The 138,582-nt window shown below is 32.9% G+C and overlaps 20 protein-coding genes across 35 annotated transcripts in view; 10 read left to right on the forward strand and 10 right to left on the reverse strand.

The window, feature by feature from the left end:
* Nucleotides 1-5,672: 5,672 nt before the first annotated feature.
* Nucleotides 5,673-6,848, reverse strand: LOC107639295 (NDR1/HIN1-like protein 6). Its single transcript, XM_016342805.3, has one exon. The coding sequence runs from the start codon at nt 6,714-6,716 to the stop codon at nt 5,952-5,954; it is 765 nt and encodes a 254-aa protein (XP_016198291.1). The 5' UTR covers nt 6,717-6,848; the 3' UTR covers nt 5,673-5,951.
* Nucleotides 6,849-10,197: 3,349 nt separating this feature from the next.
* Nucleotides 10,198-13,679, forward strand: LOC107639116 (WAT1-related protein At3g02690, chloroplastic). 3 transcript variants are annotated; one of them, XM_088500811.1, is made up of 9 exons: nt 10,262-10,770; nt 10,932-11,197; nt 11,336-11,383; nt 11,496-11,618; nt 11,715-11,739; nt 11,783-11,957; nt 12,330-12,562; nt 12,748-12,808; nt 13,174-13,679. In XM_088500811.1, the coding sequence occupies exons 1-9, from the start codon at nt 10,395-10,397 to the stop codon at nt 13,274-13,276; spliced, it is 1,410 nt and encodes a 469-aa protein (XP_088356937.1). In that variant the 5' UTR covers nt 10,262-10,394; the 3' UTR covers nt 13,277-13,679. The 3 variants fall into 3 exon arrangements, with proteins under 3 accessions (XP_016198061.1, XP_088356937.1, XP_088356936.1); XM_016342575.3 differs by lacking the exon at nt 11,715-11,739 and having other exon boundaries at nt 10,198-10,770; nt 11,808-11,957; nt 12,391-12,562; XM_088500810.1 differs by lacking the exon at nt 11,715-11,739 and having other exon boundaries at nt 10,266-10,770; nt 10,935-11,197; nt 11,808-11,957; nt 12,391-12,562.
* A 520-nt stretch (nt 13,680-14,199) lies between these two features.
* On the reverse strand, nt 14,200-19,855 carry LOC107638748 (pentatricopeptide repeat-containing protein At4g20770). 8 transcript variants are annotated; one of them, XR_015902163.1, is made up of 3 exons: nt 19,549-19,855; nt 16,192-19,032; nt 14,200-15,076 (listed from the first exon to the last, which is right to left on the reverse strand). XR_015902163.1 is itself a non-coding variant. In XM_088500809.1 (2 exons), the coding sequence occupies exon 2, from the start codon at nt 18,970-18,972 to the stop codon at nt 16,654-16,656; it is 2,319 nt and encodes a 772-aa protein (XP_088356935.1). In that variant the 5' UTR covers nt 18,973-19,032; nt 19,549-19,849; the 3' UTR covers nt 14,200-16,653. The 8 variants fall into 8 exon arrangements, 2 of the variants coding, with proteins under 2 accessions (XP_088356935.1, XP_088356934.1); XR_015902161.1 differs by having other exon boundaries at nt 19,315-19,849; XR_015902160.1 differs by having other exon boundaries at nt 14,200-15,182; nt 19,315-19,849.
* A 1,791-nt stretch (nt 19,856-21,646) lies between these two features.
* TIC40 (hydroxyproline-rich glycoprotein family protein) lies at nt 21,647-30,480 on the reverse strand. Its single transcript, XM_088500812.1, has 14 exons — nt 29,903-30,480; nt 28,660-28,774; nt 28,406-28,463; nt 28,283-28,300; nt 26,319-26,628; nt 25,751-25,854; nt 25,592-25,655; nt 25,042-25,114; nt 24,533-24,573; nt 24,260-24,305; nt 23,404-23,498; nt 23,064-23,167; nt 22,938-22,985; nt 21,647-22,170 (listed from the first exon to the last, which is right to left on the reverse strand). Exons 1-14 carry the CDS (start codon nt 30,120-30,122, stop codon nt 22,114-22,116), a joined length of 1,353 nt encoding a protein of 450 aa, XP_088356938.1. The 5' UTR covers nt 30,123-30,480; the 3' UTR covers nt 21,647-22,113.
* Nucleotides 30,481-36,008: 5,528 nt separating this feature from the next.
* LOC107638567 (2-oxoglutarate (2OG) and Fe(II)-dependent oxygenase superfamily protein) lies at nt 36,009-38,952 on the forward strand. The gene is made up of 3 exons (XM_016341936.3): nt 36,009-36,492; nt 37,214-37,642; nt 38,475-38,952. The coding sequence occupies exons 1-3, from the start codon at nt 36,082-36,084 to the stop codon at nt 38,721-38,723; spliced, it is 1,089 nt and encodes a 362-aa protein (XP_016197422.1). The 5' UTR covers nt 36,009-36,081; the 3' UTR covers nt 38,724-38,952.
* Nucleotides 38,953-39,542: 590 nt separating this feature from the next.
* EMB3103 (Pentatricopeptide repeat (PPR) superfamily protein) lies at nt 39,543-43,940 on the forward strand. The gene is made up of 10 exons (XM_016341823.3): nt 39,543-39,944; nt 40,290-40,374; nt 40,463-40,726; nt 40,978-41,280; nt 41,463-41,567; nt 41,789-41,888; nt 42,169-42,488; nt 42,816-42,992; nt 43,081-43,209; nt 43,532-43,940. Exons 1-10 carry the CDS (start codon nt 39,670-39,672, stop codon nt 43,745-43,747), a joined length of 1,974 nt encoding a protein of 657 aa, XP_016197309.1. The 5' UTR covers nt 39,543-39,669; the 3' UTR covers nt 43,748-43,940.
* A 6,561-nt stretch (nt 43,941-50,501) lies between these two features.
* Nucleotides 50,502-53,443, forward strand: RDM4 (RNA-directed DNA methylation 4). Of its 4 annotated transcripts, none has more exons than XM_016341700.3 (3): nt 50,502-50,849; nt 50,955-51,025; nt 52,170-53,443. In XM_016341700.3, exon 3 carries the CDS (start codon nt 52,192-52,194, stop codon nt 53,257-53,259), a length of 1,068 nt encoding a protein of 355 aa, XP_016197186.1. In that variant the 5' UTR covers nt 50,502-50,849; nt 50,955-51,025; nt 52,170-52,191; the 3' UTR covers nt 53,260-53,443. The 4 variants fall into 4 exon arrangements, with proteins under 4 accessions (XP_016197186.1, XP_016197042.1, XP_016197115.1 ...); XM_016341556.3 differs by having other exon boundaries at nt 50,504-50,867; XM_016341629.3 differs by having other exon boundaries at nt 50,548-50,877.
* Nucleotides 53,444-57,560: 4,117 nt separating this feature from the next.
* LOC107638230 (F-box/kelch-repeat protein At3g06240-like) lies at nt 57,561-59,033 on the reverse strand. The gene has a single exon (XM_088502373.1). It carries the CDS (start codon nt 58,942-58,944, stop codon nt 57,883-57,885), a length of 1,062 nt encoding a protein of 353 aa, XP_088358499.1. The 5' UTR covers nt 58,945-59,033; the 3' UTR covers nt 57,561-57,882.
* An 8,065-nt stretch (nt 59,034-67,098) lies between these two features.
* LOC148575540 (uncharacterized) lies at nt 67,099-71,327 on the reverse strand. The gene is made up of 5 exons (XM_088502341.1): nt 71,213-71,327; nt 70,594-70,928; nt 69,646-70,489; nt 67,829-68,268; nt 67,099-67,731 (listed from the first exon to the last, which is right to left on the reverse strand). The coding sequence occupies exons 1-5, from the start codon at nt 71,325-71,327 to the stop codon at nt 67,099-67,101; spliced, it is 2,367 nt and encodes a 788-aa protein (XP_088358467.1).
* A 4,821-nt stretch (nt 71,328-76,148) lies between these two features.
* On the forward strand, nt 76,149-79,040 carry LOC107638137 (CBS domain-containing protein CBSX3, mitochondrial). The gene is made up of 6 exons (XM_016341337.2): nt 76,149-76,319; nt 76,639-76,915; nt 77,004-77,085; nt 77,854-77,927; nt 78,136-78,196; nt 78,686-79,040. The coding sequence occupies exons 2-6, from the start codon at nt 76,652-76,654 to the stop codon at nt 78,826-78,828; spliced, it is 624 nt and encodes a 207-aa protein (XP_016196823.1). The 5' UTR covers nt 76,149-76,319; nt 76,639-76,651; the 3' UTR covers nt 78,829-79,040.
* A 3,356-nt stretch (nt 79,041-82,396) lies between these two features.
* LOC107637725 (TRAM, LAG1 and CLN8 (TLC) lipid-sensing domain containing protein) lies at nt 82,397-86,817 on the forward strand. Of its 2 annotated transcripts, none has more exons than XM_016341246.3 (9): nt 82,397-82,520; nt 83,159-83,321; nt 84,301-84,389; nt 84,476-84,614; nt 84,918-84,992; nt 85,152-85,273; nt 85,349-85,424; nt 86,194-86,253; nt 86,526-86,817. In XM_016341246.3, the coding sequence occupies exons 2-9, from the start codon at nt 83,199-83,201 to the stop codon at nt 86,670-86,672; spliced, it is 831 nt and encodes a 276-aa protein (XP_016196732.1). In that variant the 5' UTR covers nt 82,397-82,520; nt 83,159-83,198; the 3' UTR covers nt 86,673-86,817. The 2 variants fall into 2 exon arrangements, with proteins under 2 accessions (XP_016196732.1, XP_016196689.2); XM_016341203.3 differs by having other exon boundaries at nt 82,488-82,597.
* An 834-nt stretch (nt 86,818-87,651) lies between these two features.
* LOC107637611 (uncharacterized) lies at nt 87,652-90,326 on the forward strand. Its single transcript, XM_016341033.3, has 6 exons — nt 87,652-88,066; nt 88,575-88,692; nt 88,883-89,217; nt 89,317-89,448; nt 89,527-89,625; nt 89,724-90,326. The coding sequence occupies exons 1-6, from the start codon at nt 87,783-87,785 to the stop codon at nt 90,175-90,177; spliced, it is 1,422 nt and encodes a 473-aa protein (XP_016196519.1). The 5' UTR covers nt 87,652-87,782; the 3' UTR covers nt 90,178-90,326.
* Nucleotides 90,327-91,169: 843 nt separating this feature from the next.
* Nucleotides 91,170-94,086, forward strand: LOC107637248 (calcium uniporter protein 2, mitochondrial). The gene is made up of 2 exons (XM_016340710.3): nt 91,170-92,391; nt 93,389-94,086. Exons 1-2 carry the CDS (start codon nt 91,819-91,821, stop codon nt 93,872-93,874), a joined length of 1,059 nt encoding a protein of 352 aa, XP_016196196.1. The 5' UTR covers nt 91,170-91,818; the 3' UTR covers nt 93,875-94,086.
* Nucleotides 94,087-94,162: 76 nt separating this feature from the next.
* LOC107637400 (bifunctional bis(5'-adenosyl)-triphosphatase/adenylylsulfatase FHIT) lies at nt 94,163-96,192 on the reverse strand. Of its 3 annotated transcripts, none has more exons than XM_021115452.2 (5): nt 96,059-96,192; nt 95,816-95,927; nt 95,267-95,392; nt 94,834-94,932; nt 94,163-94,565 (listed from the first exon to the last, which is right to left on the reverse strand). In XM_021115452.2, the coding sequence occupies exons 2-5, from the start codon at nt 95,858-95,860 to the stop codon at nt 94,449-94,451; spliced, it is 387 nt and encodes a 128-aa protein (XP_020971111.1). In that variant the 5' UTR covers nt 95,861-95,927; nt 96,059-96,192; the 3' UTR covers nt 94,163-94,448. The 3 variants fall into 3 exon arrangements, with proteins under 3 accessions (XP_020971111.1, XP_016196401.1, XP_016196336.1); XM_016340915.3 differs by having other exon boundaries at nt 94,167-94,565; nt 95,267-95,413; nt 95,814-95,927; XM_016340850.3 differs by having other exon boundaries at nt 94,168-94,565; nt 95,267-95,413; nt 95,814-95,927; nt 96,015-96,099.
* Nucleotides 96,193-96,689: 497 nt separating this feature from the next.
* LOC107637172 (bifunctional bis(5'-adenosyl)-triphosphatase/adenylylsulfatase FHIT) lies at nt 96,690-99,792 on the reverse strand. Its single transcript, XM_016340633.3, has 5 exons — nt 99,594-99,792; nt 99,376-99,498; nt 97,700-97,846; nt 97,115-97,213; nt 96,690-97,021 (listed from the first exon to the last, which is right to left on the reverse strand). Exons 1-5 carry the CDS (start codon nt 99,741-99,743, stop codon nt 96,905-96,907), a joined length of 636 nt encoding a protein of 211 aa, XP_016196119.1. The 5' UTR covers nt 99,744-99,792; the 3' UTR covers nt 96,690-96,904.
* A 1,546-nt stretch (nt 99,793-101,338) lies between these two features.
* Nucleotides 101,339-103,495, forward strand: EMB3143 (YCF54). Its single transcript, XM_016340564.3, has 3 exons — nt 101,339-101,805; nt 102,209-102,441; nt 103,058-103,495. The coding sequence occupies exons 1-3, from the start codon at nt 101,539-101,541 to the stop codon at nt 103,248-103,250; spliced, it is 693 nt and encodes a 230-aa protein (XP_016196050.1). The 5' UTR covers nt 101,339-101,538; the 3' UTR covers nt 103,251-103,495.
* Nucleotides 103,496-104,686: 1,191 nt separating this feature from the next.
* Nucleotides 104,687-106,672, reverse strand: LOC148575541 (reticulon-like protein B1). The gene is made up of 5 exons (XM_088502343.1): nt 106,440-106,672; nt 105,720-105,900; nt 105,328-105,469; nt 105,056-105,125; nt 104,687-104,856 (listed from the first exon to the last, which is right to left on the reverse strand). The coding sequence occupies exons 1-5, from the start codon at nt 106,627-106,629 to the stop codon at nt 104,687-104,689; spliced, it is 753 nt and encodes a 250-aa protein (XP_088358469.1). The 5' UTR covers nt 106,630-106,672.
* Nucleotides 106,673-107,994: 1,322 nt separating this feature from the next.
* LOC107637008 (pre-rRNA-processing TSR1-like protein) lies at nt 107,995-114,461 on the reverse strand. The gene is made up of 21 exons (XM_016340494.3): nt 114,153-114,461; nt 113,970-114,046; nt 113,509-113,586; nt 113,246-113,380; nt 113,094-113,144; nt 112,873-113,013; nt 112,640-112,762; nt 112,436-112,513; nt 112,111-112,200; nt 111,915-112,037; nt 111,557-111,640; nt 111,339-111,437; nt 111,071-111,256; nt 110,428-110,503; nt 110,185-110,288; nt 109,837-110,096; nt 109,624-109,710; nt 109,315-109,545; nt 109,077-109,155; nt 108,892-108,955; nt 107,995-108,560 (listed from the first exon to the last, which is right to left on the reverse strand). Exons 1-21 carry the CDS (start codon nt 114,241-114,243, stop codon nt 108,451-108,453), a joined length of 2,367 nt encoding a protein of 788 aa, XP_016195980.1. The 5' UTR covers nt 114,244-114,461; the 3' UTR covers nt 107,995-108,450.
* A 1,418-nt stretch (nt 114,462-115,879) lies between these two features.
* On the reverse strand, nt 115,880-118,882 carry NDHN (NADH dehydrogenase-like complex N). The gene is made up of 4 exons (XM_016340416.3): nt 118,214-118,882; nt 117,510-117,626; nt 117,067-117,152; nt 115,880-116,222 (listed from the first exon to the last, which is right to left on the reverse strand). Exons 1-4 carry the CDS (start codon nt 118,640-118,642, stop codon nt 116,162-116,164), a joined length of 693 nt encoding a protein of 230 aa, XP_016195902.1. The 5' UTR covers nt 118,643-118,882; the 3' UTR covers nt 115,880-116,161.
* Nucleotides 118,883-136,508: 17,626 nt separating this feature from the next.
* LOC107644144 (uncharacterized) overlaps nt 136,509-138,582 on the forward strand; it is a 7,102-nt gene continuing 5,028 nt past the window's right edge. The window contains exons 1-3 of the mRNA XM_088502416.1: nt 136,509-136,618; nt 136,715-136,740; nt 137,710-137,903. Coding sequence (XP_088358542.1) covers nt 136,728-136,740; nt 137,710-137,903 — 207 coding nt within the window. The 5' untranslated portion in view covers nt 136,509-136,618; nt 136,715-136,727. The remainder of the gene's footprint in view (nt 136,619-136,714; nt 136,741-137,709; nt 137,904-138,582) is intronic.

A 138,582-nucleotide genomic window follows, 5' to 3' on the forward strand; every position in this document is an offset into this window, starting at 1 on the left:
CCCCAAAAATCTGAGCCAACCATTCACCATCATCATCTTCATCTTCTTCACCATCACCATCACCATAACCTCCATAACCTCCATCACCATCACCTCAGCACCGCCACAGCCACCTCCCTTCACCACAACCTCCGGCGACAACCCACACCGACGCGCCCCTTTCTCTTCTTCTTCCTCTCTTCTCACCTCCGCTGAGCCCAGAAACCACAGCGCCAGCTCCTCCTCTCAACCAAACAACCGCGACATCCAACCTTCTCCGCAGCGTCCTTACGGCATTCCAACCCGTCACCACTCCCCTGTCCGAACCCTACCTCCCCCAAAGCTCCCAGCAGCATCAGACAAGCCAAAATTTTCAAACAGCAGCATGAATCAAAACAACAAAATTTTCAAACACCAGCATGAATCAAAACAAACCTAAATCCACTAACATGCATTTCTAACTAACCAAATTAAGCAAAATGAACTAAAAGCAATACAATGAAAGAAACAGAATTCAACAAATGAAAATGGGAACATGGGAAGCAGAGAATGAACAGGTAAAGGGAAGATGATGGCTGAATTGGCCGGGGCAAAAGCGGCGGCCTGGTAGTGGCACTGCTTCAATTGCAGCAGCGGAGAGTGAACGCAGCCATGACACAGGAAAAAACGGAGGGGATGGAAGACACAGGGGCTGCACCCTGTTCTGGTCATTCCATGGGAGAACGGAAAACGGGGCTGGAATCGCGACGGTGCTAGGCTGATTCGCGATGGTGAGACGGGATGACAGAGAAGAAAGAAGAAAGGGAGAAAGGGGCTCATCGTCGGTGTCGCTGTGGCTCGTCGACAGCGCGGCGGTTCGGCCAGTGAGAGAGAGGGAGGAGAAGGTGGCCGGTTCGTTGGTGTGGCTGAGGAAGACAGAGAACACGCAAAGGGGAGAAAAGGAAAGAGGGTTGCGGTGGCTCGTAGAGGCCGACGATGATGGTTGGCGGAGCTAGGGTTCGGACAGGGGAGTGGTGACGGGTTGGAACGCCGTAAGGACGCTGCGGAGAAGGTTGGGTGTCGCGGCTGTTTGGTGGCAGACGAGAGGAGACCCAGGAATGGAGAAGATGGCCGCTGCCGCTCTGGGCTTTGGTGGAGAGGAGGAGCTGGCGCTTAGGGGTGGCAACATGTACCCTACCCGTGGGTACCCAACCCGACCCCACCCGGTCGGGTAGGGTTGCCAACCCGATCCGCAGCGGGTAGGGTAGGGTGTGGGTAGGGTTCTCGTGCAGGTCGGGTAGGGTGCAGGTTGAGCCTCAACCCTACCCGACCAACCCGCACTCTATATATGCATATGTTATATACTTATATAAAAATATGTTTTAAGTAGATGTTGAACCAAAGACCTCTCATTAAATGCAAAAAATCCTTAGTCATTAAAAAGAAGATCATTAATTGATAATTTAATAAACTTTTTTTACATAAAAGTCAATTCTATTTTAAATTATCATCAAATTATATAATAATGTTGTTTCTTTTTTTTTGTAACCTGCGGGTAGGGTCGGGTACCCGCGGGTTAAGAGCGGGTAGGGTTAGGGTTGAGATATTCTCAACCCGCAGGTAGGATAGGGTTGAGTTTATATAAAAATCTCAACCCGCGGATAGGGTTAGGGTTGGCTCCAAACCCTACCCTACCCTACCCATTGCCACCCCTACTGGCGCTGTGGTTTCTGGGCTCAGCGGAGGTGAGAAGAGGGGAAGAAGAAGATAAGGGCGCAGTGGTGTGGGTTGTCGCCGGAGGTTGTGGTGAAGGGAGGTGGCTGTGGCGGTGCTGAGGTGATGGTGATGGTGAAGAAGATGAAGTTGATGATGGTGAATGGTTGGCTCAGATTTGGGGGGGGGGGAGAGGTTGGGAGTGTCACGTAGGTTCGGAAACTTACGAACCAAGCTCAGATCCAAGTCATGGCACTTTTATCACACGGACAACATCTATCATGGGTACAAGATTAGTTTCGAACTTTCATGGGTACAAATGTCAGCGTTTTTCATCTCTTATGGGTACAAATGGTCATTTATTCTTTTACTTATTTTAAATTATAAATTTTTAATTTTATATTTTAAATTATAAATTCTACCTTCTAAAATTGACTTAATGTTAACTATCAAAAGATAAAAATATTATTTATATTTTAAAATTAATTATTATATATTTATGTATAAATATATGAGTTATTTTAATATGACGGTGACTATAATTATTATGATTTTTTAAAAAGTATAACTTAAAAAATATTATTAAAATATAAAAAATATAATTTTAATTTTAACAACATTTATATAATTAGTGTAGTCACTGTAATATAATCATACTAAAATATACGTTGTAATTTGACTCATTTTTAAGAGGAATGTTAGGGCCAGTAATTTTGGTGTTTTGTTGCCATTTAATGGTGTGAAATTATATCTAATCATAAGAAATCACTCACTTTTATTTTAATGGTTAAATGGTAGACAGAAAACACAAAAGTTATTGCCCCTTAGATTTTTTTTATTTTTAATATATATTTTTATATTTTAACATGTATTATTCTAAATTTCTAGTGGCGAATTTTAGTGTAACTCATCTCGGAATTCATGAAGACCAGTCAAAGTATACGATCATTACGAATTACAGGATCTTGTATTGGATTTTGATTCCCTCTTTGATTGAGCTATCGAATCACAGAAGAATGAGGTTGTTATTGGTTTGGGTGCAGCAATTGATGAAGCAAGTGTGGAGAACTACGCTGAGTGTTGCGTCAACTGTGGTTGGATTCCTCTGTTTCGCCCTAAGTTCCTCCTTCAAAGACCTGTTTGGGGAGTGGAACTCGCCGAAGATCGTTGTTTACACGGTGGTTGGTTTGACGGTTTTACTATTTGTGTTGTATGCCAAGGAACTGCATCTCATTATAATCCGGAAGAAGTTCATGGCAGTGAGAGCACATGTGGGATTCTTGGTTTTTGCCTCCACCACAGTCTACTCCTTCTTTTTCGACAAAGCTACCAAAGGAAAACCAGATGCATACAGCTTGGTCTCTTATGTGGCCTTTGCCACGATGTCCTTTACCTCCGGATTCATCGAATTCCTGTATTTCTTCGCCGCGATTTTAATATCTCAATTGATGAAGATAAATGTGTTGTTAGGTCTTGTTGGTTTAGGATTCAGTTATGTCCTCATTATTGTTGCTGACTACACCATTGTGAAGCCGGAAGATCATCATATAACCAAACCAATCAAGTATTTTTTTGTAATCCAACCAACTAAGATAGAGGTGTGGAGATTAATAGGTCTTGTTTCAAGTGTGGTTGGACTGTTGTGCTATGCTCTTGGCTCAACTTCCAAGTATCTTTTCCAAGAGTGGAACTCCTTCAAGATCATTATCTACACCTTATTCAGTTTGATGATTTTTCTCCTTGCTTTCCTTGCTAAGGGAGGGAGTTTCTTAAGGATCTTGAGGTTGGGAGCAAATATGGCAACTTTCTTGGTGTTGGCCTTGATCTTGCCTGGTGTCTACTCCTTCTTCGATAGTGATGCAAAGGTGAGGATGAGATCGAATGCATATGACATAATTTCCTGCGGTGCCTTCCACGTGATGTCGCTTAGCTTTTCAAGGCAGATTCCCTGTTCTATTTTTGGGACAATAATAGTATATTTCTTTGCCGGAGCTCTGATAATAGAATTGATGGAGATAAAGTTATTTTTGGGTATTGTGGGAATAAGTTTCTGTTATCTCCTCTGGGTTCTGGGAACCTTTATGGACAAGCTGCCAGAATATATTGAAAAGGAGGTGTCTCCGGTAGTGAACATTGAGATCGCTTCACGACACCACAGTAATGAACTACCTGAAGCTACTATGGTGGAAGAATGCCTAGAATCCAATGCTGCTGATGATGAGCACAGTGACCATTCAGACCACATTGTGCAGCCTTCACTACAAGCTGGTGAAACATCAGTAACTGTTGGTGTTGAGGAAGCGTTTTCTAAAATACAAGATTTGCTTTAAAGAACCAGGGAAACAGATCCCAAAGCATGTTTAGAAATATTTATGTTTTCTGGCCAAGTTATGTCAGTTGATCGAAAGCATGTTTACTTACCAAGTAAATTCAGATTCATAGATTTTCTCTCATGGAAAAGTCTAGGGGCCAGCAACTTTTGTGTTTTTTGGCCAACACTTAACCATCAAAATAAAAGTGAGTGATCTCCCATCATTAGATGTAATCTCATACCATTAAAAACACTATTGATAGCCAATTGATAGTTACAAAACACTAAAATTGCTGCCCCCTAGCATTCCTCTTTCTCTCATTATATTGTTTGCATTTCTTGAGGCATTTGTTGCATTTCAATTGTAATTTTAATGTCCATATGATTTCTTTCTTTTTGTTAGATTTTTTTTTTTAACAAAGATAGGAGACTCGAACTCGCAACCTCTTAATTGAGTATGGAGAGACTATGTCATTTGAGCCATAACTCATTGGAAAGTGCATAGAGGTTATTTTGGTCCAGAGATAAAGAGATTCTCGTTTCTTTAATGGATAAATGACACATGGCACTATTTTTCTTGTAAAGGAGCAGCTGAGTCGAAGCTGTTTTAGGTGTGAAGGGTAGTTTGTAATGTGATGGAACTACAACTGTATAAAGATTGGGTGAGGCTTAATGGGCTTGACAAAGGACTCTTTGATATAAACAAAATATAAACAATGTTCTCCTTAATATTAAAAAATACCACGTTAAAACTAATTGGAAGAAAATGTGAAAAATAAGCAACAACCAAATCAAGTAGAAAACAAATTAAACAATGGAAATCCACTGAGTATATTTAAAACCAAATACATAGATTTGGTGAACAATAATTAATATCACTATTAATAACAATAACAAATTATCTCTCAAAGTGATCCTTAAAATTTATAAATTGTACCGATTTAATTTTTTATTTACAAATTGCACTATTTACATCTTTACCATTATAAAAAATTAGGATAAGAGCAGACTCAAATAAATTATAATAACAATTAATAAATATTTTAAAATAATTTTAAATACATAATTTACAAGTCAAAAAATATTTTATGAAATAATAAAAATTTAATCGCATAAAATATACATTGTAAATTTATAAAAATTTTAAGACTCATAATTATTTATATAATATCAAATATTATCTTTACTAAAAATATTATATATACATAAAAAAAATTAACCATTATATATTTGTGTGAATACTTGTATTGTTTCATTTTTAATATATATTTTTACTTTAATATATATTTTATGCAAGTAACTCGTTTTTGTAGGTACACGTAACATCGTTGTATCTTTATTAATTTCTATTTTAAAAATAAAAACTTTATATATCTATATTATCAACTACTTCTAATGTTTTTTAATGTGAATTGATTTTTTAGGTATTTTTATTAGTAATTTTGTATAAAAAATTTTCATCCTCTTATTTTAAGTATCTTATAACATGGGAATAAGTACTTTTTAATCTCTAAAATTTAGGATGAAAATCAAAATCTTCCCTAACTTTATTTTTTATTTAAAATTGTCCCTAACATTTTATTTGATATTAAAATTGTGGTTCGGACAATTATATTTTTAGATCTCCATTACAATCCTATTCTTCTTAGAAAAGCCTCTCACCCATATTTGGCATTCAACAATGAATATATAGAAATAAAAGAAAATCCATATGTTTATTATATAGTACTATATACTATACAAAAAATACATGCGAGTAAGAAGTGGCTGAAAAATACAGAATCAGAAGTACCAGGACTGATGGAGAAAAATAAAACCTACATCTAATCCTCCATCCTTTATGAAAAATCCTAAACCATATACCATAAAAAAAATAAACAAATTTAAATAGTAACATATATAACTATAGCATATTCTACTAATAATAAAAAAACTCAAATCCAAAGACTTCAAATCTTTTGCACCAAATTCATAGTCTAAACCTGAACTTACAGCTGCTGCTTGAAATCTTAATATCATTGTTAGCACTAAGGCTATCCACCACAAGCTTGCACCTAACCCTGAAATTGACCTTAAAAAGCTTCAATTTTCCAAATTTAACCCTAACTGGCTGTTTGACCTTAATATCTAGAGGGATATTATTGGTATCTTGAATCTGCTGCTGAATCTTGCTAACTAATCCACTTGCATCTTGAATTTGGCCTCTGAGTGGCAAATCAAGAACAGTAGTATTCTTATGACCTTGATAGAATTTTATCATAGACCCTTCACAAAGTTGAGAACCACTATACCATGCACTTATGTGGCTCCCACCTTCATAATAGATCCCAATTTTCTTGTTTGGATTTCTAGCAGTGATTCTAACATTGGAAGTGACAGAGAGAATGTTAGTGCCACTAGAGAAATTGAACTCTGTGATTCTGAGTTTGTCAACTGAGTACTTTGGAATCTTTGGCCTGAATGCTAGGAACAAGATTCCAGCAGTGATTGCTATGGCAATGATGAGAATCAGGAGTGTTGTGAATGTGCAACATAAGAATCTACAGCAACAGCTTCTTCTTCTCCTTGGTGGCTTTGAATGCATCACTGGCAAGGTTCTTTGAGGAAGTGGTGGTGGTAGAGGGCTATTATTCGGATCGCCGTTCTCGGATTTCGCAATGTTTCCGGGGACTAACGGCGCCGACGGTCTAGGTGAAGCCTCAATATCCGGGTGAATTCTTTGATTATCCGCCATGTAACTGATTTTAGTGACTGATTTTTACGACGAATAATACAACTTTCAATGTTATTTTTTTTTCTCTTCCTATGTATCAATATATAGGAAGAGATGAAGGGAGATTTATAGAAAGAATTAAAGAGTGGTTGATGAATGATAATGAAGGCATATAGGACCAAGTTATAGTATGTAAGAGTGGTTGAAGAAGCTTCCAATATTTGACTTGAATGGTTAATAAAAACACAAAAGTTGCATCATAATCGTCACTACTCGGTTTTAAATTTGTAAACTCAGGTCGACTTCACGTGAAATTGATAGTTCAGAGCCGTTAGATGATTTGACTGATTTGACTAAATTTTCATCTAACGGCTTTCAACTATCAACTTCACGTGAAGTCAACTGCACCTGAGTTTTCACAAAAAAGAAAAAAATTGATGCAGTATCCGTGTAAAATAATTTTATATATATATTTAATTACGTAATGTCACATAACGTGAATAGTCATAAAAAACAGAAATAAAATAATTATAGCGATTGTATAAAATATTTTACACTGTATTAAAATTAAACTCCAACAAAAATTATAAAATTATGATTTGGTTATTATGATTAGGGTCATCAATCACATGTGCCATATATTCAACGTTTTCGCTTTCTTTTATTTTATTTATTATACTAATGTTAATAAGTATATTATTTTTGCCGTCTTGCTAACTTTTCTTGCTTTCTCATTCATGAAAATAGGACTATAGGAGCCTTCTATTGACGCAGCACGAAAGCTCTGATCTTGAGTGTTTCTGAATTTTGTGTGTTTATAATAAAGTTTTTTGTGGGAATCTTTTTAAGCTTTAGTTGTGTTTATACTCATTTTCATTATTTCCATCAATTGTTATTACAATAGTCAACATTTTTGACATAATATAAGTGTGATAGCTGAATATAATAGCGACGTCACCGTTTACTTATTCACACCATTTATTTTTTTTTCCTCTAGTTTTTTATTATGCTTTTTTTTTTTTAATGTTACTTTTATTACTTGTCCGTTACATGAAATAGTCATAATTTGTGCGTCATATTGTTTTTTTTTTTTTTTTTTTTTTTTACTATATCACTTATCAAAAATAGTAACTAATCATAAAAATTCAGCTAGAGCCTAGAAAATAAGCACCGTCGTTTCTAACTTTCAAAGTGTCATGCTCTATTTTGTTTCTAATATAAATAATAATTCGTATTTCAACTATACTAAACTACTGTAATTAGTTAATATCTATATTTCATTATTTCCTCCATATAGATATCAATCATCATGGCATTGCTTACGAGTAAAGTCACCCTTATAAAATAATAAATATCTTGTAAATAGACAACGATATTTTAGAATGTTCCATTGATATTAGTTAATTTTTCAGCATCACACCATATAGTACAACGCGTTTGCTCCAAATTAAAGACTATGTTATGCGTGTATTAGTTAAATTTTGAATAGTAAGTAACCACTATGTTAGTTAAATTTTAAATAGTGTTTGATGTCTCTAGATAGAAAAATATGAGTAATATATACCCAAATCATCTCTAAGGTAGCGTTTGTTTTGAGGTACTGAGACAGAGACTTGAAGACAGAAATTCAGTATCATGTTTGTTGGTTCAGAGACTGGTGTTAAAATTTCTGTCTCTGTCTCTAAAATTTCAGTATTTCAGTACCTCCAAAAAGTAGGGACACAGAAGACTAAAATTTTTAGAGATGGAGGCTGAAACTTTAATAACATTTTATACCTAAAATACCTTCATTTCAATTAATAAATTTCAATTTTACCCCTTGTGCAAATTAAATTAGAATTTCATTCTTGTTTCAATTTCTGTCTCTCACTTTGCACCAAACAGAATATTGACATTTATTTCAATTTCTGTCTCTTAGTCTCTGTCTCTTAATCTCAGTCTTTCCATCAAACGCTACCTAAGAAATTCTTTTTCTACATTTCATTCTCTAATAATTTTTATTAGTAAATTAGTTTTAGAAAGTTTTATTTTGTAAACAAATTATTCTTACATATGAATATTTGTCTACGTGAAACGATTGATATAAGAATTTAATAGTTTTTAAAATGTTTATATCTTTCTTAAATAATAATGAAACTAATTTATCTAAATATTTTAGCATAATTCGAAATAAAATTTATTCGTCTAACAAAATAAAAAATTAAAGACAAATTTGATAATTAAAATTTGTCAAAAACGAAAATATTAAACCAAAAATGTATTGAAAATTGATTTCAGATATTACTAAAAAGATATAGAACCATTTAAATTTGTAAGAAAAAAAAAAGAGAGAGCTGTAAATAGAAAAAGAATTCTGAATTATTCTTTGTTTTATAGCTTACCAACTTCTAAGAGTATAATCCACTTTCTTTTTTTTATTATTATTTTTATGGGTTTGGAATATTTTTTTTTTCTTTCAAAAATTGAAGAAATACACTTTTTGTTTTTGGTCTTGAGTGTTATGTATAGCTAACACATGTAAGAATCATACAAAATTTAACTTGGACTCAACTTAGGGAAAGCCCTTTATTTCCCTCCAAATGGATTAGGCTCAGCACCAAACTTATTGGACTACTTCTGGGTTTTTTTTTTTCTTTAGACTTTTTTTTTTCTTTTATCTAATTCATTAGTCATCGTTAAACTCTTAAATAGAGTTCAAAGACTAATGATAAACCTTTAAATAGAGCTCAAATATGCGACAGATTAGTTATTAACCTGTCGAATTAAAAGATACAGTAAAAAACTAAAAAAATAATATTTTTTATTCATAATATTTTAATTAAATATTTAAAATAATCTTTAAACTTTTTTATAGTTAAAACTTATTGCTAAAATTTTAATTCTTAAATTTTTTTCGTATTGTTCTTCTTTCAAAATTATTTCTCTTTTCTTTATCTCTATTAGATCATAAGACTTAATATTAGATATATGATTACTTTTGTCTTTGATGATAATTCAATGTAAACATGTTGAGGTTAAAAAAAAATATATTGATCAGAATTATAAAAAAAAAATTCAATACATTATTATTATTTTTGACATTAATTAATTATATTTTAGATTAATTTTAATACATTAATATTGTAAACTATTTTATATAATCATTTAATTATATTTATTTTTTTAAATAATTATTAACAATATCCATATGAAAGCAAAAAATATTATAAAAATAGTTATCAAATTAATGATAATGTATTTATATATAAATAAATATATTATTTAATTTATTTTAATTATATATTTTGTATTTTTATATACTTTATATAAATAATTGATTTAATAATTAATTTATATATATAATATTAATATAAAAAATAATTATTTTATTAACATAATATTATATAATTAGATACATATTTAGTATTGAATTAATTTGTCGCAGAGATACAACTTTAAACATTATTTAAAAATATGGCCAATAAACTATTATATACAAAAAAATATATAATTTGAACTCTTAATATTTGTTAATCTAAAATTCTTATTAGTTTGCGTTCAATTATAAGAAAGGTTTATGGAGAAGAATAAAGAAGTACGTGTGATGCTAGGGACCCATGCTTTGTAAAAAGATCATACATCCATGAAGTGTTTCAGGTGCAGTTAGCGGTTATAACCACCACACATTTTTCCCGCTACATATTTTCCGACACAACACTCATGGCGCGCTGCTGCACGTCTCCCTCCGCCACCGCCACCGCCACCGCCGGCCGCTACTTCTCTATTCACAACTCTCACACTTCTCAATTTCGCATCAACACTTTCCCATTCCTTCCTTCTCCATCTTCTACCGCTGCATGTTCCATTCGATTTAGGGTTCCGCGCACCACTTCACTTAGACACAAACCATTCACCGTCTCCTGCACTCCCACCGGCACCGAACAACAACAGCTTGACTTCCAAGATCCCCCTCCTTCTTCCGCCGTAGATTGCGTCGGCACCGGCCAAGACGTCGAGTGCGTTGCACCCTTCGCCAATGAAGAACAGGGACAAAACGGCACCGTATCGTTATCTTCGGAGAACAATAAGGAACAAGGTATCAGTCTGTAACCAAAATGAACTAGTAACAATTTCCCTAACTAACTAATAACTAACATTAAGTCTGTAACTGTCAGTAACGGACCACACTACTAACTAATAACTGTCAGCAACAAAAGAAATCTGTTTAACTAAAGTTATCTTGTGTGTGGATTGAAGAAGGTGAATCATTGAAGTGCCTTGCGGAAGGGCTTTGGGAATTGACAGTGCTGGTATCACCGTTCTTCTTCTGGGGAACTGCAATGGTGGCTATGAAGGAGGTGATTCCAAGGACAGGCCCGTTCTTTGTGTCGGCGTTCCGGCTAATACCTGCCGGGTTCCTCCTCATCGGGTTCGCTGCTTCAAGGGGAAGACCATTCCCTTCGGGACTCAATGCCTGGCTCTCAATCTCTCTCTTTGCATTAGTTGATGCAGCTTGCTTTCAGGTCTGTTCATATCTTATGCTCTCAAAAGTTATGAAATTTTCCATGGCAGTATATTTGTTACTTCGTTAGTTTGTTTGTTTAGAATGAAGGGGAATTGAAAGCAATGCTAATTGATTGGTGTGATGTTAATGTAAACAGGGTTTTCTTGCAGAAGGGTTGCAGAGGACTTCGGCTGGTTTGGGCAGCGTATGTTTGCAGTTAATCTCTTATTTATGACTACTGTTATTGTTATTATTAGTGTAACTGCACTTCAACTAATCACATTACGTTAAATAAGTATCGGTGCTTTCTAATGCAGGTTATAATTGATTCACAACCTTTGACAGTAGCTGTGCTTGCAGCTTTGTTATTTGGTGAATCCATTGGGATTGTTGGTGCTGCTGGTCTAGTCCTTGGTGTAGTTGGACTTGTATTACTCGAGGTAAACTTCGAGTCTGCATTTATACCAAAGGCACTAAATTACTTATCCTACTCATTAAACACAACCTGAAATTACCCGTTTTATAAATATATGAAGGGTGCAACAGTTACCAGCCCAAAAGGTACAACTACCTATGAGTTACCTTCTATATGTTTGTTTGGTAGTGAAGGATCACCGTGTTTGTTGCAGTTACCGGTGCTGTCATTTGATGAAAGCAATTTCTCACTATGGGGAAGTGGGGAGTGGTGGATGCTTCTTGCAGCCCAGAGTATGGCAGTTGGCACAGTTATGGTTCGATGGGTCTCCAAGTATTCTGATCCTGTCATGGCAACTGGATGGGTAGGCTCCAAATCTATTTATAGAATCTAATGCTTGTTGATTTCATGTTGGTTACCACATTTGGATACTATGAAACTAAATTGCTTGGTTAGTATTGTTCTTTCAATCTAGGAATGATCAGACAAAATGCAATACTTTTTTGGTAATACAAGATGGCAATTTTTGCTAACTATATGACCTTGGATGTGTTGGAGTTTGTGTTATGGATCATCATATATCATAAAGATAATTGTCTCTAAACTCTCTATAACCAGTGAAAATGTATCATATAGATCTTAGGCTTGTATCTTATTGATTATTTTATCTAAAAGAAAACTATATCTGTCTAAGAAAAGAGGATTGGGCAAGTGATAGGAAGAAGCTATTTAGCAGATGGCAGCATTGTTTAGGTGGAAGCATAGCTCAAATGTTTACCCTGCCATATTTGTTGCAGCATATGGTTATTGGTGGCCTCCCTCTAGTGGCATTCTCCATTCTTAACAATGATCCTGCTCTCAGTCAGAGTCTTCAAGAGTACAGTTCAACTGATATATTGGCACTACTCTACACATCCATTTTTGGAAGTGCTGTGAGCTATGGTGTGTTCTTTTATAGTGCAACTAAAGGTTTGTATATCTGATGTCATGATATTCCTCTTTTCTTTCTATGCAGATGAGTATTTTATTATTCCTTCAAGCTTCCACGATAAATATGAAGTTAGAATAGTTCATTGGCTCCTGTTTAGCTATGAGATTCTTTTTGTTTTTCAAAGATGCAGTGTAATGATTTTGCAACTTGTGATATGCTGCAGGTAGCTTGACCAAGCTCAGTTCACTTACGTTTTTGACCCCAATGTTTGCTTCAATTTTTGGGTAAGGCTGCCTTACTGTGGAACAGAATTTTCAGGTTTTTTATGTTACGTAGTAGGGAGAATGAAATCAGAAATAAATAACAAGTGACTGGTGATATAGCTATTCTTTAACAGTAGAATATTAAAGAGAAGAAAGTACCTATTACAAGTTCACAACTAAAAGCACACATTTTTGGAAGAGAACCACCACCTTGATGCATCGTTCATAATCTTCCTAAGTGTGACCTGGCCCTATCATTTTGTTGTACATTGTGCCACTCACATTTTCTCTAGGGATTCACACTTATTCTTTTGAACTTTCAGATTCATGTCAATGTATCTGGGTTTTACCTTTTATGATTCAAACATTTTGCTTTGGTATTTCAGGTTTCTGTATCTCGGGGAGACCTTCACGCCTGTACAGCTAGTCGGGGCCATCGTTACTATAGCTGCGATATACATGGTTAACTTCAGAAACACTTCAGAATAAATTAAAGTAGTCAGTTTCATACTGTTCCTTTCAAGTTGCTAATACAATGGACAAAAACTACTCGTGAGGCTAGATTTGTGTCATCAACTCAAAAGGGGGAGTGGTACTAGCAGCTGGTTTGAATTTTGGATATAACACGAATATGATTGATACGTTCTCCAGCACATGATCATCATGCTTTCTTCTCCTGTAAATACAATTTTGGTTAGTTCTCGGTACAGGTCAAACTGCTTGAGCCTCTTGATATAGCTAAGCCTAAAACATGGTAGCTACCTGCGTTGAATTCAGGCCCTATACTGGAATAATTTTTTTCTTTTTCCATGAATATTTGCTTTCTTGTACAAGATGGCTTTGTATGTTACATTATGGCTGAAGAAGAATGTGTAGAACGTAGATTTTGGCTTGCTTGTGAGTTGTGACAAGTTTGTGTTTTGTTAATCACATGAAAGGATAATATTGGTAGTGGGTTATCGACACTAGTATTTATCAACCATTTAGGAACAGGGAAGTGCTAAAGTTGTGATGTTCCAAATATGATGTCTTCTGTTGAATCCTTTGGAGAAACAATAAAAAAAAAACTGACAAACAAACACGTTGACTACAAATTGATCTTTGGAATAATAATGCTGAAATTTAGATTTTGTATTCCAAATATCAATTTAAGTATGCTATTGAATTTAGATTTTGTGTTTAGAGGTGAACGCGAATTGGATCCGGATCAGATATGACCAAAATTTCAATCCGATCTGCACTAAAATCATCTGATCAGATCGGATCCAATATCAGCCGTTTTTAAACTTCATATGCTACTTTTGTATGTACATTGAACAAATCTATTAATTGTGTGAACATGAATGATGGTATTCTTTCTTTTCATATATATAGATATAGATTATAAAGCATGCAACAATAGAATAAGGTGGTTTGAGGAAATAAATATTATAGAGAAAAAAATACATGAGTTTACAAAAAGTTACTTAGTAATGGATAAAACCTTTCTTGAACTCTAAACACTAGGAGCCTCAAGGGACTAAAATCTGAATCACTGGAAAGAAAACAAAATTTAAGGTAAATACTCCCAACACGCAAATAGTAGTGCACCCACCTTACTCCCAAGCTGAGACAACATTTGTTGTACCCTCTTGCATTGATTCCAAACCAAAAAGTCCTAAAGCCACAAATACCTTACCCAATTCATAATTCATAATTAGCAAAAACACAACACCCTGACCAGATTTATTTGCTTGTTGTCTAAAGTGTTATCTGGGAAAACAATAATTATAGAACAATCTTAAAATATTACTATGACAACAATATTACTATGATAACTATGAAAATCAAGCTATGACATTGTGACCGGATAACCAGCTACTTAAATACATATATCATAGTAATATTGTTGTCACTAGTTCCCTTTTTCCCAGATCTTTAAATCCCATGAATCCGTTCCTTTTACCTCATCATACACATGAAAATTTGTATGTTTCATCTTCTGAAGTTGCTGCAAAACAGAAAACATAAACAAAAAATTAAACTCTTGTATCTACTTTCGTAGTTAAATTCAATAATCAAGAACTGAAAACACAATAATTATCAAAATGGAAAATTAGAATTTCCACTTAGTCTCAACAGCAAAAAAGAAGGGTTGAATCAAGCAATCAATTCCACTGCTTCCAACTCCTAAATTTCCACCAAATCCAATCATCCATTGAAAAAGAAGCCACCACAACTTCAGAGATTCAAACAACTTATGACTGACTCAAGTTGCTGCAGAACAAGCCTTCAGAAGCACACCCGAATCTGCATTTATGCCCAAAAAAAATTACCAAGAGAAGGAAGCGGTCACCCCAATTCCATGGTCTGAAATTCTCATGGCCAAACCAAGTCATGGGGATGCTGTCTGCTCCTGCTTCATAGGAAAAAAATTACCCCACTTTATGAGCATATATATGATCATAGCTTTCCAACCAGTCTAGCTTTCCCCTTATGTTCCACATCCATTGCACTTGGTTTTTTAAAAATGCATTCCTTTAAATCATGGGGTATACATCACAGAGTAAATAATAATAGCATAACAAAACTTATTTGGGAGATTGGATCACAAAAGGTTGGAAAGTACAAACATAGATATGCACATCAAAATATAGGGCCCATAAAGGGGTGTTCGGAATTTGCTTTGTATTCAATCAATTTTATATTCATACACTTCAGGTCATAATAACACAAACCATAATGCCAATTATAACTAGATGAGGGAAAGTCCAAATGGGAAGATACTCCTGATGTTATAATGTTCACAGGAAAAGCAGAGAGCACAAACTAAGCTCTTAAATTTGGATAAAAAACTAAAAGCTAAGTTCATAAATCTCTGTCGAAAAACTAAAATAAAATGACACAACTATCTCAAATACAAATAAACAACCAAAGCAAGTCATTGTCGACATATTATTCATAGAGTAAAGTGACAATTAGATCCATAAGGATTTCGACCTCGGACTAATTAGTCCTTAAAGGAAAAAAAGTATCAATTAGGTCCTCTACGATAGTAAATGGTGAACATGTATGTCTTTTTGTCATTAGATAGTGCAAAATGAAACGAAATTGTCAATGTATTTCGTTATCTACAATGGTGCGTGTACCGTTGCAACCACATGAGCATGGAAATGATATAGTTTTTGATAGTAAAGCATTTATTATCTTTTGAGTTTATATATAACCTTCATCAACTGCTCTCTATTTACCACGAATCCTATCAAAACAGGTGAAATTTCGCTCCAAAAGTTATTATTTACGTGACGATATTTTATAAATAGACACATCAAATTAGTAAACGGTATATATAATCACTACTGTTAAGATTGGGGAGCAAAGCGGAGGTGGTTGGAGCAATTATGGAAGAAGGCGGCCATGAATACCTTTGAATCCCATTCCGCCATGGAAAAGACGCCGCTTTGCTGCCATCAATGTCTCTATCATGTTTCGGTTCACTATGGTTACCAACCCCATAAGTGAACTTTGCTATTAATAGGACAAGAAGCAGCTTGCAAAGCAAGCTTACTGCTTCCACTCCCACCGTTTGTACGCATCAATTGAAAAAGAAGCCACCAAATTGGGAAAGAACTGCACCACAAACCACATGCCCGCACCCAATTTCACCCTCTGAAGAATTTGCAGTGCGAAGAACTCATGGAGTGATGAACCACCCAATTATGAAGTGAGGTGCTGGCACCTCCTACTTCAAGGCCAACAAAATGAGTGAGCTTTACATGTATGAATAGGATTTCTAATGTAAAGATGGCATTGATTTTTCATCCACTATCACAGTGATATCATAATTCTTAATTGAACTTGTTGCCAATCAGCTGGAAGATTATAGTCTACAGATTGTTTTCCATAATGTTCTGAATATCATTCTTGTGCTCACTCCAGCTATAACCAGGATCCTTGCGGACCCTATTATCACTCATTAGATGCCTGACAGCCCTTGCATCCTCCCATCTTCCCAAAGAAGAGTACATGTTTGCTAGAAGCACGTAAGATGCCGAATTCAGAGGGTCCAACCGGAAGAGTTCCTCCGCTGCTCTTTTTGCTAAGCTCAAGTTAGTGTGAATGCGGCATGAGCTTAAAACCACTTCCCAAACAACTGGATCATCCTTGCATGGCATAGTATCTAGGATCACTTCTACTTCCTGGAATCGCCCTGCTCGGCCGAGGCAATCTATGATGCAAGTGTAATGATCTGACTTTGGCACCACTCCAAATCTTTGCTGAATTGAATTGAATATCTCAACTCCTACGTCAATCAATGCAGAGTGGCTACAACCAGTTAAGACGGCAACAAAAGTAATATCATCGGGTTTTTCACCAGATGTGATCATGTCCTTGTAAAGGGAAACAGCCTCGTCACCATATCCATTCTGTGCATAACCATGTATCATTTCGTTCCAGGTAACAATGTTTTTACTTGGCATTATATCAAAAAAGTATCTGGCTTGATCCACATTTCCACATTTACAATACATTTCTATAAGAGAACTGCCAACAAAAATGTCATCTTCATAACCATCTTTTATGATCTGAGCATGAACCTGGCGTCCCTGGGACAATGAAGAGAGTTTTGCGCAAGAGCTCACAATGGTAGTAAATGAAAACTCTGAAGGATAGAAGCCACATTGGCGCATCTGCTTAAAGAAAGAGAAAGCTTCATTGTCCTGAGAATTTATTGAGAACCCTGCTATCATTGAGTTCCAACAAACAACATCTACTTTGGGCAGCTTATTAAATACATTCTTTGAAGACTCCATTTTCCCGCATTTTGAATACACATTGATAAGACCACTTGAAACATACTCATCCTCGTAGAACCCGAACTTCTGAGAGGCTGCATGAACCTGTTTTCCAGCCTCAAGAAGTCCCAGTTCCGCAGATGAACTAAGAATAACTGCTAATGTAGTTCGATCAGGAAGCTGATATTGGAATTGCATTTTTCTAAACATTTTTAGTGCCTCTTCATGATCTGCATTCTGGCTATAGGCTGAGAGTATAGCATTCCATGAACTCAAACTCGGGCAAGGCATGCTATCAAATATATCACGCCCGGTTTTAACATCCCCAGACTTGACACATGCTGCTAGCATATTGATATAAGTAACATCATCCGGTTCATATCCACAACACTGCATTCTCTGGAGATACTCCACAGCTTTCTCACTGTTGCATTTGTTGCCATACCCAGCTATCATCACATTCCAAGAAACAACACTATGCCGACTCATATTCGCGAAAACTTTTTCAGCGCTATCCATGTCCCCTATTTTCGAATACATATCCAGCTTCGAGTTGCTTAAATGGATGTCTCCCTCCAATCCCAGTTTAATTGAGAGTGTGTGCACTTGTTTTCCATGACTCTGATTGCATAGACCAATGTCCCTTTCATCAAATCCTCCTTTTGCGCACACACCCAATATACTGGACAAAGATACAGAATCAACATGAACCCCCTTTTGCAGCATGAGCCTAAACATCTCCAAAGCTTCCTTGACTTGATTCATCTGTGCTAATCCACCCATCATTGTAGTAAAGGTAACCTCATTAGGCTCATCAATGTCATCAAAGACACGAATTACATCCCCAGAAAGGCCACACTTAGCATACATGGACAAAAGGGCATTAACTACATAAATGTTACCGTCAAGACCAAGCTTGATCACAACCCCATGATTTTTCCTACCGCATCCTGCATCCAAAAGAGCACCACAAGCACTAAAAACAGTAGTAAAAGTTATATGGGAAGGTTTAACACCTTGTAGCATAATCAAATCATAGGTCTCCAATGCTTGTCGTTCATAGCCAGCACGTAGCATTGTACTGATCATGGTGTTCAACGAGATGGTGTTCCTTTCAGGCATTTCCAGGAACAAACAACACGCGTCTTGCAAGTTGCGGTTTTTGCAGTAGGCAGCCAAGATGGCGTTCCAAGAGAAGATGTTCTTTTGAGGCATTTTAGCAAACACTTGACGTGCAGAGACAATGTCACCACAGTTGGAGTACAATTGGACGAGGTTGTTGGAGAGAAAAGTGTCGGAGAAAAGGCCCACTCGGAGGATTCTCGCATGGAGAACCTTGCCGGATGATAGAGCTTTGCTGGCAATGCACGACTGAAGTAGCTTTGCCAAATAGGTACTCTTGCTTTCCATCAATAACTTGCTTCACTTTGAACTTCCCAAGTCAGACTATATAATCTATTATTGGTAGCACTGAAAATTAAAAAAAGGACTATCTTGAAACTAAAAATACAACAAAATGAATTCAATTTACAAAAAAAAAACCGAGCTGAACCTGTATTTCATCGATTCATGACAATGAACTGAAACTGAGGCGGCAAGCAATGAACCAATTATCTAATTCTAATCAATAATAACTAATTACATCAAATTAAACAAATTATCTAAACCCGCATCAAAACTTATAATTGAAAAACTGAAAAAAAAAAAAAAAAAAAAAAACAACTCAGCGAATAGTGAAGTCAGTGAACTCACGCACACTGCAGAAGCATAAGCAAGAAGACGGCAACGGGAACGAGGAGGAATCACGAGCAGAGGAAGCAGACGCACGGATGAAGCAGAGGCAAACTAAGACAAGCGGCGCCGGGGACGAGGCAGAGGAGCCAACGGTGACGGCAAGCCGGCAGAGAGAGAGAGAGAGAGAGAGAGAGAGAGAGAGAGAGAGAGAGAGAGAGCGCTTCGACACGAGCAGAGCAGAGGAGGGCTTACCAGAGAGAGACGACGAGGAGGAAGGTGAGGGACTGCGAGGTAAGCAGAGGCCGGAGACCGGAAAGGCAAGTCGGCGAGGTGAGCGACGGACGGCAAGGAGAGAAGTGGGAGTGACGTGAGCTCCGTAAGGGACAGCGGCGAGGTGAATGACGCGGGCGGTGGTGATGCAGACCCAGAGGCACAACCATGGCAGCAACAACACCACTGCCGGCGACCGGAGGATACCTTCCCTTCTCTGTTACAAATTTACAATTTCATGGGAGAGAAGAAACGGGCTGGAGTTTGATAAAAAAAAAAATGAAATTGTGTTTGGGTTAGAGTTAGATTTTAAATTTAAGGATATTATTGTAATTTTAAATATTTCAGTTTTTATTTTTATTTTAAAATAAATATAATATTAAGGCATAAATATAATTAATTTTGTACACTTTTATACTAAACATAATATTGAGATTTATTTTAATATAAGTTTTTTAGTTTTAGCATCTTAGTATCAATTTTTTAGTCTCTATCTTTTTTATAAATGCTACCTAAAGGTTAAATTGATTTATTGATTTAACCAATTTAACTGTAATTCAAATAAAATAATTAAATTATAATAAAATAATATATAAAATATAAATAAATAGACAAAATTAATAGCCAAATTATTATTTATAAATACATTATTATTTTTTTACAAATACATTATTATTTCTAAGTACTTTTCGATTTATACTATTATTCATACTTCGGAAAAATAATTATACACATAATTAAAGCTAATTTTAGTCATGAACAACAAAAATGTTATAACAACTAACAGGTTGTGGGGCCTGATTAGTTCAACAAAATGAGAGCCAAAAGCCAAATCAAATCCAAAACTTACAACACCTAAGTCAAACACAGCAACAAGGATAAACAAAAGACAAAGCCAATATAAAAAATACAAAAAGGCAGTAAAATTGTCACAAGAATGAATAGCCAACGATAGAACTTCACACTAGTTGAGAATCCCAGCGAAAATACTAAGATAGTTTTTGGTTAAAAACGCAATATGAGAAAGAGAGAGAATGATCTCACATAACAAAATTGATCACTTCATATCATTTTTCATACATTGAAGTAGGTATATATATACACACTCATTAGAGTAGAGGAGCTAGTAAAACTGTTGAAGTAAACAAATTAGAATAATTGAATATTCACCTTTTAGTGACTATTAACTAAAATTATCTACAATTGGCTAACATAATATCCACCTTTTAGTCAACGTGTTTGTTTGTCAGGTTTTTTTTTTTTTAACAATATTAGGAACCAAGAGGGTACCAGCCAAAAACCAATCAAATGTCTTTGAGTGAATCCAAAACTTCTACGTGGATGGTGCTTATGCTAGGCATTAGGATATTTCTTTTCTTTGTAAATTGAATGGTTCTGAATCTATTTTCTGATTTATCATGTTTTACGCATTTGGAGAGGGAATGAGGGTGAAGAGACGGAAGCTAATTGAATCAGTTTCCGTGATTCACGTTGCAATGATACTAGACGTATCTCCTCCTAATTTGAATATGGTGAAATATTTAATAACCAATATTTTTAAATCATAAATAAATAAAACTAATTACTATATTTATAATTAATTAAATTGTTCCATTTTTTGCTGATTTAGAGTTAGTTCCATATACTTTTCCTTTTTTTTTTTTTATAGTTTTCCCAAAGGATTCAACAGAAGACATCATATTTGGAAGTTGGAACATCACAACTTTAGCAGTTAGCACTTTCCGACCGGTTCACCGGTTCAAATCCGGTTTTTGAAATTTCCACTTTTGCTGTTTACCCGAATCATTTTCCTCAACGGTTCATGATTAAACCGGTTCAACCAGCCAATCCGAACAAGTTTTCAGAACCTTGGAAATTAGTATCTTGAGCTCTTGTTTCTTGCAATTTTATGATCGGAGAGCACCGAATCGTACTTCATCTATATAATCTCGCTTTATGAAAAAAAAAAAAAAATCTACTTTACTGCTCTATGAATATATAATTTTCCCGGATCATGCATGGCCATCTTTTTTACTTAACCAAGTAAATGGCAATAGTTACAATCGTTACACGGTTTGTGTTGCATGCTTTATTTTGGGTATTTGACATTTTGCACTTAACCACTTACAGTACATAGTTCAATGACACGACAGCTTATGCTCATGAAAGATTTAACCTCAATTCTGATAGCTCAAGTTCAAGTTAGCTAGGCCTATCTAAGAACATAATTCCAAGTACATAAAAACCACACTGTAAATGCAATGCCTCAAAAAAAAATTTAAATATACAATCTCAACTATTTCAGCAAAAAAGAAAGAGAGAAAATTCCAACTATGGGAAACGATTAGACCCAGGCCAGCCAGTTATTGTGTGTATGGTCACCATGAAGCTGAAAACCAGTGAGCTTGGTGCATGCAGTATGGATCAATCCATGAGCAAATGAGTGTTTGTAAAGTTCCTTGTGGTTAGACAGAGCTTATCTCATTGCTCATCTGAGAAGACATGAATGACAAACTTGACCAGCAAAACAACAATGCACAAATGAAATCAAAGTGGACTTGCTCCAGGGAACATTTCTGATATTTTATTGAACACGTCCATAATCTGTAAAGTCAAGAGGAAATAAATATGAACCAGAACTTTTCATAACCTTTTAGCAAAAGTTTAGGAAAAAAAAAAATTTCTGCTTGCAATCTAGTCCTGATTTTAAGATTTGAAAGTGAAAAATTCATCCTTTGTCATTTCCTTACAAAGCAAATTTGTCCCTTACCATTCAAAAGATCGGACAGGTTCATCATCCCGTACATGTATGATTTTGTGTGGAAGGATTAATCTATCACCCTTTCTGAATGGCGATATACAAATTTGTCATTTTTAAATCTTAGAGAAAAGGACAAATAGGTCCCTGACCTTTTGTCCCGCAGACATTTTCGTCCCTAACTATTGAAAAATACTTTTAAGTCCCCGACTTTCACAAAATTTGGACAGATCAGTCCCTGACGGAGACATTTGGACGGATCAGTATCTGACAGAGGCATTTGGACGGAGGGACTGATCCGTCCAAGTTTTGTGAAGGTCAGAGACTTAAAAGTATTTTTCAATGGTCAGGGACGAAAATGTCCACAGAACAAAAGATCAGGGACCTATTTGTCCTTTTCTCTAAATCTTAAGGAATGGTTTTGTCCATGTATTTTTTCCTCTAGGACAAGATTGAAGGTTTACTCTTTTTTTTTTTTAGTAAGTTGAAATAAGTAACTTCTGGAAAGAGTTTTGAGGGGGAAAAGAAACCATATCATATAATCACTTTTTCTCTTTTCTCTCTCCCCCCACCCCACCCCAAAAAAAAAAGTATTAGAAAAGTCTCAGCATACCTCCTTATCATTTTGATATTTAGTGATATTCATTGGATTCTGTGAACACTGCAAGCACAACAAAATGCATTCAGAGTTTTGATATGCAGATTTTAACGATAATGTACTTAAAATAAAAGAACATACATCCATGATTGCTGCTTGAACTCTCGGATTTTGAAATGCCCTCGCAACATCAGGAGTGGCCATAATCCTTGAAATGACTTCTTCTGGGCTAAGTCCAAGTTGATCTGATGATGGAAAGAAAAAATTGTAAAATGCTCAGAAAATTCATACTTGAGCATTACCAAATCTTAAAAGAAAAATAGTCTACAAATTGAACCAACATATGAACAATCTTTTGGGTCAATATTCAAGACAATGATTATGTTCAACTAATTAACAATATTTTCAAGAAAAAAAAATAACAATATTAAATAAGGGGGGAAAAAAGTGGAACTACATTAAAAAGCAATCAATTGCTTACCAAATTGTTGCTTAACTTCAGGACTGCTAATGTCAAAATTTTTCAAGGTGTCCATCATTCGACCGTCCCATTCAGTGCCTCCACCCATGTCGTTTCTGAAGTTACATATGAAGAAGAAATAGGAAGCATAAATGAAAATTTACAGATCACCCCAAAGAAGATTGTAAACTATTACACCAAGAAAATATGCATAGATTTATCTAACTGTAGCTGTGCACACAAGATTAAACTCACAAAGGTAATAGCACCATATGAATCCCAGCAATAGAGAATCTAAAATATAGATCAATCTATAAATAATAACAAGGAAAATGATGAAACTTAAGAGAACAAGCTACTCTACTACCTTCCTGGAGTTCATTGTCCAGGGAATTCTTATTTTATATTATGATTTCATTGACAATCATAAGAAGGCAATTCCCCTTTAAGATACCCATTTGTGCTACTATTTTACGATTAAGAAGCAACTGCCTTTTGTACATATTATACAATACATTACTGTACTTATTGTATTTTTTTTTTTTATTACCAATTATTGCATTTATTCGATGGATCGACAAACCACGAAACCCTCTTTTTTTCCTATCTCTATCCGAAAGTCTACTTTCTTTAGCCACAGGTTAGATTGATGGTTCTTGTACAAATGCGGAAGGAAGATAATCATTTCCTTCAGGATAACCATTTTTCAAAACCCAAAATAGGAGCTTTCTATTTTCTAATTCGTAAAGGTAAAAAAAAAAAAAAGAGCATTGATTTCAGTTAGTTGATCAAATTCACCAAGCGAAGACAAGGTGATCTAGGTAATGGGAACATTGGTGGAACAAAACACACTGCAGAAAGGGTATCAAGAACTAACAGCATTTCTTCGAGTTGTTGACGGTACTGTGGATTCTGCAACATCCCTGTCAAAAGCGCAAAAATACAGCAATTATAACCCATTGGCCAATCATATTAAGATGTGATATAAGAATTAGTAAGTCTATTTAACAAGGAAAACGTGATTTTTGGTCCAAAGACTATTTTAAACCAATATATACAAAAGGGAACAGTCAGCATTGTGGTTTCAAATGATTTATTAGCACTGCACAGAACCCAAAAGACAAAAAACTTGTCAAGCATAGAGAGTTACATTTGAAAGTAGTAGGGTTCCTCATCTCCTCGGGCAAATATCTGCAACAGTACCGAAAAGTAAAATTAAAACTTTCTGGGTAAGGGGCAAACAATATACAAAAGCAAACAAATGATATCTGTAACTTTTCATCAAGCAACTAACAATGCAAACAGACATATCTACTCATCTAGGTTCAGCATAAGGCATGGAGAAATGAGCTAGCTCTAAAGAACAGTCACAACTAAAAAACATAGCAGCTAACCTTTTAACACTTTATTTTGAGGATAAAGGGAAGTTTATAAGGAAAAAGGATAAGAAAAGAATGCAAAGGCAGAGGCTTCCCCTAAAACACTCAGCAAATACGAAAAAACTGAGATATTAACCACTTTGATCATTTAGTTACTTTTCAAATTAATATAGAATAAGGATCTGCTTAAAGTTATCCATATTCAAACCATCACAGCCAAAATAAAATTTTTAATAGAAATGCAAAAGACAACCATCTAGATGAAAGGAACTAATATTACGGATAAACCATCTTCTGCACTGTTGGGTCTTCCATCATTTTCTCCAAGGCTTCCACTGATAAGACTGATTTTCCTATCCAAAGAAAAACAAGTGCATATTTAGAACTCAGCAATTAAGACAAACAACAAATATTTTGAAATAACAAACAAGGTTAAATAACATTCATTCCAACCGGTAAAAACATGATTAGGAAACAATGGTTATTGGAACAAGAACTATGTATATTTAATCTATGACATTGTTTCAACCAAAGCACTGAATATATAATTGTGTCAAAAGTCAAATAATATTTGAGAAGAAAGGCTTCATTAGCAAAGTGCAAAGTACAAAGACAAGTGAATTACCCTTAGCCATCATTAAAACAACAAATGAAAGCAAGATCAATGAGTATGTGCAATCATTACAACACCAAGAACAAATTTCGATTTGACAGGACTTGTCTAAACATTTCCTTGAAATTGAGGCTTGATTAGATGTATTACGTTACAAAGTGTTGAAAGCAATAAAACATAATTGTAATAGTTTCAATTTGAACTGAATCTTACGTACGTGTAGATTGAGAACCAGGTGAATCACCAAAACCTTGGTTAGAAGGAGCTCCATTTTGAGAAACCTTCAACAAATGTTCATAATTTTACATATTACGTATTAGGAATAAATACAAACCATTAAACTCTTTTAGCAAAACTTGCATCTTAAATTACTCACCTCATCTGGAACCCGGGCTTCCTTGGATGAACTTGCTTCATCATCATTGTAGGTTTCAAATGGGCTCTTCTGAACAGTTTCCTCAGGAGAAACATCTACAAAAGCTGTAATGTAAAATTTATTAGGAAATTTCAGCATGAAAAGTATCAAATTTTTATGCAAATATAGAAACTATGAACATCGAAGATCATCTCTCTACTTATAAAGATAGTCTTCAAGTTTTCATATTAACTATATAAAATGTACCCTGAGATTTCAAAACACCTATATCTATATGAATAATTTTATATTGAAAGATAAATGTAAAGTAATTTAAAACTAAATTTGTTTATATAGAAAGAATTTCAAAATGATCAGGATGGCCTTCTATGTCTAATTTCCTCTTCTCTTTTTTTTTTTTTTCACTTTCTAGTTCTTAACATTGAACAAAGTTCTATATTATATTATTTGTTGCATGCACTTTGTAGTTCATATTAGTCATTTGCTATTGCATATCTCAATAAATTTCACAAGAAGCATGTCTCAATCAACAATAAGGAAATCGGAGAGCTAAGATGTTGTATCTTACCCATTTTTTTGGGTTCATTCTTTGCTTCCTCTTCATCTTTGACATTGGTGGTAGCAGGTGCTTCTACTTTTGTTGCAGATACATCTACTGTAACAGAAGACCGAGATGAACTGTGTGTGGAAGGTGACCTAGATTGAGTACCTTCAGAACCAGCAGATGAAGTAGGTCCTGATGCTGCTGGTGCTGAAGGCACTGGAAAAGGAAAAGGAGATCCAGCAGAAAATGCAGAACTGCCAAATTGGTTGTTTTGTGAATTTGTCTGGCCCATGCTGCCCATCATGGTCTTGAAAGCTTGTTGCATTGCATATTTCTGGAGGATTGAAATGTCAATGTCACGAGCAAAAGTTGACAAAAAACCCCAGTCAAAACCCATGAAACATAGGCTTAGTCAGCTTCTAATATACTTCCTATTTCCATGAAAAAGTCATCATTTGTCATTTGTGCATATCTACGAGGCATTAACTAATTTTACTTTTTTCAGCTTCACCCTTATATTTACTACTCCAATTAAATATAGCAATTGTAATCTTATGAAAAGAGAGAGTAATACAGTCAGTATAAATATATTTTCTACAATTGAGCTAATTTAATGTTTCTCGATTCTTGTACGACATTCTTTCAAAGACACTTATTCATGTACGCAAGGAGTAACCGCCACAAAAATATAACAAATAAAAGCTGACATAATAAACAAAACACACGCACTCAAAATATTGTACACCATATGGGATCCAGTAAAAAAGAATGAATGACAAACAACGCAAATATTGAAAATAGGTATACTGTTGATTAAAACTGGTATATACTGTACAATTTAAGCATATGCAAATATCTCAATCTCTAAAATTCAAGACAAAAGAATGTTGCTCATCTAAACTAGCATTGTGTTCCTTCTACAGTTGAAGGAGATAGATGATCTTCATTTTATCTTGCTCTTAAAATTTGATACATTATGTTTTGGGGATCAATATTTTTAGAAGCGAATACAAAATGTGCATGGATAATCTCCCTAGATCTATCTTTTTAGCCTTTTAACTGCACTATACTTTCACAAGAACTGCATCATAAAGAGTAATCTAGAGAAGGTGAACCGTAGCAATGAAAATTGTTAGGTAGGATTTTAAACAATTAGTTAACCATGAAGCACACATAAATAACACATCAAATGGATTTATCAAATTATTCACCCAAACTTCGATAATCATTTCTTATTAGTAAAGGTGCAAATACCTATTTAGATTAGTTTTGCAAGCAGCCTGCAATCATATCTTGAAGAAGGAACCAGGTAAAAGTACCACGAGAAGGCTCAAGTAATGCTACTTCACAAAGGATCAGACACATCCATGATTCCCAATATATGAGTAACTAGAGTATCATAATTTATCATCTTTTGGAGTGCAACGAATCCATAGTATTCATTTAATATCTTTCAAGTTAGGCTTACACCTTATGCGATCAAAGACCAAAGAAGAGGAGATCATTTCTTTCTTTTTTTTTTTTTTCTTTTCTTGGTTTTCACATTGGCCTCTTATCCTCCTGTCTTAGAAATTCTCTTCTTTTCTAATGAAATTGCTTTTTTATCTATCTGAAGTTTCCTTTTTGGTATAAGGAAGGTATTCCAAAAGTTACTTTTTGGTGACTATGAATAAGATCTAAGCTATTGTTGAGAATGTTGGACTAAGATAGGAGAGCCAGAAAATAAAGACTGAAAATTTACGGCTATATTTTTCTAACTGAATATATTGTGATAGAAATGAAGATCAACTATCCCTATTTAACTGAATATAATAGTCCAAACCCTAACCCTAATCCTAATCAAATAAGGAAATAATAGCAAATATCAAAATTAATCCTAGAAAATCATATATATAGTAAATCTCTTTTATATCTTACACCGATTACCACAATGGAATTGAAAGAACGCACCCAATCAAACCCATGCGTTGCAATAAAGGGGCACTCACCTTTAATCTTCCAACTCCCTGGAAAGACAATTTATTAAACATACAGAAAAAAATGTTAAAATAAATTAATTAATAAAAGGACTAATTATTTATGTAGAAAACAGTTGTGGATATGGTTCTCACCCATGAAAACAGCGCAGATAGCCCAACACCAACACTAATCCAGAAGAGAGGGGACCCTCTATAGCAAATAAATAAATAACAATCTTTAAGCACAAGATACAAGTAAATTGAAAACAACACCAAAGAACTCATCCAAATGTCTCTGATACCTTAACAAAATATTTTCCCCAATAAAGACCAGCAAAAGAATTATGAGATCGGACAAATAATCAATGCAAAATTAAGACAAGAAAGGGAAATCTGTTAAAGATTACATGGTTGAAGAAGGAGGTGGTGATATTTGTGGGTTAAATCCAACTGATGATGTTGTTTCTTGACCACTCGAAGAAGAGATGCTAGCAAAACGTTTCAGGATCAGCTTCTCCTGCACTGTATACCAAATTTGATACTTAGGTCCAGTTTGGGTAAACAACTTAATTAAGTTACTTTTGAAGAAATAGCTTAAATAATAAATGCTTATATTAAAAGTAGTTTATAAATAAGTTATTTTGTGTTTGGTTTTTTAGTTCTAAAAGTACTTATTTTAAGAGAAAAATGATAAAAAGATTTTTATTATGAGAGAAGTCATTTTTTTTTAACTTCTTCTTAAGCACCAAAATAACTTTTTAGAAAGTTACAATTTTATTTTGAAAATTGTACCAGACATTAATATTACACATTTTCATAAGTTAAAAGTTAAAAAAAGTCATTTATAAACCTATCCAAACGGACCCTTATACCAACATCGATATATATTCAACTTGTACAGAAAATAGTCATTGACAACATACAATAAGGGGATCAATTTAGATGACAAACACATTGCCAAGATGGAAATTATATTCAATGCACTTTTCCTCCAAACTTGGATAAACAACAGAATTGCATCAAAATCAATCAACCTTGTGCACAAACTAAGTTATTCAAAAGTCACATTCCGCCCCCCTTCCAATTTCCAAAAACAATTGGTGCCTACCACCAAGCATATCTAACCGGGGAAAAAAATAACTCTGAATTATGAACAATTATTAAACCCTTGAAATCTCAACATATCTCAATATAAAGGCCTATCCTCACTAGCATTCACTATGCACATCCAGTTCACAACACAGCAATAGCATCAATGTAAACTATGACTACCACTTCAGCTTCAAGTCTACAAACTTTATAAGGCTCCAGCATACCCCATCACCTATTTCTTATTCTTCAATACTAATCATAAAAAATATAGACGTGGTAATCTAATAATAATAATAATAATAATAATAATAATAATAACAATAAATACATAAATTTGTGCATATATTTTGACAGGATTCTAATAAAAAGTCAAATAATAAAATTTCTGTTTTTATTTTGATTCAAACATACTATTATCCCATAAGCTTATCCAATTACATTCATTATATGTATCACAAAACCCAAACAATATAATTATATATACAAGAGAATAATCAACTAATCAAGCAAAAAGAACGCAGTTAATTAAAATTAAAATATCAATACAAATATAAATACCAGATTTCTGGTTTTGAGTTGGTTCAGCTTGAGCCCTAGTAGCATTAGAGTGAGAAAGAGCATAAACACGGTATCTGGAATTCTGAGGAGCAATGAAAACCCTCCCAATAGAGAAGTGCTTTCTGTTGAAAACGTCTCTGGCTTTAGCATCTCTTGCACCAAAATGCCCCAAAAGCAATGGTTTTTGGGAAGAAACAAGGGCTAAATTAAGGTTCTCCATTCTCTCTTTGAATTCCAAGCTGTGAAATTGGAATCCAAAAATTGAAAAACAGAGAAATTAATGAGAGATGAGAACAATATGATGTATTGAAATGGAAAAGGTGAATTTTGGAAGATTCTGTGGGAAAGTTGCGAACTTTAGAGAGTTCAGTATGTGGGGATTTCTACAGAGAAGTGATTGGGGAAGAGAAACAAAGCGGCTTATAGTGAGAGAGTGTTTTGGGTTTTGGGTTTGTAGGGATAAAAACCTTGGACTTTTTTACAAATATTAAAAATTTTAAATTGTTGAGGTACTTGTCAATGGAATATACTTTACTTTTTTTAAAAAAAATAAAAATAAAAAATAATTTGTTCTTGGTAGTTGCTGCCTTGCTGGCTGGTGCACTAAATAATTTTACTATTTTTTTATATACTGTATTAAAAGTTATCCTATAAATTTAAGAATTTAGATTTTTTAAAATTTGAATTTTATTTTTGAGAATAAAATGTAATCTTTTATCTTTTATTTTATAGATAGGATTAAGAATAAATATAAAAAAAATTATTCAAAAATAGAATATCACATTTTATTTTCTAAAGTACAAATTTAAAATTTAAAGAATTCAAATTCTAAATTTAGGAAGTTGAGTTTTATAAAAATAAAATAAAATTAGGTTGAGCTTAGGTTTGAGTTTGACTAATTCCAAGCTAACCTTATCTGCACACCTTCCTAACTAATAGTGCATGTGCATCTAATGTTAAACAAATATTTTAAATAATTAGTTAGAGTTTCACTTATTTCTTAAAGTATTTTTAAAAATATAAACATATTAAGTTTATGTTTAGTAACTCGAAAAATTTGTGTACTTGTATTTGTAGTTAAAACTTAAAAGTTGAGAATATTTTTAAAGTATTTAGAGAAATATTTTTTAAAATTAATTGTGTTTACCAAAATAAAAAAATTTAAAATAAATTTATAATAAATATCAAAATGTATCATTTTATTTATGTCTATTATGGTAATTATTATTATTTGTAAAAAAAATTAATTTATCAAGTAATTATTTTAAAAAATTATTTTAAAAATCAATTTATATAAGTATTTTTAAATAATAAAAGATTTACTAGAATAATTCTTATTAAACCGATAAAAACTAAACTCTATTTTCATACTTTATTGAGTAAAATATAAATTTTTTAAAAAATTAACTGTCAAAATATATTTGATATAATTTAAAAAAATTTAGAATAAAATTAAAATAAAATAAAACTTAAAATATTTTTAACATATTTAACAAACTTTAAGACACCAAAAAAAATATTTAACAAACTTTAACAATAAGAATTATTCTCTATATCCCAACAATTTTATCATCAAAGTATATCTAAATAATCATCAAAGTATATCTAAATAATTTAGGCTGGGTTTGGTAAAGCTTTTACTTTTTAAAAGTAGCTTATGAAAGCTGTCTTTTAAAAGATAGCTTTTTAAAAGCTGCAGCACTTGAGTTTGGTAAAATCAAATTAAAAATGACTTTTAATAAGTACAAGCACCACAATTGTGTTTGGTAAAACAGCTTTTAAAAGTGAAAAAAATTATAATAAACATGTTTATAACAAAAAATAATTTCTTTTTTCAAATTTTTTAAAAATTTATATAATATTTTAAAATAAAATAATGTTAAAATAAAAAATTCATAATAAACATAAATATAATAAATAAATTCTTTTATTTTTTAACTTTAAAATTTTATATAAGTATCATAAAAATTTATTTTATCCTAAACATCATTATTAAAAATACTAAATTAACATATTTAGTATTTATTTTACTATATAAGTATCATAATAATTAACATATTTACTTGATTTATTCTCTGTACTAATATAAATAAACTTATCATTAGTCAATAATAAAATTTGTATGTAATCTAATGTTAGTACTGGGTACGTTTATTACCCATCTATATATATTGGCTCATCTTTATAGATCACAAAAAATAGGACACTTATCTCAAATAAACTACTCTTATAATTATATATCTATATTTACATATGTATATACATGTTGTTATTATAATTTTGACTAATGTTCATAGAAAGAAAATTTTATGATTGATTTTCATAAACCAGATCAACCTCTTCCCGTTTCAAAGAACAGAGAAAAACAAACATAATAGATCTACTGAAAAAATACAAAATTAACGCAAAAAAAATTAACATAAATAAATAGAAGTTCATACCTAATATGTGATAGAGATGTATTTGTATTGAAATTTGTGAAGATTAGGTTGAAAAATAAAAAATATATGAAGATTGTGTTAGAATTTGTGAAGGTTAGGATGAAAAGTTAGAAATATACGAGGATTTTAATGACAATATAATTGCGGGAAATACATGCGAAAAAATGAAAAAAATTTGGTAAGCATAAGCCAGCTTTGAAAAGCTCCCTCCTAGGTGCTTTCAAAAGCACCCCTAACTTTTAAAAGCCGTAAGCACAAGCACTTGGACTTTTTAATTTACCAAACGCAAAATGACGTGCTTGTGCTTTTGAAAAGCACAAGCACCTCTTATAAAAGCTTTACCAAACCCAGCCTTAGCCTTAGAGGCACGCACTTCTTCTTCTCTTCCTGTGTTTCTTCTTCTCTTCCCACGTTTCTTTTTCTCCTTCTCATTCTTCTTATTTCAAATTTCACGTACGCGTGGAGCTTCTTCTTCTTCTCACGTACGTTTACGCACGGAGAGTCTTTTTCTTCGCGTTCCTCCTCCTCCTCATTCTCCTCTATTTTTTGTTTTCTTCTTATCGTCATTTTTTTGTTGTTGTTGCTGCTGTATTTTTTTCCTCCTTCTCTCCATGGTGAAAAAACAGTAGAAGGTGAGGAAGAAGAGTTTTGAATTGTGTAGAACATAAATAATTTCAGTTCATTCTAAATATAATTTCAGTTTATTTCTGAATATAATTTCGATTCATTTATGAGTGAATTATTTTGTTATGATTCTTCTTGTTTCACTATCTTAAAGAGGAATAGAACCAAGAAAAAGAAAAGAAAAATTAAACAAAAAAGAAGAAATAAGAAGAAAAAATTCCTCAAAACTTCTTATCATGTTCTTCTTTTCTTCTTTTGTTCATCTAATCAAATAAAGAAGAAGAAACACATAATGCTGCAAAATTCACTTGATGGATTTGGATGTGTTTTTGTTAATGATTCAATTTTGTTTGTGTGTTTATTTTCGAATTAAGTTTGTGTATCGCAATCATTAAGTAAGTTCGATTTATTCTGGATTTAAATAAGGTGCATTTAGTCTGTACTTGTTTTGAAACGAGTTTATATTCTGAATTTAATTTTCAGTTTATTCTAAATATAATTTCAGTTCATTTCTGTTCTACACAATTCAAAACTTTTCTTCCGCAACTTCTACTACTTCTTCACCATAGAGAAGAAAAAAGAAAAAAAAAAAACAGCAACAACAACAAAAGAAAGGCGAAGAAAAATAAGCTCCATGCATAAACGAGTATGAGAAGAAGAAGAAGGAGGAGCGAGCGTGAGAAGAAGAAACGAGCGTGAGACGAAAGAGAAGAAGAAGAAGCAACAACGCATGTAATCACGCTCTTTTAATGATGGTAATTTTTTTTGTTTTAGACCTACTTAAATAAATTTAGATGAAAATATACTTAAATGTATAACAATCTTGTAACAACAAAAATTATATTTATTCTAATTTATTTTTTTTAAATGTAAAAAATAAAAAAGAATATTTTAATATTTAAAAATTAAAAGAATAATTTATAATTTTTTATCATTATTAAAAAAAAACATAGGGAGTAGCAACAGTGTTAATTAATATTAAGACTTATGGGTTAAATAGAATTTATCCATTTGCGTTAACGAATAATAACTCAAATGAGATAGATTTTTCGTATTTAGTTAGAGGTAGTGGGTTTTAGTCTCCTTCTTTATTTAAAAAAAAAAAGAGTATATACCCATTTTGGTCCTTAAAGAATTTCAAATCAGACATTTTAATCTCAAACTAAAATTAATTACTCGATTGGTCCCTAACAATTAATTTTGTCAATCACTTAAGTCCTTGACTCCGTCAACTCTAACGGAAGACAAAATGGTCCCTGAAAAATCTAACATGGGACAAAATGATCCCTGACAACTCTAACAAGGGACAAAATGATCCCTGACTCCTTTATTCAAAAACGACACTGTTCTTTCCCAATTTTCATCATATCTCGCATAACCCTAACATTCATACTCTCCTTCTTCACCTTCACAGTCTTTTTTTTCATCTTTTCCTTCCTCCTCTTTAGCTCCAAGATTAAGCTATGGTGTAATTGTCACACGTGTCTCACCTACCTCAACATGTCATGGACTACACACTTCCTAAATCTTTGTGATTGGTACATCCACCTCCTCTGCACTTCATCCACCAAAAGCATCCACTTCCACGCCTTTGATAACATCACCTCCAATCCCAACAACGTCGACGACATCCTCAAAACCAAGTTCCACAACTATTCCAAGGGTATGCCTTTCTCCACTCTCCGGCAAGAAATATAGATTGTTGGACATTAGGACATCATGAGAAGATTCTCCTTCGACATCATATGCAAATTCTCATTTGAAATAGACACCGAGTACTTCATTCCTTCTCTTTCGAAGTCTTAACAAATGACTTGTTGTCTGGATTCATGGGATCCATCGAAGATGACAACTAGTTGAGAGACATAGGCATTAGTTTCCTGAGTATAAATTGGTTGAGAACAAGTTGAGAAATTTTTTTCTTTTTTTTAGATAATTACATCTCCACCCAATTCCAAACAAAGTGGGCGTAGTTCCAAAAAATAGTAACAAAAACAGAGCAATAACTACAAAGAAAACATAAAAACTAGCATAAAACAACAAACAGGGAGCAAAAGAATATAATGATTTTAGCTCCTTCAAAGACATTTCAAGATGAACCCGATCAGTTATACAACATCAAATCATGATCATTCTCCTTCCAACTTTTACTCTGCAGAATTATTGGCCTTTTTCATAGATCAGTAAATCATGCATCAAAGATCAACTTCATATGTCTTCTTATTCACCTTAGACTTGATATTTGCACTCATAAGTATATCAATTACTCATATATTATCGATCTTGACACCATCGATTTGTGCATTCTACAACTTCCTCCTTTAACTTCTCTAATACCAACACTCCATTATTAAAAACAATGTTATTTCTACATCTCCATGTGCACCATATTACAGAAAAAAATAACACCATCCACACTTCTTTCATATCTTTTCTTATCTTTCTATCCATCTACACCTCAAAGCATTCTTTGGTGGTTCCTGGCCAAACCCAAATCACACTCCAATCCACCAAGATTGATCCCCACAACTTCCATATACGATCACATGAAAAAACAAGTGATGTACCGTCTCCAATCTATCCTTACATAAGACACAAAAGGATTCCGCTTCTGGTACAATCTTAAACTTACATAATCTATATTTAGTATTCAATTTTTCTAAAATTACAAACAACATCAGCAACTCAACCCCTGGAGGATTTTTTTTTCTTGTGGACATTAAATTTATAGAGTGTGCATTGTATAGTTTGAAGTTACAGTATTAGACTATTAGTTTTATGCGAGATATGATAGAAATTGGGAGAGAACAGTGTCGTTTTCGAACAGAGGAGATCGGGAACTATTTTGTCCCCTGTTAGAGTTGTCAGGGACTATTTTATCCTCCGTTAGAATTAACGGAATAACCGAATAAAGGACTTAAGTGATTGACGAAATTAATTGTTAGGGACCAATCGAATAATTAATTTTAGTTAGGACTAAAGTGTCCTGTTTAAAATTTTTTGAGGACAAAAATGGTATATACTCAAAAAAAAAAATTATCCATTTGCCACCTTTGTCGTCCAATTCGTTCTTCTTTCGTCTTTCGTCTTTCGTATGTGAATGCGATCCAAAAAATGGAAGTAGCAGAGGGCGAAGAAGCAGTAAGAAGAGTTCAATCCCTCACACAATCGGGTCTCTCTCAAGTCCCACCCCAATACATCCAACCTCCTCAAACCCGACCCGTTCTCCCCTCTCACCCGCCCCAAACACAACACATTCCCATCATCGATTTATCCGGCTTCGACCCGACCCGCATACAATCAACCCGCGTTTCCATTGCACGCGCCTGTCGCGACTGGGGCGCCTTCCACGTCATCAACCACGGCGTCCCTACCTCCCTCCTCCACCACATCCGCCATGCTGGTCTCTCATTCTTCAACGATCTCTCCATGCCGGACAAGCTCCGTTACTGCTGCTCCCCCGGCGCCGCCGCGTCGGAGGGTTACGGCAGCCGCATGCTCGTCAACCACGATGACGCCGATCAGGTTAGAACCATATTTTGATGCTTTCTAATTTTTTATTTAAAACCTGCGTATATGTTTGAGAGAATAGTGTAATTTAGCTTCCGTTTTATTTAGGAACAATATGATAATAAGTATTGAACCCTAGATCACTTGATTCTACAGGGAATGGATCCTCTCAATATTTTCTTATCAATTGTTTGATCAAGTATGATCTCTCGCCATATACTCTTTTAAGTGGGATCAAGACCAGATATTGAATTGTGAGTGATCACACTTACAAAACAATTGAGGGAAAAAATTAAGAGGATCGACTCTCAATATGTTCTAAGAGCTTGATTTTGATGTGTTGAGTTTTACAAAGTCTTCCAATCACATCAATGCAATTAATTTCGCTGATATGTCTATATATAATTGGATGCACGGTCAAAATTGTTTTAACATTGCATCAAAATTAAATTCTATGTTCTAACAGTATACTATGTATCAAGCTGATATCAGAACTTGCAAATGAAGAGTGAAAACTGAAGGTAGAGAAAGAGAATTTGAAGAAATTATCAAACTGATGTTAGCTTGTGTACAAAGTCTCATAAGCTGGAAAATCTATTAGGAGCGAGTAGGCTTAGCTACCTTGAGTTCACTGTTAACTAATTATTGTTAACTACCATCTAGCTAACATTTTGAATAATACCTTATAGGTACATGAATGGTTTTATATCTAAGTATCTAATGCTACCTAATGCAGGTGCTCGATTGGAGGGACTACTTTGACCACCACACATTTCCTCTCTCTCGTCGGAATCCAAATAAGTGGCCGGAGTTTCCATCCGGTTACAGGGAGACAGTTGCGAAGTACGGGGATGAGATGAAGAATTTGGCGCAAAAGTTAATGGCTTTGATTTCAGAGAGCCTTGGGTTGAGACCATCGTGTATTGAGGATGCTGCGGGTGAGCTGTACCAGAACATTACCATAAGCTATTACCCTCCATGCCCACAACCAGAACTTACCCTTGGGTTGCAATCGCACTCTGATATGGGTTTCATTACGCTCTTGATCCAAGACCAAGTGGGTGGACTCCAAGCTCTCAAGAATTGTTGTGGTGATAGCGAGAGTTGGGTCACTGTGGAGCCTTTGGAAGATGCTATTCTTGTTATCTTGGGTGACCAAACTGAGGTAACAAAACAACTCTCTATAGGAATACTTCATAGCTTAGTGCTATTTAGCTAAAATCTTTTGCTAGAGTGCTAGAATTTGTTAAGATAATAACTAATTGTTTTGGCAAAAATTCGGATGCTGCTCTTCATTCCTTTTCTTTCATATATATAGATATGTGATTCAACATTCAATTTGTGTAGAATAGTGTGGCTAATGACAAAATTGCATCAATATGACTCTAAGATTGAATAGAATGTCCAATAGATGATCATCAGGTAGACACTACCTATCTAATAATATCTCTCTTCTTTAGTTTCTTGCATGTTCTAGGAAATGGGTATGTACTTCTTAGCATGTGTGCATTATGACATAGATATTTTAAACTGAGGTTAGGGGTCTGGAAACTGTTTTGTGTTGAATCTATTACGAATAACTTGTTTGACAAAACTAAAGTTAGGTTGCTTGGGTTGCTGCCTTGCTGGTGAAGATGTTTTTGGGTCATAAATCTTGGTATGAATAAAATTATAGAAGTGAAAAAAGGTGGCTTTTTCATTTGGTAAAACTACGGTTGACAAACTATCATGAATATTGAGTTTAGATGATGTATTTTTCATTCACAATTTACAATTTTGATTGTGTTATATTCTTCTTGAAATCATAACATTGTATGATATTCCATCTTCTACAATGTGACATCTTAATAGTGGATTCTTATGATATGTGTGATTTATCTATGTTCTCTTGATAAATCATTCACTTGTGAAATTAAGGCTGTGGAAAATGCTGGTTAGTTTCAATAAGAAAATATAAATTTGGCGCAACCTGCCTAATATAAAATTCTCTGTTCCAGATCATAACAAATGGGAAGTACAAGAGCTGCGTGCATAGGGCAATTACAAATCCTGATCGCGCAAGACTATCAGTGGCAACATTTCATGATCCAGCGAAGACGGTTAGGATCTCCCCAGCTTCTGAACTGATAGATGAATCATCGCCAGCCAAATACCGGGGTATTGTTTATGGAGACTATGTAAAATCATGGTATACCAAAGGCCCTGAAGGAAAAAGAAACATTGATGCTCTTCTGCTTGAATCTTAGCTTCTTGTGTTTTCTCCTTAGCCTTGTGGCTCAACTTTGTTTGATTTTAGCTTTGTATCTTCTGGACAAAAAGAAGTAAAATTATTCATGAAGAGGTCTAATATAGACATCCTTGTATTTATGGATGTTGGAAATTGGAATCAAACCGAAATTGAGTAACACGAATTTGTGAATTTGAATAATAAAGTATAGGAGAGTAATTTTGCCACTCTCAAAATTGATGATGTCATTCCTTTTTATATGATTTTTTCAACTGATTCTTTATCCTTGTTATTTTACTGACTTTCAAGATCAAGTGCTTCTCCTCAATTTTTTGCCCCAGAAGTCCATATAGTGTATGGTTGTTGAAATGATCATTAAGAATTTACTTAGAATGAAGTGTAAGGTCGTATAAGAACAAAAAATATATTTTGTCTATTAAAAAATGAGTTCAATTTTGATACACCGACAGTGTCATTTAATTGTATTCGTTTTTTGGATAATCATTTATGCTGTTAATATTGTACAACTAGCATTTCCCAAAATTAAATTCTTAAAATATATCTTATATCGTATATAATATAACTACAAAAACTAGTCTTCAAAAAAAGAACTACAAAAACTAACGTGAATATTAGCCCCATTCTTTTTCAACAAGTATATCCGGATATGAGACTCGGCTAGACTAAATAGTAAATAGTGTGTTTGTAGTGCTTAGGATTGGAGCCAGTCCAATCTATTTGATAAAAAACAAACTACAAGGAGCAGGGTGGGCCAAGCCCACACACAGGGAAGCCCAAAAAAACAGACACAAAACAAATCAACCAAGCATGCTTATGACTTGGTTGAGCATTGAGGACTTGATAAGCCCAATGAACAAATACACTGTCCTCTAATTCCAACGGTTCTTTGGGCATTTTTCTCAAACAGTTGGCAGGCACACCTGAATGCTGCTACGCTAACAGCTATGGAGATTCAGATATTTTCATTATCATCATCGGTGGTTCTTCCTTTTCCTTCCCAATCCGGGTTAGCGTTTCGCCCATTAACACCACCACCAAGAGCCACCACTTCCACCACCACCACCACCACTTCCACCACCACTCCACCACCTCATAGTCAAAGCTCTAGCTCCATCCGAGTAATGAAAATTCGAAAGGATTCCAACAATTCCTTCTCCGCAAGAAATTCCGCCAAACTTGAAATTCAGCAAGCTTCTCATTTGCCCTCTGCTCTTGCAAGGTTCTCTCTCTATACAGTTACTGTCACCTGTCATCCTTAGAAAGTTAGTTAGTTCGTTATTAAACAGTTTTAGTTAGGAATTACCTTCTTGAATAAATGCCCTATGCATTAGGATAACAAATATACAATAATTTCATAAAATAAAAATAATAGAAGTTTGTTATTTAAATGCATATACTTACTAACATGCATTTACATGATTATTGTTATAGAATTCCACATTAAAAGAACTCCTGAAAGTAGCTTATGACAACTATTTTGAAGTATCAGTGCTTAGACTGGGATTTGAGTTTTTCATGTACATGACTATTTTTTCATTCTGTGAAAATTTCTATTTCACCACAGGGTAGGAGAAATTTTGACAGTTAAGGACCTAAATGCCATTTTGCACCACTTCGGCAATGCAAACATATCCGAACACGCATCTCAGGTGCTTGTAAATCCTATTTCCCTGGATATATTTGTTTAGTTTCGGAATTAACTTGTAGATTGTATGATTTTACTATATGCATTTGCAGCTATTTTCATGGATGCAAGAAAATGACAAGCTTGATGCATCATCTTACTCTCATTATATGAGGTTCATGGCAAGTAAATTCGATGTGGCTAAGATGTTGCAGCTGTACAGCAGCATTCAAGATGTATCAATCAAGAGCAATGTCTATGTGTGTAACTCTGTTCTTAGTTTTCTGGTCAGGAAGGGCAAGCTCGATACTTCTCTGAAACTGTTCCAGCAGATGAAAGAAGATGGTCTAGTCCCTGATGTTGTTACATATAGCACGGTATGTGATTATAAATCATATGAGAGAAATATTGTTTGGAAAACAATGAACTATATATCATTCATAGGTTATGTAAAAGGAGAGCACCGTCAACAACCCAATCCTTAGTAATATCTTATTGATTCTCCTCCAGAACTCTTGACTCTTATTCTTTTGGAGTTCATGTCGGAACATATACCAATCCTAACTTTACATTATATATCTTCTTTTTCTTCTTTTATTGGATCTAATTGTATTGTTATCATCCTTAGCTTCTTTCAGGTTGCATTAAAGTTAATGACAGATATCCTAAAGCACTGGAGCTAATTCAGGAATTGCAACACAATGAACTGCAGATGGATGGAGTAATTTACGGGGCAATTCTAGCAGTGTGTGCTTCCAATAGTAAATTGGAAGAAGCAGAATACTATTTTAACAAGATGAAGAATGAAGGTCAAGCTCCAAATGTCTATCATTATAGCTCTTTGCTCAACGCGTATTCAGCATGTGGAAACTACAAAAAAGCTGATATGCTGGTTAAACAGATGAAATCTGAAGGGTTAGTACCAAACAAGGTTTGTTACGCGTCTTGATGAGATGTATGTTTGCCACATTGGTGTTTCTATTTTCTGTTTTATATTTTTATTGCAAACAAAATCTTATATTTGTTTTCTATATGTTGCTTTTTAATATTCTGCTGAAAATAAAGAATTCAATAAATATGAATGACTAATGCCAATATAAAAAAGAAATGCAGGTCATTTTGACAACCTTACTAAAGGTTTATGTTAAAGGAGGATTGTTTGAGAAGTCCAGAGAATCATTAGCTGAACTAAAATCTTTGGGCTATGCTGAAGATGAGGTAAAAAAGACTTTCGAACTTAAAACAGGGAGCTGTTTGCTTTATTTGACTCTGACACATTACTAAATTATTTTATACAGTTTATCATTAATTAATTATATTACTTTGTCGATGACTAAAATTTATCATTGTTTCACAGGATTAATTTATATATACTTTTAAATTTTTGTTCTTTCTTCTATCTTGACTTATTTGACTAATCAATCTAAATTTATACATAGATGCCATACTGTATATTGATGGACGGCCTAGCTAAGGCAGGACAATTTGAAGAAGCTAAACTAACTTTTGATGAAATGATTAAAAACAATGTCAAATCTGGTAAGTTTTTTTGTGGACTTTCTCGTTAACAGAAAGATGTATTTAGCATTAGATTAACTAGTGCCATGGGTTTTTAGGGACCAAAAACTGTACACAGATACATATGCAACATAGATCAATAAGACATCTAGAAATATTTTGAAATTCTGGAAATACATATGATACATATATTGTTTTACAACTCATAGCTGAGCTGTTTTCCTTTTTCATGTTTAGCTTCAGCTTTAATAACTATTTTTTCCATATCCTAGCAATTTACTGATTTAATTTCGTTATGTAGATGGCTATGCGCACAGTATCATGATATCAGCATATTGCCGAGCCAAGCTTTTTCGGGAGGCAAAGCAGTTGGCAAATGATTTTGAAGCAACCTCGGACAAATACGACATAGTTATTTTGAATTCAATGCTCTGTGCTTTCTGCAGAGCTGGTGAAATGGAAAGCGTAATGGAAACACTAAGAAAAATGGATAAAATGGCAATCAGTCCTGACTACAAAACCTTCAATATACTAATCAAATATTTCTGTAGGGAAAAGATGTATCCATTAGCTTTTCGAACAATGGAAGACATGATTAGTAAAGGCTATCAACCAGCAGAGGTATGTATTTTGTAATCTGTGTATGATTGAACTTGTCTTTTAGTCAGTTTAAATCTATCATTTCAATTTTTACAATAAAATCTTTTCTAATATAAACCCACATCTATGATATTTGCATCCTTGTCGGCCAAATTTCACATTTTTGTAGCATAGACCTATTGTATGTTTCTGCTGTCTTGCCCAAATAGATTTATGTGTACAAGTTTATTATTCTACCAAAATGTCAATATGAATAACAGGGAGAAGGAAAGAGTTTCTGAAGATGAAGTTTAACATTAAAAAAAAGAAACAGGCTCTACCATATAACGCCTTCCTTTTTTTTTGTAGGAACTCTGTTCTACTCTAATATATCACCTTGGTCGAATCAAAGCTTATGTTGAGGCATTTTCCGTTTATAATATGTTGAAGTATAGCAAGAGAACGATGTGCAAGGCAACTCATGAGAAGATTCTACACATTCTGCTAGCAGGAAATCTTTTGAAAGATGCCTATGTGGTAGTCAAGGTATAGTTATACCAGATTTTGGGAACACACAAATCTTAAATTTTCTTGTAGTATAGCAATTTTGTCTGACAAGCCTTATTCACTTCAGGATAATGCAACCTACATTTCTCGCGCTGCCATCAGAAAATTTGCATGTGCATTTCTGAAGTCTGGTAACATCAACTTGATGAATGATGTTATGAAGACCCTCCAAGATAGTGGCTACAAGATTGATCAGGTATATCAAATTCAAATATCATCATCGAAATGTCAATTTATTTATGGGTTTATATCCGTGATTTAATTTGTGGCCAACTACATCCATGTCATGTTAAGATACAACCAATCATTTTGTGACACATGAAATTAACCTGTTATGTCATCATGCCACACAACACTTATTGATTTGTCTTTCGAGTATATCTTTCAAAGACTAATATAACTAAAAAATCTCTCGAAAACCAATTTGAAAAACGGATTATCTTTCAGGGATAAATTTAAGTATTAACTCATTGTTTCAACTTTTACTCCAAAACCAATCATATATTTTTCTTGTACAGGATTTATTTCAGATGGCTATATCGCGGTATTTAGGTCATCCTGAAAAGAAGGACTTGCTTCTACACTTGCTGCAATGGATGCCAGGTCAAGGCTACGTGCTTGATTCATCAACAAGGAACCTAATCCTCAAGAATTCACACTTATTTGGTCGCCAACTTATTGCTGAGGTCTTGTCCAAGCAAAAGCTGATGTCAAAATCACACAAACCTCAATAGAATGGTCCATGTTACATTTATTTATGATGATCTATGATGAGATATCCAAAGCTAGATACTATCATCCATCATACACTGTAACAATTCAAATTCTTTTAGGGTTTAGGATATATGTACAATAACCTACGACTGTGTAGATAAAGTGATTTAACCAAATAGTAATAATGATATCCTTTTATGAATGTATCTAAAATGATCTTTAGAATTCATGCCATATGTAGGAGGAATGAACCATGCAAAATTGATCCCCTTCGACTTACTTTTTGTATTTTATGTTGGGTATACGAAGATGGTAAGATGACAAAATCTTATATTTGTGTAGTGGTTTTAAGGCACAATTAGATCGTTTTTTTTAGAGAGATATTTGTTCTCACACTTAGTTGCTATAGGGTTGATGACAATACTCTTTTAGAATACAATGAAACCAAAGAATTTCTTAGTTAGCAATAATAAGAAATTCTTAACTCTCTTGAACAAAGAAAACTCTCAGTAGTTAAAATCAAATGTACACTTAGTACTTGTTATTATTTTGTTACATACTATGTTGATCAATGGGTAACTCATATATATATTTATGCTGCATGTATGAGAATCAAAAGTCACACGTAACTTATGAACAGATGTAATCTTTGGTTATTCATTGAATAGTTACATAATGAATAGATGTGACTTTTGATTATTCCTTGAATAGGCACAAAGTACCGTTAACATACACTAACAAGCATTCATAAAAGAATTCCACTAAGGAGTGGGAGCCAATGAAGAATCTTGACAATGTGTACAATGGGTTAGTTATAGAGATAAATAATAAATTCAAAAACTCTCATTTAGTTATTTCACCTCCAATTTCAAATTTCAAATTTTTAAAAAATTCAATTAGTTATTTCAAAAAAATAACCATATGAAATCATCCAATACTCTCTTCTTTTTCAACTGGCGACCACCCCACCTTCATCAATAATCATCCCATTTCACCGTTACTACTTGACTTGCCACACGTCACTCACCCTTAATAAAAATAACCATCCATTTAAGGATAAAAATAATTATTCATATACCTAATAAATTGAACATCTAACATATTTTACTTATATATAACTAAATCAAATCCAATCAAAATAATCATCTACATAAAAATTAAAATAACCATTCGTATACCTACTAAAATGACCATCTTAAATTGACCATTAAAATAGAAGAAGAAGATGAATAAACAAAAGAAACAACTATTGTGGTGAAACATAGTTTTGAAGGACTAGTCATGACGAAAGCGACATTGTTGTAAAGCATAGGGCTCAAATCATGAAAGAAGCTAACTATACTTGGATTCGAAGAAGAAGAGCATGGTGATATCATCGGTGAGAAGAGGCTTGAAGGAATGGGAGAAAGCGAAGCCTATTCGAAAGAGAGGCACGAAAATAGCGGCAGCAATGTTAGGCTGAGCGTCGGAGGGCAAGGCGCGTCAGACTGACCGGCGGATGTGAGGATGGTGTCGGTGGGAGGATGCAGCGGCGTCGGTATGGCCAACAAGGAATTCAGTGACGCGAGGTGAGGACCGGAGAAGATGACGGTGAGTTTTGGACGTGTATTGGAGGTTACGGTAAAATTAGAAATAACTGTACGTAGTGTGAATGGGTTTAAATGCTATCTTAATTTTTAAATTTTAAAAGTTGAAATTAAATAATTAATTAATGAACTAATTTTTAATTATAATTTTATTTTATTTTTAAATCCATTGTACATATTGTACACCATCAGTATTGGTTCCCAATACTTTCTCTTCATGTAGGTACACAACCGTTAGAGAAAGAATTAAACCGTAAACGGTAATTATTCAACCGTATATATTTAATATTAATATATTAATTTGTAAATACTTTTCAATCCCCTACTATTTACAAAATTTAAATATTATACAAGTATATGCATAAAGAATGTGTCACTAAAATTAAACATTCTTTTAGTGTAAATTTTAAAGTTCTAACGAAGTAATAGGTATCTAATCGATTGAACCTATACTCCATATGTTAGTACCAAAAATCACACACATTATTTATACCTCAAAGTTCAAGAGTTTATAATTTTAAGCACTTATATGGCCTTGTACTCATCCTGGTTTCATGAATATTTACGAGAATAAAACCTCTAAAAATTCTCGATTAGAGCCACACCACTCCTATATTCATATAGGTGAAATCTTTTGATAAATAATATTATCATTCCATTAAAAGTTTTAACTCACCCTCCTAATTTATTGTAAATAGCACTAAATCCTATACTTTAGTGTTCCAATTGCTAAATAACTTCTTGTTACCCATTAAACCTTGAAACTAGTGGTCTACTAGAATAAGGTTGGATTCTCATCATTTAGCAATAATAGGTTTTAATCCCATTTTAGCAGTAGTCTCTTTGATTTTATCCCTTAACAAATCTTTAGTCAAAGGGTCTGCTAAATTTCGTTGAGATCTTACATAGGTGATGATAATTCATCTATTAGTTGCCTCACAAACTCATGTCTCAAACTTATATGTCTAGACTTTCCATTATAAACCTTATTATATGCTCGAGACATGGTTGATTCACTATCACAGAAGATTGAAATGGTTGTCGTCTGCTGTGGCCACAACTTTATATCATATAACAAATTTCTTAACCATTTCGCTTCTTTACCTGCGGCTGATAAAGCTACAAACTCAGCCACCATAGTAAAATGTGTAATACATATTTGTTTCTTTGAGACCCAACTTATTGCTCCATCACCTATGGTGAAAATCCATCCAGAAGTGAATTTGTTATCACTAAGATTTGTAATCTAACTTGCGTCAGAATAACCTTCTAAAACTGCGGGATAATCACTATAATGTAATCCCAAGTTTATGGTTTTCTTGAGATAACCAAGAACTCTTGTTATAACTTTCCAATGTTGATTGCTAAGCTTTCCTATAAACCTTAATAATTTGCACACCGTAAATGTTATATCAGGTCTATTACAATGCATTGCATACATTAAATTTCCTATAGCACTAGCATATTCTAATTGTGCTATAGGTCTTCCTATATTTCCTTCTAATTTAAGATTAGGATCATAGGACATATTGGATTCTTTAATTGTGAGATGATCAAATTTTTTCAATACCTTTTTGATATAATGAGATTGACTTAAAGTAAAGCCAAATTCATTCTTTTACACCTTTATGCCTAATATTGTATCAACTTCATTTAAATCCTTCATCTTGAATTTAGAAGTTAGATACTCCTTTGTTATACGAATTCCTTTTAAATTTGTTCCGATGATTAACATATCATCAATATATAAACAAATGATTACTCCATCATTTTTAGTAAATTTTGAGTAAATACATTTATCCACACTATTATGTGAGAAGTCATTTGATAACACCACTGAATCAAACTTCTCATGCCATTATTTAAGCGCTTGTTTTAGCCCATACAAACTTTCTTTTCATTTTCGAGTAGCACATAGCCTTTCGGTTGCTCCATATAAATTTCTTCATTAAGATCTCCATTTAGAAAAGTTGTTTTAACATCCATTTGATGTATATAAAGCTTGTGAATGGATGCTAATGCTATAAGAGTCCTAATAGAAGTCATTCTTGTCACATGTGCGTAGGTATCGAAATAGTCTAGACATTCTTGTTGTCTAAACCCCTTGGCTACTAATCTTACTTTAAAGGTTTGTAATGCACTATCAGTGTTATACTTTCTTCTAAATACCCACTTACATCTTATAGGCTTTGATCCTGGAGGCAAATCAAACAAGACCCAAGTATTATTTGATAATATTGAGTCTATTTCATCATTTATTGCTTCTTTCCAAAAAGCAGAATCCCTTTAAGCCATAGCCTCTTTGAACACACCCTCTATATTCATCACAATAGGAATTTTGTTTGTCATAGAATCCCTAGTTCCTTCTACCAAAAAGGTGATAGTTTGAGAAGAAATAAAATATGGATTCAAGTCCTTTTCTTTTCTTACTCTCAATCTTTTTCTTGGTTCAATAAACTCTTTGTCGCTTAGACGTTTATTATTTTGATTATCTATTTCTCGTGGAATATTTGTATTATTTTGGGAATATTCTGAATTAGAAGTTGAATCATTGATAAATTTATTTTCAATAAATTCTACCTCTCTTGATTCAACAACTACATTAGACACTAAGTCTAATATTCTATATGCTTTAGAATTTTGAGCATATCCTATAAAAGTGCATTTTATGGCTCTTGGCCCCAATTTGATTCTCTTTTGATCTGGAACTCGATAAAAGGCTAAACACCCCCACACTTTAAGATAATTCAAATTAGGTTTTCTTTCTTTCTAAATTTCACAAGGAGAAACCTTTCTATGTCTTGATGCTATCCTATTATGGATATGATATGATGTCAATAATGCTTCACCCCACAAATTATAAGGCAATTTTGCATTTAATAACATTGAATTAACTATATCCACTAAGGTACGGTTTTTTCTTTCTACCAAACTATTTTGTTGCGGAGTATATAGAGCAAAAAAACTTTTATTTTCTTATCATACATATTTTCTACTTCTATTTTATATTTTTTTAAATAATTCAAAAGCTTCATCTTTATTTCTAAGCAAATACACATAAGTAAATCTAGAACAATCATCAATAAAGGTTATAAAATATCTTTTTCCTCCTCTAGTAATATTGTCATTTAATTCACAAATATCACTATGAATCAATTCTAGTAAATGTGTATTTCTTTCAACTTTAGGAAAATGTTTCTTAGTAATTTTGGATTGTATGCAAATATCACATTTTCTATTAAAATCTTTGTTACTAAAATCAGTATAGTTATTTTTATGCATATATTCAATGGATTTGTAATTTAAATGTGCTAATCTACTATGCCATAAATCACAAGAATCAACAACATATAAGAAAAATTTCACTTTATTAATACCAAATTTATACATGCCTTCAGTACAATATCATTTTCCTATGAATACATCATTCTTAAGCAAGACCATTTTATCGGATTCCATTACAACTTTGAATCCTTTCTTACACAAGAGACTAGCAGAAACTAATTTTTTTCTCAAATCTGGAACATAAAGTATATTTATTAAACTTAATTTCTTTCCAGATATAAAATTCAATTCCACAGTTTCTTGACCACAAACTTTGGCTGAGTTGCCATTGCCCATCAAAACTTCTCTATTGTTCACTTCTTCATATGTTTTAAATTGGTTGCAATCATTACAAACGTGAACAGTAGTCCTAGAATCTAACCCTGAAACCATGCCAATATGCATATTTTGTACTTTTTCTGCAATCATAGTAATTAGATCCTTCTCTTCTACTAAGTTGGTTTTTGGTGCTTCCTTTTTCAGAAGTTTACATTCTTTGATGTAGTGTCCTTTCTTTTGACAGTGATAGCACTCTCTTTGTCTCTTCTTATCTTGCTTTAAATCTTTAGAAAACTTTCTTTTCTTTTTATTGGTGTTGTTTTCACCAATATGATTCACTTTTGAACTTTGAAAAAGATACATAGCATCACATTTTCGAGTTTCCTCCTCTATACGTATATGCCTTAGTAATTTCTCAATTGTGAAGTCCTCACCAAGATGTAAAAGTTTCTTCTTATAACCATTCCAAGATGAAGGCAATTTTGAAATAATTGCTCCAACTTGTAATGATTCAAGAATCACCACTTGTAGATCACGAAGTTTACTTACAAGGATTTGTAATTCATGAATTTGATCCAAGACAGGCATAGTATCATTCATAATAAATTCAAAATATTTCATCATAATAAACTTATCTGTTCCTTGTCGTTCGATATTGTACTTTTCTTCCAAAAACTTCCAAATCTCCAATGGTAATTGAATTGACATGTAGAGATCATAGAGTCCGTCGGATAAAGTGTTGAGAATATGACCTCGACATACGAAAGTATCTTCATCACATTTTTTTTTCAATTGAACAATCTTTTCTTTCTCTTCTGGTGTGACATTTTCAGTGGCATCGGCAATTGGTGTAGTCTTTGGGTCAATCACATATGCAAGATTGAGAACCGAAAGATGGAACATCATCTTGTCCTTTCAACGGTTAAAGTTTGTTCCGCCAAAGCGATCTAACTTGACAAACTCTTGATTCATGACCTTGAACGTAGTATTTTGATCTTGTGCCATCTTCAAGCCCGTGCATCCTCCTTTCCACTGCCCACCTATCGCCAACCGTGCAGGCCCCATCGCAGCCTCACCGTGTGCGGTAGATGTCCAGCGTCTTCCTACATTTTCATACGTGCATAACCGTCACATGCACGTAAATGGAGTCCAATTTGAATGAATAACTTTGTCATGTTCCATCGTCATTCACCAACGACAATTCCTCTCATTCGCACCTAGTCATCAATGGATAATAAGTCAGATGTTCAGTTCACTAGTATGCAAATGGTTAGTCTAATACTTATGCGGCTGGTTAAGTAGTTACTAGTAACATATGCCTGATGTTCAATTCAATAGGTATGCAGATGGTTATGTTGATTATTAATTGAATGATTATTCTTTTTGATTCAGTTTACTTATGCACAGTTAACAATAATTAGATGTTCAATTCATTAGGTGTGCAAATAATTATCTTAATGTTAGAATTTAAAAAATAAATTGAGGTGGAGTATTTTTTTATTTTATTGGACCAATTTTAAAACCCATTATTTATCTACTTAGAAAAACCGTTTATAAAAATACTAATTTATGCTTGTATTCTGCTATAAAATTACTAATTTAACCAAACAACAAACAAAAGTACAAAACCCGCCCCCTCTCCCCACTTCTTCGCCGTCACCGTTTCCTATCAGCATTTTCCCCACTCCGGGGTCCACCTCCTCCGTCACCCGCTACTCCGAAACCCTGAATCACTCTCTCATTCACCGTTCACAGCGCCTCAATTCTCCATTCCATCACCCATTACTCATCACTCGTCACTCTTCTCTTCTCCCACACAGCGTCCACAATTCTCAGCGCCTAAAGCTCTTGCTCCGCCGTCCTCGATTAACCGCGCCTGGAGTTCCGCCGTCCACAATTCACCGCGCCTCAAGCTCCGTGGTCTCTCCGTCTCGTGAGTTCTGCCACCAAAGTACCAAACCGTAATCAAAGCAAAATCCCATAATTCCTAATAACCGAAACGCAATGTATCAATTCCCTAATTCCTAATTTTTGCCAGGTCCGTCAATACGAAGAGTTAGAGAGAGATTGAGCTTGAGTTGGATCTTCTTGTCGAACACAACTACTCTGGTATTATTTTTCTTTTTGCTTTTTTTTTTCCTGAAGAAAGCTAGTTGCTAGATAAAGTTGACAATGGCAACTATGTGCCATGCGTGTTTAAATTCAACTCATTCAAATAGGGTTGACAAAAATGCTTTACTCCTATGATTTAGGTTATTCAGGATATCATATTTTAGAGTTCACAAAATTGCTCACAACCTGTTTGATAGAATGTCTCTTTGATTTGCCCCTTATTTTAGAATAAACTCAAAACCTTGATACAACTATAGACATTATATAGCTAAAACAAACAAATGATTTGTGCCCATTTTCGTTGTATATTGTTTAAGGCAAGGAGTGTAGTAGTATTCAGAAAATTTTGGTAGTGACATGTTCAATAGTCTCCAAAGAATGTTGGTATGCATTACTCTTCTCTTAGTGTGAAATATGGTTTAGTCTCTGGTTTTGAGCAAATGTAACTGGTTTTCCAGCTTGCCGCTTAAATGTTGTTTGTCACCATCAACTAGAATATGCGCTGGAGTTAAGCATATTCCAACTCAATTATATAGATCAACTTTCAAAAGAAGCTAAACAGTTCTTGCTGAACTGATTGCTAGCCTTAATACGTTGCGTGCTATGTGCTATACTATATTTAGCTTTAAATAAAGTAGTAGTTCTGCATATATGACCTTAAAATTTCTGATCTCATACAATTGGATTATGAGAATACAATTGCGTTATGGGAACTTGGTAAAATGTCTTCACCCTTCAGTTTTACTTGCTGGAAATTTATTACTTTGAAACTTTTATGAATAATTTAACTTGCTTTAGTTTGGATGGAATTGAACAATGTTCTCTTTTTCCTTTTTTTCCGGTAATTGAACTATAAGTTTAATTTGGATTTAAGATTTAGTTTTCACTTTGATTATTGCATGCAGATCTTTTCTAGCAATACTATAATATAACTTTTTGGTTTGGGAAGGGTGGTGGACTGGTGGCTGTTATTACTTGTATTGTATTATATTGCTGCTGAATTTTATTCTCACCACGGGTTATGCCTCTGAAGTTACTCATTAAGTGCCAAAACTTGTTCAATATATAGAGCTAGTCATGTTTTAGTTCATATACTAGGCTTTCTGGGGAAAGTCACTCTTCTCTGAACTTGTTGGAACAGACTGTGCAGGAACATAGCTACCATGGCTGAGAGCTCTTCAGTTGCACCGCCACTGAAGCCCGTCGTCGTTAGGGTCAAACGGAAACCCTCTCAATCCCCAGTTGATGCTTTCTGGCTGGAAATCAATGAGAGGCCATTGAAGCGCCCTCTTTTGGATTTTGGCAATTTGTCAATCTCTGATTCTGCCCAAAAAGTAGAATTTCGTAACAAGAAGGTTTTCATGCAACATGTGGAAACAATATGCAGCTCTGAAGTAGCCTTTGATGTTGTGCAATCTTTCATGGATCCTGGGTCGAGGGGTGCATCTGAATCTAAATCGAAAATTGAGCAGAGGAAGAAGAACTTCTTCAAAATGGATAATAAGCAAGAGCAGTTGTTGCAAAAAGCTAAACAAGAAAAAGAGTCTTCAGCAAAAGATGCTCGCTTTGAACAAATATGGAAGAGAAGGAAGGGTGGCAAAACGGCAGAGCAAGAAAAATCACTACAAGAAATATGCCAGTTCTATGACATTGTTCGTGTTGATAGTGAAGAAAACTCTAAAGAGGTGCAACAGGAAGAGTTGTCGTTGGAGGATCAGAGACTCTTGTCTAGCTACCTCCCTTTACTGAGAGAGTTTATTCCTAATGCTGCTGAAGAGATTGAAGCTGACATGGTTGCTCAATCCAAACAAGAGGCTTATGTCTATGACTTCTATACTGTGAAGGACGAGACAGATGTAAATAATGTTGATGATTCTTCTTCATATTCCTATCCACTAGTCCAAGTCAATGATGATGAGGAATATTATGATGGGCCAGATTATTCGGATTACGAGACTGATGATTCAAATGCTGAAGACAATCCGCTGAATGATTATCCAGAAGAGATTTCTGAAGAGGAGGATGAAGAGGTTAAAGACTCTGAGCACGAATCAGAAGAATGCGAGCATGAGAAGGATAGTGATGAAGATGAGGATCTAGAGCATGAGGGCCTTTCCAAAGATGATGGTGCTGATCCTCTATTTGATGAGGAATTTGATGATTATCATGGTGATAACACTTCTGATGCAGAAGATGTGGATAATGACGATTGGAAATGGTCTCACCGATGAAGCTTGTTTGAATTTCTGTTAGAAAACCAGAACAGACATTGAAATTCACTCCAACATAATTTTGAGGAAAAACTCTCTGTTTGGATACTCAAAATTAATTTTGGTTCTCAATGTCAATGTCCGTTTAGCTCAGAACAAGAAATACTTGCTTTTAGTTTGAAGAAATCGCGTTCGATGTTCCAAATGTGAGTCATGTCTCAATTACTCATATTACAGATTCCTTTTTTAAAAACAGAAAATTAAACAAGTAATGCTCACCATACTGAACTGAACCAATTTGAATATAATCAAATTGGTTTGGTTCAGGTTTGGAGGGAAACATGTTGTGTAACAACCCCAATTTTCGAGTACGTGGGATCTTTTCTGAAAATACGGATTTTTCCAGAAGATCAGTAAGGGGAGAACCTCTGCTATATCACCAAGTATCTCAATCCTCATTGTCATTATGTCATCTTTAAGTTAGAACCTTTTCTGAGTCTAGCTCGATAACGCAATCACGAAGAATCTAGTTTTTGAACCGTATCGGTTAGGAGTTTTGATTCTAGTTTTCGTAAATAGGCTCAGTTTGACGAACTGGACTCGATTCATGAGAGAAGAAAGATAATAGTATAATATTATCATTATATTAGTATTAGAAGTTGCTTGAAAGATATTATAAGGTTACTTGGTCTGTTTTAGTTAAAAACAGAAAATCGGTTTAATCGGGTTCACAGTTTACTGGTGCAGCTTAGCACCAGTACTCTCTGATGACTTTAGCAATGCTAAGGCCTCATCATACATGTTCTATTCTCATAATAATATGTTATTAGTGTCATTTATGCTAGTAGCTCAGAAAATAATTTTTAGAGATGTTTTTACAAGTGTTCCGATACATCTAGTTTTAATAGTTATACACCTGAGATATTTTAATATTATTTTAATCCACCTCCAAGCCAACCAATCGCAACTCACCCTACACCCCCAAAACCCCCAAGGCTGGTTCATTTTCACTTTGTGACCGAAATTCTCAAGAGAGAAAAAGAGAGAAAAGTTCTTAGTTCCAAATCTTCAAAGCTTGATTTTTGCTTAACTAAAACTCAAATCAAAATTTCAATCCAACCAAAATGATCCTCTCTTCTTTCTCTACATAATCATATGACTTATCAAGACTGGAATCAAGGTGAGTTGGCTGCACCATCTCCCTTTTGCTTCGGTTTCAAGGAAACATGCTTAAACATGTGTTTTCTTGATGTTCTTCTTTAGGAATCATGCTTAATTTGACTTGAGGGCTAATAAACGTGAATTTCCAGCAAGTCTAAGGTTAGAAATCACTTCCTAACATGCTGAGTGAGATTTGGTTAGTTGAGAGTTTTTGGATTTAAAGTTGTTCTTGATGTGATTTAGGAGGAAAAAGTGTTTAAGGACCACCTGAAAGTCTAACCGAATTAGGAGCAGCAAAATCAGGTAGGGTGTAACGAAATTAATCTTGATTATTTGTGTTTGAGTTGTGTGAATGTTGTATGATTTGGCTGTGCTAAAAATTGGGTCATTATATGTTGCAAATCCTGACCAATTAAATTTTAATCGATTGATCAGAACCAATTTGATAACACTCCTTGACTAATAGCGAATATTTAATAGTAAATAAAATACTAATTAATCCCAAATTATTTGAGTTTATTCATAGAAACGATTGAGAAACATGCTTTTCCTTTGAGAATAGATTTTATAAGAGAAACAAATAATAATAGTGTTGGAACAAAGTAGACTTTCTTTGTAGGATGCGGTTCTCCTATCTTATATAAGCTAGCAAGCACAAAACTACTACATAGATAAGGCCATTATTATCTCCATTTCACATAGGAACAGTGTTGAACACCTTCAACCCACCCATCACTCACTCCTTTCCTATATTTGTTCTTTCATCCTTATTTAATTACATGGGAAACAATTCAAGTGTCGAGAGTAGCGAAGAGTTCTCGTACGTTGTTCAAAAGGGTAGTTAAAACCTTGTATTATGACAGGATTCATTCAAGTAGAGAAGTTTTTCGCTATTCAAATAGGTATTTTCCTCCCCCGTTCGAGGGAGGTTAAAGTTAAACTATATCGAGGGACGCTTATTTATATGGAGGTAAAAGCGAAAGAAAGGGTCTTGTCTTGGTTGAAAGGTTGTGGAATAATCCACCGGGGACAAAACCTTACGAAATCACATTGACACATTTTCTTGCTGTTTGCAGTGAAAAGATTGACATAGGCCTTTCGGCGACGGTGACCATTACAGATAACAGGTGGAGTGCTAGCTCTGGCCTTGAGTTCAAGGGTCCATTCCAGCACCCTGCTTCTGCACTGTTTCATATGTTTGATGAGTTCAGGAAAAACAAATATCCACACTATTTGCCACCTAGGTGACTCCACTGTGAGCATCTGTTGTCATCTGGAAGCGGCGAAAGCAACAATTCTACCGCGTCTTCCCCACTTGAACAGATAATAGGAAGGAGCTTTCTTAACAACACAGGAAACATTTAAGGAGATGGGAACGGTAATATATTAATCAAGAACCTTTTGTATAGAAGGTAGAGGAAATTTGTCATTGCCTCGTTAATGGGATGTTGATTTAGACTGGAAAATTGTTGTTAGTGATGATGTTTTCGTTTTGGCATTGAATGAAGCCAAGAAGGACGTTTCTCTTTCATGAATCTAGCATGATACACAGTTCTGCTAAGGGTTTAGCACTGTATACATGATAAATAATCTTCAAAGTTTATTTCTAGCATGTCATTTTATCTAAACAATAAATCTAAATCTTATCACCAATTTATGTATATGTTTTTTAAATCTACCATAAAATAAACTATTTAAAATAATAAGAAAAACATTTTTCAACACACCACATAGGCAGTTTCAATGTCGACTAACTAATTTACAAGTGCTGTCTAAGCTTTTTGACGTGATTTTTGGGGCAGTTTGTCCGCCAAAAGGTTTTTTGTTGTTTTGCGGCAATTATAAACTGCAGCAACTTTGCATACTGCTTTCCTTGCTTATATCCACTTCTATATGTTTCTCGTAGGAGTAATGTTAGAAGACTAGCAGAATTTATTATTTTTTACTAGTAGTTAGCCAACAATATTTAAAATTGTGGGCTAAAAGTACCGACTAAAAATAATAAATTCTGTTGACACTTGAGCTGTATTTGTACCTTCTCATTGATATTGGCATGATTTAAAGTACCTTAGAAGCTTAGACTAAAACTGCATAGCAGTCAGATCAGTTCCCTCTATTAGTTTATCCAAACCACTTGTTTTGTTTTTTTCAATTATTATTGGACCACTTAATACACTCTTTCTGATAGCTAGATTCCTCTATAAATGTCCTACGGAGTGAACCCTAAATTTTAAACATTGATTCATCATTCATCTGAAGCATGTAATCAGCATCTACGAGTTGCTTAATTATTCAATGCAATTTCTCTTAAATCCGCGTGGATCCGGTTAGAGTTGGAGAATATATGCAGCCACACTAGCTAGTGCTAAAGTGATCAAGGCATCAATCCACACAAGATATGCTTCATTATTATGCGATCATAACAGCTTTTGTTATTTGGTTAACCTCATACAAATATGACATGTCAAAAATGTCAAGACAAACGCACCATGTATGATAGTTTCGGACAACATTGTTTTGAGTAACCTTTTGGGCAAAGATTCATTTATCTCGACACCAAGATAAGCCAATCAATAAGGCACACGCTAAAATTATAGAACTCATTTGGTGTTTTAGTTTTTTTTTTTTTTTTTTGGACAAAAATCACTTTTCCACCTGAATTTTTCGTCCAACTAAACATACCTTAAAGTTAGTTGTGTATTGGGTCTTATAGTTTTCTGCTAATCATATTTAATGCACTTTCACTGGTTAGTTCGTGTTCAATAATGCATGAGGTATTATGCATGGAATAAAGGCAGGGTTATTGCAGGTATGTTCGTTTTATGCTTCAAGAAGTAATCATTTATTCGAATACATATATACACATATATATAGACAAAATCTTACTACTGTATATTAGCACACCTCTTTTTAGGACTCATGGGTGTTTCAGTTACATGGTTGGAGATAGGGCCAGAAATGTTCTGTTGCTCTCTTAATATGTAAGCTATTGAATCCATAGCTATGGATAGCTTTTGGTCAAACTATATCCCTCTTCTTACACATACTAAGTGTAACTCTCCTTTTGTGATCATTTTTCCCTCTTCAATGTCTTTCCATTTTACTTTAGACTAAGGTTTAAAGTTGTAAAACATATTGTTACATTATAAAAAATACATTAGAAATTAAACATATTGTAATGACTGAATATCATCTATGATTTCATAGATCAATTGAAGATGAATACAAAAGCTAGTCATAGGAGAGCCTATCTATCTATATACTCACACTAACAGAACTGGTTAACAGATTTTGGACTCTATGGGATACTCCATATAATAATAGAGTATAAGTTAATAACCATGAAAAAAAGTAATATAATTTCTTCAAGGCTAAATCAAACAAGCATACCAGTGACGTTGCTTTCAGTAATTCTCACAAACCTACAAGCAAAAAAGTGCAGATTCTTCGAAAAACCTTGCCAGCAAGTAACAATAGAATGCATCATAATAAACAAGGCGATATCAAACTCTCAACGTATACCTCCGAAGATACGCGGCTGTCGAATTTCTCGATGCCAGCAGGCCTAAAACTGTCATCACTGAAATTGTAGACAACAAACTTCTGCTCCATGTCCAACCACAGCTCCAATAGTATCTCATCATCTTCGTCGGAAATACAAATCGCCCTTGTAGCGCGCGGAACATTGAAATCGAATCCAAGGAATTCAGGATAATATATCAAATCAGGCACACACAACAGCTTAGTCCAAGACTCTGCAATTCCATAATCCTTCATGATCCAAACATCAGTGAAATGGCTACAGCATGAGAGAACGCATAAACTGTTCTTGAAGACCTCTAATGTCAATTCAAACTCATCAGTATTGTTACCTCCGAAATCAGGAAGCGAAATTCGTCGATACGACTCCAATGCCAAATCGAGAGAAACAATGAACCGATTCTTATCCAACCAATTAAGCATGCCGCTCACGAATCTTCCAGGACAACACGCAGTGCTGCTGAGAGGAAAGTGCTGAATCCTTCTCCAGGAATCAGATCCCAAAGTATGAACCCTAGAGTCGAATTCATGATTCTTAATGTAAAGAACAACCACCACCTTGTAACTGTGAGTCACGTGATCGTAGCCGAATCCCGAGGTAACGACGGAGAAGCGTTGATCTTCCAACGACGGCAAGTTTCTGAACTTTCCGGTGGACGGATTCCAGAGAAGGAGATTTCTGGAAACGGTTAAGAGACAGAGGAGGCCGTTACAGGATCCGACTATGGAGTGGTGGAAGTGGGAGCCGGGGACAGCGGAAGGGAAGAGGCGAGTTGTGGCGGCAGAGGTGGAGGTGAAGGCGGAGGAGAGAGAGTAATCGGTGAAATAAGGATCAGCAAGGCGCGTGAAGATGAGGCGGCGGGGGGAGGATGCATGGAGATGGTTGAGGGCGAAAGAGGGATCGGTGATGAGGGAATTCCATGACTTGCATACGGAACGGAATCGGAGGAGGGTGGTGAGTGGGAGACGAGTGAGGATTTCGATGATGAGGTCGAATGGAAGCATGAGTAGTACGCACAGTGTTGCATGTGCTTTCACGACGCCATTTCTATCGGTGGGTGGAAACTCAGTAGTTGTTAGGTGAAGTTGCTAGTTCAAATTCATCACATCATTTCATACCAACTTTACTTCACTGTATATGTGAGTTTTCACTTTTCACTTTTCACTATATGGCTGATTATTTGTGATTATAAAATTAAGTGTCCAAGCTTATTTTAAACCAAATTTTTAATTAAAGTCTCTTCTTACTATATATATTGTTGCTATTTCTTTTTCTTTCTCCTCTTTTATTATTTTTTTATGCATTTCTTTTTTTTACATCGTCATTGCTGTTGTGGTAATGTTGCCATTATCCTTCTTCTTCTTCTTTCCTTTTTTTTTTTCATTTCTCTTTTATTGGAAAATAGATTCTTTTCAGTTTTTTTAACACTTGAGAAAATGCAGTGCAATTTCTCACCATTAACTTTATAAGTGGGATCAAAATTAAATATAAAAGAGAACAATAAAAAATAAAAAATCATAATTGACACCATCCAATTTTTTATTCACTGAAGAGGATCTACTCCCCTTTTATTGTTATCATCAAAATTACTGCCATCGTCTTCTTTTACATCTCTTTTTTTATGGGCGTAATTGTTGCCTTCTTTAAACACAAAATTTAAGATCAGTAGTATTAACGATTAAAAAAAAAAAACAATTGTATCTCTAAATTTAGTAAAAATTAATAAAAAAATCACAATTTATTTATCCTGATACAAATTAAAAACAAAATTAAATCAAATAATTTTACTAATCATCTTTTATCTTTTGATTTTTCATGTATTTAATTTTTTTTCTTTCATATTTTGAAAGGCAGGTGTTATTCGCTCTAAAATAATTGTTTAATTTTCTTTCACGTTTGTCCCCGTTAATAATAATAATAATAATCAGCTCCTAAAAGAGAAGAGTTAGAAAACCAAATTTGTAAATTTAAGAAGCATTTAAAGTATTTGAATAATGTTAATATTTCAATAATTTTAATAATTAATTTTAATTATAAAATATATAATTAATATTAATGCTTAAAAATTAAAATTATTAAAATTGTTGTGATAAGCATGGGACGTGGATGCCCATTTCTCCATGTGAAGCTCACATTCTCAAGAGAGAATGTATTTAATAAAGGTTAAAAAAGGGTGATATTTTATGTGTATAAATAGGGGATGCATTGCATCCATCTAAACACAGCAATAACAAATATTCCTACCTTTCTCTTCTTTCATATATTATAAAGTCTATTTCCATTTCTCTCTCTCTTTACAGTAATAAAATAAATGCAATTCTCTCTCTTTACTTTTAATACTTCTTTCTATCTTTACATATATATACATATTACAACATATAATATTAATGTATATATACAAATTATTATTGAGCTAATTATATTAATGCTAGAGTCTTCTATTTACATATTTTATTTTATATTTACATCTTCCTTATTTATTTAATTGTTTTACAACACGTTATCAGCACGAGACTCTGATCAAATTTTTAGGAAGACTCCAGGTAACAAATTTTTATTATGTCGAAACTCTTTCATCTTGAATATAATGCTCTTGATATATTTGGAAATAATTATTTATCATGGATATAGATGTTGAAATCCATCTTGATTTAATGGATCTTGAAGATACCATTGAGGCTGAAAATAATACATCCCAGAAGGATAAAAGTCAAGGCCATGATTTTCCTTCGTCGTCATCTTGACATATGATTGAAAAATGAATATCCCACATTAAAAGATCATGCAGATCTGTAAAAAGACCTTGAAGAAAGGTACAATCATGTGATACTTCCTCAAGCCCGATATGTTAGAGAAAATTTTCTCAACCTTACATGCCTCAAATGTGCTCCTGCAGCAGCAGTATCGAGAGAAAGGGTTTAAAAAATATTCTGAGTTAATTTCTTACCTTCTTGTTGCTAAACACAACAATGAGTTGTTATTGAAAAATCATGAAGCGCGCCCAGCTGGCGCTGCCCCATTTCCTGAAGTAAATGTGGCAAATTACCCCAGAAGAAGTAAATGGCAATGTTTTAATAATAAGAAAAATTATGGAAGGAAAAAGAATTATGTTCAAAAGAGAGGATCTCACCGGAAGTGAGATAGAGAAAGGAATATCGGGCAGAATAAATCAACAGAGGATAAGTGTTTCTGTTGTGGTGGAAAGGGCCATTGGTCACGTACCTGTCGTACCCCAAGGCACCTAGTCGATCTTTACCAGGCATCTTTGAAAAAGGACGACAAAGGAAAGGAAAAAATTTTGTCTCAAATGATGCTGAGAACTCCACCACTCATTATGATGTATCTGATTTCTTTGAGGATCCTGAAGGAAATATTGGTCATTTGATCAATGATGGAATAGTTTGATATATGTATGTATTTGTTAAGTATTCAGGTGAATAATTTTACTGTGCATGTACTTCTACTCATTTTATTATTATCATTTGTTTTTGAAGAAAAATGGCAAGGACATATTCTGAAGATATTTGCCTTGCGGATAGTGCAAGTTCGCACACTATTCTCAAAAGTGATATATATTTTACCCATCTTGTGCCAAAAGAGGAATATGTTAATACTATTATTGGCTCAGGCAATGTGATAGAAGGCTCCGGAAGAGCTATAATTTTGTTTCCTGGAGGAACAAAATTTATAATAAATAATGCACTATTATCTACCAAGTTTCTGAGAAACTTGTTGAGTTTCAAAGATATTCGCCGAAATGGATATCATATTGAAACAATGAATGAGGGAAATCATGAGTATTTATGTATTACAACTCATGATTTAAATAAAAAGTTATATTAGAAAAGTTACCCTCACTTTCATCTGGGTTGTATTATACTAAGATTAGTGCAATTGAATCACATGCCATTGTAAACCAGAAGTTTACTAGCCCAAATGAGTTCATAACTTGGCACGACTGATTGGGTCATCCGGGAACAACCATGATGAGGAAAATTATTGAAAACTCTCATGGACATTCACTAAAGAACCAGAAGATTCTTAAAACTAGTGAATTTTGTTGTGCTGCGTGTTCTCAGGGAAAGTTAATTTTAAGGCCATCACCAGTAAAGATTGGATTTGAGTCCCCTGAATTCCTAGAAAGGATTCAAGGTGATATATGTGGACCTATTCATCCACCATGTGGATCTTTTAGATATTTTATGGTCCTAATAGACGCATCTTCGAGATGGTCACATGTGTGCTTATTATCTTCTCGCAACCTGGCGTTTGCGAGATTACTAGATCAAATTATTCGATTAAAAGCACAATTTCCAGAAATCCAATCAAAGCAATTCGTCTTGATAATGCTGGTGAATTTACTTCCCAAGCTTTTGATGCTTATTGTATGGCTAATGGAATAAGTGTTGAACATCCAGTAGCTTATGTTCACACACAAAATGGGTTAGCAGAATCACTTATTAAGCGCCTCCAATTAATTGTTAGACCCTTGCTTATGAAAACAAATCTCCCAACCTCGGTTTGGGGGCATGCAGTTTTACATGCCGCAGCACTTATTCGTTTGAGGCCAACGAGTTATCATCAATTCTCTCCTATGCAATTAACTTTTGGCCAGCAGCCAAATGTTTCCCATTTAAGAATATTTGGGTGTGCAATATATGTTCCCATTGCACCACCTAATCGCACCGAAATGGGACCCCAAAGAAAATTGGGGATATATGTTGGATATGATTCTCCCTCTATAGTGAGGTATCTTGAGATACAAAATGGTGATGTGTTTAAAGCCCGGTTTGCGGATTGTCATTTTGATGAATCAAAATTTCCAACATTAGGGGGAGAGAATAAGCTTCCTGAAAAGGAACTTAACTGGAATGCATCATCATTGATGCATTTAGATCCTCGATCAGTGCAATGTGAACTAGAAGTTCAAAAGATTATACATTTGCAAAGAATAGCAAATGAATTGCCTGATGCATTTTCCGATACAAAGAGGATTACCAAGTCGTATATACCAGTGGAAAATGCTCCAATTCGAATTGATGTCCCAGTAGGACAAGTAGCCACTGAAGCAAATTCACGCCAGAAGCGTGGCAGGGCGAAAAATGCCCCAATTCGAATTGATGTCCCAGTTGGACAAATTGCCACTGAAGCAAATACACGCCAGAAGCGCGGCAGGCCTGTCGGTTCCAAAGATAAAAATCCTCGAAAGAGAAAAGAGGTAAATATTCATGTGGAAAAAGACATAGTAAAGACACCTGCAGTTGTCCAAAATTCTGATATAACGCCAGAAGACGTTCAGGTACCTGAAAATTGTGAAAATGACGAGATCTCGATAAATTATGTCTTTACAGGAGAGAAATGGGACCGAAATAAGACAATTGTCAATGAAATATTTGCATATAACGTGGCATTGAATATCATGCATGAAAGTAAGGATCTTGAGCCAAGATCAGTCGAAGAATGTCGACAAAGGAATGATTGGCCAAAATAGAAAGAAGCCATGAAGGCTGAATTAGACTCACTTGCAAAACGTGAAGTCTTCGGACCTGTAGTCCGTACACCAGAAGATGTAAAACCTGTAGGATACCGGTGGGTATTTGTGAGAAAACGAAATGAGAAAAATGAAGTTGTGCGCTATAAAGCCCGACTTGTGGCACAAGGTTTTTCACAAAGGCCCGGTATAGATTTTGAAGAAACGCATTCCCCTGTAGTGGATGCGATAACATTGCGTTATTTGGTCAGTTTATCTGCATATCATAAACTGCATATGCATTTAATGGATGTGGTAACAGCCTATTTATACGGCTCATTAGATCGGGATATCTATATGAAAGTCCCTGAAGGACTAAAGATATCTAAACCATCCAATGAATATTCATAGGGATTATACTCAATTAAATTGCAAAGATCTCTATACGGTCTAAAGCAATCTGGACGAATGTGGTATAATCGTCTTACTGAGTATCTAGCCAAAAATGGATGATGATATCTGCCCCTGTGTTTTCATAAAGAAAACTGCTTCTGGATTCATTGTAATTGCTGTGTACGTTGATGATTTAAATATCATTGGGACTCCTGAAGAGATTCCAACAATTATAAAAACTACCATATCTTAGTGTCATTGGGGTACTTAATGTATCTTGCTAATAATACGCGACCTGACATATCATTTGCTGTGAATTTACTAGCAAGATATAGTTCCTCTCCAACCAGAAGACATTGGAGTGGAATCAAACAAATCTTTCGATATCTTCATGGGACGGTTGATATGAGATTGTTTTATCTCTATGGATCCAAGTCACAACTAGTTGGCTATGCAGATGCCGGATACTTGTCTGATCCACATAAAGGGAGATCTCAAACAGGATACCTGTTTACATATGGTGGAACAGCTATATCATGGAGGTCCATGAAACAGACGATTGCTGCAACATCCTCTAATCATGCCGAAATACTGGCGATTCATGAAGCTAGTCGCGAGTGTTTTTGGCTGAGGAGTCTGATCCAATATATTCTGTCATCATGTGGACTTATTGATCATAAGATAGCTCCAACTATCCTGTTGAAGATAATGCAGCATGTATTGCTCAACTTAAAGGCGGATACATCAAAGGCGATAGAACAAAGCATATTTCTCCCAAATTCTTCTTCATTCGTGATCTTCAAAATCAAGGGACAATTGATGTGCAACAGATCCGCTCAAGTGACAATCTGGCAGATTTATTTACAAAGTCACTCCCAAAATCCTCCTTTGAAAGATTGGTACATGAGATTGGGATGCGCCGATTTCGAGACATTAAATGATGTTGACAAGAGGGGGAGACTGTACTCTTTTTCCCTTGATCAAGTTTTTTTTCCCATTGGGTTTTTCTTGACAAGGTTTTTAATGAGGCAGCCCCATCATTAAAGGATATTGTACTCTTTTTCCTTCACTAAGTTTTTTTCCCACTGGGTTTTTCTTTAGTAAGGTTTTAACGAGGCAATAATCCTAAAATGGTCATCCAAGGGGAGTGTTGTGATAAGCATGGGACGTGGATGCCCATTTCTCCATGTGAAGCTCACATTCTCAAGAGAGAATGTATTTAATAAAGGTTGAAAAAGGGTGATATTTTATGTGTATAAATAGGGGATGCATTGCATCCATCTAAACACAGCAATAACAAATATTCCTACCTTTCTCTTCTTTCATATATTATAAAGTCTATTTCCATTTCTCTCTCTCTTTACAGTAATAAAACAAATGCAATTCTCTCTCTTTACTTTTAATACTTCTTTCTATCTTTACATATATATACATATTACAACATATAATATTAATGTATATATACAAATTATTATTGAGCTAATTATATTAATGCTAGAGTCTTCTATTTACATATTTTATTTTATATTTACATCTTCCTTATTTATTTAATTGTTTTACAACAAGAATATTAGTATTTTTAAAATATTTAAATTTTTGTATAAGATTAAAATAGTAACGCACATTCAGTTGTTTTCATATAAAATTGATAGTTAAAAATTGTTAGATGATAATTTAATTAAACCTGACAAATTATGTAATCGTTCTTAACTATTAATTTTACGTAAAGACAAGTGCATAGAATCTCTACTTAAGATTAATAATCCTCCCAATGATATAATGAGAACACTTATCATCTTCTTATTTCTCACTTTTGGTCTCAACTAGACCTTCTGTATAATTTAAACCCGTTTGTCCATATCTCAAATACTCAACTTTTTATTAGTGATGTGTGAATGAGAACTAACCGGAATTAGAGTATATTATTATCTTAGATCACTGATGATTTTAAGAGAATCATACAAAGCTGATCTGTTTCTAGCCTTAATGATCATATTGCAGATGGATGGTATTAAACTGAAAATACAAGAGGAGTTTACTCAACTTCAAATGATTTTCAATGGCTTCTTGAAAGGTAAATTCAATGAAATTTGGACGATGATTGGACTTGGTTATAGAGACTGAGGTGCCCTGAAAAGGTAACATTTTTACTTTGCCTAGCCTTACATCAAGCCTTACCAACAAACTCCCTTCGTCATGCTCGTGGATTAGCTACTTCAGCACTTTGCCCAATATGCAACCTTCATCAGGATACTGTCCTACACTGCTTGTGGGATTGGATTGTTATTGTTGATTTTTGAAAAAAAAATTAAAGATTTTTGATAGTGTATCATTTTTTGTCACTTACTTGATTTGCCGGATAAGGTTAATGGTTCAAATACAGGCTTATATGCTTTTTATTGCTTCCTTTTGGTGGGTTTGGCGGTGGAGGATGAATTCTATCTTCGATGATAATGTTTGGTCAATAAATGATGCCTATTGGAAGGTAATTAGGTTCTATTTAAAAAGAGATATGCTTACTCCGTAATTGATTTGTATCAAGATGTTATTTATTGCTGATGCTTACCACCTTTAAATGCGGTTAAGCTCAATGTTGATGGCAGTATTTGATTAATGCTGCAGTGTTTGTAGCAAGAGCGTGTGAAATGTTGTAAAAGAAGAGGAGAGTGAAGATAAGAAATTTAGGTGTATTGAATGGTAAAATTCAGTTACACTATTAGAGTTATCTTTTTTATATAGATACATAGATAGGTGCCACATTAGTTGGCTTCTAACTAACTATCAATTATTAACAGAAATTGATTCTATCAGAAAAAATTCTACTTCTAACTATTAGTGACTCTCTTTTTTTTACAATGTGCAAGTGATTAGTTTGGTTAACTGGTTTCTTTATGAGTCAAGTAACATCTTCCCTCAAGTTAGGAGTGAAAATATTTTTCAGGCCTAACTTGCCAATAAGAGCAGAAAAGGTTCCTGGATTAAGAGGTTTGGTCAATAAGTCTGCAAGTTGTTCACGAGTGGAAATTGGCAAAAGATGAATGACTTTTTCGAGCACCTTGTCTCTTACTATGTGACAATCAACCTGAATATGCTTTGTTTTTTCATGAAACACTGGATTGGAGGCTATGTGAATTGCTGCCTGGCTATCACAATAAATGCTAACTGGTTGCTTTAATTCTAGTTGTAAATCTAACATGATCTTCTTTATCCATATGGCTTCTCTAGTGGCTGATGCAAGTGTCTGATACTCAGCTTTTGCAGAAGAGGCAACTGCAGTTGTCTGCTTTTTACTTTTTTACGATACAATGGAGCTTCCAACATAGAAACAATAGGTAGTAGTGGATCTTCTAGTGTCTGGGCATGCTGCCCAATCTGAATCTGAGAATCCTGTGACTGTGATGTCTGCGCTTGCAGGGAAGAATAGACCATTAGTTGGGGCTCCTTTGATGTATTTGAGAATTCGGATTGCTGCCTTGAAGTGCACATCAGTTAGTGTTTCAAGAAACTGACTTAATTTGCCAATAGCAAAGCTGATTTCGGGTCGAGTATCAGCTAAATAGAGTAACCAGCCAATGAGCTTTCGATACTCAGTATTGGAGGGCAGTGGTTTTTCCCCACCTTTTGTCAATTTCGAAGAGTAATCCATTGGTGTGGAAGCTGGTTTGCAGTCCTCAAGTTGATGGTCTCTCAAGATATCTAGTACATACTTTCTTTGGTACAAGGCCAGGCTATCCTTGCCTCGAGCAACCTCCATGCCTAGGAAGTATTTCAAGTCACCAATGTCCTTTATGCTGAATTTTGTATCCAACAATGACTTTATGAAGTTAATTTCAGTCATGTCATCGCCAGCTATCACAACATCATCAACATAAATCAGCAAGGCAGTGAAGCCACTCAGTTGAGACTTGGTAAACAAACTATGATCAGACTTTGATTGAGAATAACCATAATCCAACAGAACTATTTTCAGTTTGTTGTTCCATTGGCGGCTGGCTTGTTTGAGGCCATAGAGGGACTTCTCCAACTTGCAGACCAAGTCCGGGGGGTTCATTCAAACCAGGAGGGGCTTGCATGTAGACTTCTTCCTCAAGATCACCATGTAAGAAGGCTGTATTGATATCAACCTGTTTGAGAAACCGGCCCTTGGCTATAGTAAGAGCTAACACGATTCTTAATGTGCTGAGCTTTAAAACGGGACTAAAGGTGTTAAGGTAATCAATGCCTGGCACTTGAGTGAAGCCTTTAGCCACTAGGCGTGCCTTGTATCTCTTAATCGTGCCATCAGGATTATGTTTCAACTTAAACACCCACTTACAACCTATTGCCCTCTTTCCAATTGGTAGAGCAGTGAGCTGCCAAGTCTTCAGTTTCTGAAGAGCATCGAGTTCCTCTTTAATAGCACTTCTCCAACAATTATGTTGTATTGTTTCTTCGAAGTACTTGGGTTCTTTATCAGTAGAGATGACTAGGGAGAAGGATTTATGATTTGAAGAAAGTGCACTATAAGACAAAAAGTGTGAGATTGGATACCTTGAATTTGAGTTGGAATTTGTTGTGGTGCTTATTCACTGATAGCTTTCTAGGTATTTAGGTGTCTTTCTTTTTCTGGTGGATCTTCTTGGAATCAGATTTTGTTCAGTGTTTTGTGCTGTTTGAGATGCATGCTATGTTGATGGAATGAAATCTTGTGATGCATAACTAATTGTGTATATCTCGTGTCCTGAGGAATTCTCATGTAATGATGCATGTTCAAGTGAATTATTAATGTCAGGTGTCACTGCTTGAGTGTCAGTGGGTGCTGGTGTAGGTGTAGTAAAAGTGGATGCGAGGATAGTACACACATCATATGTGAAAGGATCATGTATGAGTGGATGTTGACTGTTGCTAGATGCAAGATGAGGAATAGATGAATTAGAGCAAGTATTTGAGTTTTGATTAGAAAAGGAAAAATGGTTTTCATAGAATATTACATTCCTAGACACAAATATCTCTCTTAAATCCATATCCATCAAAAGGAAGCCTTTGGTTCCTTCCTTAAAACCAAGAAAAACACATCTCCTAGCTCATGGATCTAACTTAGTTCTACCCGAACTGATTGTGCTAGCAAAAATCAAACAACCAAAAATTTTAAGGCCAGTAATTATTGGGAGTGAGTGATGCAGCACATAATAGGGTGACAGATGATTTAAAAACTTTGATAAAATTTGGTTTATGATGTGCACAACATGTGCCACTGCAAGATTTCAGAAACATTTTGGCACATTTGAATGAAATAGAAGTGCCCGTGTCACTCTTAGAATGTGCTGGTGCTTTCTTTCAACAATTTCATTTTGTTGGGGAGTTTCGACACATGAACGTTGATGTAGTATCCCAGTTTCATTATAGAATGACTGCATTAAAAATTCTGCACCATTATCATTTCTAATAATTTTGATTTGTTTATGGAACTGAGTTTTTGCAAACACAACAAAATTCTTTAACAAGAAAGTGACTTCAGAGTTTGATTTCATAAAGTTCACCCAAGTAAATCTTGACTTAACGTCTACTATAGTAAGAAAATATTTGTGTCCATTTATTGAAGGAATTGAGAGAGGTCCCCATATATCTACATGCATCATATCCAAACAATGCTGCGATTTGATAGTGCTTAAGCTAAATGGCAGCAACTTTTGCTTTGCCAAGTGACATGCATTACAAGGATTCTCATCCTTGTCATAGGTAATGAAATTACAATGTTTTTTCATGTCAATTAAACCACTACATGGTAGATGTCCTAATCTATAATGCCATAGGTCCTTATCTCTTATGCTTTATATATTTATGATGCATGATGTGGTAATGCTTGTGCCAAATTGTAGATTCCTCGCCTCATCTTTCAGTGTATAAAGGCCTCCATCAGATTCAGCTTTGCCAATCATCCTCATGGAGTTGCAGTCCTGAATCTCACAGAGTTTGTCATTAAAAATCATTTGACAATGCAATTTGGCCGTGAGTTTGGAAACCGAAACTAGCTTGTAGTTGAAAGAAGGTATGTATAATGCATTTGTCAAATACATATTTTTTGAAAAATGTATTGTTCCAATTGTGTTGCTGAATGTAATAGTGCCATCTGGCAGCCGCACTATAATTGGATCAATTTTGTGATATGTTTGAAAATCATCAAGGGAGTATGATACATGGTCTGTAGCCCCAGTATCAATTACCCATGCAGTGCACTTGTTGTTTGAAATTGTTAGTGTCTTAACACTTGTTTTGAATTGAAGAATATGTACTAAATTACCTTGATGAGATGGTGACTGTGATTGTGTCACAATTTGGTCAGTACTTTGAATAGGCTTTAGCTCATAATTGGCCAAGAGTGCTGATAAAGCTTGTCTTTGCTCTGCAGTAAATCCAGAATCGACAGCCCTGCCTCTAGCCAATTGGCCACTGAGTTTCTCATTGTCTTCCTTAGTTTTTGCTATTGCCATGTAGTTTACAGCAGCTTCTCCACTATTCCTTTGCTTCAAGTGTGGAGGATAACCATGCTTCTTGTAGCATGATTTAATGTTGTGTCCTAGCTTCCCACAATGTGCACATTGCACCTTTCTACTTTGTCCTCTTCCGCCTTGATTTCTTCCTCCTCTACCTCTTCCTCTCCCTCTGTTTTGTCCAGATTCCACAAAGTTCAGGGAAGGAGTAGAATTCTTCACGATTTGTGGGGAGAGAATTCACTTTGGAATTGTCTTTCTTGTTAGGTGAGCATCGCAAATACATCGTTCAAGCTAGGAAAAGGATTCATCATCATCACTTGTGATCTCACACCAGAGTACTGATCATTTAATCCTCTCAAGAACCTGATTATTCGATCTTCAGACCTGTGACTCCTAATTACTCCTAATCCACAATTACAGGTTACACCACATTGGCACAATGGAATGCTTCTAAAATTATCAAGCTCTTCCCAAATTGTCTTCAATCTTGTGTAGTATGAAGTTACATCAAGTTCGCCTTGTCTTATGGCATACAATTCTTCCTGAAGCTCAGCGACTCTGTACCTATCACCCTGGTGGTATCGGTGCTCAAGTTCATTCCAAATATCACGGACAACATTGTTCCATATCAACGATTGAGATATGCATGACTCTAGAGAAAGATTAAGCCAAGACACTACGTACGTATTAAACCTTTTCCAGGGTTCAAACAAGCTACCGTCCTTCTCCGGTTCGGTTATCGTTCCATCCACGAACCCGAATTTGTTCTTCGATTCCAACGCCAATACCATTGCTCTCCTCCAAGATCCATAATTTTTTCAATTCAAGATCACATTTGTGATCGATACTCCGGGATTCTCAGAAGGATGAAGATATAGTAAGGGTTTGACGATTCTTGTGCCGAATTCGAAAAAGAGGTAGGGATCGGATTGTTACCTCGACTCAATTGAGTTTGTAGTGCAGTGATTTGATTAAGGAAGTAAGCGATGCTCTGTAGATTGACGGTTGCTGCATCAGGTGAATCTTGGTTGCTACGATTAGGTTCTGCCATTGATACTCCAAATCAGCGCTAGATATGCACGATTCAGACACTGAAATCTCTGGATTGTAGTGAGACATAGCGACCAAGTCGTTCTTCTCTCTCAACCCTTTTCTTGAACCCACGCTACTCTATTAGAGTCCACGCTCACCGCACCATGATTAATGGTGCAGTGTTTGTAGCAAGAGCGTGTGAAATGTTGTAAAAGAAGAGGAGAGTAAAGATAAGAAACTTAGGTGTATTGAATGGCAAAACTCAGTTACACTATTAGAGTTACCCTTCTTATATAGATACATAGATAGGTGCCACATTAGCTGGCTTCTAACTAACTATTAATTACTAACAGAAATTGATTCTAACAGAAAAGATTCTACTTCTAACTATTAGTGACTCTCTTCTTTCTACAATGTGCAAGTGATTAGTTTAGTTAACTGGTTTCCTTATGAGTCAGGTAACAGTATTCGATCAACGACAAGTTTGAGTGGGTGTGGAGGTCTTGTTCGCTCCCACAATAGACTTTGGCTTTTTGAATTTTCTATACGATTTTTCTCAATGGATATTCTATTTGTGGAATTAGAAGCAATTCGTCATGGTCTACAATTGGCATGGGAGCATGGATTTAAAAATGTTTGGTGCGAGTCAGATTGTGTAAAAATTATAGAACTAATAAATCTACACAAGTGTTATCCCCAGATGAATATTAGTTCTGAACTAGAGAATATCATGAAGCTGCTCCAAAAAGATTGGAACATTCATGTGACACATATATATCGATCCGTAAACATAGCTGTAGATATCCTTATAAAGATAACGACTAATTAAACTGAGCCTACTCATGTTCTTTCTTACCCTCCACCAGAAATTGTGGACGTACTTCGAAGGGATCTATCTCTTTTGAATTAAGTTTTTTTTTTGTTTTTCTTCAAAAATTAATTTATAAATGGAGAAAAAAAAGTGTAAATCAATAATATTGTATTATGGTGTGTTATGCATAAACGTGGATCTATAAAATGACAAACTTGTAAAATGTAACATGCGTTTGTCAATAATAACAAATTTACAAAAAAAAGAAAAAGAAAAAGAAAAAAGACCCTAAAAATGCAACCTACGTTTTGCATGAGAATAGATGCATGTTTAAAACGTGTCTCTCAAGCCCAGCTCATTTGACCAGTTTTTCGTGGGACGAAACAAAATGCAACCTGTATTTTGCAGGTGGGCAGATTGAGGCACAACCTGCGTTTTGCAGGACACTGCGTTAAACATTCGTACACGTGTCCCGTCTTTTGACTACTTTTCTCCTTTTGTTGTCCTTTTATATGCGTTGCTCCATTTTGAGATATGTTGATGAGTTTAGTGTATTTTTTCATGTGTGAGAGAGAGGGGGCGAAGAACTTCTTCTCTCCTTTTTATTTTTTATTTTATTTTAATTTAATTAAAATGATTCGTAATTTTACACTAACTACGAAGCACATGTTATTGAACATATGGATAATACTCAATATGTAAGTTTTTATTTTTTTATTAGTATATTATACTGTTATTGTTAATGTTGTTATTACAAAATTATAATACTTTCTATAATCTCAACCTCACTTTATTTAATTTTTTTGACACTACTAATTTGCACAAAAAATCACAAATATAAAACAAAGCTGAATGAAAATGATATTTATAGGTAAAATTTTCGGATTAAAATATTATAATTACGCAAAACGCAATCTATAATTTATAATTAAAAAAAAAAAAAGAAAACACAACCTACATTTTACAAGTTTTAAAATAAAAAAATTTAAAATTTAAAATGCAACTTGCTTTTTGTAATATTCAAAACGAAATAAAAGAAACGGATAAAATGCAACCTGTATTTTGTAGATTGCATATTTAAAAAAAGATTAAACTTCTAATCAGAATCTGTGATTTTGCAGGATTCAAATTTTAAAAAATAAATAAAAGAAGAAATCAAATCGCAGACTGTATTTTTTATTGACATTATACAAATATAAATACTTTATTCATATTCATTTTAGGGAAAAAGACAAATAGGTCCCTGACTTTTTAAATTTTTGACAAATATATTCCTGACAAAATTTAAATACAAAAAAGTCCTTGACTTTAACAAATGGAGGACAATTTAGTCCTTTCGTCTATTTGCCTCTCATACACCAAACGGAATTGGCTGACGTGGCTGAAACGGTGTCCAGGTGTCCGTTACGGTGCCACGTTAGAAGGGGAATAAAGTTCGAATGACAAATAAGTCATTGACGTCATTTTGCAAATAAAGTTCGAAGGACAAATAGGTCCTTGAGAATTTTTTTTTCATTATACTTCTATTATGAGAATTTTGTTTATGAAGACTAAAAGTTGGTTTTTTTTTTATAAAAAAAAATTATTTTGTATAGGTCGAATTGATTATTTATTTTATATGGGCGCCTATCCAAAAATGGATTAGCACTATGGCTTTCAATTTAAATGGTTTCAATTTCAACCAATCTGTAGTTGATAGTCAAGGTTGTGTAATTAACACCTGGGCTGATATTCTTAATATCAATCCCGGTATCATATAAAAAAATTGACTAATACTTTTAGCATTTTCAAGAAGTAATGCTAGGGGCCAGCAACTTTTGTGATTAGTAGCCATCAAATAGCCATCAATGATGATTTAATGGTGTGAGATTGGTGTGAAATTTTATCCAATGGCTCACCTTTTTCTGCTGGTTACATGCTGGCCAAAATTCAATAAAATTACTGGCTCCCTAGACTTTTCCATATTTGAAATAGTTGTAATTCCATTCACTATCTTAACTGAAAAAAATCTATAAGACTGAATTACCTGGGAGGCTTGCGCCCATAAGAAATCGCGGAGCCACCCATTAATGGTAATGGAACTCTGTGCAAAGTTTCCTTAATATTTACATTTACAACATTAATAGACTCTAATAAAATAATATTCAAATTAGATCTATATTATAATGTAAAAAAATATTTATGTTATAGATTGAATGAACTGATTGTATTTTGAAATCTAGTTAACTTGTTGTATTCTGCAATTTAAATTATTTGTATTAAAATTGCAGAAATTGGGCTTGTTCTGTTTCTACTTTTTTTCTTAAATTGCATTAGTTCAGTTTTAGTGCATTTGTGTACTATATTAAAATTTGTTAAATTGCATTAGTTCAGTTTTCATCATACCAGTGGCATTAGTTAGCATCACTTCATTTATGCATCAAGTTAGCATTAGTTCATTTGTGCATCATTCATGTATTAAGTTAGCATTAGTGCATTTGTGTATTATATTAGAACTAGTATTTTTATCCATAATAACATTACGAGAATAATTTTTTTTAAATTATAGTTCACTTTGTTCTAATAGTATAAATTATGCATGTCACAAAAGATTTATAAAATCAAATTACTTTTACAAAAAAGTCGTAAGTTGACAAAAATTTCTGACTAAAAAGACCAAGATATCTGCAGATAAAAAATTAAATAATAAGATTTTTAGTTATTATTTTTATATGAAAAAGTATAATTTTTTATTAATAATTAATTTTAACATTCGTTATTTAAAATTTAAAATAATTTAATGTGTATACTTTTACATTTAAAATATTTTAATTGTAAAAAATATCGAATGACATATTTTGATTTGTCAAATCACTAATATAAAATATAATTATATATAGAGTAAAAATAGTAGAAAGAAATATAAAAATGGAGAGAGGTAGATGGGAGAATTTAGGAAAGGAATTTATTAATTTTGAAAAAAAAAAACTCAATGATCTATTTGTCCGTCGAACTTTATTTGTAAAATGACGTCAATGACTTATTTGTCTTTCGAACTTTATTCCTTTTCCAGCGTGGCACCGTAACGGACACCTGGACACCGTTTCAGCCACGTCAGCCAGTTCCGTTTGGTGTATGAGAGACAAATAGACGGAAGGACTAAATTGTCCTCCGTTTGTTAAAGTCAGGAACTTTTTTGTATTTAAATTTTGTCAGAGATGTATTTGTCAAAAATTTGAAAAGTCAGAGACCTATTTATCTTTTTCCCTTCATTTTATTGTGTAATACCGAATTTCTTTCCGTACTCGCCTTTTTTCTTCTTTCATTTTTCACTATATACAACAAAAAATCTTATTTATCTCTCATCTCTCTACAATTTTTTTCTATTCTTATTTTAGAAGGATTATTTATTATTGGTTATAATTAAGGGTGGCAAACAGACTAGTCCGTCCTACCTAGTGAGGCGATCCCAAATTTCTCATCCATCCTGTCTAATGGTAGATTGGCAGACTAAGCCTGCCAATTTTTTTTATTTTATATTTTTATTAATAAATTATTAAATATTAAACAATATATATAATTTCACAATCATTTCAATAAATTTATAATTTCTAAAGATATAAAAACTCATAATTTATAAATTCACAAATTTATAATTCTAAATATGTAATAAACATAATTATCAACCAAATTTTTTAAAATAAAATAATAAAATTAATATTGTAAAAACTAAAACAAAATATTATGCAAAATATATAATTAAATTTCTTCAAATTTCTAATCAATCAAATATATAAAACATAATCTAAATTATAATTTAAAATATCTTTAATTATAAAAAAAATCACAGACCCGCCAAAAAAGTATGTAAATTAGACTAATTTTTTAATTATAGCAGTTTTAAATTAGGTATTAGGTTTTCTCATTTTCTGCTCATTTCTTTAAAAGAAAAAAAATCTTAAAAGCTGGGTAAGAAACAAAAAAGAAAAAGACATGTCACATGACCGAAGGAGTGGATAAATATATGATAAAGATCCAAAGCATGAAAATGGGGCCCACCACTCTCATGATTTTTTGTGTACAAGTGGCGCTTTGTAAGAAAATCCACTGAACACTCACAAGTGTAGCATTGAGTGAGCTACTTAACTGTTTCTTCTTCTTCTTCTTCTCCTTCTTAGGGCTCATCCATTTCTTTATTCAGCCGCAAATCTCTCATCTCTGGTAATCATCTCCTTTCTCTTTTTCTTTTTGTCCGAAAAGCAGATCCTTGCTTTCTTTCATTTTGTGATGTGAGATCTTATCAGTTTTGCCTTTTTTGCTTTGATATCATGCATATAATTTATTTCTATGAATTTGATGATTTAATTTCTAGATTCTCAATATAAGATCTTGTAGGAATGACATGAACCCTAATTTTCAGGATATTGCGTGAAGATTATAGATAGATGAAAATCTTGTTTATATTTCACTGTAAAATGACAAAATATCAAGGGTTATGTTATGATCTGTTTTTGTGTGTGTGTGTGTGTTTGATTCACAGTTGAAACAAGAAAATGCAAGGAGGATTCCGTTCGATTTTGTCCCATGGCAACGTTGTCAAGAGCGCAATTCTGCAGAGAATGCGCATGGTGAATTCCCCTCAATTGCAGCCTCTTGTGCTTAAGAGGTTCGAGTCGTCTGCTGCTCCGGCTCGCATGGAGGAGCATGGATTCGAGAGCACCACGATTTCCGACATCTTGAAGGTGAAGGGGAAAAGCGCAGATGGATCTTGGCTGTGGTGCACCACGAATGACTCTGTTTATGATGCTGTTCAATCGGTACGCAAATCTGATCCGTGTTGCTATTGCTATCAAAATATAGAAGTTTCTGGTGTTTTTTGAACTAAATACTTTACATCCATTGCAGATGACTCAGCACAATGTGGGAGCATTGGTTGTTGTGAAGTCTGATGAACAAAAGTCAATTGCGGGAATTATAACAGAAAGAGGTAAATTCACATTATAATGGCATTTTAACGAAACAATTGTGGATGCGTAGCCAGATCAAGAACTTTAGATATGACGAAAGAACAAAAAAATTGTGGTTAATGATGCCGAGGAACAATGAAGTTGTGTGAGGAATCAAAATGTGAATGTAGAATATCTTGCTACTAATGCATTCAGAAAAATTCATGAAAATTTTAGAGAAGTGAAGATGATTTTTAAATGCAAATACAAAATGGGAGGATTATGGATCTGTTTGGTTTTTGGGGACATTTATTTTTTTCAATATTGAAAAGAGAAGATGAAATCTGAAAACTCTTTCTGAAACCAAATATACTCTAATTAATTTTTTTTTTAAATGATCTCCTCTATGCTCTATCGCTTTCCTTTGTTGCTATCTAAGTCTTCTAACTTCCTTTAGAAACCCATAGAAAAAGACTTTTGTTAAGATCAGTTGTGTTGTAGTTGGCGTAATAAGTTAAGCCATTAATGTATACATTAATTATCACCAGAAAAATGAGGCTATCATGAAGGGACATCATCATTTCGTGTGCTTCCTTTTAAAAGAACACGAAATATATGTAGATGCAAATCAACTAGCTAAATATAATGACATAATGGGGAAAAGAAGTTCCTTGAACCTTGATGTGTACTTTAATGTAGTTTTAGAATTTAGACAAAGTGTGATCCAATATCTATATATAGAAATGAAAGTGAATTAAATTTGTCTCTTGGTTGTTCATGTAACAAGTTTTTTTCATCCTGTTATCCAGATTACCTCAGGAAGATTATTGTGCAGGGAAGATCATCCAAGTCGACTAAGGTCGGAGACATCATGACAGAGGAGGTATTGGAAAATATCTTCTGCTTATGTCACTTTCCTTCTCTATTTATGTATTTAATGTTTTGGAGAATTTTATGGTTCACCTAATTAGTGGTCCCCTGCCCCATTGGATGCAAGAAATGATGAGAACCATAAAAGATCTCATTTATTTGCTTTCATTTTAAATTTTAACAATTTAAAGATACCAGTAATTGTGATTTCGTGGCTGCAGAACAAGCTCATCACTGTCACACCTGATACCAAAGTTCTAAAAGCAATGCAATTGATGACAGGTACTCTGTGATCCTAAACTAGAATATTAAATATATGTCATATAAATTGACTAAAATTGCAAATTTACAAAGCTAGAATAATGTAACCTAAATTTGTTTTTTTAAACATAACCATAGTGGCAGCAGGATGAAATGATACTGTACATATTTATTCATCCACAACAATCTGGCACTTGATATTTTGCAGAAGATTCTGGTCATCTAGTATTCTTCAAAGTGTTTAATTTCTATGCACAGTCGATGTATAACTTCTACATGACCATTCAATCAGGTGCTACCATTTAAATAAAAGTAGTTGATTTCATATTTACTATCTCAAAAAATCACCACTTTTATCTATGTGGTAGCACCTAATTAGATGTTAATGTAGAAGAGTTTTTACAGATATAATACATGGATAAATTAGAATTATAAAAAGGAAAAGAAATGACCAATTGAGATTAACTTGGCAATTTGTTCATGTTTCTATCATCCTCCCACTTTTTCCAGATAACAGAATCAGACACATTCCTGTGATCAATGATAAGGGAATGATAGGCATGGTGTCCATAGGAGACGTGGTTCGTGCAGTGGTGAGCGAGCACCGACAGGAACTCGATCGTCTGAATGCTTACATACAAGGAGGTTACTAAAGGGTTATGTAACAGCCCTTACTTTTATGGCACTCAAGTTGACTTTGGATTATTATGTTAATAAGCTGTTTGAGTGCTTGTAAATATGTTTATGGCCACAAAAGCCATCATGTTTTTACTCTTAGTACTTTGGAACAGAATGTTAATAATCACTTCTTGATGATACTCTTTGGAATTTCATTTTTCTGTGCATTTCAGAGGGGTGTGTTTAATTTAACATGTTTTGCTTTACTTTGCCAGCTGTTTATGTTGCATGTTTGGTATGGAATTCAGATTAATGCAAAGATGTGTGCCATTTGTAATTCAAAATTTGTGCCATATTTGAAAGGAAAAACACCCTCTTGCTCCTATCCATTATTATCAATTTAGAGTTTAGACAATTTGTATCCTAACAATAAAAAAATTGACAAATGGCCCCTCAATTTCATTTTCTGTTAGCCACACAAACTCTTTGTGCTTCTGAGTTGGTCTTTACAAATCTGATGTGGATCGAAACTTGTTTCGGACACTTAATTCCCTGCCTACTCATTTTCGAATTTTTTCCTTTAAAGGTTAGATTGTCACTTTCTTTTCATAATATGCGTGTTTGGCACCATTTTAGAAAAAATTTTTAACTTCCGAAAAGTTAATTTACAGCTTTTTTAAAAAGTAGAAATATATAATTTTTCAGCTTCTCGATAAGTCATTCTACCACTTTCTTAAAAAAAATTAATTTCAAAACAAAAAAAATCTACTTTCCTTCTTGACTCTGAAAAATATTGACCCTTCACTCCCATTTTCACGCAAGGTTTGCTAGAAGCATTGGCCTTCCACCATCATTCTCACGCAATGTTCCAAACTTTACCATTTTCACGTAATGATTCATGTGATGAAAGTATTGATCCTCCACCTCCATTTTCATTTTCAGACAATATTGCATCTGAACAACCTACTGCATATATTCCTTCTAAGTATTTTTTTTATCATTTTATTACTCTATTTTTATATATTAAATTTTTATTTAACTGTGGTATGAAATTTCAATTTTAATTTTATTTTTTTCACATGTGATTTTATAACTTGCTATTATTTTCATAGTTAATTATAGAAGTTCTTGACCTCAATAAAGGAGAAGGGAGTTCTAATAGGAGTAAAAAAAAAAACAGCAACAAAATATACATTGACACATTTTATATTTATTTTTTATTTTCACCTACCATATCATACACAATATTAGTGATTAAGTCATGTAAAATCAACATTCAATATTGGAAAGTATTTGTTATTATTGTTATTTTAATATTCATTCTCTTCTGTAAAAAAAATTTATTTTTTGAATTATTTATTCAAACACTACAACTTTAAAATAAATATTTTTATAATAAAAAATTCAAACACAAAATAATTTATTTATAAGTTGAAATTAATAAAAATTTTTATACTTTAAATTTTTTTTCCAAAAAACTTATTTAAGTTATTTATTCAATCCGACCTAATTAGTTTTTCGTTAAGAGAAATAGCCAGAAAATTAGATGGAGTATTACTAACTGATCTCAAATCTCATTCGCTAACGCTTACGCAACATTGTGATAATGGGCCTTGGTATTTATGACTGGGGACAAATAATAAATGCATTCGTCTGAAATGGCTCTGATTTTACACTACCTTGGAAAAATACGTGGATCAGAAGGAAGAATTATAGGCTAGGATTGGGGGCTGTTTGCCCAACCTGATATAAAAAGAAGAATTATATAAATTATTAGATGATTCAATTAAATATATTTAATTATTTAATTAAAGAGCAATGCTAGGAAGTCAGTAACATTTGTGATTGGTAGCCATCAACTAGTCATCAATGATGATTTGATGGTGTGAGATTGGTGTGAGATTTCATCCAATGACTCACCTTTCTCTGCTGGTTACATACTCACCAAAATGCAATAAAATTATATAAAATTATCTTAATAAAAGCAACCCTCTCAAATTAAATTGGCCACTATTACTACAGAGTATGATATTTTGGTGTACTTCTCTCTCACTGCAAACTCGACTGCTTTTTAGTTTTCACAAAACGTTTACCATCAACTGAAAATCCACCATGTTAATGTTATGATTAACTATACATGAGTAATCTAATAGTTATGCCCGAGATAGTGTCTTAAATTTGAATCTTTTGAACAAAAAAATCATCTATGGTAATCGTCTAAATTGCTTTAATTTCCATGCTTATACAACGTCCGGCTACGTTTTTCTGCCGACTCTTATTTATAATTGTGTTTTATGGAAGTATTTTTTGTCTAATAAAAATATCTTTTTTATGGTTGTATTTAATAGAAATATCTTTATAAATATATTTTCTGAATGTATTTTTTTTATATATGTATTTAAAATATAATAATTAATTATTATTGGCAATAAATTGACTTGGTACCTTATACTTTTCCATTTCAAATTAATATAATGTATCTTGAACAAGTAAGTATAGGATCAACATTTTACTCTGTAATAACAAACCAACAACAATTTTACTTTGCTAAAAATAATAAAACTAGAAACAATTTTAGAAAGGAAAAGTATAGGTAAACAATGAAAATATTAAACAATGTAAACAATAAATATATTGGATGGTCATTTTATTAATGTACGAATGGTTATTTTAATATTAAAATTTAGATGATTAATTTGGAGATATAGTGTATTTTTATTTGATTAGTAGTTGTTCATATTGTTTAACAAAATCATTGTCCCCTAGCATTTTCCAGTTAAAAAATATTCGAGAGCAGCACAAGAGTCAACCTTAAGACATTATTATATATTTAAATAAGAATTAAAAAATTTGTTGTAAATTATAGTTTCAACAATAAAATTATATTGATATTAATTATTAATTAAAAATATATCTATATTAATCAATATGACCATTGATAAAAATAATGATCTTAGTATCAATGATACTAGATATCTATATCTATTTATTTAAACCACAAAAAATATTTTTAAATTATTAAATCACTGACAAAAATACCTATAAATTTGTTAATGAAAAAAATATTTCAAAAAAGTTTTAGAGATTCGATAAATAGAATATTTGTATTCTTAAAACTTGATGATTCTACGCTAAATATTTTTTTTGCAATTATTTTGTTAATGGCCTAAAGTATATTTAAAAATGCAAAAAATATTTTGGTATGTTTTTTTTATGTATTTTTTAAATAATTATTCAAATATCCAATTTCGAATCAAATGCACAAATACTTTTCAAATATAAAAAATCTTGGCAACTTATAAAAAATGTATTATTATTATTATTATTATTATTATTATTATTATTATTGTCCTATTTTAAAATATTGTTGTTATTAATAAATTTAAAAAATACTGTTGTTAATATTTTTTTTTTACCAAAAATAAAAGATTCGAACCTGTAAGTTCTTAATTGAGTATGAAGAGACTGTCATTTTTGAGCTATAACTCATTGGTTTTGTTGTTAATAATTTGGCCGTTAACATTTGTAATAGTTTACTCTATTTTTTAATAGTGAATATTCATATATAATGAGAATATAAATCCCCACTCTTAATAATTGTCAATACTAGGCATTCTAGAAGATAAGAGTGTGAGTAAAGGGATAAAACAAAACGAAAATGCAATTCATTCTTCTTTTTCCGTAGAAATGCCTGCGTAGCATTTCTCTCTCTCTCTCTCTCTCTCTGGTACTCTGTCTCTCTAAAGTTTCAAGCTTTGAATTCAATTGAATTTAATGTGGCTAATAGTAGTAGTTATGAATGGGGTACCCCAGATTCCTTTTACCATTTTCTTTCTTTTTTTAGTCTTTTCCTTATTTCAATTCATTTTCTTTTCCCTTTTTGTTTTTTTCCGGTTAACTCTTTTCTGTTCTTCGTTCTATTTCCAGCTCTTTCTTTTTGTTTTCTTTCCATTGTTCTTAGGTAACGCATTAGCACCTTTGTTTGATTCATTGTTGTTGTTTGTTACAATATGTGATGAAGTTCCCTCTCCTTTTGTGTCCATTTGTTGATTTTATATGATGAGAGGTTTGTTTGTTTTCCAAGAAATTATACATAATCTTAAATTGGTTCCTTACCTATGGGATTAGCTAGTCAACTTGCATTTCTTGTGATGAACTAATTAATAATTATTATTCATTATTTAGAGGTTTCATTTTTCTAATATATGCTTAGTTATTGTTAATTTATTGTATTTCAGTTGTTGCTTGTTGGTGAGATTACTTACAAGTTAAAACTGTTCTTTATTGTATGTATGTTTGAACTTTGAAGTAGTTGTCTTTGAGCTGTGGCACTCAGATATGAATTGTGATTTCTTTTTGGTGCAGTTTGTTCTGATTTAGTAATTTTCAACAAGGAGGAGATTGGATGGGACTTATTGCTTCTTTCGATTTCTCGGCCGGTTCTGTTTTGTCTTATGACTTTGCTAGTTCTAGAAAAGAATTTCAATGGCTGGCATCTGTATTCACAGGCATCATCTTTTGTGTTATTGTAAGTCAAGTCCAATAGTTATGAGTGGCTTTCATGTAGAAAATATCAAATTAGATAACTTTTTAGGAATTTAAAGGAGGATGGAATGCAGCAATAGCATTTTACGAGAACATATGATTAACAGAAAGAAAGAATATGATTTTTATATATTACCTTTTTTTTTTGTTATTGTTAGAGTGTATGTAGTTTTTTTCTGTTCCCAATAATGGTTGCTTTGAAAATTTGTTACCCTCCTAAATTAAAATATTGTAAACTAGAGGAACTAACTTGTACAAAGGACAACACAAGAAATCAAATTGTGGAGTGGAACATCATTCAAAAAGCATGATTTGTTATAAAAAGCAAACCTGCCTATTCGTGTCTATTTTTATGATGATGTTTGTAGCGGTTTGTATTGGATGCATGTTCAAGTGGGTAGTTTAAGGTTATTGATGTACTGAAATTACAATTAAGCTAGTTTCGAAACAAATAAACCTTTTCGATTGCTCTATTAGCTACTTCAGTTCAAAGAAATATGTTTTGGTCCTGTTCTTAAGTTTTTTCTTTTTCTTTTTGTTACTCCCGAGATAACTTTCTGTAGATGATGAACCATTGCTTTAACAATTCTGAAGAAGAATCGAAGTTTTCACTACCTGACAAAATATTTGATTAAGTTGTTGTCAACATAAACACTTGGTGATGATTTTAGCCGTACTGCTTATATATACTTCCAGGAAGAGAATTTATATTCCTTTATAGCTCACTTAGATTTGGACTTGTTCTAAAGACCATGAAGATCATTTTAGCTGACCTTGCCTTGTTCAAGGATGAAATTAGCCCTGACTGTTTGTTATTGTGGATTCCCGACTCCCTAGTCTTTACCCCTTTCCAATTGTTCTTGTCATTAAAAATATGTCCTGATTTATATGAATAGGATATATTGCTAAAAGAATTATTGACCTATCAATTTGTAAATTGTTTCTTTTTTATTATCTTGAAGGTTTATAGATTGATGGATATTATGAGTTCTCTGTTGTTCATGAGATATGGCAAATTGAGCAATAAACAGAAAATAGAATGGAATAACAGGTAAAATTCCTTGCGGTATGATTTCAGTCTATAGCTTTGTTCCATAATTGATACTTTTGCTTGAACAACAACATTTTGTATTGCAGGGGATTCTCTACTGTTCATGCTATTTTTGCATCTGTTGTATCCTTTTACCTCCTCATGAGATCAGATCTCTTCAGTGACGATTCACGTGAAGAGCTAATTGTTCATAGATCGTCTACTTTCTCAAATTCAGTATTGGGAGTAAGTCTCTGTTATGACAAAAGTTAATCTTAAGTCTGTACATTTTATTAACTCCATTACATGCATCATGTCATTACATAAACTGGATAGACTTGTGATAATTCTTACTGTTACTTTGTCTGCTGCATACAACATATTTAAGTATATTTTTTCTATGCTTTAATTTGCCTTTAGCTCCCTTTTTTTGTCACTGAATGTCTCTTTCTCCTAATCTTCTTAGTAATGTTATTTTTTAGGAGTTATTACTATGCTGATTGTTCAATTAGTTTGTTTGCTAATATATTCTTCCTTTACTTTTTCCAGATTTCTGTAGGTTATTTTCTAACAGATTTGGCAATGATTCTTTGGTATTATCCAGCTTTAGGGGGTATGGAATATGTAAGTTGACAACATAAGTTTTCTTGCTATTGATGATGTATTACATGATATCGGATACCGTGTTCTTTCAGCATCTCTTTTACTTTCAAGATGCATTGAACACAATTGCAAGTTATGTGATTTAGAAGTGGCAGACGAACCTCATTCGTTTACATGTAGATTCTGCACCACGGGCTATCCTTGTTTTCAATCATCCAAGCTTTGCTAAGTGGTCAAGCACAGATCTACATACTGATGGTTCTTTTCACTGAGAGCACAACTCCTTTCGTAAATCTAAGATGGTAATATACTCTTCTGTTGAAATCCCTTTCTCTTTTACGTGCATCGAAATATTGATGTTTTAATTGCATATACAGGCACTTGGATGTATCTGGTCTCAAGAGCTCCAAACTTTACATTTGGAATGGCGTTGCTTTGTTCTTCGGGTGGTTGGTACTGTCTGAACATACTTTTCATCTCAACTCTAGTTCCACTATTTTGATTAGGTTGCAAAAAGTACCTTAAGGAATTGTATATGGCCATGTATGATTTTGTTTTGGTTCTTTATTTTTGCACTTTTCCTCTTTAGGTTCTGGATGAACCATATTTGGGCTAAACGGGCAAGATAGAAAGCAATAGTTAACAAAATAAGTAGAAGGGATGATCAAAAGGGTTTTAAGTTCTAACCATGAAAAATGTGGACTGCTGCATGTCTGAGTATGAATCCTGATGGAGAAGTTTTTTCTGTCTTGGAGAAAAACATTATTTTTTTTTTAAAAATAAACTTACAAAACTATTAAAGTGGTTGACATGAGCTTCTGAAGGCTTATGTATGTTAAGAGTCATGAAACCATCTCTGGTAAAAACTTAAGATATATTAGTTAGAGGCACATGAATAGTTATATATCTTCATACCCTCTTGTATTGGAAGCATTTGGTACTTGTCTTGAGACAGAAAGGAGAAATATATAAAACAGAGATGCATCTCCTCTCCTGTATTCCTTTTCGTTTGTCGTGTAGAAAATCGACTTAAAATATTTCCTAATTGTGTCCTCTGTTTTAGAATTACAAAAATTATCCAACAAGGACACATGCATCTACATGGTATCACAATGGTTTGTTTATGTTTCATAGATTATAAATTCAAGTATGGGACTACTTTACTCTAGTTCTTATTGTTTGTCTTACTGACTTTTATCCCCTCATATTTTCTGCGCTGCAGATTGCTAGGATTATTCTTTTCATATTCTTTTTTCTCCACATGTATAACCATTTTGATGAGGCAAGCATTCTTCTGTGTTATCCATCCTCTATGGAAAAATGTTGTGTACTCATTGTACTTCGTACACCGAGCCAACTCTACACTCTACAGACGTGTGATGGCTCGGTGTACGATGCAAAAGTTAGCATAAATGACTTAACTTTGTCTTGTATGTAGCTGTTTACTCCCTCCGTCCAGGAATAACCCACATCGCTAAAATTGGTAAGTGTGGTTATTTCTGAACGGAGAGAGTAGTAAATGAATCTAAACTATTTCTTGTTACCAATTTTCAGGTCAAGCAGATCTTCCCTCTGGGTTACTATAGCGTGCTCACGGTGCCTGCTATGTTGGCTATGATGAACATATATTGGTTCTGGAAGATTGCGAGGGGAATGGTTAAAACTCTTGCGAAAGCAAAAGCGAAAAAGCATGACGAGTGAGCTTACCACGCAACCCTGCATTCCATGTACAAAAAACCAGTGCCTTGATGCATGAGATGGCCATTTTGATTGATTTTAAGTACAGTTGCAACCAACATTTTCTTGTTAACTAGTAAGATTCAGTGATGATGTATATTCTGAACCATTGCTTTCTATAAATTACAGGAGCTAAATTTCTAAAAAAGTATCCAACAACATTTAAACATGGAATCAATAAAAGTAAACTATGGTCTACAAGACATACGAACACATTTTTAAAATATAAAACTAATATATAAACAATTAATATTAGTGTTTTTATATTTTATTAACGTTATATTTAGGTCGTATTTAAAATGTCAATAAATTTTAAATAAAAATAATTTAATTTTAATATATTAACAGTGTAAAAATTTTATACAGTTGGATAATTATATTGATATTTTTAGATAATTATTTACACAATTAATAAAAAATAATTATTTCTATTGATGTAATGTTACATTACATAATTTAATATATATATAAAATTAATTTATATTAATATTGTATTAAAATTAAATTCAAATAAAAATTTGCAGATAACAAGTGTCTAAATATGAGACATTGACTAATATAAGACACAAATGTTCAGTGAGTGTGTATAGATATTTTATTTTAATAATATTTTTTTAATAAGTTTATGTAAATATATAATAAAAAATTACGTATAAAGTGATATTATTAAAAATATTATTTTTTTATAATTTAAGTAAATTAAAAAAATAAAATTTTTTTGATGATTACAAAATAATGAATCATAATTCTCTAAAAAAAAATTAATCAAATAATAAATATAGAATAAAAATTTAGGTATAATTAATTTGATGTGAAGTTGATAATTAAAAGATATTAAATAATTTAATAAATTTAATTAAATTATTATTTAATAATTTTTATCTATCAACTTTATACCAAGTTAACTATCTTTAAATTAAGTCGGTGAGATTTTACTATGTTCGCGAATGTAAATTCCAAAAGAATTCCGTTGATATTGCAGAAGAAAAGACTCAAAAGAGCTACATGAAAACTGAAACAACTACCATAAACATCACCATAGACAGTTAGGCAGTGTTTGGAAAGAGAATAAGTATGATCATACGAAGTGTTTGGAAGCATCGTGTGGCTCCAACAACTTCCTTCGTCTCCTCCTCAACTTCACTACTCTCTCACACTCTCGCGCCGGAGAAGGAACAACAATCGCCGCCGCTTCTCGTTTCGCACCCCTGGCCTGAATGGATTCACCTCATCGACTTCCTGCTCAAGAGAGGCTACTTTGTTGCCAATCACGAACTCAGTTTTGGTCCAAAAGAATTATCCAATGCTATTAGGACCGCATGCCTCAATTTCGGTAGAGACCATTTTGATCTTTTGAGGTAAAAAGAAACAAGAGAAAATGAATTTGGATTTTGGGTTATGCACGCAAAGTGTTTGTGTTTATGATTCAGATAGTTTCACATGAAAATTGTTGTGCACGCAAGGTGTTTGTTCTTTGGGTCTGTGATATTTTTACATAAAAATGAGTATCACATTTCAGAGGATGTGTTTTCACTTTAAATTCAAACAAGGAGCCTTCATTCTAGGGCTATGAGGTGTAATAAATGAACTTGAGTAATGTACTGATCATGCTTGCTACCTAAAAGTAAACAATCATATGACAATCATCTTCCGGTCATGGTTTAATGATTGTAATTTTAGGGTTAATGCAATTTTCCTGCTAATGAACTTGGGTTAATGAAGTTTTATCCTATATTTGCAATTTGATGATATTTAATTAAAGTGAATGACATTATCATGCAATTTGTTTTTATTGTTTTAAAGTCCATTACCTAGTGAGCTTCATAGTAAGTAATCAATTTGTTTTGCAAATGACTTTGCTGTCAGGTTCTTGCCTAGAAAAGATATAGCAAATACTGTAGCATTCGGATGTCCTAGCTTAGACAGGAAAGTGATAAACTCAGCGAAGCGTCTGAGGGCACATTTGAACTTTGATGAGGGAAATGTAAGTGATGACTAAGTTTCTACTATCATATACTTTGCAAATTTATGCTCTCTTTTCTCTATTTTATTGTGTTTTTGTCTTGGCTTCTTTTGTATACTCCTTTTCGTAAACTTTTGTTTTTCTTTTATAAAAAAGAGCATATTCTGCAATTTCTTTAACTAAAGAACTGCATGCCTGATGCTGCGGCCAGGTTTGCAGCTCCTGTAATTTGAGAGGGGAATGCGACAGGGCATTCGTGAAGGCCCGTGAAGATCAAGGTGGAAGAACAGTAGATGTTATGCGCATTATTTTGACTTATGGTCTTGACCCAATTATCGGTTCGGTGGATAACAAAACATGTCTAAAAAAGAATGTCAAAGAATCTGTGAGAAGTCTTCTCAACGAAATAGTAGAGCACAGTACTAGCAACAAAAATCCTTATCTTCCAGACACCACGGAGGCTGTTCCTGAACAACTGCACCCAGATCGGCAAGACAAGGGCAACATAGATGTTCCTATGAAGCAAGGCGACTGGGTTTGTCCCAAGTAGAGCATAATTTTCATCCAGCAACTACATATTGTAATAATTATTGCATTTTCTTCTTCACTTTCTTAAAATTTCACACTTAATTTTTCATTGGCTAGATGCAACTTCCTCAACTTCGCCAGAAATATCAGGTGCTTGCGCTGCGACAGTCTATGTGAGCAAAAAATTAAGCAATTTAAGGAGGATAACAACCACCTACCGTTGAAGAAAGGAGACTGGATATGCAACACGTAATGCTTGTTCATAAAATTTGGCGTTTCTCACTGGTATTTAATCTCTAATAACGACCATGACTTTGATTCTTGCAGATGCAACTTCCTAAATTTCGCAAAGAACACAAGATGTTTTCAATGCAAAGAAAAGCCTCCCAAGCGGCACCTTAATCCAGGGGAGTGGGAATGCGACTCGTAGGTTCTTTCTTATTAAATCATAGCATTTTGAAATTCAAACATTTTCCCATCCCCATCACTTGATTTTGAGGTGATTGGATTTCCTTTCTGTGTAGGTGTAACTACATCAATTTCAGAAGAAACATGGTTTGTCTCAAATGTGATCACAGACGGCCTAAGGCGTCTTCTCTTCAACCCGAACAAGAACATAACAACCATCATAAGAATAACAAATTGACACATTCAGGACATCAGGTTGGTTGCCGTGACAAATCGCTGATGGAGTCAGAAAGACAGAACAGCAGGAGAGGTTCACTTACTTGGAGATTCGTAGAGGATAAAAATGAAAATCACAAGCGCTCAAGTAAATTGAAGGATCCCTCTCAATTTATTGATTTTCCTATTGCTGGAGGTAAGACCAGCTTATCTGAGCCACAAAGAAGAGAAGCATATAAGAATGAGTTGCTGAGTCAGAGTGAAACAGATGATGACTTATGGTCTGATGATAACGTGAGTACTGATGAGGAAGAGATGTCTGAATGGTTTGGGAGTGCAAAGAAAGTAAGGTAGGATTCTGGAAGTGATTATAAGTTTGAATATGGAGCAAGAGTATAAGACATTATTCCATATCTGCAAAGAATGGTGAGAATTAGTTAAATTTGCTAGATTGGACATATTTATTAATTTAAAGGCCAAACAATTTTGTTTTGGGATAAAAAGTAACTCCATTTGCCTTGGAACAAACTTGAAACTTTAACTTTATATTACATGGTTAGAAAATGATGAAGGGAATTCAATTTTTGTTAAATGAATACTAAAACCAAACTGTAGTACTTCTTTATGTATCAATTCTTATAAATAAAAAAAAGGTACCAAATCTCTTGTTAGGAAATTCGGGTCTTAATTTCTTTTAACGGAGTTAAAATGTATATTTATCAAATTATAGAAATTTTAAAAATAAGACAAAATTTTCACTTTTTATGTTCTATTAGTATAACAAAAATTTACATAGATAACAAATTATGTATTATCATATTAATGAAAATAATTACTTTTTAAATTAATTATTTTTAAAAATATTTAAACATATAAATTTGATTAGATGACTTTGTTTATCGAGTGAATATCTATCCTTTTGTCAATGATTTCTTTTCACAACATATTTATATGACACGCTAATTATTAATATATCTTTCATTTAATTTTTATAAGTAAAAATAATTTAAAATTCACTAATATTTTACTTTTACATAATAAATTTAACAAATGTATTTAAAAAAGAAAATATAAAATATAAAAAAATTAAACGATTTTGATAATTATCTTTAAAAAATAATGAGATTCTCAACAAAAATTGTCAATCTTAATTTATTTTTAATGGAAATCAATAGTTTAACATGCTATGTAAGTTTATTCCGTTAATAAAAAAATTATTAACAAAAAGATTAATCAATTTTATAAAAATAAAGATTAAAAACCAAAAAATAAAAATCTCATTATTTTTTAAAGTGAATGTCAGGAGCCGTTTAGAGATTCTTTGATTATGTGAAGGTAGATTTTTCAAAATTAATGCCATTAGCGTAGATAGAGGTGCATGTTGTATAAATTCTGCGTATCTGTCTTCAAACCAAATCTAGTCTTGTGGTTAGTGGTCTTAGCCAATCTCTATATCTAGTTATTGGAAATGGGACCTACCTACATACCTTTATCCCAAACCCTTTTTCCATGCCGCGTTTCGCCGTTAACTACCTTTTGTTAACTACCAGTCAACGTTATCCGGCGCTGACTAACACACGACAACTTAACGGAAACCCTTTCGTGGAATCGTGGTGGACAACTCCGTCAACCTCTCCAACTCCCACCTTCGCCCCCCCCCCCCCCCCCCACTCTGCTATTGTTCCATACTCTCTTTTCTTCTTTCCTTTTCATTTGGGTTTTCATCTTTTTCTTCTCTTTAGCAAATAATAATTCGTAATTAATGCATTAAACTAACCACAGTTTCCGCCATTCCATTTTCCATAAGAGAAAGTTGATGCCTTTAAGGCTTTAAGTATCAAATTCAATGACTGGTAGGTTTAATGGGTTTTAGGATTTTTCAGGTTTTCATGGTGAAGGCTGTATTGGGCAGTTTTGATTTTTAGTGATATTCAGCTTTTTAAACATAAAGCTATCTTCTTTTTCTCTTTCTGTTTCTGGGTTTTGAAGGGAAAAATGTGGGGTAGGTGTTGGTGTTCTGGTGGTGCAGTTTTTGGATCTTTGAGGAAAAGGGTATCTTCAATTGTTAATATAAGTGATGGGTATGTGAAAAAGCTTGGTCCTTTTGATCCTTATTTGTTGGGTTTGAAGGGTGTGGTTATGGGTGCTGTGGAAAGAAGAGGGGCATCTTTATCGATTGTTGTTCTGAACCAGATCAAGAATAGAGGTATATCTTCTTCAAAATTGGTTAAATCTTCTGATCAGAGGTTCTTTTCCAACAGCAGCAGCAAAAATTCTTGTGGTGATGGTGATGATAACGGTGGTGTTACTGTTAGCAATGGTGGAACACAAGAATTCATATCATACTCTGAAGCAAAGAAGCTATTGAGATTGGTGAATGTGGAGACACTGAAGATGAGACTTGGAATGGAAGGGAAGGAAGTTATTCCTTACACTGAACTTCTCGAAGCTTGTGAGAGCACTGGTATTGCTAGGAGTAAAGAGGAAGCTATAGCATTCTCCAAGGTTCTTGATGAAGCTGGTGTTATTCTCCTTTTCAGAGATAAGGTGTATCTCCACCCTGATAAGGTTTGAATGACTCCCTCTTTTGTATTGTTTATCTTGTTGGGCCATAGTTAATACTTGTAATTTCAACACAAAAAGTAGTGAATTGTGTACCGAAACCAACCACGTATCCAATCTGGTAATGACTTTTTTAGTAACTATATGTTTGCCATAACAACAGAATTTGTGCTTGTGGGGCTCACTAAAACCATGACTAGATCTCATTCTATTAGCATAGCTGAATTAGATCCCCCTTATTGCTCTTTTTATCTTCTTTACTGTTAGGGGGTCCTCTATGTTTCTTGTGTTAACATCACCTTTTGAATAGGGAAATCAATGTTTTATGGTTTGATTATGAATTCTGTGTGAATATGCATCGAAAAAGTTCGGATGTAGTAGGATCCATGTATGTATGTATCTGTAGAACTTTATGGTATATAACCCTTTTGAATTATCCATAGGCGAGTTGTGGTTGTGTCTGGAAAAATCCTCAAAAATGAGGAGAATTGTAAAGTGGCAAAGTAAGGAGGTAATCATTCTTGAATTTGTAACTTTTATCCGGTGTGAGTCTTACTATCTTGATTTAAGGGTGATTAGATTTTCACTTTCTCACTTTTTCAACTTCTTCACTTTAAAGGAGTTTGATCTAGTGGTGTCAACAGAACCGATCACTATAACTAAGGTCAAATGGGACCGAATATGCCAGTTTAGCAGTAGAAGTAACATATGTCTGATGATTCGGTCTTCAGAGCAATGTAAAATTCTTTGGGGTGTGTACCATCGCCTCCAATCTAATTGCAAGGGATCTACCTGGTCTGATACAAACTATCTATTGAGTTCAAGCAGTATTGTTTTTATTTTTCCTTTAATTGATAGAATCAATATTCTTTAAGATATGATACTGAAAAAGTTACGCATTTTAGAGTTTGTGAAAGTACCAGTGAATTGTATGCTTTAATTTGTGATGCTTTCTTAATTACAGATTCTTTTTCGGTTGTTTGGCTACTTTGCACTTGTTTAGGTGGTGGATCTGGTTCGAAGGGCTGTTCCGCTAGCACTGACTGCAGACGACGATCCTGTGAGGGAGGAGATAAAGAAGCTGCAGGAGAAAAAAGAGGAAATTGATATTTTGGCCCACAAGCAGGTTCGGCGCATCCTTTGGTCCGGACTAGGATTTGGTGTAGTTACTGTTGGCTTATTCTTTCGGCTAACATTCTGGGAATTTTCCTGGGACGTAATGGAACCTATCGCCTTCTTTACAACGACAACAGGTTTAGTCATAGGTTACGCCTACTTTCTATTCACTTCAAGAGACCCAACTTACCAAGACTTAATGAAGAGGCTCTTCCTCTCAAGACAGAGGAAGCTTTTCAAGCGGTATAACTTCGACGTTGAGAGATTCAAGGAGCTCCAGTGCAAGTGCAGAACACCATTAGATGCTAACACTGTTTTGAAGAATCGCATAGGGGTGCATCTTGATCTCGACGATGCTATACATAGAGATTGATATTTTTCATTCCGGTAGTCTACACATTTTGTTTTGGGGAATATATAGTTTCAGTTAACTTTGTTTCCCTCTTGTTTTAACGTTGTTGGGAACAAGTTTAATATCTAACTGTTGTAATGAACTATTGGCTCCTCGGCTATATACTTTATACACACATTTTCCTTCATTTTCTTAACCTTGAATGGGAAAAGATTGCTTTGTTTTTTAGTCCAGTCAATGCTCAATATCTTTGAATACAAGAAAGTTGGATCTTGGTCAGCATGGGAAAAATATATAGAATGCCAAGGCTACAAAATGATGGCACTTTGATAAATAGTTTTGAAACACTAGCAAATGGGTTTGAGGAGATGAATCAAACACCTTGAATAATTGGTTCAATCCAGTTTGCAACTCAAGTTTCAAGGAAAGAAACAAGTTATTCTTTGATTACCACAAAGTATATAAATTGTCCAAATAGACTAGAAAATTGAGAGTTTGGTGGTTAAAATGTTTAATCAGGAAATCTTCTTTTTCCCTTTTAAAATATAAGATTTTGGTAATGTTCAAATATTATTCTGTTGCAAATTTTAAAGCATCAAATGATGAATTTTCTGTACTCATCTGCCTCAAGAGCCATTTCTTCAAGGCTTCTGTCTTTCCTCTCTTTATCCACCTCAAGCTTTTCTTTCAACTCTTTCTCCTTTTTATTTATCTACACCATTCACAAACATCCAAAAAGAGAATAATAATAATCATTAAGGAAATGTTTTAGATGCACCAAGTTGAATAATGAGATAATGGCATCCATCATGTTTCAAATCTATACTGTTGGAATTTTTTAGTGCATGCTGCATCAAGTTCAAATAGACAAGTCATAGCATTGTTTAAACAACAAACTGAAGTCTCAGTATTAGAAGAATTAGCAGTATAAAACAGACAAATTAAGAGAAACAAAAGTAAATAAGAAGTTTCAATCTTACATCTTCATAAATGTCATCATTGTTCTCATAATCACGACTCATCCGAGGAAGGATATGGATATGAACATGAGGTACTGATTGACCTGCTTGTGGCCCATCCTAAGGTTCAGAAAAATATCATTTGGTTAGATTTTGCAAATTGTAGAAGCTTAGCATACAAGGAAGTTTTATTTCACACTTGGATCATGTTCAAGACATGGAAAACACTTTGTTTAAAGATTAGTGCTCTGCAGCGTGTACTATCCTATAGAGGCATGTTATGTTGACACACTGGAGAGGTAGTTAGGCCAACCAGATGCACTTACTATAGGCTATAAGTCCCGCCTCGCGATGATTGTTAAGTCGAATACTTTTACTAATGTGACAATACAATGATAATGCATGAAAATTTAAATATATTGTACTTAGTAAACACACTTTGTTCAACTCTTACTTGGATACAAAATGTAAGTGATGATGCCTTATGATAGCTCTCAAGCTGCCTACCAACTTTCTGTGATATCATCCACAGATCAGTGATCTCTTCAGCAGTGAGATCAGCAACACGCTTGACTTCGCGCTTTGGACAGATCAGAACATGTATTAAATAGTGTTAAGTCAAACAAAATAATGTGTTCCTAAGAGCCTTGAGGCTTTTACATTCAGCTAGTAACAATGTGAAAATCAAGCATTATATAAGGTGTTGATGTTCTGGAATATTTAAAATTGTTAATTGGGGAAACTGTTTCTGGAAAAATTCTGGCTATGGAGAACAATTCTTTAAGATTTCTTAACAAAACAGTGCCACTATGTCAAATCTACTCAAAAGTCAAAACACTATAAATTACTAACATTACTCCATTTCAAAGGATATGACCTGCAAAATGAAAAGACAAATCAATAACAAAGTGGTATGTATATATATATATATATATATATTAAAACATGGATGACATGATCATAAAAAAAATGAGGACATGAAGAGTTTCTAGAAGTAGCATACCAGGCACAGCCGGACGGAGGTTGACAAAGGCGAAACACAGATCATTTGTATAGAACACTGAACTGTGATGGATCTTGTATGGTCCAAAATCGTAGTATTCAGGAGCCATGATCTATACTTGGAAGAAAGAATGAAAAAAATCTTAATGAAAAAGAATACAGATGATGTTTTTCATAATTCATTTTAGTTGTTTACTTACCTTATTGGAATTAGCAAGAGAGGAGATAGTGCTGCTTTACTTACCTTAATTCTTATGAAGAAGAATGGAGAGAATATTGTAAACTATGAAGTCTTTAGAAAAAGTATTTAAAAATGTGAGTGGTTACTGATTTGAGAGTAGTTAATTGAGTCAACGTTGAATAACTTGTTAATTGAGCTTGTGTAAGAACATTGTTTTTAACAAAAAATAATTCATATAAAATATTTAATCATGCTGCACCTTAGAAAGAACATTAATGTATCGAGGGATTTTTCAAAACTAAGTAAGCAAATGGTTTGGAATGACCGCAAATTGAAAACCCTTGTCTGAGACTAGATTTGTAAGTATTAAGAATATTTGGGAAAGAATATGGTAGGTAGAGAGTGAAACATATTTATGCGAAAAAAAAAATGCTACGTGCACAATTAAAACCAGTTACTATGTATTTGTGTATACATACAATATATATTTTCATATTTTAACATGTATTCTATACGAGTTACTAATTTAGGGACTAATTTTTTGTGTGTATATAGTATGGTTGTGCAAAAAATTACAAATAATGGGGCAATATTGCTTTTCAATCTCTTCTTATGATGATTGACACTTTTCTTCATAACAGTATTCCATCATGAACAAGGAGTGTTTATTTCAACGAAAGTGTTTATAACAAGATTATGTAAACAGAAACTCAAAAACTCAATCATGTATTCCATAACTGTCAAACTGGCATAGGCATCCATAAGGTTACTTGTATCATCATGCAATATATCAAATAAGAACATAAGTTACTTTGAGCCAAACCAAATTGTCAATTTCCCTAAAAAGAAAAACTATAGTCTTTTCAGCTAGAATTTGTGTGACTAATATATGGTCAATCAAGTCCAAGCTCATAAGAAGAGTTTTCTGTATTCATCTGCCTCTTGAGTCATCTCTTCAAAGCTTCTGTCTTTCCTCTCTTTGTCCAAATCAAGCTTTTCTTTCAATTCCTTCTCCTTCTCATCCATCTGAAACAAACACAAACGGCAAATAAGAATAAATATCAAATCAATCACGGTAATAAGAATGTGTAGGATAGTCACGAGAAGAGCATATCATACTGCATCATATATCTCGTCGTTTTTCTCGAAATCGCCACCTCTTCGGGGAACAACATGAATGTGAACATGAGGTACTGTCTGTCCTGCTTGAGGTCCATCCTATGGTCCAGGAAGATAATTCCGTTGGTTTTGTGAGACACGGTTAGCATATCATGCAGGAACATAATCCGAATAAGTAGGAAAATGTTGAATACAACACACAGCTCAAAATGGCAAAACTAACACTTATCCTTTAGCAATGAAGGTGGTGTGTCTTAGTATTTTATCATCTTATCAATAGTAAAATTTCTTAACATCAAATAATGAAGAGAACAGCTATTTTGAAATTTCACCATACTGTTCACATGATAGCAAGAGTGTGTAATGAGAGTCGCTAATATCGAAGAGAAAATGGTGAACAATTTAAAAGAATGACATGGAGGAAAAAATAGGCCAGCAATCTCATTTCTGAATTCTTATCCAGTTAAATATAAAAGGTGAGAGCATAACCAAAGACAGTGATTGCAAACCAAAGTGCAAAAATATAACTGAATTAGCAATCTGAGAAATAAAAGTATGTTCAAAAAATAAAAAAATATGTATTACTTGGATAGCAAATGTAAGTGACGAAGCCTTATGGTAGCTCTCAAGCTGGTTCCCAATTTTTTGTGCAGTGAGCCACAAATCAGAAGTCTCCTCAGCAGTGAGATCAACAAAACGCTTTACTTCACGCTTCGGACAGATGAGCACATGTGAATACTGTTAAGTCAAACAAATTCAACACTAAACTAGACTTTCTAGCCAGCTGGAAATAACCTTTAGAACTTTACATTAAGTAAAACTTCCTTTCAAGAAAAATGCCTAATCATTGAAACGCTTTAGCAAGTAACTATGAAGCAAAGGTATATGTCATGTCTAGGTGTACTTCTAACATATTATTTATTAATTGATCTCGCTTAACATCTAAAGCACCACAGCAAAGGAAGTCCCTCATAATCTTTTCAATGGTGTTGGCCACTCCTACTGGAATACGAAACAAGGATAAGAAGTAAGGAGGACTACTGGAGAGGCATGTGTGAATGAGAATGATACGACCACCTAAAGAAAAATAGGCCCCTTCCCAAATTGCCAAACACTTAGAAATCTATTCAACAACAGGATCCCAAAAGGAAATAGATCTAGGACTTCCACCTAGTAACCTACAGAACACCTAGATAATCAAGAGGCCACTCCAAAACAAAACACCCAGCCATATATGCCAAACTAGAAAGGTCATGAGGCCGAGCTAAACCACTCTTCGACATACTGATCTTTAAACCAGAGCACAACAAGAAAAATTGAAAAATAAAGAAAACATTCACTCTATCATTTTCCATACACAACATGGTGTCTAAGGTATGCCGAACACAAGTGGGTTAATGATTAACCAAATGGATATTCTAACAGTGAAATGCCCTTTACGTAGTTGTAACCATGTTAAAATAAATTGAAATAGACAATGACCTATTATAAAGATGCTCCATAATTGCAGGATTTCAAAGTTTCTGTACATGTATGTCTTGCAGTGTTCATTGTGCAACCAAGGTTAACTCAGCCTATTTTTGTTTTCCAATTGAGAAATTATTTCATGCTGAAGGTAAAGAAACTCTTTCTCTGAGCATGCTTTTCACCCAAAAATTTCTGCTTTCGAAACAAACCAGTGAAAAGCTATGAAATTTACCAATCCAATTTCAAATTCTGTTTCCATCTTGAACTACATTTTTCTTTTTTATCTTTTTTGGTTAAACAAAGAGTTCAGCCACACTGAAAGCGAACTATAGCACTAAAATGAATTTCACCAAAACACCAAACCAAACAATAGTAAACTAAGAAATAGATAAACAAAAAAGAAACATGAACCATGCCTAGCCAGCAGTATCATATTACTATTATTGACAGCCAGAGAAAAGGATATGACCTGCAAAGGGAACACAAAACAATAAACTTCAAAATGAAGCCCCTTTTAAAAAAATCTCAGAGAATACAACAATGTCCCTAACAACATATAGCTAAAAAGATGATCCCTTTTAGGAGTTTTTCTTTTCTTTTTTTTCAGAATGAAGTTAAAGGGGAACTGATGAAGGGACATGCGATGTAAGATGAGCTGAATTATTATAATTGAACAATAATGGGGAGAAAAAAATTACTTTTTTTTTATGGATCACCAAAATGGGTCATTTTCCCAATTTATATTTTTTCTAGTAAGAACAAATACGAGTGAGGTAAGTTGTGACTTATGAGTTACCAGGAAGAAGGGGACGGAGGTTGACCATGGCGTAAGAGAGATTTGTTGCGTAGAACACTTCGCTTTTGTGTATCTTGTAGGGTCCAAATTTGAACTCTTGTTTTTCTTCTTCCCCAGCCATCTGCACAATTCATTCAATTTCCATTCAAAGAAGAGTGAAAAAGTGTTGATTTGAACGATAATGATGATGATTGTTGATGAGTGAGTTTGAATCACCTTAATGGAGCTGAACGATGAGATTCGTAGGGTTCGTAGTAGCGGCAATGTTGAAGAAGAAGAAGAAGAAGAAGAAGAAGAAGGAGAGTGTAAGAAGAAGAAGGAACGAGGGAAGTGAACACCGTACGAAAGCAGAGCCTGCTTTAGCATTTCCACTTCCAAAGGAGGAAGCTTTTTTGTTCTAATTTCTACACTTTAAATTTTCATGCTTTTGTTGAAAAATTATAGGCTAAAATTTTTATATATGGATAATTTTAATGTGAAATACAAAAATATTTGATGATTTTGGTGTTCTACAGGGTTGTGGTAGTAGCACAAAACGTTACTAACGTTTTGTAATAAAAAATTTTTTTTAATCATCAAAGAACAAAACGTCACTGACGTTTTGTAATAAAAAAATATTATTTTAATTATTAAAACACAAAACGTCGCTGACGTTTTGTTAGAAAAATATTATTTTAATTGAAGAAACACAAAACGTCATTGACGTTTTGTAAATGGCCATAGTTGTGTTCAACACACAATTTGGTTCATGATAAAGGATTTCACCTCTAGTAATACAATATTAAAAAGAAAAAGTTCAAAATTATAATTTGATAACTAAAAAAATTCCTAAAATTCTTTTGGTGAATATTTTTATTTCTTTAGATAATAGTATTTACATTAAATTATTTGTTTATATAAAGAAATAATTTCATAATTTTAAAAACTTTTAGAGACTGTTATATTTTTATTAATTGATAACAGATATTAATTTGATTAATTTTTTTATCAAAATATATATTAGAAATTAATTTTATTATTAAAAAATAAAATATTTAACTGAATTTTTAAAAACTAATTCTATGTATTATTCTTTAAATAAAATGTAAAAACTATAATTTAAAAATGAAAAAGTATAGGTAGACAATGAAAATATTAAACAATGTAAACAATGAATGTCATGTTCATTTTACTAAGTGTGCGGATGATTATTCTAATATTAAGATTTAGATAGGTAATTTAGAGGTGTAGTGTGTTTTTATTTGATTGGTGGTTGTTCATGTTGTTCAAAAAAGTCATTTTTTTTTTACCAAAGATAGGAGACTCGAACCCGCAACCTCTTAATTGAGTATGGGGAGACTATACCAAACATAGCATTACTCTTTAAAAATACATATAGTTTATTTTTTATTAATAGAAACGATAGTTTTTTCTATTTGTCTAATAATATTTTTTAAATATAAATTGAAATAAAAAAATTTAACTTAAGCTTAAATATTCAGTAAAAATAAAAAATTAAAAATGGTTAATCTCCATTGGACATTAGTACAACTTAACACTGAACTAATGAAATTAAATAATGGTATATATTCAAGTATTTTTATGAACCAAATTTAATAAATTAAATAAAAAAAACTAAAATAAAATTAATTATAACTAATTTTAATTATATTAAAATAATTTAGTTAGGTTTAATTAATAAAAAAATTTATATTTATAATATTAATAATAATAACGTATAAACTTATGTGTATGTGTATTTATTTTTATGTAAAATTATTAGTTAAAAATTTTAAAATAATAATTTAATTAAATATATTAAATTATTTAATAATTTTTAACTAAAAATTTGATATAAAAACAATTGTACATGAGTCTTCTACTACTACTACTAATAATAATAATAATAATAATAATAATAATTTTGATGAAAAGAAAAAGGAAAAAAAAAAAACTAAAGCAATTAAATATTAGAAAAGGGTGTTTAGGATTGAGAGATAACTAGATAAGATTGTGTTTGATATCTTTAGAACTTGTTCCACTGTCCTTTTGCCAGTTGCCATTCCTCTGAAAGGGGAGATTCACTTCCTCACTCTCACTCTTCTCTATGCTTCTTTCTTCTATGTCTCAATAACCTCACTCTTCATCTCTAGAGACACCAAACAAGATTATCATCATTTTGATGTTGGGTATGGCCACTTTAACTTTGGGTTCATCAACTGCATTGGTAGTTGCTAAGACCCAACCTCACCATGCCACTATCAATGGCAACAAGTTGTTAGCAACCAGAAACCAAACCCTTCATATGCCTTTGCTTCCTTCTTCTTCAGCTAACCCAAAAAATTGCAACTTGTTCTTACCCTTAAACAAAAATTCAACTAGACCCTTTACCACTGCTGTTGCATCTGTTGATTCTGACCAGCTCAGTTCTTCTGATCCTCCCAGCAAGGTTCTATTTTGCTCAAACCCCATTTTAGAATTTGTCTTCAATTTTTACATTTTGTTGCAGGTTCCTTTTTTTTTTTTCTTTTTCTTTTCCTCAGTTGATTGAATGTTGATTGGTTAAGTCATTCATGTTACTTGTCTAATAAAAAGAACAAAACAAATTCTAGTGCGTGAATGCTGATTGGTTTGTTACATATTTTAATCCAAATAGTAGAGAGATTAGAAAAGTTTGATTTTTTAGGAACTATGGCCATGCTATGAGAATAAGCCTTGTCCTGAAAGAAAAAAGTTTGTCCTTTGTTGATGATTTATATAAGCATGTGATTCATGTCACAATTTCTAATTTGAGGTCTTGTTTTTTATGGTAATTCGTTTATTCATTTTATGTTTTTGGATCATCTTTGCAGAATGAAGCCAACAAGTACTATTTTGTTGTTGCCAATGCAAAGTTTATGCTGGATGAGGAGGAGCATTTCCAAGAACAGTTATTCGAACGGCTCCGTCTCTTTGGAGAGCGAAACATGGAACAGGATTTCTGGCTTGTCATTGAGCCTAAGTTCTTGGACAAATTCCCGGATATCACCAAGAGGTTACGCAGACCTGCGGTTGCTCTTGTGTCGACCAATGGCCCCTGGATCACGTAAGAGCAACATTGAGTTTTCAATTTTCCGTTTATTGATTCAACAATTACTCTTAATAGTAGAATATACGATATTCTAATGGCTCATTGATGCTTGGAATGGCTGTTATAAACAATGAAAGAGTGGAATTTTCCTGTGATCCTCCTTAGGATCCATGGAAAGTTTATGTTTGGGTGTTTCTTTTACATTGCAAGCTGCCTTTATCAGAAGGAAGGCATTACTTCCTTTCCCAAAAGACGAGGAAATCGTGTTTTGGCTTGGAATTCATTATTTTTCCATTGTCCTAGAAAATCAAATGGGCTGAAAATGTGTGTGTATGTGTTTTAGTCAGTTGTTGAGTGTAGAAATAGATTTTTGTGTAGTAGGCATGAATTACGACTAAACACTAGCGTTGTTTGATCTATGTAGCCGAACCTACTTAGTAGGAGAAGGCTTGGTTGATTGTTTTTCCCTACTTTTGGTGTTAGGGTCAAGCTGAAATGAGCTCGACCCTTTTGAATTAACAATGATGTCTGCGAAAAGAATTGCATGTTAAACAAAATTGCTTCAGTGTAAAAGCCGGATTTCCCATGTTTTAGACAAGTTGTAACTATGTATCCCTGCATGTTCTAACAGATTCATGAAGTTAAGACTGGACCGAGTTTTAACAGAAAGTTTTGTAGCCGAGAGCCTGGAAGAAGCACTAGCCTCCAATCCTACTAATCTAGAGTTTGAGAAGCCTGAAAAATGGGTGGCGCCGTATCGCAAGTATGAGTTCGGATGGTGGGAGCCCTTTTTGCCTTTTGCACAGAAAGAGGTGACATCTTAAGATATTTTCTCGCTTTACTCCGGTACTTAGTGTTAGTAAACCTTTTTCTGAGGATTTTTGTTCATGTATAACTGGATGGTAGTTGAAGACTTGAAGTTGGTTAAATTCGCTTTAAATTTTGCAAGTGTATTTATATGAAATTGATGTGTTTCCCTTTAGGATCTAGTTCTAGGAACTGCATTATGTTGCGTAAATGAGTAAATTATATATATTATTATAAATTCAGTGTTCTCTTTTGTAAGAAATGTATAATTCCTTCACCTTCCTTTAAATGCATACTTCTATCTTATGCTGATATGCTGTCCTATCACAACATCCAATACTCCTTCAGCTTAATCATTTTAAGGGTCTTGTGAACAAGTTCACTAAGGGCACTCTTTAAAGATCAAAAGTGGATTTTTTGTTGAGAAAGTAAGAAATTTTAGGGTGCATTTGATTTACGTTTTCATTATCTATTTTCAGGGTTTTGTGAAGAAAAAAGAGAAAAACAATGAAAACAATAAAATCCTGTTTTTGCATCCTGATTTCGCTTTTTTCTTCGCCACATGACATTTGATGCATAAAGAAGTTAAAAAAAATAAAAAATTTAGAAAAAAAAAAACATCTTTTGGATCTTTAAAGCTTGTCTGCCATATTACATGATATACCTTTTCATTACTGAAAGTAAGTTCATAATCTGAAACATGCTGAAATTTTTCTCAATTATAGTGAAGTTATGCATCAAATTAAAGAAAAGGACACCACTAAGAACAATGTTTGTTATGCTGCATTTCTTAAAGGTTGTGGTGTGATCTTTCTATTAAATTCTTCTTCCCTTCCATGTTCTGCATTATACTTCTTCAACTATAATCTGCCATCAGTTATGGTCCACTTCGGAGCGGTTGTTAATCGCATTCTTCAACCATAGACCATAGTTTATGGTTCAGTTTCTGTGATCAGAAATATAGCCTTTTACTAGTTGTTACTAGCTGTGACATTCTCAATTTAAACCCTGCATTCTGAATTACAATTCAAAATTGGTCATTAGTTATTGTTCCAAAGATCTCATGACTTGTTCTCCAATCAAATACTATCATTTTTATCTCATTTAGAATCTTTTTTTTTTTTTTTGGTTTCTGTTTTCATTTCCTTACTTTTAGTTTTTAGAGTGAAAAAGGCGACATTGTTGGAAATGAAAACAGAAACCAAATACACTCATGATTTATCATAAACCTCTCTATACATAAATTCTTTTGGTACATATATTGACACTTGATATCAGCATTTATGAACAAACTTAACTTGAGGGGTCTGCATGTTTGGCATAAATTATATCGATTTTCGTCGAGGTTAAACAAATTTACACTATATTTTTCTATTTGTAAAAGTATATACAGAAATTGAAGTTATATGACATTTTATTTTTTCAACAAAAAAAAAAAGGAATCAGTTACCTCTTATTCTGGACTAATACACCCCTCATGTAAGTGTTGGGAGTATCCAAAGTACTTTTTCATTAACTCTGCATATTTAATATTCAATTCAAGCATTGCTTTGCGAATAAGAATGTCAACAATGTCTTCAGTTCTTTCATATGCTGCTGGAACTATCAGCAACATCACTGTCCCTACACAAAAACAAAAACAAAAACAAAGAAAAAAGATAAGCAGAGATTATTGCTGATATACTGATAGAGTAACTTGCATATCAAAAGGAATCATAAGAAAACCATGGTGATTTGAAACAACATTATTTGAATACTCATGAATCCATGATGTCAATAAATGTGTTATAATTCATCATTTGGATCACAATATAGTGCTTACCAATATAGAGGAGAGTTGAAGCACTTAAGAAACTATCAACAATGGAGATAGCTCCCAATGTCACTGTAACCTGCAAATTACTTTCTTGTCAAAGAAGATACCGAGTGACACTCCGGCATCAGAAAATTCTTTACTGTACTTGCAACCGATAAGAGAATGTTGTTTAAGATAAAAGCTTAAATCAGCATTAACATCTGTCTTAAAATGTCATTAGCATGACACAAAAATAATAACAGTAAGGAAAGCTTAAAAGGGTGATGAAAGAAAGAGACCAATAGAAATGTCTTCAAATCATGTCCAGAAGCTAGGAGTCCAAATGTTGTGAGTAATTGGTTAAGTAGGTGTGTGATTGAAATAGCAGTATGAACAACCAACCCTTCTGGTAGGATGAAGCTTGATGATCTAGGTGATGATCTGTATTGAAAAATAAACTAACATTATCACTTAGTGTAGTTTTATGATCTAACAAAATGTGCAGAAGAAAGCAAACCTGATGAATTACCTAAACAATGTTCTACTGAATTCTGATCATATTTAAGAGCAAGTATAATAATTTTTTCAAAATAAGATATATTGAAAGAGAATAATTATTTTAGAACAAGAACTAAAATTGGTTAGATTGAGAACAGTTGAATATATATTGATAAGATTGAATGAAACTTACATGTTGATGAAGGAGGTTAAGTGTGACCAAAGAAAGAGCATTGCCAATAGGAGTATAAGAGAGTCACAAGTGAAACTAAGCAAGGTGTAATCCATCTTCACATAGAATAACCACAACAAAGTTACACCAACAATAACACTTGTTGAGATACTCTTCTTTCTCCATAGTATAACATCAGCAACTAAACACACAAAAGCACAAGTTTGTCATTAATTTCATCACAATTTCAATAATAAAAACAAATTCAAAACTAGCAAATGAGTTAAACTCCAAAGTGTTTTTTGAGATTGGCTGCGTACACTAAAGTAGTCTTCGAAATCCCAATTGCATCAATTACGTCTCTAAGATTGGTATAAGTGCAACATATTAATCCCTTAGTCCATTTTCCATCAAGTAACTCGTCACGTAGTTAAAGACTAACGTGGTAAATTTTTGCTGATTTTAAAGACGTAATTAGTACAATTGGGATCTCAATGACTATTTTAATTCACGTGGCCAATACGAGGGACCATTTTAGAGCTTAATTCCTAGAAAACATACCGTAATAAATTATGATACGAATAATAATAGAGTCTAACAAGAAAATTAGTAACAAGTACTATATGATCTTAATCTAAGCTGAGAAGCTGTTCTATTTGTTCTTAGACTCTAAGAGAGAGTTCTATTAGATTCAATGCAAAGAAGCAAAAGGGAATATATAAGAAGCACAAGAGAATATACCTTTTCCGGAGCCTAGAATGACATGGAGTGGCCGTTTCCGGCCGAACAAATGTCTCCTAGAGGCCGAGAGCAACACGTAGTGCTCGAAATCAGAGTCGAATTCCGAGTCATGATTGATATCATCATTATAATCTCTGCTACCAAGAAAATCTCTATCTGCAATATCCATGAAATCCGTTTCTTGAACCATAATTTATCCTCCTTTATTTGTTCTCCTATGTACCTTAGATCTCTCCTCCAATGTTACAAAAAAATACAGCAAAACCTGTAAAGAAAAGTATATAAATAAATAAATGACATCACCTATGAAAACAACATAGAATAGGTTAATAACAATATGTATATGTATATGCACATTGCATAAACAAAGATAATCAAATCCTAATAGTATCATATGCATAAACATTAATAAATTTGCTGGGTTGAATGATGAAGGGTACAGAAGAATAGAGATTAACATTATTAACAATTTAGTAGTTTGGTGATATTTTGGATCATTCAATGGGAGAGATCTCTGCCTTGTAGATCAGCAAAAAAGCAACAAATCTCAGGAAAACTGAGCTTGAACCCTCAATGTTGTCACGTAAGCAACTATGATTTTGATGAAATTAACATGCTTGAAATTGGTTATAGTAGTGAAATGACATATAGATTTGTGTAACTGATCAAAGAAAATTTTGTAATTATCCTCAAACATTTAACATTTTCTATCATATTACAATTTTTTAAGGTGGTATATGCTTAACTTATTTCTTTGTATTATGGATTAGAATTCTTATTTTTCCACTTTATATTCTTAAGTTTAAATTTTAATGCTATTATCTTTATAATAAGTGTGGTTAAACTATAAAACATATTTTATTATCTTCCTTTATTCACTTTTACTTTACTATATAAATCACATTACACCCGTTATTCTCTTCTATTTTTCCTATTTTCAATTTTAATCGCATTGTTCTTATTAGCTTGACACAGGCATGTGCCTATATATAAATATTTTATTTGTCAACCACATCTCCTTTTTTTTTTTGGACGATTCAATTTGCATTTTTGTCATAATTCGTTATAACGGTGGTTATTAGTCCTATAACTACTCTCTTTAAACTGAAAATTTATGCAGTGTCAAGATTCATAACAAATAGTAAAATTAAAAAATTTGATAATTAAAACTTTTAAAAATATTAAACCATTTTCTCTTGCGTTGCATGTGATACTTCTCTTTTGCACTATTTACATATAGAATAAATATGTCGCTTTTTATATCTTCATAATCTACTTTCAAAATTTATCTTTCCCTTTATTTTAAGAGTTTAATTTTAATGCACTGATATATAAAATATTTTATAGACGCAATCAATGTGAAAAGTAATTATTTTTGCTGATATAACATTATACAATTAGATGCATACATAAAACTACTTTACATTCACAGTACATCAAAATTAAATAAATAAAAAAAGTTAAGAAAAATGAAAGAAATATACATAAGAATATAGTCCTAAAAATACTAGTCACCACTCTCATGTCAATGCATCATAGCCACATGTCAATTTAATTTTCAAAAGAATTTGGAAATTAATTTTCCAATTACTAAATTGATATTCTACGTATCAAAACCTTTAATATCAATACAGTTCGCAGTACTCCGTAGGGCTGCAACCACAATCTATATTGCAACCTGTTATGGTTTTATATATATACTACTAAATAAGAAATGAAATGATAAATTTAAACCAAAGAAACAATATAGTGACATAATTTAAACAAACTCCCTTCCACTATAGAAAGATATGATACAAAACCGAATCAAATTTTAAACCAAAATCCAAATTCGGAAACATGTTTAAATATATCTGCTCACACACACAAGTGTGCACACAAAAATGGGGACTTAGTAGTCCCAAGAACTGCATCCACCATAGAGGTGAATCTGAACCAGAGCTTCATTCCCAATCATATACAATTGGCTTTCTTCTGAGTACCAAACCCATCATCAAAAAGGGCTCTTCTCTCATAGAGCATAGTGATGGTTGGGCCACCTTGGATATGCACGTTTGAATAGATTCATGCAAATAGTATCACGCTGTTCAAGAACCCCATTCAGAAGGCACTTCATTGCTCCTGAAACAACACAGCAGAATAATGATCACTGTCATTTAACCAAAAATTAAACAAGCTTTGAAGTACAAACTTCATCTACAATGTATCCATCGATTATAACTCGTGTGAAATTAGGCGCTCAAGTAAAAAATCCTCATAGAACCCCAGGGAAGCATTTCTCCCATAATTCCTATTACAGTGAGGAAATTAAACCAAACACAGTCCATATAATGTGTCACAAACTCATAATTGAGAATCAAGATATAAATACTTTCAACCTATATAACACAATTAGCTTGCCAGGTGGTTTATTAGCAATTGATGGTAAAGGTTTCAAACATAATTAACGTACCATGTGTGCCGACAGGCTCTTTGATCCGTCCACGAAGACCACGCTTTGTATAAAGCTCTACAGGCTGCAATCGCCATAAGAAATCTCATTAGGATGACAATTCACCAGATACATTTTCGGACAGTTTACTTTCAATATTCTGCATTATCATTCAAAGAGAATCTGAAGATTCCAGGAACTCTCACCTTAAACCATTTAACATCCTCTGGATTATAGAACATGTGTTTCACGGAGGCCTTGCGTTTTGATACTCTCTGGGGGTAACTGCACCAGGAAAATGATTAATTACTTCCAATCATCATCAAAATGTAAATTCTATCACTGTTGCACAGCGGTGAAATTGCAATAACACCATTTCTTTGGAAAAGGTGTCAATCGCAAAAGTTATCAAATGGTTGATCTTAACAAAAAATATCAACATACCCTGTCAAAATAACCCGTTTAAGGATTATCCTATCGGGATCAATGGACTTAAGTGAGCCAACGGCAACCACAGCAGGTGCTACATCCTCTCCAGTTCTTTTTAAGATGATTGAAGGAAGAGGTGGAAATGATATAGGCGCATAAATTGAAGCAACTGAAAAGCGCCCAGGATGCAGAAACCTCTCCATCTTGTTCTTGTCTGTATTGATATATTCACTAGAGAAAAGTGGCCTGCAAAAAAATCATTATTACCTCTACTGTTTCCTAAGATCTATTAAATGACATGGTTGTTCAAATAGACTACCATACCTGCCAACAAATTGCCGAAACCCAACATGAAATAATAACTCCTCCTTGGATTTGATGGGCAAATCATATGTTTCGTTCTTCTTCACACTACACAACAAAAGTGACATTGGGTTGGTAACATTTCTCTTGAATATTCAGGAATGGTCAATATTCTAGTAGGTCACTAGAAAGCTCCTAGGTCAAAAACAGTAGAATGGTCAAGCACCAAAATACCTGAAGTGAAGAACGGATACTTTTGATTCATGCTCAAGCAGGCCACATGCTGTAATCGGGGTTGTCTTTCCAAGTGCACATAATTTTGAAGCAATGGCACTGGGCACTTCCCCGATATGCAGCCTAGCATACGAGCCAACTGGTATACAGTCATCCATGTTTTCTTGCTCCTTTGCTAAAGCTTTAGCAAGAACATGTTTTTGTGTTCTCTTTAAGTTATCAAATTGAAATATTCTGCCATAATCTTGTGGTAGAGATTCCTGATTTTCATTAAACAAGGTCAGATTTTTTTGGTTGTTAACTACAATGACTTAATTAAAAAAATTTCTCCAAAATTCATGCACGTACTTTTGGATCCCATGAAGAAGTCCTAAAGGACTTGAGTCCTCGATATTTTGCAAACCGCTTCCTAGCAGGAACATCCATTGGTGTATCCACTTCATCCGGGAATTCTGCATCGAGAAAACTAGTTGGTTATAAGCGACAAACATGCATACAACTTCAGACACAGAAAGACCAACAACTAATCAATTTTGCACCAAAATTGCAATTGCAACAAATAAATACTAAACAGAACAAAAAGAAAAGCACCCTCATCTGCAGCATGTGCTTCTTTAAGTTCCTTAAGTTCATCTTCTATCTTCTCTCTTGTTATATTATCTGCCTCCTGTAAAACAAGAAAAAAATTGAGTGATGATGGTCCACATTAGGATCTATTGTCATCATTTAACCCAAAATTTAAACTAATGGATAGCTTTTGGTTTGATGAATTTCCCACACAATTCACCAGCAGTTTGCAAGTTTACATGATATAACATCATGCTCAAAAATATTGATTACAGTATCCAACATTGTTTAGTACACAACAGAAGTGTCTTAATCAATAAAATTCATTGTATAACCACTTAATAATATATTTGTTCAGCTATTCTTATTTGGACTTTACAAGGAATGCAAAATCCACATAATAATTAGATACAATTGGGCAGTTGGATTGATCCAAGTCATTGTCTATAAATAAATTATCTTCTCTCATCTGTACATACATGAATTAAAAGAAATGTCTTTGGAAATTCAGAAAAAGTTAAGCAGACAGCCAGCTGGTGACAAGCATTACCATACTAGAACTTACTATATATGTGCACCATATAAACTATAAAGGAGACCAAAATCCATATTGATTACATATAAATGAGACAAAGGACAAGACAACCATTTTAGTGATGTGTCTTACCATCATCACTGAATCAATGTCAGTTTCTTCATCAGAATCTCCAAACCTAACCGATGCTCCATCACCATCAAATTCAGTGTACTCTTTTCCTTCTTGACCATCTTCGTTTTGATCCAACACCATACCATCATCTTCGTCATCACCATCTGACTCCTCTGCATCAGAGCCATCAACAATCCATGCAGCCTAAAAACAAAAATAAAATCCAGGGATATTCAGTAAGCAATAATATAAAATAATCTAAAAAATAGTTAAACCAAGTTAGGACCTGATATTCAGAAGTGCCTCGGGGAACAGTCCTCTTTCGTGTCTTCTTTTTCTTAAGATCTTCATCAGCCTTAGCAATTTCAGCCTCTGTTGGCCACGTCTAAGAATATGGAATGATGTCATATCCAAAAAATTGCAAGTTAATACATAAATAGAAGCAAATAAAAAATTACAATTTTTACAAATGAGTAATACTGGAAACAGAATTGCATTATCTACCTGCTCCCCAGCAAGAGGATCAGGTTCATTCTCGACAATTAAAGCTTCCTGTTTTTCAGGATCTGGGGCCAGACAACCAATGACCTAGAACATTAAAAAGGAGGAAAATCCAGGAAGAAGGCAAATAAGCAGATATAAATGGTTAAGAAAAAATGAAAGGTCTACTTTAAAAAAGGAAGATCACAATATCTTGCATGAATAGCAGCTCTTCTTTTGGATGAAAAAAAGGGCCTGGGATACTGACTATCTCAATCCAAATGAATAAAAAAAAAAGATATTGTTGCACATATTTATATTGACATGTTTACACCAATGGTTCTTAATCTATTAATTTTGACATAAAGATGGATGTCCATACCTCCACGTCATTCATTTCATCCAAATCCATTATGTCCTGATTTTTCCTTGAATTCAAAGGAAAAGGGTCCTTAAGAACTTCTATTTTGGACAATTGGAAATCTCCCGCACCTGTTACATGAACCTGACAAAATGAAAGTGAGATGGCAAATAAACCACAGCAATTATAATTGCAAATCCATGACATTGATGGCTACCAATTGATTCACTGAGAGGCTACGAGCACGAAGGTAGCCGGTTAAAAGGAGAGTGCATTTTTCTGAGTCGCCATCAGATGCTGCATCGACCTGTAATTCACGGTATACATTTACTCAATACCAAGAAATCCATGTATACTCATAGCAACAACCAACATCTGAATCAAATTACAAAAATGGCTAGAAAATATACATTTGATGATAGAGGGTATGAGGTAAGGTAGTTGAGTTAATACTCAACTAGAAAAATATAATGAATAACTCAAAATACGATTAAACAACAACATTAATCTTTTAAGAAAGACGATCGGCATGAATTCAAAACCTTTTGAGCCATGAGGTAAGGTCGTTGAGCTCTCCAATGGGGAACTTTGAGCCGCTGCTCTTTAAAGAGCCACAAGAACTGCAATTGTAAAAATAGAAGAAATGTTCAGCTTAGACCATCAAAATGAACTTACGTTTGACGATATGTTCAGTATATAGAATTATAAATTCAGAATTTTCTTGGAATAATGGATGAAATCATTACCTTGTGCAGCTCATCCTTGGTATCAGCTGGATAAAACTTACAATCCTCGGGAAATTCAGAGGCGAGACTAGATGTGCATAACTTCTTTAGTTCATTTCTTTGTTTCAGCTCAGTGGGAAGATCCTGGAGGCACAGAATAAAAGTTACCCCTAAATATTAACAACCAAATAATGTACAAACTCCTGTAAAAAATTACTTCATAAGTTCAGCACATAATATTAGCATTAACTTACTCGAATAAAGACAACAGTGCTTGGTAAGCCAAGAGACCTAAATACAGAAAGGCATTGATCTCCAAATGAATCAATGTAGTAAGAATCAGTCTCTTCAGATAAAGAATTTATCGAGGCCACAAAAGCCAGCAGATCAGCAACCTAAAATACAATGTGAAAAGTGTCAGGTATAAGCACCTATAGACTCATGGATTAAGATTAAAAAAATTAAACAAAAATACCTTGGCCATTTCCATACATGCCAGTAGATCACCATGAGGTGCTTTGAGTACCTGTAGCATATACCAAAATCAAAATTGATCAATACCACAATATCCTATCCATCACATCATTACTAATTTCTGGGGGAAAAGGGGAAGGAATCCATTATTACTGTAGTTCTAGTCCGGTAATCAGAAGAAGCAACTGTTCCTGACGACACCCCAGAAGACGATTCTTTAGAAAGTAACGACAACAGATCATCATTGAGTGAATCTAAATCCACAGAAGCAGAAAGTCCAAAGAGAACCTGCCATAGTTAAGTATCCATTATACAGTTATCATTGGGGATGGAAGATGGAATACAATAAGCCAAGTTCAAAAAAAAACACCAACAAATGTGCAATTCAGTAGGACAGAGTGTACAGTTTCACTCACAATTACTCGAGGAGGACTTCTCGATCCACTGAGCTCTCTCTTTTCTTTCAAAACGGCAGCCCTCTTCTGGTCACGTATCTGTAAATTTAGCACCAAATGAGTGACTTTGGGAAAGAGAGTGTAGTGAGCATGGGAAAACATATACCTAAAAAGTTTTACACAAACATCAAATATTGAATTGCCACATCAACAGAAACAGTAGTCTTAACCACACACCATCTCAAAAGTAACACTACAAACCCAAGCATTTAATTGGATGATACCTTTATATTGTCAATGTCAATGCATAGCAACTTAAGCACATTGAAAAAACAAACTAATGGCATTATCATCTAATGCATTGTGATTGCAAAGTTACATAATTCCCTAAACCCTAAACTTTAATGGAAAAATAAAAAGCTCAATTTAGAGAAGCCTTGTTCAAATTACAAATTTACAACTATAATTAGAGAAAATAATACCATTTTATTTCGCTGAATTCTTGCGGCACGAGCTCCCTTGCCGACATTGCGCTCAGTTTTGACAACCGCAATTCTATCTAAACAATCCCATTGGGAATCCAAACACAAATCATGGAAAATTAAGAAACCAAAAAAAAAAAAAAAGAAAGCCAACAACAACACATAAAATCAATTATACAAAACCTTTAACAGAGGTTTTATGAACATTGCGAGAATGTTTTGAGGAGAAGCGTGACTTGTGAGCCTTATTGACTTGAACTCGCGACCCTCCCATGGTGGTCGCAGATGCTAGTTTTCAGACACAGTGATTCTAGGTTTGAAAGAAAAGCCAAAGTTTGAAGGAGGAAGCAAGTGACGAAAAACAAAGGACGGCGGCGACGGGCGGTGGTGGACGCACAACGGCGGTGGCGATAGGCGTAAGAGGTTTGGGTTTGAGGAGTGGCGGCAACTATGAGTAGGGTTTTAAGAGTTTACGAATGTCACTCCTGTTTTATTAAATATAAATAATTAAATATATTAAAATTTTGTGTTTTTTATAAAAAAAATTATTTATAACTTTAATATTTAAAATATATGTTAGTTTTATTCTAAATTTAAATATACATGTATTTGATATATTAAATAAATCTATTTGTATAGTTTATTTAAATATGGGATATTATATTTGAATTAAATTTTAAATAATTAATTTATCACATTATTTTTATTTTTATGGAACTATAAAATATAAAAAATAATTGTATAACGATTACTTTAACGGAAACAGTTGACCAATTGACGGGACAAATGTGAATCGTGATTGATTTTAAATTTTTGGAAGGATTAATTTAATGAAAAAATTCATTGGAGAATGAAAATGATGATCGACTCATCTTTAGAAGCTAATTTAACCATTAATCTTATATATTTTTTTTAAATATGGTAGATTATATTTTATTAATTATTGAAAAATAAAATATAAAGATGTCTAAAAATAAATATGGGAATTTTTCAAAAGCACTGCACTAAGAGTTTGTTTGGGTGAGTTTTTAAAAAAATATCTTTTTTCGAGTTATCTTTTTTTAAAAGATTTTATGGAAAAATAAAAGTAATTTTATGTTTAGGTATCTCATGCAAAAAGATCTTTTTATCTATCAATTATGTTTGGGTATAACGATATAAAAGTACTTTTTTGTTTATTTATTAGATGAAAAACATCCTTTTTTTTAAGAGAAAAAAGATCTTTTAAAAAAATGTAAATTACAGCTTCTCAAAAAAGATTTTTTTTTTTATTTTTCTAGTACTTTTACTTTTACTACTAGAAATTTATCAAACACGTTAAAAAAAATTCATTGAAAAAAAAAATTTTTAGCAAAATAATGGCATCCAAACAAGCACTAAAAGTGTCAAAAAACGAAGAAAAATCTTAAAGAAAAAATAATGATAAATCAAATTGAATAAAACTAAAAGTTTGTTTTACGAAGAAGACGACCTAAACTGAGAATTCTTTAAATTTTACAGAGCAATTTAACAATTCTTTATATTTCATTAATCCTACATTTTACACCAAACACAATATAAATACTTAATCGAGTTTCTGTCTCCTCGTCTAAGGTATTGAGCCTTAGAGATTCTTTAATCCGTTTTCAGTTTTTTTATAGGTTTGTTGCCAATTGATTTTTACATGAACAAAAGTAATAGGCCTATTAGTTCTCAATTGGTTTGGTTCAATGGACCAATTTAGTCAGATTTTCAAATAGCTGAAATTGAGAGAAAAAAATTAGAATGAACCCACGTGATTTCCAATACTACAACATCATAATTATAGTTGATTAAGCATTGATTATTGCATATAATTTTATAGCTCGTCCTTTTTTTGGTGACTATTATTATAGCTCATCCATTTGAACCACCACCCTTCAATCTTCACATTTGAGGTGCAAAATAATTTGTTTTATCATTCATAAATGTGCACATTACTTGCATGAAAAATGTTCGTAGTAAATGGGCATACTCAATGAATACATAATGTTTAGATGAACATGTATTAAACCTTATTAAGAATGGTTGTGGAAGATTTAATTATATGTACAAGGAACTTCATTTTCCCTATATCCTTTTGTGTAGTGCCTTGAGTTCTTCAACCTTGAAGCCAAATTGATATGAATAATGTATTGGAATCTTGAAAAGTTGGAAAATCATGATTAGCAATATCAATCTTCAGAGGCTGTTAAGCCAGCAATTTCTTTAAGTGGCTTCCACATAAACTTTCTCCTAATCATTGACACAAACATGACAAGTTAAGCAAATTCAATTCCTAGGAAACAATTTTTGCAGCAAAAAGCATGGCAATTTCTAAAGAAATCATCTAATCAAGAAAAAGGTTTAAAATTGAAAAAATAATCAGGATAAAAAATGACTACACCTTATTCCTCAAATTAGAATTGGCTACTTTGATCAAATAATATCACACTTGTCGTATAAATAACAAAAAGAAGGATAACAATATATGAATATTTAAAAGTGAGAGTCAATTAAATGCTTAACAAAATCCAATAATAAAGGTTTATAATTCAACTATAAAAAAAATGTCAAATTCTAAGAGTAAGCATGAATTAAAATCATTTAGGGTGTGTTTGGTTTATATTTTTTCTATTTTTATTTTTAATATTTTCTGTCTTTAGAATTTATGAAGAAAAATAATAATAAAAATAATAAAATTATGTTTTTTATTTTTATCTCTTTTTTTTTCGTTTTTCTCTCATGTTTTCTATTTTTACCTCTTTTTTTCACAAAATTTAAAATATAAAATATTAAAAATAAAAAAATAAACTCTTAAAATAGGTGTGGTTTACGTTTTCATTTTCAATATTTTCTATTTTAAAAAATTTGTGAAGAAAAAGAAAATAGTAAAAATATTAAAATTTTATTTTTTATTTTTACATTATACTGTCTCTTTTTTTCCGTAAAATTATAAAAACAGAAAATCCTAAAAAATAAAAATACAAACCAACCGCACTCTAAGTTTAAAAATGTGTTTCTTATTTTTTATGAAAAAATAGCCTATATAACGAGTAAATAATTAAAAAAATAAAAAAATAAAAATCGAAAATCTTACCAGTTTCCACATTCAGCAATGACTCTCACATTAGGGCGAAGAGTTGGCAGCAGAGCAAGGAACTGCAATTCTGCCTTGGAGAGAACCTGTTATAGCCAAAAACAAAATTTACATAGAGAATTTCTTAATGGAGCTTGGAACACCATGTGCAACTATATATTGGAAACATTTCAAGTGCACCGGAAATACTGGTGCTCCAGTTATTTTAATCGTTGATTTGAATTATAAAAAATATATATAATATATATTAATTGCAATCAACGGTTAAAACAACTGGTACACCGGTACTTCCCGGTGCACTTAAAATGTTCCCTATATATTATACTTGAAGCTATTAAGAATAGGTCATCATCTCTTAACAAAATCTTTCTTTTTTTTTTTTTTTACACAAATATATAAAGGGGGTATATTAACATGAATAAAACTGTTGGAATAATCCACACCTTAGCTTCAATTATCCACACAACTAGTCCTTTGGCCTTTGGTGGAAGTGCTTGTAATCTGTAATCAACTTCAGGTGGGAAATACCATCTTGCTATTGGTTGCTTCCCAATATGAGGCTAAACATTCATATCCAATATCAACATTATTCTAATGTAAGTTTGAGTATTAACATTAAAGAAAAAATTAAATCAAACACATTCTCAACTTTGATGTAAAAAAACTTTTAATCAATCTATCAAAAATTTAGTGTAAGTTATAGACATATGTTATATTAGACAGATTAGTTATTGGTATCAAATTATCTAAACAATTTTACCTATTATTTCACATGTTAATTAGTAATAATATCGTACAATTGTATATTAATTATAATTTTGTTGTCATAAAATTCGTAATTATAATCACAACTATAAGTACAAAATAAAAGTGAAGAAAGTCTTCATGTAAAGTTGTTAGTTAAAAGCTATTTGATGAATTGACATATTTGACAAAAGGTGAAAACTTATGTGCAGTCGACTTCACCTGAAGTGGATAACTAAGAATCATTAGATAATTTGACTGATTTGACTAAATTTTCATCTAATAGAAGTCGACTGCACCTGAATATCCACCTTGATAAAATTGTTATCTAACAATTCTAAAATAACAATTTCATATTAAGATAACTGTACGTGAATTTTTACCCAAAGAAAAAAACACTTACCGGACAAACCGGGTAAACCTTGGTGAGGGTGGTTTCAGGATCGCCAAGGCCGCGAGCCGAGAGGTCAAGAAAGTAGTAGCCTTGTCGCCGGAGCCGCGACAAGTACCGGCCTTCATAACCACCTTCATGAGGAGAGTAAATTGCAAGTGCTTTGTGTTCTTCAACATCTGAAAGCCACTTTCCAAGATCAAGCTTCAACAAGTCCCCTCCTATGAAGTCCTCTATACCAATTCCATTACTATTACTACTACATTTCACACCAAAATTTACCATTTTGCCCTTGTTGCCAACTCCACCATGTTTTCTTCCTCTCCAACAACCCCCCATCATCACCCCAACGGTGTTATCATGAAATTTGGACATTGTAACATTGAAACATTTTGGTCCTCCATAACCATAATAACTCAAGCTAGCAACACTGCCTAACATTTTTGTGCTAAAGATAAATAATTAATTTTCTTTTTCAATGGGGGTTGAGAACCATTGTATTTTTTTTCCCGGTGTGATGTAACATGAAAGAGAAAATATTATTGGTTAGAAGAACAAGAGTTTATGGCAAGATTATATATGGTGTGTGGTGTATGGTGTAGAAATGAGATAAAGTGATCAATGGCCGTGGCTTTTTGTCTTTAGTGAGTTGTAACCTTTAATTTGATTGTAGAGGAGCCTGGCTTCTTTGTGAATCCTTATTCCCTGCCCTTTATTTTCTCTGAGGGAAAATAATAATAATAATAATAATAATAATAATAATAATAATAATAATAATAATAATAATAAATTATTATTATTATTATTATTATGCTATTTTTCGGAAATTGGAGTGTTAGTTTATAAATTTTAAATTTTAACGGCATATACTAAAATTATTATTAGTTAAGTTTTTAAATTTTTTATTTTAATAAATATACAATATATATATATATATATATATATATATATTTAAAAATTTAAGCTTTACATATTTTTTTATGAAAATTTTTTTATAAATTTTTTTAAAAAAAAAAGATGTAAATTATAACTTTTTTAAAAAGATATTCTTTTAGTACTTATACTTTTAAGATTTTTGTATATAAATTAAATAAATGTATTATTTACGGATATAAATAATTTCCAGCGTTTTTACCAAATTGCATCGTATTACTTATTTTGTTTACACAGTAAACGAATTGATTTTGAATGTGCAAACGAAATAAGGTTGAAAATGTAGCGGTCGTATAACGTTTGCACACGTGTTGTGTAACGTTCCTATTTCGTTTACAGTGTAAACAAAATACACTCAACATTAATTCGTTTACAATGTAAACGAATAAGAGTAGGAACGCCTATATATAGGAGTTTCGTTCACAGCGCCACCAAAAGTAAAAAACTTTTCATTTTCTTCACTTTTCTCCCATTTTATCCTTCTCTGATCAAACCTACGAGTCACCTAAAGATTATGGTGCGCGCCGATCAACCTGATGCTGACATTAATAGGCTGAACGCCACGTGGCACATTACTGGAGCAGAGGACTTTGAGCTTAGACTTGTTTTTCGTTTAATGTTTATGTTAAATATGACATATGTTGCCATATTAGTTCTAGCAATATATTATTGTAAGTGGTTTGAAAGATCCAGTACGATGTTAGGAGAACTTTGACATGAATTTGGTAGGTAAAAATTTATTTGAGTTTGTTTTTAACTACCTTAGTTATAAAAAAAAAGGTTACTTAGATATATTGGAAAACTTAATTATGTATGAATATGTACCTTATAAATTAGATGGAAAATAGATGTTGTTATTATTTGTTTAAGTGATTATGTTTGTTTACTTTAAATTACATAGACGTTGATGACGAAAAAAATTAATTCTTCCATAATAACTACTGGCAAGTGTACCGGATTGTATCAAGTAATAAAACTCACAAGAGTGAGGTTGATCCCACGGGGATTAAAGGATTAAGCAATCAATAGTAAGTTGATTATTCTAGTTAGACAAGCATAGTTGGATGATAGGTGTAAACCCCGTTAAATTAGTAAATAATTTGTCAATAAATTAGTTTTTAATAAAGAAGATTAGAAATGTGAATATTATATTAAATTAGGATAGAGCTCATCGAAACGAGAATTTCGACACTAATTTCAAAGAAATCGGTCCAAGATTAGACCGAACAGGCCGAACCAGTTAAACTAGGCCCAAACTGGGCCCGTGTGCCCAACTGGAACAGCCTTTAAATGAGCTAAAGCTCATTAACTCTCCCAATTCAGCAACAGCGACGCTGAATGCAGCAGGGAGAAGAAAAAGGGTCTGAACCCTCGTTCCAAGTTCAAAGCGCCGTAACTTTCCGATCCGAACTCCGATCGCCGCATCGTTTGCGGCCACGCAACTACCGCGTCGAGCTCTACGCTTCTACCGGAGCAATTTTATTGGTAACTTGCTTATCTACCCTCAGCCTCTTCTTCCCCATTTTTTGGAAAATTAAGTGGAGATATTGAATTTCTTTACTCTTTGATGTTTTAGGATCCAATTAACTTGAGGAAAACGTTCACTCTTGCTTATGTGAAACATGGGTAAGGTGAGGATACCATAATTCCATTTTAATTTTGCTAAATTTATATTTTGAGTATTAAATTGGGTAAATATGCATTATAAATGTGTATTAGGTTGTGAATAAATAATTGGAGTTTGAAATTGTGAATATTGGAACTTGGAGGAAGTTGAGCCTAGAGTTTATTGAGCTTTTGAGGGGCTGTCTTGGTTTTAATTAAATTGCTTTGGTCGCTACATGAAAATCAGCCAAGGTATGGTTTAGGTTTCTTGCATTTAATATATAATGTTCTGTGAAAACTTAGGCTAAAAGACCATAGGATAAGTTGGAATGCGGGTGTATAATTAATGTTTAGTAATTTGATTGATGAACGTGTTTGGTTTGGTTTGGTGATTTGATTGTGTGGAGATTATGTTGGTGATTTGAATTATTGATCAAATGGTTACAAGTGTATTGAAGGAAGCATGATGAACATGAAATTATGTAATATTATTGAATGGTGGTTGATAAGATGATGTAGAGTTTATTTGAGTACTGTTGTTGGTGTATTGTGTTGGTATTGTAGGTTTGGTAATGCATGGAATGGAAAATCTTGAATGAAAATAAGGTTTGAAGAATTTTGTAAAAGTTGGTTTTTGGCCGAACTTCGGCAAGGCATAACTTGGCTTCCGGACCCTCAATTTGTTTCCAACTTATTTTAAAGTGAAAATTGGTTTCGTGAAGTTTATGCCGTTTGAAGAACGGAAGGAAAACGATTTAAAACGATCAAGTTATGCTCGTCGGAAGTTTTGGAGTGTAATATGTAATTCTGCAGGTGAGTTTTCCATGTTTATGCAGCTCTCTGGTTGATCAATTTTTTTTAAAGACGCACACCCACGCGTACGCGTAGCATGCAATTCGACTGTGCGTATGCAAAAATCCCTATGCGTACGCGTAATGAGCCAGCATGCATGTCCACGCGTACGCATGGCTCACGCATACGCGTGACATGAAGTACTCACCTACGTCTACGCGTAAGCAAACATGATTTTTGAGTTTTAAAACCTTATTTCAAACCTCTAAACCTTTATTTTCATTCCTTTAGTCATAAATAGTGGTGTTAAACCTGACAATCAGATGAAGCTAGGAAATGGGGATAACTTGGAGGTGAAATAAAACTAAAAAAAAAAATGATGAATTGATTATGAAATGTTACGGATGATTATATATGATACTTGGCTTGATAATTATTTTGAATGATCATGTATGATACTAGGCTTGAATGATTAAATGATCTGAGATACAAGATTCCCTGGGTAAAGTACCGTGACTTGCCACCGCGTGTACCAGGTTGAAAACTCGATACTCTGTTGACCCTATGACGTAAGGGTAACCGGACACTTATAAATTCCCGGGAATGTTAACCCCATTGAGCAATATTGATTATTTGAGAAAAAGCTATGCATAGACTCTTGGGGATGCACGTCGAGGGACAGTCTAAGGTTTTTGGACTTGTCGGGTTAGCTGGATAATCGACAGATGAGCCTCATCAGCCTTAGGATAGGCATGCATCATATGCATACTACTTGAATTACTTGTTTGTGTATTAACTGGGTGTGCCTAAATGTACTTTCCATGCTAAATGTATATTTGTTACCTGCAGTATTTGTAACCTTCTTGTGCTTGCCTTTATTTGCTTGTTTGTCTGTGAAACGCTAACGGAGATGGAGGTATGGAGGAATGGCAGTACGAGACTTAGATTTACGATTAAGTTAAATTAGGTTTAGATACTCTTAGTAAACCACCTTTTATGACTTCTGTTTAATACTTTAAGCTCTATAATCTGAGTGTCGGCGTTCTAGGATTGCCTCTGGCATTCCCATGACCTTATATATTATGTGTGTGACACATTTACCATACTGAGAACCTCTGGTTCTCACCCTATACTATGTTGTTATTTTTTAGATGCAGGTCGAGAGGCATCTCGTAGGCGTCTGGACTCCTGAAGTGAAGTGGTTATTGGGTTATTTTGTTGTACAGTGATATATATATGTGTACTTAGCTTTTTCTCCGCATAAATTATTCTTTTTGATCCTCTTAGAGGTTTATGGAGAGACAGGATTTTGTTTATGTATATTTGAGTTTTGGATATGTATGTATATATGTGTAAATATTCTCCGGCCAGTCTTGGCTTCGCAGGCTGAGTTAGGAGCTCTTTATTTTGTATCTTTGGCACTCTATTCCTACTTTTGTTATCTTATGTTCGATAGTTATAGTTTTCTTAACACGCAAGTTAACTCATTTCTTGAGCGTTGCGCTTTTATTTCACGACTTTTGTTTCATCTATTCTTCAAGGCTCCTTGTATATTATAACCTTTCTGCTATTATATGTATATATTATGTTTTAGAGGTCGTAATATGGTGCGAAAATTTATAACCACAAGTGCACCGAATCGTACCAAGTAATACCTCAGGTGAGTGAGGGTCGATCCCACGAGGATTGATGGATTAAGCAACAATGGTTGATTAATTTACTTAATTAGACAAACAGAAAAGAGTGTTTTAGTATTCAAAAGCATAAAACAATAATTCAGAAATTTAATAAAGCAAGCAGTAAACAGGTTGTGAAATACGTATGGAGAAACAGTTAAGGCTTTAGAGTTATCTATTTTCCGGATTGACTTTTCTTATTAATTTATTTCAATCATGCAAGATTTAATTCACGGCAAACTATATGTGACTAGACCCTAATTCCTTAGACCTTTCTAGTCTCCTCTAACTTTCATCAACCGCCAATTCCTTGGTCAATTAATTCCAATTAGAGGGTGAAGTTCAATTCTAGTTTATATGCCACAAAAATCCTAATTATCCAAATATAAGATGATTATATGTCACGTATCCCGTTAAGTCCAGATAATCAGAATTTAGGAGAAATTATTTTCAAGCTGTTGTTCAAGTAAAGAGTTTTTCCAAGTTATACAAGAACTCAATTAGAAAGAGGGGTCATACTTCCGTTCCACCCAAATTCATGAAATAAAGAACGAAAACAATTCTTGAAATATAAATCAGTACATGAATTAAAATAGAAAAATAATAGTATCACTCCATATAATAGACAGAGCTCCTAACCTTAACGGTGGAGGTTTAGTTGCTCATAGTTCAGAGAGAAAATAAGGATTCTGGTTAACTGTAAATTAGGATGAGGTGGAATAAAAAGTGGAATAATGTTGGGATCCCCCTTCAAAGAGAAGTTCCTTTTTTTTTTTTATATCTAATCCTAATTAATTTAAAATCTATTTTCTAAAACTAAAATAATATCTTTTCCTATCTTAAAATTAAATTTTAAATCTGAATTAACAATTGAATCAATCAGCGTTTTCTGTGTTTTCTGCACGTGGCGCATGTCACGCATACGCGTCAGTCACGCGTACGTGTCGATGGTCTTCTTCGCGTGTCACGCGTACGCGTCAGGTACGCACACGCGTCGTTGTGCAACTTCGCTTTTCACGCGTACGCGTCAGGTACGCGCACGCGTCGCTCTTCGTTGTCATCTCCTTTAATTCTTGTGCTGATTCCGTTTGTGCAAGCTTCCTCTCCATCATTTAGGCCATTCCTGCCCTATATAGCCTTCTTCTCTTTTTCTGTGGAAGCTCCATCAGATCCAATCAAATGCTACCTAAAATAAACATAATTGCACAAGACTCAAAGTAGCATCCATAGTGGCTAAAAGATAATTAATTCTTGATTAAACTCAACAAATTACATCCAAATTCACTAGGAAAAGATAGAAAAGATGCTCACACATCACAATACCAAACTTGAATTGTTGCTTGTCCTCAAGCAACCAAACTAATATAGGCTTAGAATGTGAATTTGCATGAGAAGGAAAGTTCGATTAAGCTCATGTCTCTTCTTATAGTGGGTTTACAACTGCAATCTTTAATAGTTTTGGCATCTCATTCTCCTTTGAATCAGAAGGATGTCACTGTCATTCGAAATTAGAATCCGGATAATATTATGAATTCCCTTATCTTTTGTAACTCAATTTAACCCTTGAACACATTAATTTTTCTTTGATTCTCTTTTCTTTGGTGCTTTGCACCTTGAGCCTAGCCGTGACTTTAAATGTTTTGTCTCAAGCTTCACTTGACACAGAAACACCACAAGCACTTAACTGGAAAACTCTTTTGAAGTTTTGATTTTTCTTTCAGCTACTCCTAGACAGTGGTGCTCAAAGCCTTTGGCATACTCTACTAATTGCAATTGATCTCGACTCTAAATGTTTTGTCTCAAGAACACCACAAGCATATGACTAGGGAAACAACTCTTTGAGCTTTTAATCATGTCTGACCTCCCTAGTCATTGATGCTCAGAACCTTGGACCTTGCTTTTATATTCTTTTTTATTTTTTTATTTTTATTTTTTTTTGCTGTTTCTTTTGCTTCAAGGATTAAATTTTTTGTTTATTTCAGAGAAGTCATAATAATTCTCTAAATCCTTGTTCCTTGTACATCAACATTCTTTGATTCAAATTTAAATATGCACTGTTCATGTCATGCATTCAGAGTCACAGAAAATACCACCACATTTGAATAAATGAGACTACTCTAAAAATTAAACTCAATTTCTCATGCACTACATCTTTTCTTCTTTCTTTTTGATTTCAAGCTCAGTGGGCAATACATGAGACACCTTTCAAAATCAAAGCGACTAACAAAAATTTTGAAAATAACATAACTAAACTGGAACCTAGGAATCTAACTAATAAAGGATCATGCAATAAACGAGACAAAATAGCAGAAAACCGGAACATAACATAGTAAGAGTATAGAATGAAAGGAATTCAACCACCTCAGTTATCCTAGTGGCCATTTTATTCTTCAGGCTGTGTTCCTCCGTGAAGATAATTCGCTTCCCTTTGGTACCATAAAATTAAACAGAAAAAAAAACATTAGCGAAGCGACAACACCAAACTCAAAGGTTTGTTTGTCCTCAAGCAAAGAAAAAATGAAAATAAAAACAAATAGTATGATGAAAGAAGAATAAAAGGATAGAAGAACAAGAGAGAATTAGGATTCGGGGGTGGATAATTTGAAATCAGGCGCTGAGGTGGTTTAATTAGGCGTCGCATGTGACGCGTACGCGTGAGGGACACGTACGCGTGGATCGCGTGATTTTCAAAGTGACGCGTAAGCGTCTGGCACGCGTACGCGTGCCCTTGGTTTGTGCGAATCGCGCAAAGGTAGCCTCGTGCATGCACAACTCTCTGTTTGCGTGGCATGGGAACCAAAATTCTCATATGACGCATGCGCGTCAGCGACACGTACGCGTGGATGGCCATTGTGGGAAAACGACGCGTACGCGTGATGGGGCTTGTGCTCCCAGCACAATTCCAACCCACACCATCATAACTCTCTGGCCATACACCCATTTACGCCGATTTGCAGGGTCATGTGTACGCGTCAGGGACGCGCACACGTGGGTGGCTAAAAGCGCAAACGACGCGCACGCGTGAGGTACGCGTACGTGTGGGCTTGTTTGTGCGCAAAACATAGTTCCAACGCCACTCCTGCTCAACTCTCTGTTCATTTCTTTGGTGTTGTGTACTCATGCATGACGCGTACGCGTCAGCGACGCTTGCGCGTCGAACACCCTTTTTTTTTTTTGAAATATCCAGTTCCTGTTCTAAAATAGCTGCATAATCAGAAAAACAGTAAAAACTCAATAAAAATCAAATAAGTAAGAAAACTACTACTACGAAAAATAATTAAGGATACGAAATTATCGGGTTGCCTCCCAATAAGCGCTTCTTTAATGTCACTAGCTTGACGGTCAGTTCTGCTAATTCAGCAGATGAGTGGACCTCTGGCGATCAATCTCGCCTCCAAGATAGTGCTTCAACCTCTGGCCATTCACTGTAAATTTTCTGTCAGAATTCTCTTCCTGTATTTCCACATAACCATATGGTGAAGCTCTGGTAACCACAAACGGTCCTGACCACCGGGATTTCAGCTTCCCGAAAAAGATTTTGAGCCTTGAATTATACAGAAGCACTCTCTGTCCTAGCTCAAAGACTCTGATGGAAATCTTCTTGTCATGCAATAACTTGGTTCTCTCCTTATAGAGCTTGGCATTTTCATAGGTTGAATATTTGAATTCATCAAGCTCATTCAACTGAAACATTCACTTAATTCCTGCAGCTTCTGAATCAAGATTCAGATACCTGATTGCCCAGTACGCTTTATGCTCCAGCTCAACTGGCAAGTGACAGGCCTTGTCATAGACCAACTGATAAGGGGACATGCCAATGGGAGTCTTGTACGCTGTCTGGTATGCCCAGAGAGCATCATCAAGCTTCTTAGACCAGTCCTTTCTTGAAATACTGACGGTCTTCTCTAGAATCCTCTTAAGTTTTCTGTTGAAAACTTCAACCTGTCCACTTGTCTGAGGGTGATAAGGGGTTGCCACTTTATGACGGACTCTATATCTCTATAGAAGAGAGTCCAACTGTCTGTTACAGAAGTGACTTCCTCCACTTTTAGTGACGTTTAAGGCTTGAAACTTAAACCCCAAGTGCTTCCATATTTTTTGCTGTTACTACACAAAATCCAAAGGTAATTATACTCCATATTACATGTATTTATCAAGCTAAAACAGAGACAACTCACCAAATTTTTAGATTTATAAAACAAGCACAAATTCACCATAAAGTGGCTCATATGAACACCGAAAACAAGCACAAACATATTCTAACTAATTCTAATCCTTACCTTTTATTTAATTCAGTTTGTAGACTTTTCACACACTAGAAAATATACACATAAAGATAGAGGCGCGACTAGTGGTGGTGCAGTTTTATTTTTTGGCCAAAAAGCGTCTCAAAAAGTGTTAGAATTTGATCGCTTTGAGCTTGAATTTGTATAGTTCCTTATGTATACTCCATATGAGTTTCAAAAGATTTTTTTAGACACATAAGAGGACAAGAATCCATCATGATCACTGCTAAAAAAACAAAAAAGAATAGAGAAGGAACAAGAGCTCACCTTGTTGAATTTTTGGAAACAAATGCGAGAATCAGTGAAAACGGACAAGGAATTGTGTTTGTATGTCTTGGATTCTTGAAGAACACTTGAAGAACAACGGAAGAACAGTAGGAATGAGGGCTGAAATGTCAAGAAGGAGTGCAGAATTTCACTATTTTTCTTTCTCTAAAACACGGTAAAAAAGGTAACAACATGCATAGTATTTTTGAATTTTGTGACCAATGCTTCCTTAAATAAAAAACTAAGGTCTTGCTAAATTTATGATGGTAAAAGAGGCTAAAATTTTCATGGTCAAGGGCTGGGCTTTAATTAAGAAGGGGCATGAAAACGAGGAAGCTAAGCTTGATCAACGTTGTGTATCGAGCTTATTCGCAATTAACCGCAGTTAGTTACTCGAGGTTAAAAACACAACAGAGATGGGTGAGGTTTTGAGATAATCTCGGCTCAGAGGCTGAGAGGGAGGGGCGTGTTGCTTGAAAAACAAGCAAGAGGATTTGAGGTCTCTAGGAATCGTTTACGGAATACTAGCCAAAAATTCGATTTGGGTAATTTTTATCATGCGGTAAAATAATTAATTGCTAATATTTATTTTTAAAAGAGTAAATCATGAATTGATGACTAATATAAATCTCATACATTCAGTTGGGTAAAAATTATTTTTACCATTGATTTTGAGGTTTTTGATTACTAGAGTTTTTTTCAGCGCATGCAAAACCGTCACTAAACGTGTTTTTCCGTCTCAAAAAGTCTCTAGTAAAAAAAAATTAAACCAATGGTAAGCTAATATTTATTATTTACTAGTCAAATTTGATCCAGATGGATTAATTACCCTCATAAAGTCAATTTTGACCTTATTAATGGTATTTTTTATTTTTTTTAATTTTTTTACTATTAGACCTACCTCACTATTTTTTGTTGGGTTATAGTTCGAGATTTTGCGAAATAAATTTTAAAATAGTCAAAAAATTATGTTTACCAAAAATTGAGTTTTTACAGCTCAATAGCGTCGTTTGATCCATGTAACCAACCCTACCTAATGGGACAAAATTTTGTTGTTGTTGTTTGTCCAGAATCTGCTATAAGATTTTTAACTTTGAATTTTAAAAACGTCTTTTTACTAGAAGAGGTTGATAAATTATTTTGGGATTCAAATTCTAATGATAATGATTTTTTTAAAATATTTTTTCATTACTAAAATAAATTTATAAACTTAAATTAATTTATTAATAAATATAAATATTATAGAAATACAATTTATAATTTCACAAGAAAATTAAAAGTATAATATGAATATAAAATACTCAGCAAACTAACTATAAAAAATACTAATAAAGCTTAATTTTATTGTACAATAACCGGTAACCAAAAAGTAAAAATATTATAATTATAAAACAAATACAGTATTTTAATAAAATAAAAATTACAAAAAAATAAAAATAAAATTTTAATTAAATCAAAATAAATTGAAAAATAGAATAGACAAAATAGAAAAATAGGGAACTGAAAAAAAGTAAAGAAAGATAGCAGCGAGAAAGTTGGTTTTGGAAATAATTAGAATTAGGGTTGCTTATTTTGACTTCTTGTTCTTTTATTATTATTTATTTATTTAATTATTTTTTATTAAATAGTTAAAATCAAATTTTATATATTTATAAAATCAAATTTAATAAAATATCTTTCAATAACATTATAATTATGAAGAGTGAGATCAAAATTATTTATATAGTGAAAAAATTATAATTTAATACTATATACTACTTGAGAATTTATAAAATTTAATGGGGCACTTGTCCCTACATGCCCCTACATTCAAAAGTAGATCCGTCTTTGTTTCCAGTAGTTTCATCTGCGATTCTTTCTAACAGTTTCATCTGCACTCGTTCCAACAGTTTATACAATTTTTTCTTTTTTATTTTGTTATTTTAAATAAATTTCAAACTCAAGTTGTCACTTAAATTTGAGAAAAATGTTAGGATATATTAGGATCAATTCGCTTTTATTATAATTATTTAATGTATATGAATATTTATTATAGAATATTACGTTTTTATTATTTTGGTTCTTTTAGTACCTATATATAAATATCTTTTTATATTATATTATTCTACAACAATTTGAATACATACAAATTCTTTTTCTATTGTTTTCTCTTACCCTTTCTAACTGTATTTAAGTTTATAATTTAAGATTTAAAATTAAGAATTTATGATTTAAGATCTACATTTAAAAAAAATTAAAAAATTAATTGATATTAACTCAAAAAAGTTAATTACCTAACTTTAATTTTAAAATCTATTCTTAAACCATATGTTAAGAAACTTTTAATTAAATGATGGGATGAATTTTTTTTAATAAAAGAAAAAAGATTTTTGTTAATTTATATTTTAAGGGTATATGTTAAGAACATTATAAAAAAATATTTTATAAAAGTTATTAAAAAATAAATTTTTGAGTAGAATGATAATCAGATTCTTAAAAAATTTGATTTTGAACTAATTAGTCTTTGAAAAAAAAATATCAATTTGGTCCTCAACGATAGTAAACAGTAGACACGTGATGTCCTTCTATTAATTTATTATGTAAAACTTAATGGTGGTGTTTATACATACCGTTATCTACTATAATATGTTTATTTTATGAAAAATCGTCATGCAGATAATAACTTTTGAAGTAAAATTTTACCTATTTAGATAGAATTCGTAATAAATAGAACGTAATTGATAAATGTTATGTGAAAACTCAAAAGATAATAAATGTTTCACTATCTAAAACTACATTATTTTTATGTTCATGTGGCAGCAATAGAACATGCACCACTGTAGACAATGAAACAGATGGACAATTCCGTTTTGATATGTGCTATCCTTTGATGCCTTAATGGAAGAAAATACATGTCCGCCATTTGTTATCGTGGATGATCTACTTGGTACTTTTTTTTTCAAGAACTAATTAGTTCGGTCAAAATCTTTAGAGGTCTAATTGTTACTTTACTTCAAATTTTTTATATTTTCAATGCATTGAATACATAAAAAAAAAAACTATTATTGTATGTTTAAAGTTTAATATATATCTTAAAACATCTCCAATTGAGTGTTTTTAGAGTATCACTTTTGATACTTTTAAGAAATAAATTGATTTAGAAATAAAATTTGCATTGGAGTTGATTGATGAAATGAATTCGATATCATCTTAGAGATATGGTATCACCTTAATGAATAACCAATAAAATTTTGTCATTCATATAATTATATTGATGAAAATAATATAAAATTCTAACTAATCTAAGACTAAATATTGAAGGAACAAATTTCACTTTTAATTTTAAATTATTATTTATAATATATGATTCTACAAATATTTATATGTTATTTTATAAAATCTAAAATAAAATTAAAATTAAATATAACATTGAAAGAATATAAATTAATTAGCTAAATCCCAAAAAAAAAATAGATAATGATGAGAGAGAAAACCAACTATTTTAATTTATTGCTTGGTACTATTAAATGCTAGTGTCATTAATAGATTCTTAACACCTCTGCATTTCAATATTAAATTTATTAATTTTTTTCTTTTTAGTATCTTTAATTTTGCAGGTCAAAAATTAATCTATCATAAATTTAAACTTTATTTAAAGGGTTTGTTATTAGTTAATAAGTTATTACAAATATAAAACAAGATTCAAACTCTTGACACTTATTTAAATATATTAGTAAATTAATTACTAGACCAATCCAACAATTTTTTTATTCTCTAAAAATCTCTAATAATTGTTCCGATGGAATAGATTAGTTCCTCAATCATTTTCGACCAAATTTTTAATGTATGTTGAACAAATAAATTTCTAATAAATTTTATTATAAAATAATTTAGTTTCCAAAAATTATCATCCTGAGATAAATTAGTTCCTTTTAAAATAACAAAAACATCAATTTATTTGTGGCAGGAGGAATTTTAAAAAACAAAAATCGAATAAACAGCCGAATTGGCTCGGAAAAAATTTTAAAATGGACATTTTGGTACAGAACAAATTTTTATTTTTTATAAGTAGCGAAGAATTATACTCCCATAAGACATATTAGTGTTTCTATTAGTTTGAAGAAGGATTACTTTGTTTTATAGTATTATTTTTTTAGATTTAATTAATTAACTTATAATAAAATTTATCACGAATTTATTTATCTAATATACATATTTAAAATTTGATTAAAAATGATGAAAAGATTAATTTGTCTAACAAAAATAATTTTTGATGATTTTTAATGAATAAAATTTTGTTAAGAACAAAAATGTTAAATCCAAAATTTGTTAGAAAACAATTTAGATTTTTATTCATAAAAATATATTTAAAAAAGTATTTGATCTAGACCAATTCAAGTGTTCATTCAAATAACAAATATAAATAGTCAAATAAGTAAGTACCTTATGTTTTTAGAGAAAAGTAATAAACGAATTTTTGTAATATTAATAATTTAATATCATAATTTTATATTTTTAAAAGTGAATATATAACTTATAAATAATTAAATATATCTAATTAACAATTATTCAATAAAATTTCATCAACAAATAAAAAAAATGGTCAAGATGACAGGTAGAATTAATTATTTTGTATCAATTGTCTTCATTACTTTCATCTGATTTTACTTTTTTCCTTTTATGTTGTTTGTTGACTTATCATGATAATTCATTTTCTAAAAGTAGTCAAATGGTATTCATCGTTTACAAATTACAATTAATGTTTTCAAATTAAGGCTTCTGGTGTCTTCTTAATTTTTTTTTATACAAAATTATTTATTCAATTATAGTGTATCCAAAAAAAAAAAAAAAACGACAACAATTTTAAAATCAATAACTAGATTAAGTAATATTTTTTATACGTTGAAGAAGAATGATGCTAAACAAACAAGTATTCTAAATTAGAATACATATAAAATGACTACATATTAACACTAATAAAATTTTATAAATAACATAAATTAGTATATATTTTTTTTTAGTTTTGACCACTACAAAAAGAATATTTAGTATATTTGTCAACTCGACATTTTGTGACGATTAAAGCAAAATTGTTGTAAAATGAGACGTTTTTAGTAACCCCTCCTTAATTCGTTATGATAATCGCTGTCAGATTCTATTTATCGACGGTTTTTAAAAACCGTCGCTAAATGTCCACTGCTATCTGCTCTTTTTTTGTAGTGAGATGACTTACTACCCTTCTCTTGCGTTAGTTAAAGAGAAAAAGAAAAAAAATTATTAAATGTTTCTAAAAATAATAAATATTAAGTTAATTAATATAATAACATTTTAAAAAATAGTAAAATTTCTTGTATATTGTTCGGGTGAATGGCGATTCGGATGGTGTTTGGATTGGAGTAACTGGTTGAGGAGGGATCTGGATCGGAGCGCGAGCTTCTCGAGAAGAAAGGTTGCTTGGATTGTTGGTGGGTCGGCGATTGGAGCCACCTGCAAGAATATTCCGATGCTAAAGTCAGTATTCATACAATGAAGCGGCTAATTAAAGTCAAAGACTAAAAAGTGACGTATTTCTGGAGAGAGATATGTCTCTTTTCATTTATACTCTGTGTTTGGGTGGATCATTTCTCTTAGGCCTGTCTGTCTAAAAATTTCTGCTAACTATTAAAGTCTTTTCAACGGAATGTGAGGTGACACGCAAATCATTTTTGAATACAGGTCGAATACTCAGCGATTCGGTAATGATCTATAAATAGACTCGTGATATAATATAATAGAGTAATTACCCAAATCAGTCCCCAAGGATTTTAAAAGCGGACACTTTAGTCCCCAAGAAAAATTAATACACAGATCAATCTCCAATTCATTTTTCAGGCAAAGTAATTACCCAAATCAGTCCTCAAGGATTTTAAAAACGGACATTTTAGTTCCCAAAAAAAATGAATTGAGGACTGATTTGTCCGCCAAAGTAAAACCTTGGGAATTGATCTGTGTATTAATTTTTCTTGGGGACTAAAGTGTCCGCTTTTAAAATCCTTGAGGACTGATTTGGGTAATTACTCAATATAATATAATATAATAGAGAGTATTCTAGGAATAAAAATTTATACGCTAAAACCTTTCGAATTTTCATTTTATATATTGAAGGTATATAATAATTGAAAATAATTTTTTCTATCATAATTTATCATATTTTAATATATGAACTTTGTCATATCGAAAAAGACACTAACAAACTCATCAATATCGTGGTTTGTGGAAAATGTGAAGGTAACTCTCATTACTTCCATGCATCAGTTTGAGTGAATATCCCATCCGACCCCTGACAATTATTTCGAAAGGACAACGAGGCCCCCAAGAAAAAAAAACACCCAATTCGGCCCCTGATAATTTTTTTTAGGACTGATTAGCCCCTGTGTCAAAAAAATAACATTGATTTTTTTTTTTGGCACAGGGACCTCGTTGTCCTTTCAAAGTAATTGTCAGGGGTCGGGTTGGGTTTTTTTTTTTTTTTGTCAGAGGCTGGGTTGGAATTTTTTTTTTGCCAGAGGCCTCGTTGTCTTTCGAGGTAATTGTTAGGAGCTAATTTGGGTTTTTCTCGCATCAGTTTTAATTTTGACCATTTTGATGATGACGTCGATAATGGTAGTGATATAATTACTTATTTTATTTTTTTTATCAATTTAAATTTTTAAAAAAATAGTATTATGACAGAATTTTATATCTCAAAAATTTAAAGTTTGATTTTTAATAAACCCAAAAAAATATATTACTATTTGTTTTTTTAATTTTAAAAATAAAAATAAAAAATAAAAATACAAATTAAATATAATTTAAAAATGTTAAAAAATACAAAGGTGTCTAAAAATATATATATAAATAAATAAATATATTTGTTTTAGAACAAAATTTATCATTTTCTTATTTATCTAAAAATTACGTACAATAATGATAAAGACCATGATCAAATTACTTATTTTAAAAATTTAAATTATTAAACAAAATTATAAAGATATATCAATAATTATATATCTAATAGAAAAAATATAGGGAGACACTGAAAATATTAAATAATGTGAATAATAGATATATTATATGTTCAATTCAATAGGTATGCAGATGATTATGTTGATTATTCTTAATTGGATGGTTATTTTTTTTATTCGATTTGCTCATACACAGTTAACAATAGTTGGATGTTCATTTTACTATGTGTGCGGATGATTATCCTAATGTTAAGGTTTAGGAGATAATTTGGGGTGGAGTTTTTTTTTACTTTATGGGTCAATTCTAAAACCTATTGTTCACATTGTTTTAAAAAGTCATTGTCTACCTAACAAAATTATATCTAATATATTCTCTCACATAAATTTTTTTTTTGTCAGAGTTTTTTTGTCATAAAAACTCTGATAACATTATGTCGCTAATTTCAAATATTTAAAATATCGGATAGAAATATATAAATAAGTATATATGTAAAAAAAAATATCAAAACCACAACTTGTCTATTTTATATTATCTTAACAGAAATGATAGACTTCTTATTCAACGTCATCGTCATGATCTTCTTCTCTTGTTTGATTTTTTCTCTTTTTCTTTTTTTCTGCTTTCTCTTTCATTATCATCGTCATATTTTCCTCTTCTTCCTTAAATTTTTGAAGGACTAAGTGCCAAAAGCATTGATTCATCTAACGAATAAAATGCATTCGCTCAATAAAAATTTATGTGATATATGCAAAATTTTTTGTGTTATATAAAAAAGTTTTGATACTATATGCAAACATTTTTGTACTATATCGATAAAAAAATGCAAAAAAGAAGAAAAACCGTGCATGTATATTATGTAAGTAATTTTTGTTAAGTTTAAACCAAATTAATTAAACTTGACTACCAAAAATATTTGTACGTATAGCACCACTTGTACCTTAATATCTTTATATTTATGTCATGAGACACCTATCAAATATAACTCTTGAGATATATGACTATAATAACTCTTAGAGTAAAATATCGTTTTTGTCTCCAACGTTTGGGGTAAATTCTATTTGTGTTCCTAACGTTTAAAACTTTAAATTGTCTTATTTGTATTCTTAACGTTTGTAAAAGTGATTCAATATTATCATACCATCAATTACACATCATGAGCTTTAGTTTGAGTTTTGAAAATCTCTACTTGAAGTTAGAATACAAATGCCTGGGACACAACCGATGACCCCACTCCGAAAAATAACTCATCAAAAGTTGAAACTACTCCTTGCAATATTTACATAATTCACCTTTTTAGAGACATAATTGAACCTAAACACAAATAGTGGATACAATATTGAAATCAAACACATTCAAGTGAGACCTAATTGAGAATGAATACATTCAAATGAGAATAATGAAAAAATATGATCTGATTTGTTAGTATAATTGACAGTAGAATAACATTGAATTACTTTTATAAATGTTAGAAATACAAATAGAACGATTTAAACGTTAGGAACACAAATATGATTTACTCTAAATGTTGGGGACAAAAACAATACTTTACTCTAACCTTTATATTAATGCGCTAAATATTGCTTCATAAATTTTATGTGCACATAAAAAATTAGCTACTAAATCAACTAATATATATTTATGTATAAATATATATAATATTTTAACTTATTTTAATATATATTTTATACATGTAATTAATTTTAGTGTATACATAATATAATTACAAGTTCACCTCATTTTAGTATAAATATTGTTGAAAGGAGTCCACTAAAATCAATATGTAAAGCAAATACTATCTCACCAGCTTAAATGTGTAGTGAAGTTCTTGCATGTTGAGGACTGGAAATTTTGTGAATCCAAAAAGATTTTAAGACTTCAAAAGAAGTGGCTTTTTAGTAATTTTTTTACCTTTTACTTCTTGCATTTTAGAAATGGTATAAATTCTAATTTATGACCAACTTATGATGTTGTTTTGTTCAATTTCTTACTAGGTTGTTGCTCTGTATGTCCATCATGGGTATGTCTTCCTTACCATCTCTCCAATTATTTATATTAATGATTATTTTTTAGTAGATCTCTCAAATTGTGGTTGCTCAATTTTGTTTGATTTTATACCCATTTTTTTTTCTCCCAAATTTCTAACATTTTTCTCTCTCTCCTTCTTTGCATGTTAGAAGATTGCTTCATAATATGATTTGTTTTAAAATTAAATCAGCTTGAAATCTTAGACATTTATCATTCATTATGTATTTGTTGATTGTTTTTATCAAAATTCGATAGTTATTATTTTTCAGTTTTGAGCATTGAAAGTATTTAAATGGGTATTCATGTATGAATTAAGATCAGACGAAATTAAAAAAGACGAATTCAATCTAATTATACGAGATTAGGTGGGAATTCAATTTATTTTATTCATTAGCTTGACTCAATTTACTTAATCTACAACGCATCAGATTAGGTCGATTAATCGAGTTGCATTATTTTTTTTTATTGAAAAATCAATTTTCTTTGTTCGTTTACCATTTCAACATCCGACCAACCCAATTATACGAGGTTAGGTGGGAATTCAATTCATTTTACTCATTAATTTGACCCAACTTACTCGATCTAAAACGCATAATATTAGATCGATTTATCGAGTTGCATTATTTATTTATTGAAAAATCGATTTCGTTTATATACTGTTCCAATATCAGATCTAATCATAGCACTCGTTTTATCACTATTTGACCAAAATATATTAACATTGTTAATAATTTTTAATATTTTAGCAAAGAATTTTTAATTTTTAAATTTTGAACTGACTAACGAAAACACAGACATACTCTGATTTTGAATTAGGGTAAGTTTTTTTTTTAACCCAAATTTTGTTAACATAATAAAAAGAATATTTTTTAATTAAATACTATAAATTAAGTATAGAATATATACAAAATCTTGTGAAATGTATATATTTGAGATTTTGAAGATTTAACTAAAAATACAGAGAGAAGAAGGAGTATCAGAATTATTGCTCTAGAAGAGAAGAAGAAAGAAGAAAAAGAAAGAAAGATGGCACTGGTATTAGAAAAAAGGAACAATTCTCACAACAAAGGTAAAGGAATTATAATCAATGAAGGGAATGACATGAATTCAAGTGATGATGATGATGACGACGACGAGCAGAGTGTTCTATTTAAGGTACTCTATTTCTCCTTATTAGCATTATTCTTGTATTCTTACATGTCTTCATTTGTCAAAGTATTGTAAAAAAAAATTTATAGTGGCTCTATATTTTTCTTTACAAAAAATTGAAGGTAAAAAATGTGATTTTTACTATGATGCATAGATACTGACACAGGATACAATACGATATAAAATATGCCGATACGCGAATTTTAAAATTTTATACGACACATGGACACACATGCATATAAAATATAAAGTATTTTTTAGATAAATCGTAATGATATTTTTATCTTTTCTTGATATTAAAACATAAATAATTTTTTAATTATTTTTAATATCTTATTTTAATTATATAAAATATTTAAAATATTTTTTGTTTTAATAAATAATAATATATACTATTTCTAAATTTATTTTAAGAATATATGTTAAGAATAAGATTGGACACGCTGATACGTGTGGTATTTAAGTGTGTCCAAGCGTGACTGGAGAAGAATTTTTTATTTTTTTTTATCAAGATACGGTTAGACACAGCAGACACGTGTGTCAGACGAGTGTCAATAAGTATCGTACCCGAAATATGTCTGATACGCAGACATAGCAACTTAGCGAAAAAACTTTAAAAAAAAAATATGACTTTTTTACATCAAAATAAATTCTACAAAAACATAACAAAAAAGTATAAATATGA

The sequence above is a fragment of the Arachis ipaensis genome, chromosome B1 (genome assembly GCF_059453495.1).
Source record: "Arachis ipaensis isolate K30076 ecotype BB chromosome B1, ASM5945349v1, whole genome shotgun sequence".
NCBI lineage: Eukaryota > Viridiplantae > Streptophyta > Magnoliopsida > Fabales > Fabaceae > Arachis > Arachis ipaensis.

What these genes read in the sequence shown, in the direction of transcription:
- LOC107639295 (XM_016342805.3), bottom strand. Translation starts at nt 6,716, where the DNA reads ATGGCGGATAATCAAAGAATTCACCCGGATATTGAGGCTTCACCTAGA.
- LOC107639116 (XM_088500811.1), top strand. Translation starts at nt 10,395, where the DNA reads ATGGCGCGCTGCTGCACGTCTCCCTCCGCCACCGCCACCGCCACCGCC. An exon ending in TTGATGCAGCTTGCTTTCAG is followed by an intron (nt 11,198 to 11,335) that starts GTCTGTTCATAT and finishes TAATGTAAACAG; the next exon opens with GGTTTTCTTGCAGAAGGGTT. An exon ending in ATGTTTGCTTCAATTTTTGG is followed by an intron (nt 12,809 to 13,173) that starts GTAAGGCTGCCT and finishes TTGGTATTTCAG; the next exon opens with GTTTCTGTATCTCGGGGAGA.
- LOC107638748 (XM_088500809.1), bottom strand. Translation starts at nt 18,972, where the DNA reads ATGGAAAGCAAGAGTACCTATTTGGCAAAGCTACTTCAGTCGTGCATT.
- TIC40 (XM_088500812.1), bottom strand. Translation starts at nt 30,122, where the DNA reads ATGGAGAACCTTAATTTAGCCCTTGTTTCTTCCCAAAAACCATTGCTT. An exon ending in AAGCCCGGGTTCCAGATGAG is followed by an intron (nt 25,656 to 25,750) that starts GTGAGTAATTTA and finishes CATTTGTTGAAG; the next exon opens with GTTTCTCAAAATGGAGCTCC. An exon ending in TGAAGTTAAGCAACAATTTG is followed by an intron (nt 23,168 to 23,403) that starts GTAAGCAATTGA and finishes TTCCATCATCAG; the next exon opens with ATCAACTTGGACTTAGCCCA.
- LOC107638567 (XM_016341936.3), top strand. Translation starts at nt 36,082, where the DNA reads ATGGAAGTAGCAGAGGGCGAAGAAGCAGTAAGAAGAGTTCAATCCCTC. An exon ending in ACCACGATGACGCCGATCAG is followed by an intron (nt 36,493 to 37,213) that starts GTTAGAACCATA and finishes TACCTAATGCAG; the next exon opens with GTGCTCGATTGGAGGGACTA. An exon ending in TCTTGGGTGACCAAACTGAG is followed by an intron (nt 37,643 to 38,474) that starts GTAACAAAACAA and finishes TCTCTGTTCCAG; the next exon opens with ATCATAACAAATGGGAAGTA.
- EMB3103 (XM_016341823.3), top strand. Translation starts at nt 39,670, where the DNA reads ATGGAGATTCAGATATTTTCATTATCATCATCGGTGGTTCTTCCTTTT. An exon ending in ATGCCTATGTGGTAGTCAAG is followed by an intron (nt 42,993 to 43,080) that starts GTATAGTTATAC and finishes TATTCACTTCAG; the next exon opens with GATAATGCAACCTACATTTC. An exon ending in GTGGCTACAAGATTGATCAG is followed by an intron (nt 43,210 to 43,531) that starts GTATATCAAATT and finishes TTTCTTGTACAG; the next exon opens with GATTTATTTCAGATGGCTAT.
- RDM4 (XM_016341700.3), top strand. Translation starts at nt 52,192, where the DNA reads ATGGCTGAGAGCTCTTCAGTTGCACCGCCACTGAAGCCCGTCGTCGTT.
- LOC107638230 (XM_088502373.1), bottom strand. Translation starts at nt 58,944, where the DNA reads ATGCTTCCATTCGACCTCATCATCGAAATCCTCACTCGTCTCCCACTC.
- LOC148575540 (XM_088502341.1), bottom strand. Translation starts at nt 71,327, where the DNA reads ATGGCAGAACCTAATCGTAGCAACCAAGATTCACCTGATGCAGCAACC. An exon ending in ACAAACTCAATTGAGTCGAG is followed by an intron (nt 70,929 to 71,212) that starts GTAACAATCCGA and finishes ATCTTTCTCTAG; the next exon opens with AGTCATGCATATCTCAATCG. An exon ending in GAATCTACAATTTGGCACAA is followed by an intron (nt 68,269 to 69,645) that starts GCATTACCACAT and finishes CCTTCTCCCTAG; the next exon opens with TCATCTCTACTGATAAAGAA.
- LOC107638137 (XM_016341337.2), top strand. Translation starts at nt 76,652, where the DNA reads ATGCAAGGAGGATTCCGTTCGATTTTGTCCCATGGCAACGTTGTCAAG. An exon ending in TTTATGATGCTGTTCAATCG is followed by an intron (nt 76,916 to 77,003) that starts GTACGCAAATCT and finishes CATCCATTGCAG; the next exon opens with ATGACTCAGCACAATGTGGG. An exon ending in GAGACATCATGACAGAGGAG is followed by an intron (nt 77,928 to 78,135) that starts GTATTGGAAAAT and finishes TCGTGGCTGCAG; the next exon opens with AACAAGCTCATCACTGTCAC.
- LOC107637725 (XM_016341246.3), top strand. Translation starts at nt 83,199, where the DNA reads ATGGGACTTATTGCTTCTTTCGATTTCTCGGCCGGTTCTGTTTTGTCT. An exon ending in GCATCATCTTTTGTGTTATT is followed by an intron (nt 83,322 to 84,300) that starts GTAAGTCAAGTC and finishes ATTATCTTGAAG; the next exon opens with GTTTATAGATTGATGGATAT. An exon ending in CTTTAGGGGGTATGGAATAT is followed by an intron (nt 84,993 to 85,151) that starts GTAAGTTGACAA and finishes GTTTACATGTAG; the next exon opens with ATTCTGCACCACGGGCTATC.
- LOC107637611 (XM_016341033.3), top strand. Translation starts at nt 87,783, where the DNA reads ATGATCATACGAAGTGTTTGGAAGCATCGTGTGGCTCCAACAACTTCC. An exon ending in GACCATTTTGATCTTTTGAG is followed by an intron (nt 88,067 to 88,574) that starts GTAAAAAGAAAC and finishes CTTTGCTGTCAG; the next exon opens with GTTCTTGCCTAGAAAAGATA. An exon ending in GGAGACTGGATATGCAACAC is followed by an intron (nt 89,449 to 89,526) that starts GTAATGCTTGTT and finishes TGATTCTTGCAG; the next exon opens with ATGCAACTTCCTAAATTTCG.
- LOC107637248 (XM_016340710.3), top strand. Translation starts at nt 91,819, where the DNA reads ATGTGGGGTAGGTGTTGGTGTTCTGGTGGTGCAGTTTTTGGATCTTTG. An exon ending in TGTATCTCCACCCTGATAAG is followed by an intron (nt 92,392 to 93,388) that starts GTTTGAATGACT and finishes GCACTTGTTTAG; the next exon opens with GTGGTGGATCTGGTTCGAAG.
- LOC107637400 (XM_016340915.3), bottom strand. Translation starts at nt 95,924, where the DNA reads ATGGCTCCTGAATACTACGATTTTGGACCATACAAGATCCATCACAGT. An exon ending in CACTTACATTTTGTATCCAA is followed by an intron (nt 94,933 to 95,266) that starts GTAAGAGTTGAA and finishes TCTGAACCTTAG; the next exon opens with GATGGGCCACAAGCAGGTCA. An exon ending in ATGATGACATTTATGAAGAT is followed by an intron (nt 94,566 to 94,833) that starts GTAAGATTGAAA and finishes TGAATGGTGTAG; the next exon opens with ATAAATAAAAAGGAGAAAGA.
- LOC107637172 (XM_016340633.3), bottom strand. Translation starts at nt 99,743, where the DNA reads ATGCTAAAGCAGGCTCTGCTTTCGTACGGTGTTCACTTCCCTCGTTCC. An exon ending in TCCGTCCCCTTCTTCCTGGT is followed by an intron (nt 97,847 to 99,375) that starts AACTCATAAGTC and finishes TAACAGTATTCA; the next exon opens with CATGTGCTCATCTGTCCGAA. An exon ending in ACGACGAGATATATGATGCA is followed by an intron (nt 97,022 to 97,114) that starts GTATGATATGCT and finishes TGTTTGTTTCAG; the next exon opens with ATGGATGAGAAGGAGAAGGA.
- EMB3143 (XM_016340564.3), top strand. Translation starts at nt 101,539, where the DNA reads ATGTTGGGTATGGCCACTTTAACTTTGGGTTCATCAACTGCATTGGTA. An exon ending in CTTCTGATCCTCCCAGCAAG is followed by an intron (nt 101,806 to 102,208) that starts GTTCTATTTTGC and finishes TCATCTTTGCAG; the next exon opens with AATGAAGCCAACAAGTACTA. An exon ending in ACCAATGGCCCCTGGATCAC is followed by an intron (nt 102,442 to 103,057) that starts GTAAGAGCAACA and finishes ATGTTCTAACAG; the next exon opens with ATTCATGAAGTTAAGACTGG.
- LOC148575541 (XM_088502343.1), bottom strand. Translation starts at nt 106,629, where the DNA reads ATGGTTCAAGAAACGGATTTCATGGATATTGCAGATAGAGATTTTCTT. An exon ending in TTAACCTCCTTCATCAACAT is followed by an intron (nt 105,470 to 105,719) that starts GTAAGTTTCATT and finishes TTTTCAATACAG; the next exon opens with ATCATCACCTAGATCATCAA. An exon ending in TTCAACTCTCCTCTATATTG is followed by an intron (nt 104,857 to 105,055) that starts GTAAGCACTATA and finishes GTTTTTGTGTAG; the next exon opens with GGACAGTGATGTTGCTGATA.
- LOC107637008 (XM_016340494.3), bottom strand. Translation starts at nt 114,243, where the DNA reads ATGGGAGGGTCGCGAGTTCAAGTCAATAAGGCTCACAAGTCACGCTTC. An exon ending in GCACTGTTGTCTTTATTCGA is followed by an intron (nt 112,763 to 112,872) that starts GTAAGTTAATGC and finishes CTGTGCCTCCAG; the next exon opens with GATCTTCCCACTGAGCTGAA. An exon ending in ACATTGATTCAGTGATGATG is followed by an intron (nt 110,504 to 111,070) that starts GTAAGACACATC and finishes CTTGTTTTACAG; the next exon opens with GAGGCAGATAATATAACAAG.
- NDHN (XM_016340416.3), bottom strand. Translation starts at nt 118,642, where the DNA reads ATGTTAGGCAGTGTTGCTAGCTTGAGTTATTATGGTTATGGAGGACCA. An exon ending in TGTGGATAATTGAAGCTAAG is followed by an intron (nt 117,153 to 117,509) that starts GTGTGGATTATT and finishes TGGCTATAACAG; the next exon opens with GTTCTCTCCAAGGCAGAATT. An exon ending in ATTGCTGAATGTGGAAACTG is followed by an intron (nt 116,223 to 117,066) that starts GTAAGATTTTCG and finishes GTCAATGATTAG; the next exon opens with GAGAAAGTTTATGTGGAAGC.